Source organism: Argopecten irradians, chromosome 5 (genome assembly GCF_041381155.1).
Source record: "Argopecten irradians isolate NY chromosome 5, Ai_NY, whole genome shotgun sequence".
In the NCBI taxonomy this organism is placed as follows: Eukaryota; Metazoa; Mollusca; class Bivalvia; order Pectinida; family Pectinidae; genus Argopecten; species Argopecten irradians.
Genome location: NC_091138.1, coordinates 38,898,868 through 39,000,873, shown reverse-complemented (window position 1 = coordinate 39,000,873; position 102,006 = coordinate 38,898,868). Strand labels below are relative to the sequence as shown.

The 102,006-nt window shown below is 37.5% G+C and overlaps 1 long non-coding RNA gene across 2 annotated transcripts; it reads left to right on the top strand.

The window, feature by feature from the left end:
- The first annotated feature begins 42,582 nt into the window (after nt 1-42,582).
- LOC138323796 (uncharacterized) lies at nt 42,583-100,744 on the top strand. Of its 2 annotated transcripts, XR_011208593.1 has the most exons (7): nt 42,583-42,882; nt 52,545-52,590; nt 63,845-63,919; nt 78,465-78,502; nt 94,059-94,124; nt 98,736-98,794; nt 100,099-100,744. It is a non-coding gene; the product is annotated as an uncharacterized lncRNA (long non-coding RNA). The 2 variants fall into 2 exon arrangements; XR_011208594.1 differs by lacking the exon at nt 98,736-98,794 and having other exon boundaries at nt 100,099-100,743.
- Nucleotides 100,745-102,006: the final 1,262 nt, after the last annotated feature.

Here is a 102,006-nt window from a genome sequence, read left to right as displayed (position 1 = left end):
CAAACTACCTGCCTCGTCTGGTGTCGCATACAGAGCCTCCAGTATGGCATAGTCCAGGGGAAGATAACCGTACAGATAGTAATCTCTGGAATACCGAGGACGAGGTTTGTTAGAAGATTATACAGCAAATCTTGACCGATATTCCTGAATCAGTATGGCAAGTGAAGTTCGATGTATTTCACAATGATTTTTGTGTAAAAAAATCTCTGTAACTAAAAACATAATGTGTTAAAACTTCTGTAACGCTTTAAGCTCATTTCAGTGCAAGGTTATAGAAAAACCTTTCCTTGTTTTTAAAGGTTGAAACCGCTTCAGGAAAAAATGTCTGTCTTCCTTTTTTATCCTGATTCTATGTATTTGACACAGTTTGGTTTAGTTGTACATCTGTATATTGCATCCTACCAAAAAGCATCATCAGTATGCTATTTATAGATCGTAAAGTTAACGATACTTCACCGCCGACAGAACATAAACAAAAGTTATCATTTGAATAATAATTGATGTTTAATCGTGTACACATATGTCTAATTAAATAACACAAAACTGCATATGCAATTTAATTTGTTTTGAGTTTTTGTCAGCGCAATCAGTAACTCATTCCATATAGGACAGTGCAATAGATTTCTTTTGGAAATTAATTACTTGCATTCTAAAGTAAAATAAGAAGCTCAAGCTTTCCAATGGTGGTAATAGTGTCCATGTTGTTTCTTTAGTCAAAGACGATTTCTCCCAATCGTTTTATTGACATGAAATCCAAATACCGGTCGGAGTAGTAATTAGTAAAAAATGATAAATCCTACATTCTGACATGATAAATTCATATATTTCCAATTGATTATCATATGATGTTAATAAATATTTTAATTACCTAGTTCACGGGATTATTTTGAACTGTGTACTGTTCTATCTCTCCTTAACACAGGGATCTGAGAATAAGTTACAGTTATATATCAATTTGGATCGTGCCAATTGACCATTTTTAGACGATATCAGATCCCTGTGCTCCGACATGGCATGACCTTGAAACAACTTTTCAAAAATTGAGTAAACCTGAGTTTAAAAAATGTCAAATAATTTATCTGCACCACAGAATACAGATGTGGATGTGCATTACAGTGCAGTCTAATAAAGGTCTTAGTGACATTTACATATAGGTCAAAGGTCAATTCGGTACAAAGTTTCTAAGTTTGTTTGTCCGAAAATGACATTGCAATGTTCACGATGTTTTCATCAGTTATTGCCTTCACGTAAATTTGTTTGTCCAAATTTCCATCAGCTTATGTCACATACATATACCACTAAAACAATTATTTCCATTACTACTAGGTATATGAGCTTAAATTAAGTTGTTACATTTTCTGCCAATTTTGTTGTCCTAGGATCATTGTAGCCTAGACCTTATGGCCAAAAGACAAATACGGTATATATATATAGTGGCAAACATGCAATATATTTGCTTGAGTTAGGTCAAATTATTTCGCGATGCCGTGTGGTCATTTTGACCTTGAAATGAACAGTGAAACCTTCCACTAGCGCTCTATCATTTGACCAATGTCACATTCACTCCAAGGTCAAAAGGAGTGTTCAGTAATTGTTCAGTTTTACTTAAATAACATTCGTAATTTTGTAGTGTGTTTAAAATGGTTGCAAGACATTGATATCTCAAATAAATAAATAAAAAGCAATTTTCAATAACTGAAAACAAGCAATTACATATTATAATCAATGAACAGTTTCTCGTTTTAATTTTAAGCATATTTGAAGTTTTAGGTGCTCAAACGACTTAACACGTCATTGATTTATAATCTGTTTATGGGTGGTATACGCCCACCACGTTTAATATGGGTCAAGGACTGCAGTTACTCGAGTTATTGGACCGAGATTCCCCACTTCTATCTAAGTCATTGTGTGACAGATATTTTTTCACACAGTGTTTCGGGGGTGTATTACTTAATGTGGGGCCATTTTAAATTTGAGCCGCTTCGTTTTGTGCTACAATTATTTGGAAAACAGTGGGCCAAAGTACCCACTGAAAAAATGAATGTAATTATGCTGATGATAATTCGAAGGTACAGATTTTGAAGCTGAAGAAGAACACACGTCGATATCATGTTCATGGTTATTTAATATTGAGAATCGATCTAATGCCATACCATTTATATGTTAATTGGTTTTTATACCAAGGGTTTAAAATTATATTTAAACGAACCGTTATGCTATTTTATGATATGTAGATCTCTCATTTGAGTTTTAATTAAGTTTTCCGAAGCTATAACTTCAAGTAGAACAATCAAAATGCTTGTCTGAAGAATTTCACAAAACAAAACAATTTCCAGATGAATAATTTGCTGCTTTCACACAACGCGTTTAAATTCCGTGAACTCGAAATATTCCATTTTCAATTCCAGGACGATATATACATCCGTTGCCATTCCCTTCAAATTAAAGCAGTCATTCTTGTCAGGATGCCATGGCAACACAGGTCTTAGTTTCAGCAATAACAGATACGTTTCCATGTGAATCTGTGCTATACTTATAAAATATGACAATGTAATACACATTTTTGTCCACTGTTGAGTTGTGTTTGAGAACAATCTACCTTTTACACGATGTGCGTTGCACAAAAGAAATGCTGATTAAGGTAGTATTTTAAATCTATTTTCGTTGTATAATATTTGTAATAAATGGTCTGAAACCTGTTGACATCATGTAGATTATTGGAGCATTATACTGGGCCAGGTAAAATAAACAATAGCCCGGTATGTTTATAACTACATACAGTTATGAATGGGAACAGCGATCCGAGTCGGCCAGCCTTGGCGGAGCGCGAGATGGTATGTGAGGTATTTTAGTCTACACCAATCGCTGGTAATCCAGTGAATTAACCTTAGAGGGGCGGGGCTATCGTGGCTCGCTGTCAGTCGGGAGGGGACACACTACCACAGCCGAGGCTGGGAACTTCGCCTGATCACCCATCGCAGGCTAAATTGGGGACAGGAAGTGGGGTTCGGAGTGACAGAGGCTGACTTTGTTTTCTTCTCACGGGACACTGGAGCAGACGACAGTCAAACTTGCCGATGGAGTGACTTATTTGGAACAGGCGATGCACGTGCTGTATTTTGACGTGTCTTGTGGGACTTGCAAGGTAAACGGCGTATACCTTCTTTACAATAGCTATTATAAAATCCTTGACTGTTGTCATCCAACAAATGCATATCATAAAATGTCTAAATATTTTACACGCATATTGAATCTTCTTAAAAAGACAAATAAAAAACAAATAATGGAATTGTGATTATAATTACCTTAACTAACTTTTCGGCAAATATTATCGGTTATCCGTCGATTGTGTATTGTGAATGTTGTATCCCTTGAAGGAAAGGCGCCTTGTGTACGCCTTGTCCATTATTTATGGCCTGGCAGCTCTGACCCCTGTGTGTGATAACACTTGGCCATGTGCCAGATTCCCTATGTTAATTGCTCATGGACACACACATACAGGGAGATAAAGGTCTGACCGCCCAACTGACCACTCCGGCTCACGCCCCACTAAATGTCCTGGGATACTGACCATTACATCTAACTAGTAGACACTATATACTATAACTCTAATATATTAGTAGTAACTCTTAGCCTGTGGTCAGCCTGTATTCTTTGGCGATTTTTGACTCTGTGTATGTTTGTTCTACCGACTGTAAAATATAATTTGCAATGCCAAGGCAAGCTAGTACAGATTTGGATGGAAGTAATAAGCCTACATAAGTGACATTTTATATTTTGTAGATGTGTTGAAATATGATGACAGGTTTAAATTGGTATGTAGATTGTGCATTGTTTGGACATTTAATTGCTCCAATCCATATGATAGCATTAGAGATATCAGAATATCAGTGGATCATATAACTTTAAATTAACTGTGTATGCAAATTTAAATGCTGAATGTAAATTAAATTCAGTTTAATAAAGTGTATTGCTTTATATTCAGTGGAAATCTTGCCTATGACAACTGGTTGTGACTTGAGCTTTCAAAATTTGTCACCAACAAAATTTAACTAAATGTAATACACTGCTGTGCCTACATGTATATAGATAGATATTATAAAATATTGTATGGCTTCTGTGTAATTTTATGTACACAAGTATTAGGTAATTTCATTTCCTATCACTGAATCATAGAATGAATACATATTGCATCCAATATATGTAGTATAGCCTCTCAAAGAATATATCAATATAAGTACATTAATTTCTGTAGATGAATATTTATTGGTAGTTACAGTTGATTAACTAATGTAAATTCATTACATTCATATATTTATATAAACATACTGGGTCATTTAAAGACTTGTCATGTTTCGGATAAAAGATCAAGTTCTACTATTAAAACCACTGACCATTCAATTATCAGTACCTTGCTACTGCTCCACAATGAATTCAAACTAGAAACACAAAAGTAGGATTGTTAACATTGCATTTAGTTATTACTATGTAATGCCTTCAAATCCTATTGTTTAACATTCCATATATGGGTCCCCATTACATAAAAGTAGGTCAGAAGATCTGCTAGTTAAATATAGGTCACCATTACATAAAAGAAGATCAGAAGATCTGCTAGTTAAATATAGGTCCCCATTACATAAAAGTAGGTAAGAAGATCTGCTAGTTAAATATAGGTTATCATTACATAAAAGGAGATCAGAAGATCTGCTAGTTAAATGTAGGTCATTATTAAATATTACATAATGGAGGTTGAGTTAGACTGCTAGCTATGTATGTGTCAATGTGACCTATATGTAGGGCAGTAGGTCTCTTAGTTATATGTAGGTCAGCTAATCATAAATGTGTGCTAGTTGTCATTGTGTTTATATAAAGGTCACCATTACCAATATTTGTGTCAATAGGTCTGTTAGCTATATATATATAGGTCATCTTTACCTACATTAGGTCAGTAGGTTTGTTAGTTTTATGTACGTCATTAGATCTGTTAGCTATATATAGGTCATGTTTACCAATATGTAGGTCAGTAGGTCTGCTAGTTATATGTAGGTCAGTAGATCTGTTAGCTAAATATAGGTTACATTTACCTATATGTAGGTCAGTAGGTCTGCTAGGTATATGTAGGTCAGTAGATCTGTTAGCTAAATATAGGTCACATTTACCAATATGTAGGTCAGTAGGTTGATAGTTATATGTAGGTCTGGTCAGTAGATCTGTTAGCTTAATATAGGTCATGTTTACCAATATGTAGGTCAGTAGGTCTGCTAGTTATATGTAGGTCAGTAGATCTGTTAGCTAAATATAGGTCACATTTACCAATATGTAGGTCAGTAGGTTGATAGTTATATGTAGGTCTGGTCAGTAGATCTGTTAGCTTAATATAGGTCATGTTTACCAATATGTAGGTGAGTAGGTCTGCTAGTTATATGTAGGTCAGTAGATCCGTTAGCTTAATATAGGTCATGTTTACCAATATGTAGGTCAGTAGGTCTGCTAGTTATATGTAGGTCAGTAGATCTGTTAGCTAAATATAGGTTACATTTACCTGTATGTAGGTCAGTAGGTCTGCTAGTAGATCTGTTAGCTTAATATAGGTCATGTTTACCAATATGTAGGTCAGTAGGTCTGCTAGTTATATGTAGGTCAGTAGATCTGTTAGCTAAATATAGGTTACATTTACCTGTATGTAGGTCAGTAGGTCTGCTAGGTATATGTAGGTCAGTAGATCTGTTAGCTAAATATAGGTTACATTTACCTATATGTAGGTCAGTAGGACTGTTAGTTATATGTAGGTCAGTAGATCTGTTAGCTTAATATAGGTCATGGTTACCAATATGTAGGTCAGTAGGTCTGTTAGTTATATGTAGGTCAGTGGATCTGTTAGCTAAATATAGGTCATGTTTTCCTATATATAGGTCAGTAGGTCTGCTAGTTATATAATTGCCTACTGCGGATACAATCCATAAACAAAGGTATGTTAAAGTCACCATTTCACATGGATTTATTAGTTACTTTCATTGAAGCCTGATATTCATAAATAACCTTATTAGAAATATGATTCCTTCCAAAGATCTTAATGGATACAGAATATTTATTCTATAAATATTTGTATTTATCAAAACACCATAAAATTGTACCTATACACCATGAATTTGCACGAACAGATCATAAGTAAATACTGAGCATGTATTCTTTGACAGCTAAACACAGATCACCTAATGCTAAAATATACATATATATGTATTTCATATTCAGGCCATGCCTTCTAAGATTAAATGTCATCTGTTACAGAAAAGACTTAAATAGGTCACTATTCTATTTATAGATTGCCTGCTACAGCTGCAACCTACATGTATTAAGGTTACCAGCTTGTCTACGTGTTTGACCTACTACACAGTGTGACAAATAAACAAAAGATAATAAGATCAGGCATCAGAACAGTAACCCTTACTTTCAAGTGACCATCTGTCATCCAGCAAAAATCTGGCTCCAGCTGTTAAAAGAGAGTCTGTAAATACACAATATATAAATAAATTTTTGTCTTCTGTTTTATACTATACAATGTATAGAAATTAGGTCAAATACTTGCTATAAGCTAAGGCGTTGTCCTACATCCTGTATACAGTACTTGGTGTATGATATATATATACACCAAATATATTCTGTACTATAGGAACTGGGTTAGGACTAGTAGTAGTAGTACTGTCATTAAACATTAAGAAGGATAGAAGTTGCTGTTTACCTGTCCAAACTGTCAGACCCTAATATAGTGAGTCTATTCTAGACTCTGATCTATCAGGGTTACTTCCCTTTGTTTTGCTCTGATTAAGTAGCTTGACTAAGCAGATTTTGAGGGTCACACATATTTATATAGTAAAACCACAATGATATTCAGGAAAGCTTAAGGAGAAAATTTATATAGAAATTGCCTATATAATGCATCCTTTTGACAATTGTATCTTTGTCAATGAAATTGTTTGAAATTGAAAAATATTCAGGAAAGCTGACACTACCTATATTAGTTCAATAGTTTATTACAAACCATGATACAATGCTGTAATGTGAGCAAAGGATGATAGCTTTCAAAATGAAGGACAATGTGAAGGTCATGCAGATGATGAGATTATATAGCCAGGTGAAGGTCATACAAAGGTCAATACTAAAGTCAAACACATTAGGATCATAAGTTGAAGGTCAAACGGATTACCTGTATGTTATATGTTTGGTACTGTGAAAGTCATTTAAAGGTCAATGTGAAGGTCAAAATACTATGGCTATATATATAGTAATTTTAATGTTGTACAGTATGAAAATCAAACAGATTACAGGTGTTTGGAAAAGGGAAGGTCACATATTATGGGTGTTATTGTGAATTAAGGTCATATGTTATGGATGTTTGGTAATATGAAGGTCATTTAAAGGTCAGCGTGAAATTCAAACAGATTATGCATATGTATTCCTTCTTAATTTGAACCTTTCATCTTTACCGAAATGTACATTAGAAAATTAGCCTTTAATGAAATATATCTAAGAATGATTTAAAAACTTTTTTATTGTATAAAATATGGCATCGTGTCAAATTTTATAAAATATCATTAGAAATTCAGCATTTATTCATAAAATATGTACAAAATGTATTCAGCTGTGCAGACAATATATAAAATACAAGATGTATACAAACCTATATATTATATGTAGGTTATGAAAATGCGTGAAGAAAATACAAAATGTATTTTTAGTTTGAGTTTAACAGATACAGATATAGAGTGAGTGTGTTACAGATTTGATTTAGGTCTGGTTCACCAGAAACAAGAAAGTGAACAGCACATATCTTCTCAGCTGTGTGTTAGGCCTCGACAGGTGGTTATCTGTACCAGTACAATTATAATGCTAATGTGATCAGTGTAAGGTGCCAGGGGCGTGCTGTTACTGTATTATAGGAATCAGGTTAGGCTGTTACTTTTTGTCCTAATCACTATTTCTGTCCTAATCACTATGTTAGTTAAGCTCTTTCTTCCTATGTCCAGTTGATTGCTGTCCTTATTTACAATGTTCAGTGGGTGGAGTACTCTCCCCTTGATGGAATTATCTCCCCTGAAATAGTCTCCAATGAGTGGAATATAGCCCTCTGTATGAAATACTCCAGCACAATGATATAACATGATATGCTGATTTATTATGTCTATCTTATGGGCTATTCTGGAATCCCATATAGAGTGATCTCCCCTGTTTGGAACAGTAATATGATCATAACTGTATTCATGTGTTTAAAAAAAACCTCCCTCTGTTTGTGGTAATAAGTACATTGATTACCTCTGCTCTGCCCTTTTAAAGGAAGGAGTTTGTTCTTTCCTGTTTGGCCAATCGAGGTTCCTAAATATGTGTAGAGTATCTCCCTCAAGCTAAATAATTTCTTATGTAGAATGCTTTCTCGTCATCATGTCATATCTGTTCTGTACACGGGTTACAATTTATATTCTCTGTCCTATTTTCTATTTCTGGGATATTAATCCGCTATAGTGTGGAGTTATTTCCCCATATCCAGATGAACCTCTGCCCCTATATTTACCCTTCCCTTTCCCCCTCCCCCAAACCTTTGTGGAATGCACTTTTGATGTATGAATAGTTTGTATTTTTGTCTATGTTGATGACTCTCCACTGTTTATAGTGTTGTCTGACTTGTCTCCCATTTGGAGTGCTCTCCCTTAATAAGCTTATATTTATATGAAGTACTCGCTGGTTTGGTCTCCTCTATTGGAATTCTCTCCCTTGTCTTTAAAGTGTTTTCCATCCAGTACAAATATCAACTTGAGGAGATTTTCAAATACACTGAAATATTTCAGGTAGGTATATACAGTCCATTCGACTTTGTGCGGAGGTAGAGAACTCTAAATATAGTACCTCACTGATAACGACACAGGAAATGGCCATTTATATTGTAGCAAACCCCCTCTGGATATTTCCATCAAAGTATCCTAAGTCTGTATTTTATATGCCCTGGCGATATAGAATACGCACAGTGTAGAGAAATTAGCTGATGAAGCAACCTTCCTTTTATGATTTTTATGAGTGATATTACCTGTAATGTACTATATTTTATAGAAACAAAATGTAGCTGTTTAAATGTTATTGATTTAAAATAATCAGCACGTGTTTCCCAACCTATTAGACGCAATAAATCGGATGTAAGCATACAGGATATGGTTACTAAGTGTTATAAATGTACTTAAGATAAACTAAAATATCACATCATTCGATAGATTTACGTAATTGGTTGAAAATTTTCACTGACGATAATATAATGTATTCCTTTATAGATTTATAGTGTCAAATGGGATAGGGTCTGTGGTATATAGATCATGAGAAGGAATATCAGTTGGGTAAGATCAATAATGCGAAAGAAAATCATAAATGTTTATCATGAGGGAAAATCATTAATATGTACATGTCAAAGAAAATCTTCATAGAAAATCACCAATAGTTGAAATGTATTCCAAAAACAGTCAATCTATCACCAAGTGGTGCATGTGATAGGAAAATATTTACCAAGGTGTTCAGTCATTGGAAGAAAATTACAAAGGTGTGCAAGTAAAATGGAAACAATACCAATGTGTGCAGGTAATAGAGCAATAATACCGAGGTGTGCAGGTAATAGGAAATAATACCAAGTTGTGCAGGTAATAGAGAAATAATACCAAGTTGTGCAGGTAAAGAGAAATAATACCAAGTTGTGCAGGTAATAGAGAAATAATACCAAGGTGCAGGTAATAGGGAAATAATACCAAGGTGTGCAGTTAGCCAGTAATGGAATAATGTGCAGTGAGGTAATTGGGAAATCATAACAAGACATGCAGGTAATAGGGAAATAATAACAAGGTGTGCAGGTAATAGGGAAATAATACTAAGGTACTCAGGTAATAGAGCAATAATACCAAGGTTTGCAGGTAATAGGGAAATAATACCAAGGTACTCAGGTAATAGAGCAATAATACCAAGGTGTGCAGATAATTGGGAAATCATAACAAGATGTGCAGGTAATAGGGAAATAATACCAAGGTACTCAGGTAATAGAGAAATAATACCAAGTTGTGCAGGTAATAGGGAAATAATACCAAGGTACTCAGGTAATAGGGAAATAATACCAAGGTGTGCAGATAATTGGGAAATCATAACAAGACATGCAGGTGATAGGGAAATAATAACAAGGTGTGCAGGTTATTGGAAGAAAATGACAAAGATGTGCAGGTCAATGGGCGAAACTTACAAAGGTGTGCATGTTATTAGGAGGAAATCAGAAAGATGTGCAGGTAATAGGAAAATGATACCAAGGTGTACAAAAAATTACAAAGGTGTGCAAGTAATAGGGACACATTTACCAAGGTGTGCATGGCAATTGGGGAAAATTACAAAGGCGTGTAGTCTCTAAGTTAATAGAGGAATTTGAAGGTCTTGGATAGAAAATGATCTTATTGTTCAAGTTATATTAGGTCAAATTAAGTCATAAAGGCTTGTTTCATAATATTGAGAAACTCCTAAGGTTTATAAAGCTTGAGGTATTTACAGGTAAAATAAGGTAAATAACATTCCTGAGTATTTCATCTGAATTCCTTTTCACACCACAATACAAACCTTATCATACTTATATACATGATAAGTGTTTTATTGTTATGTATATTTAGTACACTTGTATGGCATATTTTGTAAGTACACACAGGTGAGGGAGTTGATAAATGTAGGGGGCATGACCCCAATCATCCATGTATAGATTGGGTGTGGTCATATATATATAGTAACCTAAGAACTACCATATAAAGCATAAGTCGACCTATCTAAATTTATACCTATAGGAATATAATTTATAGGACAGGTAATTACCTAGTATATATAAATATTCTAATACCTATACTGTATGTTTACTCTGATGCATCATCTGTTATAAACTCTGGTAAAAAGGTATTCCATATTGTATACAATGTGTATATATCGTAAATATACCATCACACCTGTCTATAAAGACCACCTATAGCTAAAGGAAAAAGAAAATAGCTTCTTTTATAGTTAAGTGGTCTTTAAATACAGGTTAAATTGTATTGAAATTAGCCAATGGGGACCCCAAGATAGGGGTCTTATAAAGCAGGTGGTCTTTATACAGAGGTGATCTTTATATAGAGATTGTGGCTATGGCAGGGTTTTACTGTAGTGTGTATATATCACCAATAAATAAACAAGTAAACTACATACCTATAATGCAATGAAATAAGTTATGTATCTATATGTAATAGCATAGTGTATGATACACTATATTTAAATGTATACTATCCTACAGGTAAGTATAGGTTTAACAACTTTGAGTTAGGGGTACATCGGCACTGTATTTAAATGGTATATATAACCCAGGATCAGTGTTCCCACGCTATGAACGCTTTCACTCTATTTACATAATAACATGCAGAAGAATTTTCCTAATTTGAGAGAAAAGACCTTCTCTGCTTGGTCTCTACCTGTTGGTATGTCGACCATAGCTATGACTAAGGCCCCAGCCATCTATTGGGGTCTCATCTATCGTATACTGTCTTCTCACCTCTGGAGCATGCATCAGTGTGTGTTTTGGTGGTCGCAGGGAAAACCTGGACTAGACTAAATATGGAGTTATATTTCTTGGGAAGCATATATTACATAATTCTTAAATGTGTGATTATTGCTTTTGTGGAAATACATCTTTATAAGGCTAGACCTGAACACATTCATTTTTGACCAGATTTTAATGGGGGATTTATGTTCATGTACATAGTGCCTGCAATTTGGCTCTTTAAACTGTCTTAGGATCACAACCTCCTAAGAGTTGAATTCTTGAAGCTTTTCCTATCTTTGCAGCATTTTGTAGTGACCTTACTATCACCCTTTTGACTTTGTGCTGACTGCCTTTCCATCTTCTTCTCGTCCTTTCCACCTTGTGTCTAGCCATGCACCTTTTGTCAATTTTTCCAGCAATGTGCTTATTCTTCCAACCTTTTGATAAGATTTTGGATCTTTTGTCCACCTTTCAGACCTTGAATGTGTTCATGCAGATTTCAACCTTATGTGCCTATTCTTATGACTTTGTGTCCAGGATCATATATCCAGCCTTGTGTTTATATACCTAGCAATGTATCCATTCTTTCATCTTCCATCCTTGTATCCAGGTTTTCACCCCTGTTTCCAAATTTCCATCCATTGTCCATTGTTCTAGATTCTTCTAGCCTCCACAAGCCTTATAACAGTTGTCCTAAAGAGTTGCCTAATTCCTGTTGTCATGACATCAGACAATAAATGACATATTAAATGAAATACAGCCTTCCAATCTTCTGCTTTAATTATAATAAACCTTGTGTCCAGCCTTTCAAACTTGTCCATTCTGATTACCTTGTAACCATATACAGCTGTACTTGTAATATTTTGCCTTGTTTAAATTCATCCAACCTGGCACCTTTTACCAGATGTCTGTCTTTGAATCTGGCATTGCAACCAAGTTCTCAAATTTTTACTATGACCTTTTGTGCTTACAGATTGACTTTATTCATCATGATCGTTGCATACACTCATAATTTATCTGTTCAGGACCCTGGTAATTTAAATCATTTTATTGAGTTACTGATTCTATTTGAAATTTACTACCCATTAAAAATTTCTCAAAGTTCTGCAATCTTAAAAATAATTAAAATTATCAATAATTAAAATCACAGTTTCTTTTGACAGTAGAGTAATGCAATAGAAATGATAATTGATCGCAATGATTTAATGATTTAAATCAATCAAAAATAAGAAATAAAAAAGAAATAGAGAGCATGCAAATTAAATATGTTCACATGAATGAAAATGTTTTAGTATTCAGTGACTTTGCCTATTAAATTTGAGGAGTGGTATCACTGTAGGTATTGTTTGTGTAAATTAGGTCATTGTTGTCTGCAGAGGTTACTAAAATTATTTCTGCAAAAGGCTTTGAAGAATGTTTGATTTTGGAACATATGTATGGCAATATGCCCAGGGTACCATAGAGAGGAAGTTTAAGGCTCCCTAATCCACTTGTTATAACATATGTTTATTTGGACCTCCAACCTCGTCCTCATTCCTTTTGGCTTTCCCAGCTCAAACAGCTTCCTCCTAAACCACAACTCCATTCATAAAAAGTTCTCAATGAAACCTCTGGGTAGTAGTAACATATGGGATCACATTCATAAGAAATTTCATGTTTGCAAAAAATGTGAGTTGTATGCGTAGAAAGTGAGTTTGTAGAAAATGTCTTGTGTCATTTCACTGCTATGGTAGGCAAGAGCTGGGCCAATTCTGCATTAAAAACTTATTAGCTCCATTCAACCTTGATAATAAACCACCAAAAATGTCTCTGGTTACCACGGAACCAGCTGGCTTGTGGTCTAGTTTTTGATGCTTATCACTACTACAGGAAGTTAAATCAGCACTGCATAGTTCTCTGGGGGACCCTGCTACCTTCCCCGCAGCCACCACAAAAGGTTAAATCCACTTTAAAAGATATTTTAATTGGACCAAGCATGGAAGTTGTTGAGAATGGCTATAATTGTTGGTATCCTGTTGGTATATGCCTGTGACGGTCTCCATTGCCAACTCTTACTTTAACATTTACAATATGATTTTCATGTTCTTTAATTGTCTGTGCATGGATCAGAAAGTTTTAATGAAGTCTTATCATTTAATCAAGGTTACATTACATAAGGATATGGTTGCAGCATTTATTACAGAAACAAAACTCCCTTTCCTCTGTTGCTACATTGGATTGATAACCCTTACATACAGGTTATATAGATAACCCACAACATCTTCATAACTTATTCTGATGTAAAAGTAACCTTGCACACCTAAGCAACTTTTTTATTTTAGAGATAATTCTGTACAATGTACTATAGCTACATATAAACCTCTACCATTAAATATAATTAACCCTGTACATCCTAGCAACCTCTTTACCATTAGAGATAGCCCTGTACTCCCTAGCAGCCTCTTTAACATTAGAGATTGCCCTGCACATACTCCCTAGCAACCTCTTTGCCATAAGAGATAACCCTGTACACCATAGCAACCTTTTAACCATTAGAGATAATTATCCCTGTACACCCTTGCAACCTCTTTACCATTAGAGATAACCCTGTAAAAGCTAGCAATCTCTTTAACATTAGACATAACCCAGCACTCCCTAACAACCTTTTAACCATTAGAGATAACCCTGTACTCCCTAGCTAGCAAGTTCTTTACCCTAAGAGATAACTATATATTCACTAGAGGTAATCCTATTTCCCATAGCAACCTCTTTACCATTTCAGATAATCCGGTATACCCTAGCTAGCAAGTTCTTTACCCTTCGAGATAACTATAAATTCACTTGGGGTAAACCTGTTTTCCCTAGCAACCTCTTTACCATTTCAGATAACCATGTACCCCTTAGCTAGCAAGTTGATAACTATAAATTCACTAGAGGTAAACCTGTTTTCCTTAGCAACCTCTTTACCATTTCAGATAACCCTGTATACCCTAGCAACCTCTTAAGCATTAAAGATAAAACCTCCATCCTAGTAACATCTTCATTAGAAAAGCTCCCCTAGCAACCACTATCCTATTGAACAACCTAGGTCCTTGCATGTCCTGGCAATCTCTTATCATATTTGAAAAAAACTCTGTTCATCTAGGTATCTTGTACACTCTTGTACACTCTAGTTTCCCTTTCAATGTTAGAAATATCCCTATTTCCCCTAGCAGACTCATTTTTGGAGGAAATACTTTACAACCTACCAAACTCTATGACTGGAGATAACCCTTGTGCAAATTCTGCAACCTCCTAAATGCTACAGATAACCCTACACACCCTATTAACATCATTTGAAATCTTCCATATTTGATAGCTGATTTAAGGGCCATGTGTGGACTTTGAAAAATGGCCAAGGCCATCATGAAGTTATTGACTTTGGACATATTCCAATGTGTTTATCTTTTAAAGCACATTTGTAAACAGCACCTAAATTGGAAGATTGTATGTAATTCGGAAATCTATATATACTTGCATGGTCATTTATGGAAAGGCCATTGTGATAAAATACGCCCTTGTGGTTTGGTATCTTGCACGTCTCATTTCTACAATGCAGTATAAACATGTGACATTTTCAAACAGGGACATATGTACTAGATCACATCTGTAGGAAAGAATGTAAATCCCTTTGATAGGGAGCACATATATCTATTACCTTGTCTAAAGTTGAAATTCTTTAAATTTTAAGCTGAATTAATAGTTTAACATTGAAATTTGTTATTAGGATGTAAATACTGCAATAAATCTGAAGCAAAATTAAGTTCCATGAGGTATGTTGATACAGACCCCGGGGGCCTCTTATAGTAATTCATGTTGTGTATCTACTTGCCAGGAGACTCGTAAAACAACAAATGAAGACTTTGTGTGGTGGAAATTCTTTTATAATATGAATATTTTAAAATGTAATGGACCTAGGGCTAGCAGAAGTTGGGACTTGCATAGGCTTTGTCTATGTTAGTGTACATGGGAACTTTGTCCACTAAAGTATGCAAAAAATGTGCTTGTAGGGCAAAAGCATTGTTATACATTCATAGGACCTATCAACACGACTTTAAAGCTTTAAGCTTGATTTGCTCCACAAACAATTACACACTGAAACTGGAGAAGGATAGTCCATGCTAGGGCATATGTAATTTAAACATAATCCTATTCATAGATAAGACAATTATTTGGGCCGAAGCTATTGGAATTTACGAGGTCATTGACAATCTCATTAAATCATTTATGATATAAACAATAAAGGTTTAAAGGGAGGAAAAATCATTTGTCGGAATGTTATCTTTTGGGATTATAATCTTTCTTGTCAATACACAGAGTTTAAGCTGGAGTACTGGTGATTGAGGATGAGGTTTATATATTAGCTGAGCCTGGCAGGGTTATGGGTGATAGGACAGGGCACACACTGGTCTTGTTCTATTTCAGTCTCCCATAGTCACATGGACATTCTTGTAGACTCTGGGGATCCACTGGTCATTGACTTCAAAGTGATTACACAGTGGTTAGTCCTCCAAGTTAGATGTAGCAACATAGAGCCTATATCCTTTAGTAAGTGATAGGGGACATGACCTGTTCGAAGTGGTGTAGACACATGGTCATGGCGTATTAGCAGTGGTGGACTGGGGACATCTGGGCATGGCCTGTTAGCAGTGGTGGGGACACCTGGGCATGGCCAGTTAGCAGTGGTGATGGCACATGGTCATGGCCTGATAGCAGTAGTGAGGACACCTGGGCATGGCCTGTTAGCAGTGGTAATTATAAGGACACATGGTCATGGCCTGTTAGCAGTGGTAAGGACACATGTTCATGGCCTGTTAGCAGTGGTAAGGACACATGGTCATGGCCTGTTACCAATGGTGATGGCTTGTTAGCAGTGGTGAGGACACCTGGGCATGGCCTGTTAGCAGTGGTGGTGGCTTGTTAGCAGTGGTGGGGACACCTGACCATGGCAAGTTAGCAATGGTGGGGGCAACTGGGCATGGCCTGTTAGCAGTGATGGGGCATGAAGGCATGGCCTGTTAGCAGTGATGGGACACTGGGTATGGTCTGTTAGCAGTGGTGGGGTCACTGGGCATGGCCTGTTAGCAGTGATGGGGGCATGAAAGCATGCATGGCCTGTTAGCAGTGTTGGGGGTACTTGGCATGGCCTGTTAGCAGTGGTGGGGGCACTGGACATGGCCTGTTAGCAGTGGTAGGGTACCTGGCATTGTTTGTTAGCAGTGGTGAGGACACATGGGCATGGCCTGTTAATCACCAGTCCTAAAGATGAGGGCAAACAGGCATAGCAGAGCAGAGCCTTTGTCTCTCCTAATCAGTGTGGAAGGGAGGGGGGTGTTGGGCTAAGAACCTGTTTCTTTCATCCCATATTAAATATTAGCCCACCCTTAGAATAGTCAGTTGCAGGGTCAGAGGACCTCTCTCCTAGACTATCACTTATCAGAGGGTGGTTGATCAAGCTGGACGGGTGAATCACCTAATTAGTCACTTTGGACATCATAATTTGACCGTTAAATTGTCAGAAAATTGCTTAAATACAAACCCATGATATGATGATGATCATTATGAAAAAATGTGAGGATCTCACTTACAATATTAGCTTATTTCTAATGTTCTTTCCAAGTAGATTTGTAGACTTGATGGAAATATAGACTATAGTGGCTTCAACCAGTTGTACTGAAAAGATTGAGTCTGTGAGTCCATAGACTTTTTGGTTCAATGTGTGAATCTTCAATACTGTTGAAATACTCGTAGAGTAACGTACATACATCAAAACTGGCACCCAACGGTATTGAAGATGTCCAAAAAACAACGCTATTTTGAAAGAAACAGTTTTCTGGAAATTCATAGGATGCCACCATAGGTATGGTACACCAAATTGCAAAATAATCTGTTCAGTAAAACATTGATTATGGTACATTTTCTAAACTAAACTACCTGAAATACGTCATGTATGGTACCGTATTTTATCACATGGTTTCCCAACACTGAGGTTGGTACAAGAAAAGTTGTATCAGGGATACAGGTTGTTGAAACTATTGTCTGTAGACTATGATAAGTGCAAGCAGTTGTTGGAAGCTGGGTTGTATAAGAATAGCTGATCCAGCGACACCATGGATAAGGATGGTTGTAGGCCAAAACCATAGACTTATGACGGGCACAACCATTTGTTGGGTGGGTATAGACCCAGGCTAGATGTTGGATGGGTAAGGCCCTGTAGTCAGTGATACAGACAATGAGTGATGTGTTTTGTGTGTGATACCTCATACTTTATCAGACTTCCTCAGGTAACCAAGTACGTGACATTTGGGTTGTCTGTTCTTAGACACATCAAACAGATCATTATCTTATGTCCTAATAGATGCTTTCGGGAACACGTACAAATGTACATACAATTTTTAAAGCGTGATTTGACTCAGTGTCCCTTGCTTCTGGCCCTGATATAGCCCTTTACATTCCATTATTCTATTAATCCATTACGGGGAACCTTTAATAAAGACAAGTTAAAGGAAATTATATTGCTGCTCTACATATTTGCCCTTCGTATGGGGCGTTATAATGTATTGGTATGTGATTTCTCTGGGTGAAAAACCTTATTATTGGTGTGTGTATCGGGTTCAGCCTCCTGGTGAATTGTGTATTGGCTTTTAAATGAGAGGATTACCAAGGATATTACACATGTAAGAGTCAGCTATGCAGAACCAAGCGTGGAGAGAGGGGACATTGTAGTTAGGATTGGATACTCGGATGAGTACTTGTATGTCATTGGGTCAACTTCATTGATAAATACGAGTGGATTTGGACAACTGCCAACTGTATAATACTGTGTAGGAATAAAAACATTAAGTCCTTGTTATATTGTGTTTTATCGAGAATGGGAGATCGCAGCGCTATAAATTTGTAGTCATACAATATCGTATATTTTATATCCCTACCATAAAACAGACTTTGTAGTCATACATTGCGCTATTCACCACAATTTTTTTTTCAGAACTTGGCTGACCTTAGCTCCTTTAATTTACTAATGACCTATATGTAATTTAACTGACAGCTTACCTGACGCATCCTACTTTGTACTTACAGATCTGAGACGGGCGAGATGGAAACCTCCTGGGTTCGAAAGTACGAGAGGTGAGTCACAAACATTATATAAACTATTGAAAATGATGTACATGACAAGGTTAGAGATCTTAAAACATTATTAATATAATTCTAATAAAACTGGAATTATCTTTCACAAGATAGGTCACCTGATGATGTAACTACAAATATAAACTAGGTCATTGGCACATCCTTGGGTTTTGAGAAGGGATACATCTCAGCATTTTGTGAAGGCATATACTGTATTCGCAGATATATATCCCTGTTTTGTGTAAGGAAATACATTTCTATACTATATACAGCTCTGTCTTTACATTGTAAAGAGGAATAGATCCCTGTCTTGTATTTAGATCCCTGAGTTGGATAAACAGACACATTCTTGTCATGTATTCAGATCCCTGTGTTGGATAAAGAGATACATTCCTGTAATGTATTCAGATTCCTGTGTTGGATCAAGATATACATTCCTGTAATGTATTCAGATCCCTGTATTTGATAAAGAGATACTTTCCTGTCATGTATTTAGATCCCTGTGTTTGATAAAGAGATACATTCCTGTCCTGTATTTAGATCCCTGTGTTGGATAAAGAGATACATTCCTGTAATGTACTCAAATCCCTGTGTTGGATAAAGAGATACATTCCTGTAATGTATTCAGATCCCTGTGTTGGATAAAGAGATACATTCCTGTAATGTATTCAAATCCCTGTGGTGGATAAGGAGATACATTCCTGTAATGTGTTTAGATCCCTGTGTTGGATAAAGAGATACATTCCTGTAATGTATTCAAATGCCTGTGTTGGATAAAGATATACAGTCCTGTAATGTATTCAGATCCCTGTGTTGGATAAAGAGGTACATTCCTGTAATGTATTCAGATCCCTGTGTTGGATAAAGAGATACATTCCTGTAATGTACTCAAATCCCTGTGGTGGATAAAGAGATACATTCCTGTAATGAACTCAAATCCCTGTGGTGGATAAAGAGATACCTTCCTGTAATGTACTGAAATCCCTGTGTTGGATAAAGATATACAGTCCTGTAATGTATTCAGATCCCTGTGTTGGATAAAGAGATACATTCCTGTAATGTATTCAGATCCCTGTGTTGGATAAAGAGATACATTCCTGTAATGTACTCAAATCCCTGTGGTGGATAAAGAGATACATTCCTGTAATGAACTCAAATCCCTGTGGTGGATAAAGAGACACCTTCCTGTAATGTACTCAAATCCCTGTGTTGGATACAGAGATACATTCCTGTAATGTGTTTAGATCCCTCTGTTGGATAAAGAGATACATTCCTGTAATGTATTCAGATCCCTGTGTTGGATAAAGAGTTACATTCCTGTAATGTATTCAGATCCCTGTGTTGGATAAAGAGATACATTCCTGTAATGTATTCAAATCCCTGTGGTGGATAAGGAGATACATTCCTGTAATGTGTTTAGATCGCTGTGTTGGATAAAGAGATACATTCCTGTGAGGGTATTAAGTGAGATACATCCCTTTATAGTTCAAAATGATATATTTTATATAGAGAGACATAATTTATTGAGATACATTCCTGTGTTGTATTTTTACATAGACCAAATTTAATTTCCTGTATTGTAGTGAGAAACATTCTCATATTGTATCGAGATATACATTCTATATTGTATCGAGAAATACATCTATACATTGTATCAATATACATCCCTGTATTGTATACACAACCCTATATTGTATAAAGATACATCCCTGTATTGTATCAATACATTCCTATATTGTATAAAGATACAGCCCTGTATTTATAGATACATCCCTATATTGTATAAATATACAGCCTTATATTGTATAAAGATACATCCCTGTATTTATAGATACATCCCTATATTGTATAAATATACAGTCCTATATTGTATAAAGATACATCCCTGTATTGTATAGATACATCCCTATATTGTATAAATATACAGCCTAATATTGTATAAAGATACATCCCTGTATTTATAGATACATCCCTATATTGTATAAATATACAGTCCTATATTGTATAAAGATACATCTCTGTATTGTATAAATACATACCTATATTGTATAAAGATAAAGCCTGTATTTATAGATACATCCCTGTATTTATAGATACATACCTGTATTGTATAAAGATAAAGCCCTGTATTTATAGATACATCCCTGTATTTATAGATACATCCCTGTATTGTATAAAGATACATTCCTGTATTGTATAAAGATACATCCCTGTATTTATAGATACATCCCTATATTGTATAAATATACAGCCCTGTATTTATAGATACATCCCTGTATTGTATAAAGATACATCCCTGTATTTATAGATACATCCCTATATTGTATAAATATACAGCCCTATATTGTATAAAGATACATCCCTGTATTGTATAAAGATAAAGCCCTGTATTTATAGATACATCCCTGTATTGTATAAAGATACATCCCTGTATTTATAGATACATCCCTATATTGTATAAATATACAGCCCTATATTGTATAAAGATACATCCCTGTATTGTATAAAGATAAAGCCCTGTATTTATAGATACATCCCTGTATTGTATAAAGATACATCCCTGTATTTATAGATACATCCCTATATTGTATAAATATACAGCCCTATATTGTATAAAGATACATCCCTGTATTGTATAAAGATAAAGCCCTGTATTTATAGATACATCCCTGTATTGTATAAAGATACATCCCTGTATTTATAGATACATCCCTATATTGTATAAATATACAGTCCTATATTGTATAAAGATACATCCCTGTATTTATAGATACATCCCTGTATTGTATAAAGATACATTCCTGTATTGTATAAAGATACATCCCTATATTCTATGGTGATAAACCTGCCTGTATTGTACTGTACATATTGTATACGCCCTGTATTGTATGGAGATATTGTATAAAGAGATGGTGAGTACATTAGTATAGGATACACCCCCATATTCCCTGACTAGCAGTAGAGTACCCATCCTCTATAAGAGTAGGTGGTTGAGGCTAAGTGTGCTGGGGATCCACAGCTTATGCACCACTCGAGCTGGTGTTAGCTGAGTGTAGATGACGTTTCATCCATTCATAAATCCACACACACACACACTGTTCTTATTGACTCGGGGTCTGATGTCGGATTGGATCTACTACCCTACTTTCAGGTAAATTCGATGTTTCAGTTTCATTCACAAAAAACATTTGTTTTAAATCCTATCAAAGGGATACTTGTTACTTTAGGTATGTTTACACAACATCTGTTATTTGATATCTGTTAATTGAATTACCTTTTACACAAGATCTATTGATATAGAGGAGGTATAAGTTAGTTAAGATGTGTAAGATCGGATGTGTATGATGATCTGTTAGATCTGTAAGGAGGTAAGAATTGTACCACAGCTGTCTGGCTCGGTCGGAGGTTTCTGTGGGAAAATCTACCTGTCCTGTATTTACCTGTCAGACAATCACATGGGAAAATACTCGTCTTGATGGGAATTGTTAGGTATTGATGGAGGGATGGGACAATACCAGAATAGGTATTGGTACAGGTATAAAGGTGAATATCTATACAGGTATGGCCAGCTGTGTAAGGCATTCTCACACATATCCAGTAATGCTAATGTATCAGAATTAGTGGCCTTAAGTTTACATTTGTATGTGTATTTAGTGATACAGTATGTGATTTATTAAAAAAAATGTTTTGATGACCTGATAGAACCTAAAATTCAAATATCACATCGTTGTTATCCCCCAATTGTTAAGTTAATAAATGTTCTTACAAATCTCACTAAAAATGACAGTAATGTGTAATGTTAACAGTTGTGTGTAATGTTGACAGTTGTGTGTGATGTTAACAGTTGTGTGTAATGTTGACAGTTGTGTTTAAAGTTGACAGTTGTGTGTAATGTTGACAGTTGTGTGTAAAGTTGACAGTAATGTGTAATGTTGACAGTTATGTGTAAAGTTGACAGTTGTGTGTAATGTTGACAGTTGTGTGTAAAGTTGACAGTTGTGTGTGATGTTAAGTTGTGTGTAATGTTGACAGTTGTGTTTAAAGTTGACAGTTGTGTGTAATGTTGACAGTTGTGTGTAAAGTTGACAGTAATGTGTAATGTTGACAGTTGTGTGTAAAGTTGACAGTTGTGTGTAAGGTTGACAGTTGTGTGTAAAGTTGACAGTTGTGTGTCATGTTAACAGTTGTGTGTAATGTTGACAGTTGTGTTTAAAGTTGACAGTTGTGTGTAGTGTTGACAGTTGTGTGTAAAGTTGACAGCTGTGTTTAAAGTTGACAGTTGTGTGTAATGTTGACAGCTGTGTTTTATGTTGACAGTTGTGTGTAAAGTTGATAGTTGTGTGTTAAGTTGACAGTTGTGTGTAAAATTGACAGTTGTGTGTAAAGTTTGCGGCTGTTTTATGTTGGCAGTTGTGTGTTAAGTTGACAGTTCTGTGTAATGTTGACAGCTGTGTTTGATGCTGGCAGTTGTGTGTCATGTCCACAGCTGTGTGTAAAGTTGTCAGTTGTGTGTAAAGTTGTCAGTTGTGTGTGATACTGACAGCTGTGTGTAAAGTTGTCAGTTGTGTGTAAGTTTACAGTTGTGTGTGATGCTGACAGTTGTGTGTAATGTCGACAGCTGTGTTTTATGGTGGCAGTTGTGTTTTATGTTGGCAGTTGTGTGTATAGTTGACAGTTGTGTGTAAAGTTGACAGCTGTGTGTATAATTGACAGTTGTTTGTAAAATTGACAGTTGTGTGTAAAATTGACAGGTGTGTGTAAAGTTGACTGTTGTGTAAAGTTGACAGTTGTGTGTTAAGTTAACAGTTGTGTGTAAAGTTGACAGTTGTGTGTAAAGTTGTCTGTTGTGTGTAAGTTGACAGTTGTGTGCGATGCTGACAGTTCTGTGTAATGTCGACAGCTGTGTTTTATGGTGGCAGTTGTGATTTATGTTGGCAGTTGTGTGTATAGTTGACGGTTGTGTATAATGCTGACAGTTGTGTGTAAAGTTGACAGCTGTGTGTATAATTGACAGTTGTTTGTAAAGTTGACAGTTGTTTGTAATGTTGACAGGTGTGTGTAAAGTTGACAGTTGTGTGCAATGTTGACAGTGGTGTGTAAAGTTGACAGTTGTGTGTAATGCTGACAGTTGTGTGTAATGTTGTCAGTTTTGTGTAAGTTGACTTTTGTGTGTGATGCTGACAGCTATGTGCAAGTTGACAGTTGTGTGTGATGCTGACAGTTGTGTGTAATGTCAACAGCTGTGTGTCATGTTGACAGTTGTGTGTTAGTTGACAGTAGTGTGTAATGCTGACAGTTGTTTGTAATGTCGACAGCTGTATGTCAAGTTGACAGTTGTGTGTAAGTTGACAGTTGGGTATAATGTTGAAAGATTCTGTAAAATTGACAGTTGTATGTAATGTTGACAGATGTGTAATGTTGACAGTTGAGCGTAAAGTTGACAGTTGTGAGTAAAGTTGACGGCTGTGTTGTATGTAAACAGTTGTGTGTAAAGTTGACTATTATGTGTAATGTTTTCAGTTGTGTGTAATGTTGACAGTTGCATATTATGTAAACAGTTGTGTATTATATTGACAGTTGTGTGTTAAGTTGACAGTTGTGTGTAAAATTGACAGTTGTGTGTAAAGTTTGCGGCTGTTTTATGTTGGCAGTTGTGTGTTAAGTTGACAGTTCTGTGTAATGTTGACAGCTGTGTTTGATGCTGGCAGTTGTGTGTCATGTCCACAGCTGTGTGTAAAGTTGTCAGTTGTGTGTAAAGTTGTCAGTTGTGTGTGATACTGACAGCTGTGTGTAAAGTTGTCAGTTGTGTGTAAGTTTACAGTTGTGTGTGATGCTGACAGTTGTGTGTAATGTCGACAGCTGTGTTTTATGGTGGCAGTTGTGTTTTATGTTGGCAGTTGTGTGTATAGTTGACAGTTGTGTGTAAAGTTGACAGCTGTGTGTATAATTGACAGTTGTTTGTAAAATTGACAGTTGTGTGTAAAATTGACAGGTGTGTGTAAAGTTGACTGTTGTGTAAAGTTGACAGTTGTGTGTTAAGTTAACAGTTGTGTGTAAAGTTGACAGTTGTGTGTAAAGTTGTCTGTTGTGTGTAAGTTGACAGTTGTGTGCGATGCTGACAGTTCTGTGTAATGTCGACAGCTGTGTTTTATGGTGGCAGTTGTGATTTATGTTGGCAGTTGTGTGTATAGTTGACGGTTGTGTATAATGCTGACAGTTGTGTGTAAAGTTGACAGCTGTGTGTATAATTGACAGTTGTTTGTAAAGTTGACAGTTGTTTGTAATGTTGACAGGTGTGTGTAAAGTTGACAGTTGTGTGCAATGTTGACAGTGGTGTGTAAAGTTGACAGTTGTGTGTAATGCTGACAGTTGTGTGTAATGTTGTCAGTTTTGTGTAAGTTGACTTTTGTGTGTGATGCTGACAGCTATGTGCAAGTTGACAGTTGTGTGTGATGCTGACAGTTGTGTGTAATGTCAACAGCTGTGTGTCATGTTGACAGTTGTGTGTTAGTTGACAGTAGTGTGTAATGCTGACAGTTGTTTGTAATGTCGACAGCTGTATGTCAAGTTGACAGTTGTGTGTAAGTTGACAGTTGGGTATAATGTTGAAAGATTCTGTAAAATTGACAGTTGTATGTAATGTTGACAGATGTGTAATGTTGACAGTTGAGCGTAAAGTTGACAGTTGTGAGTAAAGTTGACGGCTGTGTTGTATGTAAACAGTTGTGTGTAAAGTTGACTATTATGTGTAATGTTTTCAGTTGTGTGTAATGTTGACAGTTGCATATTATGTAAACAGTTGTGTATTATATTGACAGTTGTGTGTGATGCTGACAGTTGTGTTTAAAGATGACAGTTGTGTGAATGTTGACAGCTGTATGTTATGTTAACAGTTGTGTGTAAAGTTGACAATTGTGTGTAATGTTGACAGTTTTGCGTAAAATTGACAATTTTGTCTAAAGTTGACAGTTGTGTGTAAAATTGACAATTGTGTGCAATGTTGACAGATGTGTGTAATGTTGACAGTTGTGTGTAAAATTGACAATTGTGTGCGATGTTGACAGATTTGTATAATGTTGACAGTTGTGTTATGTTAACAGTTGTGTGTAAAGTTGACAATTGTGTTAAATGTTGACAGATATGTATAATGATGACAGTTGTATGTGTCATGTGGAAATTTGTGTTTGTTATGCTGATGATATTGTGTAATCTTCGTGAATATTCTTTGTTCATGTCTGGCCCAGAAGACTGGTGAGCACACTGGCCATCATACCTTTACTGTCATCTAGTATCCATTATGGTTTCTTTTAATATGCTACTAGCCATGCTGTGCTAAATAGTTAAATTAACCAATTTTACAGAAATGTCCCAAAAGCCAGAGGTGTGAGAAATAATGGCTAATTCTTTGAAACACATTTGTTGGAAGAAGAGAAAACAATTTTGTGCGTGTGGTAACTGGATTGGTCCTAACTCCCACCATAAATCAACTGATGATTTGCTTCATAGGAGAGATACAAGTAAGTACTGTACTTTAAATCACTACTCTTCATAAATTACCTTATTTACTCTAACCAAATTCTGTCATAAACTTCATGAGGGAAGGCGTTACATACCTCTGACACAATAGCAGCTTAAGGGATGTGGTCAAATGGGTTAAAAGAGGTCATTCCTCCTGGTAGTTAATTATCACTAGAATGTCCAGGTGAGCTATTCAGACCTTGTGGGCCTCTTTCTGACTTACACAAGATTATATAAGTGGTTATGTTTTTTGCCAGTGATAACTGGCGTCGTATTATCACTGGCCTCTGAGTAAGGCTATCACTTCCACATTCTGTCATCAAGGAATGATTTGTAAACAAAAAAATCACCTTTAACCATTCATCACACTTTGTAACCTTAGTGATGGATGACCCCTGGTAACCTTAGTGATGGATGACCTTTGGTTACCAAGGTGATTGGGACCCATCCCTTGTCACTATGTGTTTTATTGATAGAGGGTAGAATAGCGTACAAGATGGATGGTTGATATCAACTTAATCATGAATCTGTCCTCTGTTTTAACAAGGAAGTGAAGAAAGAGAATTTTAACTATATTTGCCACAAAAAAACATTCAGTGTTAGGCAATCCATGTGATACCATGTGGAGATATTGTCCCTCAAAGGAGTCTATCAAATGAAAGGGATATATAGATAGAAGCCCTGTCTTGATTCAATCAATTCTTCTTTAAAAAAACATTCAGAAAATACTGTAAAATTTTTCTGCCATACATCATAAATTTTCCCCTCACTTTATTGTCACGACCTGTAGTACCATGGTTGTCATGGTAGTGTCACTTGTGATTGTCACAGTATAGTCACAGCCTGTAGTATCATGGTTGTCATGGTATTTGTCACAGCCTGTAGTACCATGGTTGTCATGGTATTGTCACAGCCTGTAGTGCTGTGGTTGTCATGGTATTGTCACAGCCTGTAGTGCTGTGGTTGTCATGGTAATTTCACCTGTGATTGTCACAGTATTGTCACAGCCTGTAGTACTGTGGTTGTCATGGTATTGTCACTGCCTGTAGTGCTGTGGTTATCATGGTAATGTCACCTGTGATTGTCACAGTATTGTCACAGCCTGTAGTACTGTGGTTGTCATGGTATTGTCACAGCCTGTAGTACTGTGGTTGTCATGGTATTGTCACAGCCTGTAGTGCTGTGGTTGTCATAGTAATTTCACCTGTGATTGTCACAGTATAGTCACAGCCTGTAGTACCATGGTTGTCACAGTGTTGTCACAGCCTGTAGTGCTGTGGTTGTCACGGTATTGTCAAAGCCGGTAGTGCTGTGGTTGTCACGATATTGTCACAGCCTGTAGTACTGTGGTTGTCATGGTATTGTCACAGCCTGTAGTGCTGTGGTTATCATGGTAATTTCACCTGTGATTGTCACAGTATAGTCACAGCCTGTAGTACTGTGGTTGTCATGGTATTGTCACAGCCTGTAGTGCTGTGGTTGTCATGGTAATTTCACCTGTGATTGTCACGGTATTGTCACAGCCTGTAGTACCATGGTTGTCATGGTATTGTCACAGCCTGTAGTACCATGGTTGTCATGGTAATTTCACCTGTGATTGTCACAGTATAGTCACAGCCTGTAGTACCATGGTTGTCATGGTATTGTCACGACCTGTAATAACATGGTTGTCATGGTAATGTCACCTGTGATTGTCATGGTATTGTCACAGCCTGTAGTACCATGGTTGTCATGGTATTGTCACAGCCTGTAGTACTGTGGTTGTCATGGTATTGTCACAGCCTGTAGTACTGTAGTTATCACATTATTGTCACAACCTGAAGTACCATGGTTGCCATGGTAATGTCGCCTGTGATTGTCACTGTATAGTCACAGCTTGTGGTACCATGGTTGTCACGGTAATGTCACATTCTGTTCTACTGTGGTTGTCATTCTATTGTCACCTGCGGTTGTCACAGTAATGTCACATATGGTTGTCACAGTATTGTCACATGTCACTGTGGTTGTTATGGTATTGTCACAGCCTGTAGTACTGTGGTTGTCATGGTATTGTCACAGCCTGTAGTACTGTGGTTGTCACGGTACTGTCACAGCCTGTAGTACTGTAGTTATCACAGTATTGTCACAGCCTGTAGTACTGAAGTTATCACGGTATTGTCACAGCCTGTAGTACTGTAGTTATCACAGTATTGTCACAGCCTGTAGTATTGAAGTTATCACGGTATTGTCACAGCAAGTAGTACTGTGGTTGTCAAGGTATTGTCACAGCCTGTAGTACTGTCCTTGTCTGCTTTTGTGAAACACTCCTAGTTTACATTGATAACCTATTAACACAGTCAAAATAAAATGGGAATTGAAGGCGATACAGATTTATAAATAGCATTTGTAGTACCACCATACACAGGAAGGAAGTTCCACTTGACATGGAAAACCATTTGAGAATTAGATCTGACTGCCACTCAGGCTTCAGGCTTGAATGGGGTCATCCATACACCTACAGGTCCAAAGGCTGATCATGTGATGGACACCACCACATACTTAAGGGCATTACATACTGTAGGCAAGCTGTGTCCACAAAGTTCCTGGGAACACATAATGATTCAAGTCATAACATGTCTCTAGGTGGACTCAGTCGACTTCATGACCTGTTAGCTGGACACCTTGAGGACATGACCTCTGTGGTTGGACAAATAAGGCCATGACCTCTAGATCCATAATTGGTCAATTTACAAATGATGATTTCTTAATTGTATGAAAAGGTAATCGCTTGTTGATTGGACAAATAAGGGTCATTACATCTTCTGATTGGACAATTACAAGTTATTTCAGCTTTGGACAAGTAAATGCTGTGACCTCTTCCTTAGATAGAGGTCATGTCTGGGATCCTCTTTGGTTGGACAAATGAGTGTGATGACATATTATTGGTTGGACAAATTCAAGTTAGGATATTTTCAATGGGACATCTTATGAAGTTTATGACTTTATAAGTGAAAATTCCATTAATTTTTTAAGTGAAAATAGAAAAGGTGAAAGGTTGCCTACCTTTGTATACACTTGTTTGAATGCATTATCATTATATTTTTTTCAATCAATTCTTGACCTTGTGACTGCATAGAGGTCATATTATGTAGGTCATGACTTAAATGGCTGAAAAGGTCAGGATTATATAAAGAATAGAACCAATTTGATGGACCATGACCTATACCAAACCAGACACATCAAGATAGGTTCATGACAGTTAGGGTTAAGATAATCCAACTTCAATTGAAAATTTGGGAAATATAATAATGTATACTGTATGTTTTTATGTTAATGACAAAGTTTATGTAAAATCTTTGCAACAGTAAAGTTGTTAAAAGGGACATGTGACTAGTCCCTATGGTAACCCTAGCATGTATGTCACTCACATGCTCGTCTCAGTCTGCCAGTGTTTGCCCTTTCTCTGGAATCCATGGAATTTTTGGGTTTCCGGTGTAAAATGGAACACCCTGGGATAAAGTCATTGAGATTTTTTTATGAATAGGCTTTAAATCTGCAGAGAGGTGGCTGACCTGGATTCTAGTGTTGGGCTTACATGCTAGTACAGAGAGAAACTTATACCTCTGTAACACAGCCTAATACTGGGTTAATTCTCATACATGTACACTCAGATAGTTCTTAATAAGGTAGAATAGCGGTACATTCCTTCATGTTCCTCTGGAGGCCTGTGCCCCAGTACTGAGGCTTATTGTTGGGCTATTATATTTAATATACCTACTACATGTATATTCATTATAGCAAAGAAATAGACAAAAAGGAACAACATCTGCCATGTCTGTCCAACATCAGATTTTATAACAACTCTTTCTGCACAAAGCTTCACATGTTGAAATAGTATGTAGGAAAAGTATGTATTAGCGCCTCATTGCAACCCTAGATAGTATAATTGATGTAGAAATGGAGGAAAGAAAGAAGGGAGAAAAATAGAAAGAAAGGAGGAAAAAAAGAAGAAAAATGAACTGGTGATCAAATTATATTGAAGACAGTAACAAATAAAACAAAAATGAGGTACGTTGGAGAGAAGAAAAAAAAAAGAAGCAGGAAATTGGACAAAAAGGCAAAAAAAAAAAAAAGGTGGAAAATAAAGAAGATATAGATTACAAAGAAATAGAGGAAGAAAAAACTAGTAACAAAGGATTAAGACAGTTCAGGATAATAAGAGTGAATTGCAATAAAGTGGAAGAAAAATTGAAAGATAAAGGAGATAAAGAAAATAAAGAAGAAATGATAGAAATAGAGAAAAAATATTGATAAGAAGGAAGGAAGACAAAAGCTTTAAAAGAATGCAGAGAAAAAGACAACAGAGAGAAAATAGAAATACAGTACAGAGATAAATAGGAAAGAAGGCAGGAAGGTTGAATGATGCAAAGATAAGAGACATCAGAGAAAAAAGTGAAAGATTGTATTGAAGACAAAATGAAACTAAACATTTGAAAGTTACAGATGTAAAATAGTAGTTAAAATAAGGAGAGATAATATAGATATAAAATGAAAGAAAAACTTAAAAGGTTGAAAGGTTCAGAAAGACAGGAGAGGGTAAAAAAGAGAAAGGAATAGTTCAAAATAATTTCATTAAGTTATTAAAGATTTTGAGAAGAATTTAAATGAAGAAAATTCTAAAGAGGTAATAAATACAGTAGAAAAAATGATGAAGAAAATACTAGATAGGAAAGGGGAGATAATACATAGGGATATATATATATAAAGGGAGATAAAATACATATGAGAATACTCGGAAATGAAGAGAGAGAAAGGCAGATAGAAGAAGGAGAATATATAAAGACTGTAGAAAATTTGTAAGAATACATCCAGTTTAAATATGATTAAACAGCAAAAGGAACTTAAGATAGAGTGAAAGAAATCGGAGAGATTATGGAACGATACAGTACTGTAGACCAAGCTTAAGGTAATGGTATTTGTTGAAGGATGTATATATAAAGACAGAGTGAAGTAGAGAGATAGATAAAAAGGTATGATAGAGAGAGGGATAGTATATGAAGAGTGTGTTTTGGCTGAGGATTTATTGCTACAGAGTTGGTACAACCTGTTGATTGTGGTGGTCTGCTGTACAGTGGTTATGTGGAGGAGTGATTGACTGGCCCACTGACCTACATAACTCTCTGCCACTCAACCAGGGAGGGGCACACTGGCAACCATGGACTGGCTCAGTCAGGTACACAATACTGTTCCCAGGCAGTTAAATATTATGATTACATAAATTAGATATAGACAGTCAAACGATTCTCAGGATAGCACTGACCTAAGGGTGAACAGTCCCATATCTAACCATACTCTGAAGATACAAATATATGGTTGAAGACTGCACTTTGACATGAAACAGGTGTATTTAAATCATAGGTGGTCTATATAGACAGGGAGGACTGTGTGAGAGAACCGCTATATAGATAGGGAGGACTTTGTGAGAGGAGGTGTATATATACAGGGAGGACTGTGTAAGAGTTCTATATAGACAGGGAGGACTGTGTGAGAGGAGTTCTGTTTAGACAAGGAGGACTTTGTGAGAGGTCTATATAGACAGGGAGGACTGTGTGAGAGGTAGTCTATATAGACAGGGAGGACTGTGTGAGAGAAGGTCTATATATACAGGGAAGACTGTGTGAGAGGAGTTCTATATACACAGGGAGGACTGTGTGAGAGGAGTTCTATATACACAGGGAGGACTGTGTGAGAGGAGTTCTATATACACAGGGAGGACTGTGTGAGAGGAATTCTATATTCACAGGGAGGACTGTGGTAGAGGAGGTCTATATAGACAGGGATGATTGTGTGAGAGGATGTCTATGTAGACAGGGTGGACTTTGTGAGAGGTCTATATAGACAGGGAGGACTGTGTGAGAGGTCTATATAGACAGGGAGGACTGTGTGAGAGGAGTTTTATATACACAGGGAGGACTGTGTGAGAGGAGTTCTATATACACAGGGAGGACTGTGTGAGGGGAGTTCTTTATATACAGGGAGGACTGTGTGAGAGGAGGTGTATATAGACAGGGAGGACTGTGTGATAGGAGGTCTATATAGACAGGGTGGACTGTGTGAGAGGAGGTCTATATAGACAGGGAGGACTGTGTAAGAGGAGATCTATACAGACAAGGAGGACTGTGTGAGGCGAGTTCTATATATACAGGGAGGACTGTGTGAGAGGAGTTCTATATACACAGGGAGGACTGTGTGAGAGGAGTTCTATATACACAGGGAGGACTGTGTGAGAGGAGGTGTATATAGACAGGAAGGACTGTGTGATAGGAGGTCTATATAGACAGGGTGGACTGTGTGAGAGGAGGTCTATATAGACAGGGAGGACTGTGTAAGAGGAGTTCTATATAGACAGGGAGGACTGTGTGAGAGGTCTATATAGACAGGGAGGACTGTGTGAGAGGTCTATATAGACAGGGAGGACTGTGTAAAACGATGTCTGTATAGACAGGGAGGACTGTGCGAGAGGAAGTCTTTATAGACAGGGAGGACTGTGTGAGAGGAGGTCTATATAGACAGGGAGGACTCCGTAAGAGGAGTTCTATATAGACATGGAGGACTATGTGAGAGGAGGTCTATATAGACAGGGAGGACTGTGTGAGAGGAGGTCTATATAGACAGGGAGGACTGTGTTAGAGGAGGTCTAAATAGACAGTGAGGACTGTGTAAGAGGAGTTCTATTTTGACAGGGAGGACTGTGTGAGAGGAGGTCTATATAGACAGGGAGGACTGTGTGAGAGAAGGTCTATATAGACAGGGAGGACTGTGTGAGAGGAGTTCTATATAGACAGGGAGGACTTGTGTGAGAGGTGACAGGAGGCGTCTATATAGACAGGGAGGACTGTGTGAGAGAAGTATATAGACAGGGAGGACTGTGTGAGACAGGAGGCTATATAGACAGGGAGGACTGTGTGAGAGGTCTATATAGACAGGGAGGGAGGACTGTGTGAGAGGGTCTATATAGACAGGGAGGACTGTGTGAGAGGAGGTCTATATAGACAGGGAGGACTGTGTGAGAGGAGTTCTATTTAGACAGGGAGGACTGTATGAGAGGAGTTCTATATAGACAGGGAGGACTGTGTGAAAGGTCTATATAGACAGGGAGGACTGTGTGAGAGGAGGTCTATATAGACAGGGAGGACTGTGTAAGAGGAGTTCTATTTAGACAGGGAGGACTATGTGAGAGGAGGTCTATATAGATGGGGAGGACTGTGTGAGAAAAGGTCTATATAGATGGGGAGGTCTGTGTGAGAAATAGTCTATATGGTCATAGTTGAATTGAAGAAAGTGTCTTACAAGAACATTAAATTCTTGTGAAATATTTCTTTTGTACAATTTACCTCATTAATATGTCAGTTTTATGCAGACATTGTATTTTTTCACACCTGATATTTATCTGTGACTTTTGTGTATTCCCTGTGTTAAAGAATGCCTACTTGTGGTATAGGATTCCTTTGTGGTGAGTTGTTTCACTGGTGTGTGTAAAAACACAAGCTATTTTTGGTGCATCATGGCTATGCTCTGTGTGTTGCAGGACTGTTGCACAACCCCATCTCTTGATGTATTTCAAAAGAAAAGAAATGTGGACCCAAGGGCTCCCGTTCACTGCACCATCTTCTGTTAATTCCATTGCAAATAGGGTTTGGAGCACATAATCCCTGCTATATTTTTCCGCAGGATATTTTAACTGTACTGACTTTTTAGGGTGTGGTGTCGTAAAGAATTGGGGTACAATCAGTGAACTGATTTGTAATGTGTAAAATTGGAGGAAACTGTTCACTGTGATATATTGTGGGCACAGAATCATTGTATAACAGTGGGGGTACATCTTTTTTGTACTTCAACTTTAGGGATGTGGGAATGATAAAACGATCCTCCCATCTCTGTTTTGTACAATCTGAGGATGTCCACATCCTACCTTCATTATTGATTGTTATTGTAGTTCTAATGCCATAGGTTTCATTCCTGTACCTTTTAAAATATAGATTGTCCCCTCCTATCATTTATCATAGATTTTACCATAGATTGTGCATCCTACGATTTACTATAGAATGTACCCTCCTACCATTTACCAAAACAAATGATTTAGCATAGATTGTCCTCTCCTTCCATTCACATAGATTGTCCCTTCCTACCATTTACCATAGATTGCCCCTTCCTACCATTTACATAGATTGTCCCTTCCTACCTTTTACCATAGATTGTCCCTTCCTACCATTTACCATAGATTGTCCCCTCCTACCATTTACATAGATTGTCCCTTCCTACCTTTTACCATAGATTGTCCCTTCCTACCATTTACCATAGATTGTCCCTTCCTACAATTTAGCAAAATTGTCCCTTCCGATCATTCACAAAGATTGTCCCCTCCTACCTTTTACCATAGATTGCCCCTTCCTACCATTTACCATAGATTGTCCCCTCCTACCATTTACATAGATTGTCCCTTCCTACCTTTTACCATAGATTGTCCCCTCCTACCATTTACCATAGATTGTCCCTTCCTACCATTTACCATAGATTGTCCCCTCCTACCATTTACATAGATTGTCCCTTCCTACCATAAATTGTTCCCTCCTACCATTTACAAAGATTGTCCCCTCCTACCATAAATTGTCCCTTCCTACCAATTAGCATAGATTGTCCCTTCCTACCTTTTACCATAGATTGTCCCCTCCTACCATTCACATAGATTGTCCCCTCCTACAATTCACATAGATTGTCCCCTCCTACCATTCACATTGTCCCTTCCTACCAATTAGCATAGATTGTCCCTTCCTACCTTTTACCATAGATTGTCCCCTCCTACCATTCACATAGATTGTCCTCTCCTACCATTCACAAAGATTGTCCCCTCCTACCACAAATTGTCCCTTCCTACCTTTTACCATAGATTGTCCCCTCCTACAATTCACATAGATTGTCCCCTCCTACCATTCACATAGATTGTCCTCTCCTACCATTCACATAGATTGTCCCTCTATCCTTTCACCATAAATTGTCCCTCCTACCTTTTACCATAGATTGTCCCTTCCTATTATTTACATAGATTGTCCCTTCCTACCATTTACCATAGATTGTCCCCTCCTACCATTTACCATAGATTGTCCCCCTCCTACCATTCACATAGATTGTCCCCTCCTACCATTTACCATAGATTGTCCCCTCCTACCATTTACATAGATTGTCCTCTCCTACCATTCACATAGATTGTCCCTCTGTCCTTTTACCATAAATTGTCCCTTCCTATTATTTACATAGATTGTCCCTTCCTACCACCATTTACCATAGATTGTCCCCCTCCTACCATTCACATAGATTGTCCCCTCCTACCATTTACCATAGATTGTCCCTCCTATTTACCATAAATTGTCCCTTCCTACAATTTACATAGATTGTCCCTTCTCTATTATTACCATAGATTGTCCCTTCCTACCATTTACCATAGATTGTCCCCCTCCTACCATTTACATAGATTGTCCCTTCCTACCATTTACCATAGATTGTCCCCTCCCACCATTTACCATAGATTGTCCTCTCCTAACATTTACATAGATTGTCCTCTCCTACCATTCACATAGATTGTCCCTCTGTCCTTTTACCATAAATTGTCCCTTCCTACCATTTACATAGATTGTCCCTTCCTACCATTTACCATAGATTGTCCCCTCCTACCATTCACATAGATTGTCCCCTCCTACCATTTACCATAGATTGTCCCCTCCTACCATTCACATAGATTGTCCCCTCCTACAATTCACATAGATTGTCCCCTCCTACCATTCACATAGATTGTCCTCTCCTACCATTCACATAGATTGTCCCTCTATCCTTTCACCATAAATTGTCCCTCCTACCTTTTACCATAGATTGTCCTCTCCTACCATTCACAAAGATTGTCTCCTCCTACCATAAATTGCCCCTTCCCTACCAATTAGCATAGATTGTCCCTTCCTACCATTTACCATAGATTGTCCTCTCCTACCATTCACATAGATTGTTCCCTCCTACCATTTACAAAGATTGTCCCCTCCTACCATAAATTGTCCCTTCCTACCAATTAGCATAGATGTCCCCTCCTACCATTTACATAGATTGTCCTCTCCTACCATTCACATAGATTGTCCCTCTGTCCTTTTACCATAAATTGTCCCTTCCTATTATTCACCATAGATTGTCCCTTCCTACCATTTACCATAGATTGTCCCCCTCCTACCATTCACATAGATTGTCCCCTCCCCACCATTTACCATAGATTGTCCCTTCCTATTATTTACCATAAATTGTCCCTTCCTATTATTTACCATAAATTGTCCCTTCCTATTATTTACCATAAATTGTCCCTTCCTATTATTTACCATAGATTGTCCCTTCCTACCATTTACCATAGATTGTCCCCCTCCTACCATTCACATAGATTGTCCCCTCCCACCATTTACCATAGATTGTCCTCTCCTACCATTCACATAGATTGTCCCCTCCTACCATTTACATAGATTGTCCTCTCCTACCATTCACATAGATTGTCCCTCTGTCCTTTTACCATAAATTGTCCCTTCCTATTATTTACATAGATTGTCCCTTCCTACCATTTACCATAGATTGTCCCCTCCTACCATTTACCATAGATTGTCCTCTCCTACCATTCACATAGATTGTCCCCTCCCACCATTTACCATAGATTGTCCTCTCCTACCATTCACATAGATTGTCCCTCTCTCCTTTTTCCATAAATTGTCCCTACTACCCATAGATTGTCCTCTCCTACCATTCATATAGATTGTCCCTTCTGTCCCTTCCTACCTTTTACCATAGAATGTCTTCTCTATCTATTTTACCATAGATTGCCCCTTCCTACCATTTACCATAGATTGCCCCTTCCTTCCATTTACCATAGATTGTCCCTCCTACCTTTTACCATAGAATGTCTTCTCTATCCATTTTACTATACTGGTAGATTGTGTCCTCTCTCCATTTTACCTACAGTGTGACTACAGTAGTCAGTTTGTCAGTCTGTAGATGCTGTGTCTCACAGTATTGATCCAAGCCAAATGCCATCTGTCATGGAGTCGTTATCAGATCATTTGAAAAAAAATGTTTGCTCCACGCCCCCACCCTCCCCCACAAATATTCTATTTTTGTCGCCTGATTGTGCTTAGATTGATGAAGATAGAGGGTCCATATGTGTGTGAGTGAGGGACCTCCTGTACTTAGGGGACACTGAGAAGGGTCCTCTGTCCCCTGAACAGCTGAAACATGACATGTACATGGAAACACACAGGGTTTAACTGACTGGTTACTTAGATACATCAGGGGAAATATTGCTGAATCGGCAAGTATTGATTTTGAATCTGTAATGATAATATCTGAATATTCTTACCAATGGTAATTACTGTGTTTTATTGTGATTGACATGTACATATTAGATTCCAGAGTCATCATATTGATCTCCAGTGAGAGGGAATCTTCATTCCGACATTTTTATCAGGATAAGATATCTGTGAATCTCTTATTGTCTATAGGGATTAAAATGTAATAAGGCTGATTGGAAGGTTGTTGAATCACCTTCTATGACATTCAATTGACACTATCAGTAGTTGTTATCTGACTTTAAACCCATTCTCAAATTTAAATCTGGTAGGTTTTTCTCTAGCATGAATTACTTTTGAAATATGATAAAATAGTTTTTTGTTATGTTAATTACTCTTTTGTATATTTGTGGATTAGTCCTAATTTCCTGTGTCTATGTGATCTTTATAGACATTATTTTCATGTGTCCATTTGACCTTTGGGTCATAAACCCTTGATATACCATGCACCAGCTTACCTTTGTCCATATGATCTTGGTATACCAGCTTATATTACCATTGTCTATGTGACCTTGGTAAACCAGCTTATATTACCATTGTCCATGTGACCTTGGTAAACCAGCTTATATTACCATTGTCCATGTGACCTTGGTATACCAGCTTATATTACCATTGTCCATGTGACCTTGGTATACCAGCTTATATTACCATTGTCCATGTGACCTTGATATACCAGCTTACCATTGTCCATGTGACCTTGATATACCAGCTTACCATTGTCCATGTGATCTCGATATACCAGCTGACCATTGTCAATGTGACCTTGATATACCAGCTGACCATTGTCCATATGACCTTTGTATACCAGCTTATATTACCATTGTCCATGTGACCTTGATATACCAGCTTACCATTGTCCATGTGACCTTGGTATACCAGCTTACCATTGTCCATGTGACCTTGGTATACCAGCTTACCATTGTCCATGTGACCTTGATATACCAGCTTATATTACCACTGTCCATGTAACCTTGGTATACCAGCTTACCATTGTCTATGTGACCTTGGTATACCATCTTACCATTGTCCATGTGACCTTGGTATACCAGCTTACTATTGTCTATGTGACCATGGTGTACCAGCTTACCATTGTCCATGTGACCTTGGTATACCAGCTTACCATTATCCATGTGACCTTTGTATACCAGCTTACCATTGTCTATGAGACCTTCTGTAGATGCTTTTTAGTGACCTTAGAAACCCTATCTACTGTCTTCAAGACCTTCACTATGCTGTCCTTATGCATAAACAAGGTTACAGTGTAATATTACCTATATGTTAACTATGTCTAACTTAATATCCTTGTGACCCTGATATTAGTCAAGTCTTATTTGAATTTCAATTAAAGATGTGTACTTAATTTGTAGTTCAAATTTATCTTTTCTATTGCCTAGCTAAAGGTTAAAGTGAATTTACCATATATATAACATATCCTTATAGTAATGAACAGAGAACTTTGGGAAAATGGTAATGTTCCTCTTCTCTTGACCAAAAAAGCATTTCATTGACAATATTCATGGTAATCATATGATATCAACAGATTTAAATGCTCTAGAAAATTATGTATTATACTGGGGAAACCAGAGGCTATTCAAATAGAAATGTCACTGTGAAAACTGAATGAATTCTTCAGTAAACCATAGTCACTCTATCATGCAGGAAGTATGACCGCAACTTGCTGAATAATACATAAGTTCTGTTTAAATCACTGCACACTCATTCAACAAAGCAGGATAACAGGCCAGACCATTTGTGAATTTGTTTCTGAAAATCAGTTTTTCTTGAATTATACTTCCACATTCCTTATTTACATGTCTTAACCTTCACATTTCTTAATTACTGTCTCATGTCTTAGTTATCTTCACATGTCTAAGTTATCTTCACATGTCTTAGTTACCTTCACATGTCTTAGTTACCTTCACATGTCTTAGTTACCTTCACATGTCTTAGTTACCTTCACATGTCTTAGTTACCTTCACATGTCTTAGTTATCTTCACATGTCTTAGTTACCTTCACATATCTCAGTTACATGTATATATATGTCTGAGTAATTACCTTCGCATGTCTTAAGTTACCTATATGTCTTAAAAACCTACATGCCTCAAATACTAACATGCCACAGTTTCCATCATATACCTATATATATGTCTTGGTTTATTGTTGCATATTCCCATTGATATGCATATGTTGTCTTTCTATATAACTATACGGACACAAACTCAACCTTCACATATCTTGGAGACACATTTACTTTCTGTTCTTCCCTATATTGTTTTATTGATATGTCTTACAGCACATTTTATGACATATCAATCATGTATCTATCAAACTTTTATCTAACCACATATCTAATCTCTTGATATATTACAGATACTATCAGTCTTTAGTTTCTTAGTTTCACATGTCCAAAGACATATGCTATCTAAAGGTCATACAAATACATGTCCTTAGAAATATTTCTTACAAAGACATGTCTTACATTGACATATCTTCATATGTCTTATCCTCACATACCTCTACACATGTACCTGTGTCAATGTATAGGTATATCAGACCAGTTTTAGCTGTGTTGCCCGCAGGTGAAAATGTCAACTCATTACATTAGCATGCTTTAGATTCCAAAGGGAGAATACACACTTAGATAAATGTAATACACCACTGTATATATACACAGGCCTGGTACCACTTGGCCATTGTGTACCTGGCTAGGAATGCCAGGTATGGAGGGCCCAGGTCATCTACTCGCCAGGTGAAATATGTATAGCCACTGTGGAACAGGAGAGGAGTGGTCCCGGGACTGGGGTAGGTGTAGTGAGGGCAGGGCATGTACATGCCCCAGGGGTGGGGGGAGTAGACATTGCATGTGGAGGTAGTGCTAACAAGATTGCTAAGTTATTGTGTACATGATGGTGTGGATTAAGTGTTTTATATTATCTCGGTTCTACATCTGTCAAACTTACTCCAGCCTGGTAACAGTATATATAGATATAAATAGATGGGCTTGTAACTGTGGCCTAGTTATCTACTGCCAGTTTTAGGACTGGAAAATTACATTGTTTCTAAGCTTGCAGAGTGCAGGCATTGCTATTCTGAAGTAGATTCACTGTATATATATATGTATGTAGAATATACAATATATTCAGAGAGTTGCCATTAGTTACTTGAAGTTGCACATTAAGTACTGATTCAAAACGTCTCAAACTAAATTAAGAACGAATGTATTGCATCTTATAAGATATGATATTTACTGCTTTATTAAAAAATGATATACATTAATCAATATTTTAATGCACTTGAAACATTCAGTATAAAACCTGTCAATGTTGTAAGAATTGATATGAGAACTTTAAGTAGTTGTGAGATTGGTGAGATCTTTAAGTAATAGTTGTGAGAATTGGTGATACCTTTGAATAGAAGTCATGAGAAATGCTATGAGAACATAATTTTGTAGTTCTGAGAATGATAATGTGAACATACATTTATAACTCTATTGATTTATATATATAAGGAATTTATAGTTGAGAACTGATATGAGAATGTGGAGTTTAAGATTATGAGAGTCGATATGAGATGATGGTACTTTTATCATAATCTTAAATTTTTATTAGAACATGGTGTTCAGGTTTCCATTGTGTAATAGCTTATTTTGATGAATAGAATTTTTACCTGAATCATCAATTTTAAATTCTAAGCTAAAAGAAGTGCACCACTAAATCCTTGCTATATATACATGATTAATAACATGTCTTATGTTTACTTTGTTTCTTAATTCAATTAAATGTTTTTATCTTTCTCAGATATCCGCCATCACACAACAACAACTTCAACAAAGTCTTTGCCAGAAATATCAACTTCATACAGATCAGCTTGCAAGTGATACTTCAAAAGAAATACAACTGGATACAAAGCATGACCTGTAACCTCAAAAGAAGTTAAAACTGGATACATAGCATGAATTCTGGTCTTTAACAGAAATACAACTGGATACATAGCATGAATTCTGGCCTTTAACAGAAATACAACTAGATACAAAGCATGAATTCTGGCTTTCAACAGAAATACAACTGGATACATAGCATGAATTCTGGCTTTCAACAGAAATACAACTAGATACATAGCATGAATTCTGACCTTTAACAGAAATACAACTGGATACAAAGCATGAATTCTGGCCTTTAACAGAAATACAACTGGATACAAAGCATGAATTCTGGCCTTCAAAAGAAATACAACTGGATGATACATAGTATGAATTCTGGCCTTCAAAAGAAATACAACTGGATACATAGCATGAACTTTCAGTCAAAACTGAGTAAGCAAATTCAGTTTGTGTCTTTAACAGAAACAAGAAGGACACAGGTTCACACTGATTTTATTGATTTTATTTAAGATGCAGCTTCACACCTCGAATCAGCTGGAACACGCCTACACATCTAAATTACATATAACACATTCTGATGAAATATTTCAAGTTCAGGGAACAGGATAACAGATTTGTGTCAAACTTTTAAAGGCTATGATGTATGGCCCAAAGATCACCAACTGATGTTAATGGCGGAAAGATCACTACTTGATGTTAATGGCCCAAAGATCACAACTGATGATAATAGCCGAAAGGTCACCACCTGATGTTAAAGGCCAAAAGGTCACCACCTGATGTTAAAGGCGGAAAGATCACCACCTGATGTTAATGGCCCAAAGATCACCACCTGATGTTAATGGCCCAAAGGTCACTACCTGATGTTAAAGGCCAATAGATCACCACCTGATGTTAATGGCCCAAAGGTCACCACCTGATGTTAATGGCCCAAAGGTCACCACCTGATGTTAATGGCCCAAAGGTCACCACCTGATGTTAATGGCCCAAAGGTCATCACCCTGATGTTAAAGCCCAAAAGATCACCACGTGATATTAATTGCCCAAAGATCACCTACCACCTGACGTTAATGGCCCAAAGGTCACCACCTGATGTTAATGGCCCAAAGGTCACCACCTGATGTTAATGGCCCAAAGGTCACCACCTGATGTTAATGGCCCAAAGGTCACCACCTGATGTTAATGGCCCAAAGATCACCACCTGATGTTAATTGCCCAAAGGTCACCACCTGATGTTAATGGCCCAAAGGTCACCACCTGATGTTAATGGCCCAAAGGTCACCACCTGATGTTAAAAGCCAAAAGATCACCACCTGATGCCTAATGAATGATCCTTAGAAGATGCACAGTTTTCCGAAGGATATCAAAGGTAGGTAACATATTGTAGTAAAATAAGTTTGATGAGAGCAGCCAGGTTTCTTGAATTTAGCCTAGAAACTTGACTGGATGACAGTTATGGGGTCATCAAGGAGAACTTCTAAACCTTTGAGCCAATTGAGTTATATGTACCTAGGTACACTGCCTTAAGCCCAGTCCAGTACTGCTACACACAGTTACACCTGCTACAAGATACGTCTTGACATGATAAAAGCCTCAAATAGACACATTATACTCCCCCAAATTGACCAAATGGGAATGCTTCAACTTAACTACATACAAGATATATTTGCTGTCGACAACTAACCCTAAAAACTCTATTGCAAGCTAGACTACAGGATATTGGTATAAATTAGTGTATTCAATGTTCCCATATATATCTGGCTTGTTAAGTGTTGAGGTTTTTTTCCCCACTCCTGATTGAGGAAACATTAACCATATAAGCCTTGCTTCCCGTCCAGCTAGTCTTACAGGTGTGGGTGTAATTAGGGAAACCAACCACAGGTATGCGAATGACCGCAGGTGAGATACTGCGGTCACCTCAGTCAACAGAGCGGTCACTTCAGTCGACAGAGCCAAATACTTTGAATGTTTAGGATGGAAATGATCAGACAGTTTGATCTTCACTTCTGGATCTGCTTATGACTAAGTTGTCATAATTATGATATATATATATGAGTGTAATGACAAATGATACATAGAGAGGCAAGGCATGTATATGATAGACTGAGCATGCTGATTATGTCCAGTGGATATTAGTACAGGGTTACAACGTCTGTCTAGGCTGCCTGTGAAGGACTTTGTTTTTGTAACGTTTATTAGGCAGGCTCCATTGTTACGAGACACTCCCACACCCTATGTGGAGGCTGTTAAAGCAGATTGATTCAGAAATATAAAGCAAAGAACACATGGGGCTTCCATCGTTATTCTGTTCTATTGTGACAGATAAAAATAGAGAAAATAAGGTGTGGTGTTAGATAGGCCAGGAATTGAAGGTTCTCATCGGGTCACACCCACCTCAGTCGCAAACCGATGCAGTTTCAGACAGTTATGGAGGTAGAATTTAATTATATCTCCTGTTTTTTACACCACAGCGTCATAAAGTGCAGGCTATTTAAAGTTTGACCTGGTAAAAATGGATGACAAAAGTAATAATTACACAGTGATTACCTTTATGGAAATAGCAGCATCAGATTACCTGTAACAATTATATAGAAATATTAATTTAGAGTCTTGGATTATATATCAATATGAATGATCTTAAAGCCTGTGAGACGCAGCACCATGTCTTTAACAGTGTGAGATATCACTGTTACAATGTGTGAGACATCACTGTTACAGTGTGTGAGATATCACTGTTGCAGTGTGTGAGATATCACTGATACAATGTGTGAGATATCACTGATACAGTGTGAGATATCACTGTTACAATGTGTGAGATATCACTGTTACAGTGTGTGAGATATCACTGTTACAGTGTGTGAGATATCACTGTTACAGTGTGTGAGATATCACTGGTACAGTGTGTTAGATATCAATGTTACAGTGTGTGAGATATCACTGTTACAGTGTGTGAGATATCACTGTTACAGTGTGTGAGATATCACTGTTACAGTGTGTGAGATATCACTGTTACAATGTGTGAGATATCACTGTTACAGTGTGTGAGATATCACTGTTACAGTGTGTGAGATATCACTGTTACAATGTGTGAGATATCACTGTTACAGTGTGTGAGATATCACTGTTACAGTGTGTGAGATATCACTGTTACAGTGTGTGAGATATCACTGATACAGTGTGTGAGATATCACTGATACAGTGTGAGATATCACTGTTACAGTGTGTGAGATATCACTGTTACAGTGTGTGAGATATCACTGTTACAGTGTGTGAGATATCACTGTTACAGTGTGTGAGATATCACTGTTACAGTGTGTGAGATATCACTGTTACAGTGTGTGAGATATCACTGTTACAGTGTGTGAGATATCACTGTTACAGTGTGTGAGATATCACTGTTACAATGTGTGAGATATCACTGTTACAGTGTGTGAGATATCACTGTTACAATGTGTGAGATATCACTGTTACAGTGTGTGAGATATCACTGTTACAGTGTGTTAGATATCACTGTTACAGTGTGTTAGATATCACTGTTACAATGTGTGCGATATCACTGTTACAGTGTGTGAGATATCACTGTTACAGTGTGTGAGATATCACTGTTACAGTGTGTGAGATATCACTGTTACAATGTGTGAGATATCACTGTTACAGTGTGTGAGATATCACTGTTACAATGTGTGAGATATCACTGTTACAATGTGTGAGATATCACTGTTACAGTGTGTGAGATATCACTGTTACAATGTGTGAGATATCACTGTTACAGTGTGTGAGATATCACTGTTACAGTGTGTGAGATATCACTGATACAGTGTGTGATATGACTGTCACAGTGTGTGAGATATCACTGTTACAGTGTGTGTGATATGACTGTCACAGTGTGTGAGATATCACTGTTACAGTGTGTGAGATATCACTGTTACAGTGTGTGAGATATCACTGTTATAATGTATGAGATATCACTGATACAGTGTGTGAGATATCACTGTTACAGTATGTTAGATATCACTGTCACAGTGTGTGAGATATCACTGTTACAATGTGAGATATCACTGTTACAGTGTGTGAGATATCACTGTTACAGTGTGTGAGATATCACTGTTACAATGTGTGAGATATCACTGTTACAGTGTGTGAGATATCACTGTTACAGTGTGTGAGATATCACTGTTACAATGTGTGAGATATCACTGTTACAGTGTGTGAGATATCACTGTTACAGTGTGTGAGATATCACTGTTACAGTGTGTGAGATATCACTGTTACAATGTGTGAGATATCACTGTTACAGTGTTTGAGATATCACTGTTACAATGTGTGAGATATCACTGTTACAGTGTGTGAGATATCACTGTTACAGTGTGTGAGATATCACTGTTACAGTATGTTAGATATCACTGTTACAGTGTGTGAGATATCACTGTTACAATGTGTGAGATATCACTGTTACAGTGTGTGAGATATCACTGTCACAGTGTGTGAGATATCACTGTTACAGTATGTGAGATATCACTGTTACAGTGTGTGAGATATCACTGTTACAATGTGTGAGATATCACTGTTACAGTGTGTGAGATATCACTGTTACAATGTGTGAGATATCACTGTTACAGTTTGTGAGATATCACTGTTACAGTGTGTGAGATATCACTGTTACAGTTTGTGAGATATCACTGTTACAGTGTGTGAGATATCACTGTAATATTGTGTGAGATATCACTTTTACAGTGTGTGAGATATCACTGTTACAGTATGTGAGATACCAATGTCACAGTGTTTGAGATATCACTTTCATAGTTTATGTGATATCATTATGTGAGATATCTCTCTATCTGAGATATATGTCAGATTTTTCTGTATCTGAGATATCATTGTATCATTGTGATATATATCACTGTGATTGTGAGATTCTGTGTGAGATTCCTGTCTTGTGATTGTGAGATTCCTGCCTTGTGATTGTGAGATTCCTGTCTTGTGATTGTGAGATTCCTGTCTTGTGATTGTGAGATTCCTGTCTTGTGATTGTGAGATTCCTGTCTTGTGATTGTGAGATTCCTGTCTTGTGATTGTGAGATTCCTGTCTTGTGATTGTGAGATTCCTGCCTTGTGATTGTGAGATTCCTGTCTTGCAATTGTGAGATTCCTGCCTTGTGATTGTGAGATTCCTGTCTTGTGATTGTGAGATTCCTGCCTTGTGATTGTGAGATTCCTGTGAGATTCCTGTCTTGTGATTGTGAGATTCCTGTCTTGTGATTGTGAGATTCCTGTCTTGTGATTGTGAGATTCCTGTCTTGTGATTGTGAGATTCCTGCCTTGTGATTGTGAGATTCCTGTCTTGTGATTGTGAGATTCCTGCCTTGTGATTGTGAGATTCCTGTCTTGTGATTGTGAGATTCCTGTCTTGTGATTGTGAGATTCCTGCCTTGTGTGATTGTGAGATTCCTGTCTTGTGATTGTGAGATTCCTGCCTTGTGATTGTGAGATTCCTGTCTTGTGATTGTGAGATTCCTGCCTTGTGATTGTGAGATTCCTGTCTTGTGATTGTGAGATTCCTGCCTTGTGATTGTGATATTCCTGTCTTGCGATTGTGAGACTCCTGTCTTGTGATTTTTAGATACCTGCCTTGCGATCTTGCGATCCTTAGTCAAGGAATAGAGACAGCCACACAATGGAATGTTTAATGATTCTCCTATCTTCCTGAACTGTTCAACACAGAGTTTACAGTCATGGTTATTTATCACTTGGCAACCGACTTTGGGTTTTTCCTGATCTGCGCTTCATCATTTTGATTTTAGATGCGTATATTGTTGAGGTGCATTAGGATTGGACGCCAATAGAAAATTATTGCTGGCATTGATAGTTAGATCTTTGTAGAGGTTGTATGTTCATTTGTCACGACTTCCAAACAGGTGCTTTTAGGTCAAGACATCCACAGAGGTAGCGTAATCATTTACTGAAATTCATACAGGTACTCGTATTTCAATACTTTTGCTCTGATAGCTATATTTGATGGTGTATATGCTTTATAATAATTTCTCTCGATATTGTATATTGGTGACATATATCAAATCAGATATCTCCAGAATGTAAGCCACATGCTTATAAAGCTGGGGTTCACTTTTGATCCTGATTGGTTGTGAGGAAAAACACTAAATTAAATCACTAATTCTCATATGTAACCTAAGTAAAAAAATGTAATTTTCAAGGACCTAAAGGTGAGAGACAAGACACTTGATGAGCTATATCGGGCTAGTATGTTAAGGACGCTTAAGCTTGGTGAGCTGTATCAGGGCCTACAGGTTAGGGACACTTAAACTTGATGAGCTATATCAGGGCCTGTATGTTAAGGACACTTAAACTTGATGAGCTATATCAGGGCCTGTATGTTAAGGACACTTAAGCTTGAGGAACTATATCAGGGCCTAAAGGTAAGGGACACCTGATGAGCTATATCAGGGCCTACAGGTTAGGGACAACTGCTGAGCTATATCAGGGCCTACAGGTTAGGGACACTTACACCTGATGAGCTATATCAGGGCCAGTATGTTAAGGACACTTAAACTTGATGAGCTATATCAGGGCCTGTATGTTAAGGACACTAAAGCTTGATGAGCTGTATCAGGGCCTACAGGTTAGGGACACTTAAGCTTGGTGAGCTGTATCAGGGCCTACAGGTTAGGGACACTTAAACTTGATGAGCTATATCAGGGCCAGTATGTTAAGGACACTTAAACTTGATGAGCTATATCAGGGCCTGTATGTTAAGGACACTAAAGCTTGATGAGCTGTATCAGGGCCTACAGGTTAGGGACACTTAAACTTAATGAGCTATATCAGGGCCTGTTTGTTAAGGACACTTAAACTTGATGAGCTATATCAGGGCCTGTATGTTAAGGACACTTAAGCTTGAGGAACTATATCAGGGCCTAAAGGTAAGGGACACCTGATGAGCTATATCAGGGCCTACAGGTTAGGGACAACTGCTGAGCTATATCAGGGCCTACAGGTTAGGGACACTTACACCTGATGAGCTATATTGGGCCAGTATGTTAAGGACACTAAAGCTTGAGGAACTATATCAGGGCCTACAAGTTAGGGACACTAAAGCTTGATGAGCTATATCAGGGCCTAAAGGTAAGGGACACTAAAGCTGATGAGCTATATCAGGGCCTAAAGGTAAGGGACACCTGATGAGCTATATCAGGGCCTACAGGTTAGGGACACTTACACCTGATGAGCTATATCGGGCCAGTATGTTAAGGACACTTAAGCTTGAGGAACTATATCAGGGCCTACAGGTAAGGGACACCTGATGAGCTATATCAGGGCCTACAGGTTAGGGACAACTGCTGAGCTATATCAGGGCCTACAGATTAGGGAAACCTGCTGAGCTATATCAGGCCAGTATGTATGTTAAGGACACTTAAGCTTGAGGAACTATATCAGGGCCTACAGGTTAGGGACACTTAAACTTGATGAGCTATATCAGGGCCTGTATATATGTTAAGGACACTAAAGCTTGAGGAACTATATCAGGGCCTACAGGTAAGGGACACCTGATGAGCTATATCAGGGCTACAGGTTTGGGACAACTGCTGAGCTATTTCAGGGCCTACAGGTTAGGGACACCTGCTGAGCTATATCAGGCCAGTATGTTAAGGACACCTAAGCTTGAGGAACTATATCAGGGCCTACAGGTTAGGGACACCTTGATGAGCTATATCAGGGCCTACAGGTTAGGGACACTTAAACTTGATGAGCTATATCAGGGACTGTATATATGTTAAGGACACTTAAGCTTGAGGAGCTATATCAGGGCCTACAGGTAAGGGACACCTGATGAGCTATATCAGGGCCTACAGGTTAGGGACAACTGCTGAGCTATTTCAGGGCCTACAGGTTAGGGACACCTGCTGAGCTATATTAGGGCCTACAGGTTAGGGAAACTTGATTAGCTATTTCAGGGCCTAAGGGCGAGAGACATGTGATGGCCTACCTAATGAGCTGTATTAGGGCCTAGAGGTTAAAGCTATGTACACCTGATGAGTTATATCTGTGCCTTCAGGTTAGGGACACCTGTTGAGCGATATCAGGGCCTACAGGTTAGTGACACCTGTTGAGCTATATTAGGGCCTACAGGTTTACCGTTAGGGTCACCTAATGAGCTCTACCAGAGCCTACAGGTTAGGGACACCTGTTGTGCTATATTAGGGCCTACAGGTTAAGGACACCTGCTGAGCTATATCAGGGCCTACAGGTTAGGGACACCTGATGAACTTTATCATGGCCTACAGATTAGGGACACCTGTTGAGCTATATCAGGGCCTACAGGTTAGGGACACCTGATGAACTATATCAGGGCCTACAATTTAGGGACACCTGTTGAACTATATTAGGGCCTACAGGTTTACCATTAGGGTCACCTAATGAGCTCTATCAGAGCCTACAGGTTAGGGACACCTGTTGAGCTATATCAGGGCCTATAGCAGAAGGACACCTGCTGACCTATATCAGGGCCTACAGTTTAGGGTTACCTGCTGAGCTATATCAGGGCCTACAGGTTAAGGACACCTGCTGAGCTATATCAGGGCCTACAGGTTAGGGACACCTGATGAGCTATATCAGGGCCTACAGGTTAGGGACACCTGTTGAGCTATATCAGGGCCTACAGGTTAGGGACACCTGATGAACTATATCAGGGCCTACAAGTTAAGGACACCTGATGAACTATATCAGGGCCTAAAGGTTAGGGACACCTGTTGAGCTATATCAGGGCACAACTGATGAGCTATATCAGGGCCTACAGGATTGGGACAACTGATGAGCTATATCAGGGCCTACAGGATGGGGACATCTGATGAGATATATGAAGCCCTGTAGGTAAGGAAAACATGCTGAGGTATATTACTGGACTAAGGAATTGTTGCCTGTCTATGTCAAAGGGATTATAACTGATTTACTATCAGAGGGATTGTTACCTGATTTACTATCGAAGAGATTGTTACCTGATTTACTATTGAATGAATGAAGAGTTTTATGTACCGTGACGCTAAATATAACGTTTCGGGGCACGAGAATTATTTACTATTGAAGGGATTGTTAGCTGATTTACTATTTATGCGATTTTCACCTGATTTACTATCGAAGGAATTATGACCTGTTTTACTATCGAAGGGATTTTCACCAGATTTTCTAGCGAAGGGATTGTTACCTGTTTTACTATCGAAGGGATTTTCACCGTATTTAATTTTGAAGGGATTATTAACTGATTTACTATTGACGGGATTTTTATCTGATTTACCATCGAAGGGAGTGCTAACTTTTTTACTATGGAAGGAATTGTTACCTGATTTACTGTCGAAGGGATTTTTACCTGTTTTAGACTATTGAAGGGATTTTTACCTGTTTTTTACTATTAGGGATTGTTACTTTCATAAGGATTTTTACCTGTCAAGGGATTGTTAACTTCTAGAAGCTTTCATTATATTTCGCCCTCAAATGTTTCCTACAAATGTAGCTACTACAGGGATCAAAATAGCATTAATAACCAAACCTTCTGGGGAATTTTTACCTGTTGTATATTTCCCTGTGTCTCTGGTTTCCCTGGTTTTTAGCCATCACGGCTAGAATCATTTCATATACATGTGATGATGACCCCATGACTGACTCCACGTCCTCAGGCACTTGGTGGTTGAACAAAAATGTAATGAATGTGATGGGATGTTTTTAATGATGATGATGAATTGTCACATGTGAGCATACCATGGCTGCATTACTCCATGTGTTAGGCTTCAGTTACAAGTGGGACAAGACTGGATATATTTAGCTCTAAAAGTCATGATTTTCATTCCTCCCTGTTTTTGTGAGAGTCTCCTGCTATATGTTAATTCTTTTTACTTGTCTCTAGCGAATTGACATATTTTAACAATTTATAATCTCACTTTTGTATATTTTGCACTGTACAGTTACTTCTTTTTACAAGGAATTATTTTATAAAAGCAGTTTAGTTAATTTCTGACATCTTAAATGCCTGTATATAAAACGGAAAAAACAACAAGTAATTAAAAAAACTTCTCTTATTACTGTTAGAAATCAACAAATGTGCGAAATGTTTCGGAGAAATTTGAAAAATTTATTTACTGTACAGTGATTCTGTTCAATATCGTGGTTCTAAAATCTTAATATTATTTCGTCAAGATATGTTTTCTGGGCAATGTTTTATCACTTGTGCAAAATCTGTTTAATTCAGGTATGTAATGAATGTTGGTAAAAAGGCCATTTACCAAGTGTTCTATGCGACTGATAGGTCAAATGCAGGTCTATATGTTAGGTTCTCTGTGGCTTAAGATAATAAACAACCTAGAAAAGCTATTGAATCCCTAATAAGGTCCGTTTATAGCCTGGTATCACAGGTAACCCACGCAAGGTTATCCCAGAGAAACAATTAATCTGTCACTTAGATTTAACATTCATGAAAAAAACCTGCCCTATCAGCTATGAGATGTTGAAATATGTGTAAGTTGTCGCCATTAAGGCATGAAGGGAATGTCACTAGGAGGAAAAATAACAAAATTTGATCTAAATTAAATTGTTAAAATTAAAACTCCACACATAGAAGGTGTCTGCTGGTGTAGAAATAGTTATCGTTTATTAGTCACAATGGATTATAGTTTAGTTTAGTTGAGGGGTTTAACGTACCTTTGAGAAAAGGAAAGAAAATGAGTAGCAAGGGTTAAAGAGTGTAGAGAGCGGGAGGAGTTGTCTGTATTACCTATGTATATATTTATTTTGAAGACAACTCCAATCCTTATATTTCCTAACCTATGGACTATAGGCACTAACTTGGTATTTATATAAAAATATTGGCAAAGAAATAATTCTGATGAATCTTGATACTAAGTTTTGCAAAAGTTGCCAGCTGTTTTCTCATTACAAGTTCTTAAAATCATGCAGTTCTATCATAAAAAAGCACTCAGATACATTTTGTATTAGATCATATATTTACCTTGCTATTTTTTGTTTCAGGTGAAGAAAATAGGATTAAAGATTTTCAGCAAGATTTCTCAACCATGTAAGTACAAATTATATTTCTCAAGTGGTATAAGGGAAATAACTCAGCTTAATGATAAAATGTCTTAAGATTTGGACAAAGAGAGGTAACTCTTAAAATGTTGATAAACATGTAAAATAAAAGTTCCTATTGATCTTATCCACCAAGGAGATAAAATTACTCAATAGGTTTATCGGCAGGGGATTTAATTTGTAAGAGGAATATAAAGAACGTTTAAGAACTGAATGATATAACTGGAATGTGGGACAGAGCAAACAAAAAGTGGAATATAGAATACACATGGGGTATCTTATAGTTTAAGGTAGTTGTATGGATAAACAGCTAGATTAGATTTGTTGGAACATATCTTTTACATTTATAGATAAGAATTAAGTACATAGCTTTTACATTTCTGGGCCAGAATTGGAGTACATATGTTTTACATTAGTCACTGGATGAAAGCAAGACACACCTTAGTACAGTGAAATATAGATCTTATACTGTAAACATACAACTCAACAAAATATATGATATGGACATAGAGGCTTACAGCCTACGTCCATCATAAATCATATTAAATCATGTTAAAAAATGGTGTATTGAAGATCAATTATTTTTAAACATAAGTCAATGAAAGTTTTTATTACATCTTTTTTTTTTTTTTTTTTTTTTTTTTGTATTTCACTTTCCTTGATATCTTATTGGAATATATTTAATTGTCACCAGACTGAGAGAAAAAAGTGTTTTTTTATACAACATATTCCCTATAAATCTAGTGTCATTTTGTAACAATTTATGTCCGTATTTTTTTTTTCAATTGCATGCATTTACTTTGAATAATTCATTGTACTATTTTTAAAAGTCCTGTGAAATAGTTTTGCCCCAATAAGTACCTGTATTTCTGTGCTAACACACCAAGTTATTTCCTCATTTCTGATGTATTACACCATACCTCCATATATGCATGCTATTCCCATATCACACATTTTAGCCAAATAATGTGTTTGTATACTTGCTAAGAGAAGTTTTAAAATACTTTAGATATCGGTACGTTCAGTTAAGATGGTAAGCTATCTAATGCTTTCTAATTAAAAAAAAAGTTAATCAGTTTCAGATTTGAAGTTTCTCAAATTTCAGCTGTAGGTTCGTCTCATTCTTTGTATGCTAAAAAACTTAGGACCAATATAAAATCTTAGATTTTGATCTGCTTTTTCTCGAAAAATTCCCCTTCTTTGTATTTGAATTCTACACAAATCATAAGGAAAACAACATGGCCGACAGGTTGCCATCTTGGATTCAACAATTGGAAGTTTATTTGTTATTGTTATAAAGCGATTTTCTCGAATTCCATGTGTCAGTTCTCCTTGGTTCTGTTTGTTTCATCTTTACTGCTTAGAAAATATTTCATTGAAAACGTAAAACACAAGAAAATCAGAGAAAATATGCTTGTTTTATTTTATTGATATTCACTGATTCTTCATTGGTTGCCAAGATCTATCCCTTCTTCATAGTTCAAGTTCCTTGACAAAGCAGAGTCACTGAATCACATGCTGCTGATCTGTTCAATAAGAGATTGTCGTATTTAATTAATTGAAATCAATGTATTTATAAGTTTATTTTGACTGCACTAAAGGCACTGAATCGTTGTGTAAAGGGAAAAAATAAAAACAGCTGGTTAAAATGATTTAAGGAAGCATATCAATACTGTTGGTATGGAAAAGTGGCCATCTGTCTGGACTTTCTCCACTTTTATTGATTTTAATGCTTTTATAGGATAAAAATTACATGTGAATATAAATTATTGATATTATCAGAAATAACATGTTCACCGAATTATATTTGTAATTTAATTGTAATTTATATTTTATAATTAATTTTATGTCCTGTTAGGCCTTAGCTAACAGGAGTTGTCTCCCATTCACCAGTGTTTGGTTAGCCTGAGAAATCTTATCATGTCTTGGTGACTATCAGGTGTATCTGATATTCTGGTTACAAATCAAATGAAGATAACAATTTAACACAAAAAAATATCTTCAGAACGAGCTTCCTTCGATGAGCTTAGATATTATTGTGGACGTGTATGATTTCTATAGAGAAGGAAGTGGAATGTTTGCCTGTAGCTATTTGGTAATGTCGTCAATGCTTCCTAATTATAGTGGATGGGTGGTATGTGGGTTTACGGGGATAAAAAAACGGAGAGATAAGACGGGTCACCACTTACATCACAGACAGCTATCTAATGTATTATTGTCAGGACGGCCAGACCTCTTATTCAACTCACCAATATCCTTTTTAGTTTCAATACCAAAACTTAAAAACTGAAATGATTTGGGTTCATATATCAGATTTGAATGAGAGCATTTGAATCATTCCTATGAGAAAGGAAGTTTCGTCAGGTATTTGAAATTTGAGATAAGCTTTTATTGGCTGGAAGGACCCTTCGGATTGAGATGGCAAGTTGACAGGCGATATGGTACTTATTTTACACTGTCGGAAAAGTACTATACACCTCACGCTCAGAATCTGAGTTATAACGGGACGGATGATAGCTACAACCAAATTAATGATCGGTCTTATAAAGACGTTAGAATTATTGATGGAGCTGTTTATTTACACATCAAATGAGGCATGTTTAGTGATGTACCAGTCATTGAAGTCACGACTCCGGGCCGTGCTAGTACATGTTCACAAATTACCGTCCCCAACATATTGTTCCTGCATGTCACTCCTAGGACTTTGTCTGCAGTAGAAATGTTTTATGTGCAGAAAAGTAAAATTGTATTGTCATACCCGAATTCAGCTGGCATGTGTCATGGCTATTTGTTAGAGAAAATTAATTTATTTTCTGACCGAGTAGGTCCGATACCTGCGGTGATGTTACTGATTTTCTTGGTTTCAATATCTTGCCACAGAAATTTTCATATTGCCTGGTATAAACGATGACTTGATGAAGCTCGGATACTCCGCGGTGATTGACTACGGCAACGTCTCACCCCTGTTGTCACATCCTTATTTAAATTAATTTTGTTATCTAATTTAACGATTTTTGAAACAGTGGTGATTTATAGAAGCCGTATGAGGCTGCAATTTGGATGAAATTTCATCCTCGGACCCAGGAGTCCCGAATGCAGTCTGACACCGTTAAGACGACACATTTAAATCTAGACCCTTTCATTTTCTTTTTGTTCACTTAGCCGCTGTCGATCCATGGATGCGTATATTGATGGAGTAAGGTTATATTAGATGTTTAAAATATTTTTATAAAGTTATGGCAGTCGGTTGACAATAAAGCACATGAATATTGCTGGAATGTTAGTGTCAGTTTGGTTTATGAGCTCTTTGTGTAAGTCCATGATGAGATCTTATCTGGCTACGATGATGAGACTTGGTAGGCAGATAACGGGTATATACACCCCGCCACGGATCAGGTACCCTGAACCGCACATTTTACGAGAAATTTAGTAAATGATAAATAAACCTGTTCTTACTTATTATGTTTTATTTTAGGAAAAACATTATATGTTGGTGTCTGTATACTATATCTGGAAAGTGTACTCTAGAAATGGCACTCAATTGACACCCTGTGAGGGCAGTATCCTGTTTATGTCACTTATATACCTCCATCTGTAAACAAAATTATGTCATTTTCAATTGGTGGACACTCTGTGAGGGCAATAATGTTGCTATGTGACTGACACCTTATGATGGAAATGGGTTTGGGTTTCATTCATTTAGGGCAAAATTTAGCCGACATTCAGTGAGGGCATGCAGCAATGCAATCTGTCAACATTGAGCTGTCGTCCAGTGAGGGCAAATTCCTGTCTTCCACATTCTGGGTAAAACACCTAGCATGGTCACTTGGGTAACACTTTGTGAGGGTAGTAATGTTATACTCTCTGCTACAGCAGAATTTGGCCTACCTTTGACTAACATTCTTTGAGGGCAATGTCAATATCACTCAGTTTCCACCCTCTAAGAATATAGTCTGTTGTAATTGTCAGCTTTACACTTCATGTTCTGAAAGGGCAAAGTGTTTGTAATTGTCAGTCTGTTGTAATTGTCAGTCTGTTGTAATTGTCAATCTGTAAACATTCAATGAGGTCAATATTCTTGGTGTTAGCTGGTGCCATCATTTGATTTTAGTGTGCATTTGATGTCTGTTGACTTTTTGAGGGCAGTAATAGTTTAATGTCATTTGGATACCAACATGATGATAATTTGCTGTTGATGTCACTATGGAATTCTGCGAGGGGTGCAGTAATGATGTTACATGAATTTATAACTTTTTGGGCAGTGCTACTAATGTGTCAGGATTGTCTATCCAAAAAGCATTATTTTGAGATAATCTTATTTCTAGCTAAAAGCAAAAATCATTGTATGATAATGCAAAAAGAATCCTATTTTAGATGTAGATATCTATGTCTGCTTTTAGATGTTCTTCATACTCTTTGTATCTGTACCGTTTGACTTCCTGCCACGGGTACATCTGTAAAAGGAACATGAACTCTTACCGACATTCTTGGGTGTTGATGTAATCTTCCAGCGAACAAGACTACACATGAAAAACATCTTCATTATTTATTATTATAATTTTCATAATAAAGTAATTTTCAGTTTATTGAAACATTATAATCTATTTATTGTGCATAAAATAAAATGGAGAGAAAGGTGGTTGACGGGCAATAAAAATCTAAAGTAAGATGGTGTTGTATACAGGGGCGCTGGGTACTTGGGTGTGTGTGTTCTGGAACAGAATATTTAGTAATTTATCATCATCGCTCTCCGTGGGATATGAAATGTAGGTATTGTTACAGCTAATTTATGGTTCCATTATGCTCTTTGCACCTTGTACAATACTGCAGCAGACAATAGACTTCAAATTCTTGCTAAAAGTAAATCAGTTTTGGCAAAAAAGGCATCATGTACATAGAATCTTAAGTTTCATCTCAGCATGCTAGACTAGAAATGGGAGAAATTGTTTCCTAAACCAAGAAAGATAAAGGGTCATACGCCTGCCTAGCACCAGTAGGGACAGAGACCCTGCAGGTTGTGATATGATTTAATAGATGTTTTTTTCTATGGAGACATCCTAACATTGAAGGTGCACTGGGTACAATCGAGTACGGGGTTCTTCGTTACGCCACGTTCTTCGTACCGATTCCTCCTTGTCATCACTCACTGTCCTGGACCAACACCTGACGTCAACAAAACCTTGATTTAACTATAAAATCTTACACAATTTATTCCAGGATATGAATCATAGGCTTTCTTTAGACATTCATTCAAATAAGTACTTGTATCTTTTCAGAACATACACAATTAAATGTTTACTGATCATATTCGTGTGGAAAAGGATATCTAGATACATTGGGGTTGAGTAGTACAAGAATGACACTTTGCTTTTCACCTAGAGGGTCTGAGTTCAATTCCAGATCGGACATAAATAGATATTGGATCACCTACCAAATGGCCATTGCTGGAGTTTTCTCTTGATATTTCAGTTATTCTTCATAAGAAACTCCTTTCATGCCAATCCATCAAGACCAACAAGACGGATTAAAACCAATAACATTAGTAAAACTTTATCCAAATTTGAGTACAACATTTACATAATGAAGATCATATACAGGAGTAGGATTCAGTGAAAGCTATACATGAATTATTCTTATCCTTAAAAATATCTCTCTACCATTAGAAGCTATTTGTTGATACATTATGCACACCGCTAGAGATATACTCCAGTGGTATTCATCCTTCAGTCTCATTTGAATCAGAATTGTATAAATCACCATTAAAGTAAACATTAAGACCAGTTACCTGTGTTTTCTTTACATTCTTAACGAAACATACGATGTAACAATGACCTTGATGCAGGATGCTGCGGACTTGAGTCATCAGAAGATTAAGCCCCGACACACCTACCCCGGGTGCCAGTTCCACACTCAGAAATGACAGATTTAATGGCTGTCTGTTATGGAGTTTGTATATATGTTAATGTGACTATATCATGTAACCATTGTGTAGGATATCACATATACAATACAGACGATCCACAATTAGTCAGAGTGAAGCTTCATCAACTTTATTTCCTCAAGTCCATTTTGCTGCACAAGCAGTTTACATTGTCATTGAAATTTTCTCTCCGATAGTGTAAAAATCCCAGTTAGCTGTCCTGAATGACTCACAAACGCAATGAACATTTGTAGGAATGAAAACAATCTGTCTTTTGTCATAGTTGCATTCAGCTAAAAAGGACTTCACATTTGTAGGAATGAAAAAAATTCTGTCTTTTGTCATAGTTGCATTCAGCTAAAAAGGAATTGTATTACTTCAGGGTAATTTGGAAAACTTTGGTGCTTAGGTCAACAGATATGGCGGTGTAAGGTTCTGTTTAGGTTTGTTGGTTTTCACGGGTACATTTATGTTTTTCTGTTAAAATGTCTTCTTTAGAAATTTTCGCTTTGGGTATTTCTTGAGATTCAGATCAGTTACATAAAAGTTATGTTTTCTTAGTAATTCAGTATCGATTTCCATAATTTATTCCTGCAGGAAAACTTAATGCAGGTATTTTGCTAAAAGAAGGAAAACTTAAAAACCACAGAAATTTCGGTTTGACTAGGAATAACCAACCACAGATTATCTGAAGGTTTTTTGGGAGCTTTGGTTTATCACGGTTGGATTTGTACACATGGTATTGTAACATTTTTAGTGTCCGTGGTTGAGTGGGGTGTGTTTTAGGTAGAGCTAGGAACAGGCTCTACATGTGATGACGGTACAGGAGTTGGCGACTAATACCGATATATTGGTCAAGGTATATGATATAGCGTTACCAATGGGTTGTGTCACAGGTGTGGCAGTAAGGTTTCGGGGTGGAGTTCTGGTTATTACCCAAGTATATACGTAATCCGTACTATGACACAAGTCATAAAAAACATGTACCTGTTGGGTTTACAATTGTTTGCGTACAGTAATGCATGTAACAAGTCACCTATGTAAGATATTTAGGAAACTACAAATATCTCTCTTTCTGGATCTCAAACAAAATAGTAGCAAATGAATTCCTCCCCTCAAACTTGTGCCAGTCTATGTCCAAAGAAATATTAGTTCTGCAGATTTTGATATGGAAGGGTATATGAAATCTCTCATATATCTCATCTCAATATCTCATGTGTCTGAAGTCTCACAGATTTGATATGAAGATATTGAATGGAATCTTACAGATTTGCTATGAGAGATATGTGAAGTCTCACAGATTTGATATGAAGAGATGTGGAGATGTGTGAAGTCTCACAGATTTGATATGAAGAGATGTGGAGATGTGTGAAGTCTCACAGATTTGATATGAAGAGATGTGGAGATGTGTGAAGTCTCACAGATTTGATATGAAGAGATGTGGAGATGTGTGAAGTCTCACAGATTTGATATGGAAAATTGTGTTAAGTCTCACAGATTTGATATGAAGAGATGGATGAACTCTCAGAGGTGTCTGAAGGCTCAGATACACATGAAACAGCTGTCATTTTCAATTTGACTTAAGTGTAAAGCCTGAGGAGCCATATTAGGGCAGATTAACATACTCCTGTACTTTAGTCGTCGTATACATTACATTTTACTGCTGGTAGAAATCTTAACTGTTCGCTCATGTGTCATATAGAGGAAATGTGGCATAAACTTGATCTAGGAATCAAAAGGTTACGGGCACACTCAATACCTATACCAGTTTCTGGAGCATCCGATACCCAGACAGGAAGCCAGGGTGGATGTGATATGTTATGGACCCACCCTGCCATGCCAGGATTACGACCAGTAAACGTTACGTGTCTGGATGAGATCTTACGTGACAACCGACCTGATAGTTATAGTGGCGTAACCACCGTTGTGGTGTAGTCGGTGCTCGAACAAGATCATCTGACTTCTTTTATTCTGTCTGAAAGCAAACTATCACAATAATGCTTTCCCCAATCAGGAACAGAAATGTGAAATGTGAAATCCAACACCTTTGGAGATTGTTAAGTGAATATTGGAATTCATTGCTCTACATAGTATTTTTTCAAGCTTTTCCACCACACCCTTCACTAATACTTTACACTGATATCATAATGTACAAGACTTCGGCTACAATTCCCCTCTCCCTCTATACATTTGGATGACTTCAACATCTGATCTGTATATTATTCATATTCATGTACACCTGTATAAGCATAATTGCTAGGAAAGCCAATAAAACATAAAGAAATTCTTGCTGCAATAACTGGTCAAATATGGTTACGACAAAATTAAAATTGTAGCTCCCATCCAGTCTCTCTGTAATATACATCACCAATGTTCCCAGTGAACTCTAACCTCTATATCATTGTTACTTGGGCCAACCCTTTCTCTTACACATTATACCTTGCCTGCCCCCTTTTCTGGAAATGCCATCTAACCCATTCTCTCAATATTGGACATCATCAATGCTTCCAACCCCCTTTTTGCCATATTATACATCATGTATAGCCCACATCACATATCATCCACCCAAACCTTGTACCAATCTGACTTACACTTTACAAAAAATGAGCATATAATAAATTATCCTAATTGATATCACTCAACACCTAAAAGTTATAGATATATATATGTATGGCTTAAACATCATGAGAAATTCAAGCCCGATCAGTCTGTATTTTTATCCAACACAATACTACTTTACTAAACAACTCCGATAAAATTCTGGATATTATTCTATTAGCAAGAATTAGAGTGAAAGTTAAGATGAGGATGTGGTAATGTAACTGATATTTCTCTGTTTTATGTACTTTGGTTTAAGTTTCATGTCGTTATTTGGTAAATTCTATTGTAAATATTTGTAAAAGTAAACATACCCTCCTGTAGATCTTGTGATGATCTGAACCTACCTGGTTAGGGTTCAAATGTACTGTAGCCGTCGTGTTAGAGTACACAAGGGACATAACTCTACTGACAATCAAACTCTGCTAATTAGGGGAGTGGACAGCTCCGTGTCTCTGTCTGTGACAGCTTCTCGTGTGACCTCCACTCTCTCTACACCTCTCACTCTCAAAGACAACAGAAGATTAATATCTTGGTGGTAGCATATCACGGAATATCATTTGGTCCTGGATTAGGCTTAGCCAACATGTCTACAGACCCTAGTCAAGGTTTTGTATTTACTGACCAAAAAAAGCCTTGTGCTTATTCTTAGTGCAGTTAAACAAGATCCTTACAAAAATTACACCCAGTGTGGCTCTTGACCAAGAAGTTAGCCAATGTGGCTACTGAACATTAAGCTATAGTCATTATTGTGGGGGGCCGCGGTGGCCGAGTGGTTAAGATGTCCCGACATATTACCACAAGCCCTCCACCTCTGGGATGCGGGTTCGAATCCCATGTGGGGCAGTTGCCAGGTACTGACCGCTGGCCGGTGGTTTTTCTCCGGGTACTCCGGCTTTCCTCCACCAACAAACCTGGCACGTCCTTACATGACCCTGGCTGTTAATAGGACGTAAAACTAAACAAAACCAAAACCAAACATTATTGTGGCCTCTTGGAGTTAGCCAATGTAGCTGCAGACTATGAAGTTAGCCAATTTGGCCTTTGACCATGAAGTCAGCCAATTTGGCCTCTGACCATGAAGTTAGTCAATTTGGCCACTACAGCCATGATGTTTACCAATGTGGCTTCTGACCATGACTGACTACATTGTACTAACATTGGCAATTGTTTACAATAAGCCAATTTGTCTTCTAACAATGATGTCAGCCAATGTGACTACTGACCATTAGTTAGCCAATGTGACTACTGACCATTTGTTAGCCAATGTGACTATACTGACCATTAGTTAGCCAATGTGACTATACTGACCATTAGTTAGCCAATGTGACTATACTGACCATTAGTTAGCCAATGTGACTACTGACCATTAGTTAGCCAATGTGACTATACTGACCATTAGTTAGCCAATGTGACTATACTGACCATTAGTTAGCCAATGTGACTATACTGACCATTAGTTAGCCAATGTGACTATACTGACCATTAGTTAGCCAATGTGACTACTGACCATTAGTTAGCCAATGTGACTATACTGACCATTAGTTAGCCAATGTGACTACTGACCATTAGTTAGCCAATGTGACTATACTGACCATTAGTTAGCCAATGTGACTATACTGACCATTAGTTAGCCAATGTGACTACTGACCATTAGTTAGCCAATGTGACTATACTGACCATTAGTTAGCCAATGTGACTATACTGACCATTAGTTAGCCAATGTGACTATACTGACCATTAGTTAGCCAATGTGACTATACTGACCATTAGTTAGCCAATGTGACTATACTGACCATTAGTTAGCCAATGTGACTATACTGACCATTAGTTAGCCAATGTGACTATACTGACCATTAGTTAGCCAATGTGACTATACTGACCATTAGTTAGCCAATGTGACTATACTGACCATTAGTTAGCCAATGTGACTATACTGACCATTAGTTAGCCAATGTGACTATACTGACCATTAGTTAGCCAATGTGACTATACTGACCATTAGTTAGCCAATGTGACTATACTGACCATTAGTTAGCCAATGTGACTATACTGACCATTAGTTAGCCAATGTGACTATACTGACCATTAGTTAGCCAATGTGACTATACTGACCATTAGTTAGCCAATGTGACTATACTGACCATTAGTTAGCCAATGTGACTATACTGACCATTAGTTAGCCAATGTGACTATACTGACCATTAGTTAGCCAATGTGACTATACTGACCATTAGTTAGCCAATGTGACTATACTGACCATTAGTTAGCCAATGTGACTATACTGACCATTAGTTAGCCAATGTTGTTACCGACTATGGAGTCAGTTTGTTTACATCAATTGATACCAGCTGTTACATCCTATATATTGTTACCTCTTGAGGGGGTTGAGATATGGGAGAAAGCTATGGTACCCCATGGAAAGCCTTCCCCAGAGTTGTTCATGTTCATTCAGGGAATCAAACTCAGACTGTCCAAAGATTAGCCTATAGATTCAGCCTTGGTGTTTTGACCATTGAGTGACCAGTGTAAGTCCTGTTGGTACATAACTAATATGTTACTGTTGTTGTTTACTATTAGAGACTGATGAGGTCACTAAACAATTACTTGATTGACCTCCATGGTAAGATGGACTCCGTTAAGATTTGGAGGACTAAGGAGCTGAGATTTAATTGTTCAACACTTTGTTACATGTGTGTATTAATTAGTTTGCCTTCTGTTTTAGGATGGGGAAGACAATTAATGATGACAGGTGTGTGAGCAGGTAAACATGGAATGGGTCTGCCTTACCTAACGACAGGTATGTTACCTGTAATTTTCACCTGCCATACATGAACGATGAATTTTCTTCATGTTGGCAGGTCAGAGAGTGTGATTGTGGATACATGTAAGAGTGCTTAATTTTACTGAAGTTTTAAATTAATAAAAGTTAAAAAAAAAAAAAATATCAGATGCCCCATCATGGCTTAGAAACAGCAGAAAAAGTACAGTTGAACCTAATTGTCAGCTTTGAATCTTGACTTTCAAAAACATTTGTGTTTTGATGGTTCCGACGAAACTTTTTTTCATACATTGATGAACACTTAGCTCAAAAATAAGTATTATTCTGATCAACTTTGGGTTAGCGAGGTTTGAGGTTTGACTGTATTCAGAAGTCTTCAGTTGGACATTTTTTGTTTTTGTTCGAAACATATTTGGAAGTAGAGATATTTTATGTTTATAAAATGAATAATAAATTTGGAAGAAAAAAAACAGTTTACAGAAAGAGGTAGAATTTAGTAGACGTATGCATGTAATTACACATAGGAAGGGATATGACAAGATATAGAGGTAATGTGTACACATAGAGCAATCATATTTAGAGAGGCGATACAGTGTACAGTTTCTGTTTTCTTAACTTTTAGTATGAATATAGCTAATCACTCTGCAGTTTAATTGAACCCATTTAATATTTTTTAACACACAGACCTGTAATTGATGTTTAGTTTGTCAACGCGATTCTATTAATAAATTCATGATGAGGGCGGAACCACGGGGACTTGGGCCAGCCCTCCCGAGGCCCGTAATCCGTGTCGTGTCTGAGGTATGAAGTGTGTCAACAATAGCTCAGACATGGAGACTGTTAGCTGTACAAATTATCTAACCTCTACAATTATCTAGTAATCAGATTTTTGTATGGGAACGCAAAATTACAAAATATATCTTAATGTAAACTTATGATGTTATAAAAAGCTTGTTGACATAGGGTTTGTTTATTTTGAGCGATGAAATATGGTCAAATTTCATGTGTAAAAACATTCACCATATGACATATAATAATATAAATCAATTTGTGGTGACTATGACATAATAGTTTAATTAGCACTGTGAACTATATACAAAAATTGTCGCTAAGGTTCATTTGCACATGTTTATCAGGTAATTTCAACCGCACTAGTTTATACACAATGCTTCACATTTAATGACTGATTTGGATATATTTGATAATTTTGATTGATTATTAGCACAATATTTTCCATATTTACAATAAATTTGTCATTTGATCAAGACGGCTAATTGGTCAGTAACAAATATTTAGATGCCTGACACGTCTCTCGTTGTACCAATAGTTTAAAGTTATAGCTGTATATATAATTACAGTCATAATAGACGTCATTACTCACAGATATAGGACTATCCAACACATTGGTATTGGAGAAAGACTAAAAAGGTTTTCGTAGACTGGTCACCAGAACTAAATTTTTTGTACGAAATGTCCTCCCTAAATTTTACTCTATCATCTCCCCTTATTTTAGGAACTGTAGCAGATAATACAGGTTACCAAAATTTAAAACCAAGAAATAAATGCTGAATTTATACTTTAAAGGTACACTGAAGTACACTAACTATAGACTAGTGATAATCTGAACACTGATGGGTCAGAAATATAATACACGGAAATGTCTCGGTACAAGTTGAATTACATTGTATTGACTAAGAAGACTGAATTCAGCAGTCCAGAAAATTCTTAATCTGGATGATTTGGGCTGGGTCTGTATTGTTGAGAATCTGCTGTGATGTGAATAATTAAATATTTTAATTGATTCGGAAAGTGATGAATTGGCAAACAAGCAATATTAATATTACTCTTCATTAAAAATTAGTGTGAATTAGTGCAATCATGATTCAGTAAGTGGAATGCTGTCGATAATATTCTGAAAAGTGATAAAATAACTTTACCGCTTTAATACAATCTAACATCATTATCACAGGGTTATGTAAAAATTAGCGTAAAGAAATTCCGAGATTTTAGAGCATTCCAGATAAGGAAGCTCAAATGTTTGTGAAATTAGCTGTGACTAATAACACATCTTAAATTTTAACATGGTCTTTTAAGTTTAAAAAGTTTTAACAAAATCTGAATAGCTGTTAATTCGGGAAAACTCGGTTACAGTGTGAGTAGGTGTTTGTTGTAGGATATATGTACTTCTGATACACTCCTCCAATCCTATATACAGGTCTTTACCATTAGATTTACCCCTGACACCAGTTATATATAATACTTAATCATGCCCCATTATAAGTACAACATCGCGTGTAGTCGGAGATTGTCGGGTAGACCCATTTTCTCCAAAGTCATACTACTTTCAGAATTAATCACCCAGATATTTGTGTATATGTTTTACGGCTGTTTACACCGTTATATAGTTATGTTTTTTCATTGTTTTTGGTAACAATTGACTTGTCAAAAGATAAACAAATATCATGTTTCCCCGCGTGTGATATTATTGCCATTGATCAGACGTCTGATCAGGACTTTGACTAACGTGGGAGATTGACATAACCGCAGTCCACGTATGGGGGGGCCTACCCCCACCCCAGGGCCACACTGCGATGGTCACTAGGGCACTAGGGCACTGATATTAAGGTCATTGTCCACAACATTCACATGACACTTCGCTATTGAACCATAGTTAACAATTAATATCCAAATATTACCATTGACAAATTTTTGGAATGAATGATATGTTCTTATATTAAAGCACGTGTGATTTGTAAACAGGTAAATGGTCTTTTTGTTGAAACCAGTTGTTCTGAAATAGGTTGCACTTTTGTAAATGTAAAATAAGCATAGAGAAAAAAGAAAAGAATTAAGCTGATCAATATGAGTAAAGAAAATTTTGTAGTTTCAAATACAGAGACAACTTCTGTTTGGAGCTGTGAATTGAAGAGTTGAGCCGTAAAGTGCCAATAAAAGTTACGTTAGATTTTAGACTCTACTATATCAAATAAATATATATGCTGGATTTGAGGCTGCAGGGCATCAAATAAAGATACATGTTGAATTTGAGACTGTTGGGCACTAAATTTGGATTTGAGGCTATTAGACTTCAAATAAAGGGACACGGTAGTCATCAGCAATGCATTGTCAAATACATGGTGTAATAGAGATACAATGGGATTTTGAGGTTGTAAGGCTTGAAATAAAGGAACATATTGGATTTTAGGCTGTGAGGTGTCAAATATATCAAATTCGAGGCTGTGAAATGTCAAATAAAGGGATATGTTCGATTTGAGGCTGTGAGTTGTCAAATAAAGGGACATGTTGGATTTGAAGCTGAGGTGTCAAATAAAAAGACATGTTGGATTTGAGGTTGTGATTTGAGGCTGTGAGTTGTTAAATAAAGGGACATGTTCGATTTTAGGCTGAGAGTTGTCAAATAAAGGGACATGTTGGATTTGAAGCTGAGGTGTCAAATAAAAGGACATGTTGGATTTGAGGCTGTGAGATGTCAAATAAAGGGACATGTAGGATTTGAGGCTCTGAGTTATTAAATGGAAGGACATGTTGGATTTGAGGCTGTGAGATGTCAAATAAAGGGACATGTTGGATTTGAGGCTGTGAGTTGTTAAATGGAGGAACATGTTGGATTTGAGGCTTTGAGGTGTTAAATAAAGGGACAAATTGGATTTGAGGAATCTAATTGGGTATAAACCTGCTGGTCAGATGACTTTGCACTAGGTGACATCTATACATACACAGGTAAGACAAGATGTCCAAACTTGAAGTAAAAACCAGAGTGTGTGACAGAAAAGCATTAGGAATCAAACGTTTGTAATGGATCTGTGTAAGCTGGGGTGTGGTGGGACTTGGTCACGGTAAACAGCTCCAATCACAGTAAAAATTCTCAGTAATACCTTCACTTCCTAAAATAGTGAGAAAGCATGGCTCAGGTTACCGATACTCATCAATGTCACTAGCTCATTATACCTAATCTTGATTGGAAACTTTCAGATAAAATCAACTTCTCATTATCATTTATTTTTCCATAGGCTATGAAATAATACAAATTATATAGGTTAATTATTGTCACTATATAGTAGTACTAAAGCCCTTTTAAGTCAAATAGCAGTATAGTAACAAAGTCCATATTAGTCAAACATCACTATAGTACCAAAGCCCATATTAGGTCAATATCACTATAGTAACAGTGCCCATATTAGGTCAATATCACTAGAGTAACAATGCTCATATTAGGTCAATATCACTATAGTAACAAAGTCCATATTAGTCTAACATCACTATAGTACCAAAGCCCATATTAGGTCAATATCACTATAGTAACAGTGCCCATATTAGGTCAATATCACTAGAGTAACAATGCCCATATTAGGTCAATATCACTATAGTAACAATGCCCATATTAGGTTAATATCACTAGAGTAACAATGCCCATATTAGGTTAATATAACTAGAGTATAAACAATGCCCATATTAGGTTAATATCACTAGATTAACAATTCAAATATTAGGTTAATATCACTAGATTAACAATTCAAATATTAGGTTAATATCACTAGAGTAACAATGTCCATATTAGGTCAATATCACTAGAGTAACAATGTCCATATTAGGTCAATATCACTATAGTAACAATGCCCATATTAGGTTAATATCACATTGTAACAGTATATACACATACCTAGCTACACTGGATATATCATCATATTTCAGTAAGTTAGAGGTTCTATTCAACCCTTTCTATACCCATCTCCCAGCAGTCATATCACAATTTTAGTTTAACTTGGCCAAAACATTGGCACCAACCTGACCAATGTGATTTAACACCAGATATAGACTGGCAAGCCACCAGATACAGACTGACAAAAGTCACCAAATACAGAATATGATGTAAATATACTGAGGTTAATGTACAACTGTTAAGTGTGAAATACCTGTAAACAGAAATCTGGAGAAGAATCTAAGGACTGATCAGCGTAGCATAAGTATATTCTGTGATCTGGATTGGGAGATAGGTAAATGGCCCTTTTATGTACCTGTGTCAATTCCGTCCTTTTGTTAGAGAGCAATAATTTCTCATTTAGTGTACAATCAAAGTAAAATCTTTTCAGAATAGAAATTTAGATAATTTATGAAAAGGGGAGATAGATGTGCTATCAGATTGCCTAGCTGTTAGCTGTTATGAGATTTCTCAGAGTTAAGTTGATTTGACATATGTATGAAAAGACATGTATATATGTATTTGACATAAGAAGTTTTGTGCCTTGATGGAATCCTTTCAATGTTTTAAAAACTGTCACTATGGACTCGTCTTTGATTTAAGGATTTTGTTTTTGTGGGATTTCCTTATCGTGCACCAGACTGGGGTCACTTTCATTAGTTTAACATCATATTCACATTCACATCAGTAACTTATAAGGGAGATAACTCCAGTTCTATATATAAGACAAACAAGGGAGATAATTCCAGTAAATTATGATATTGGATAATTCAATATGGTAGGGAAGATCACTCTAGTGACAACTGGTATTTAAATTACTCCAGTGTAATGCAAAATCAAATTGTTCCACACAAATTGGGAAACTTATGGGTACAAGATTGAGATTATTTGTCAACTAGGGAAGATAACTCCATTTTAGTATGTGATTTTGGTAATTTAGACCTGTTCAATAAGTTGAGATTACTCAAGTTCAGTAGGAGATCATACAACTTAGTAAATAAGGGGAGATAACTCCAGTGTGGCTTGAGATGAATACAATTTGCTGTATAAAAGGATATCACTGTTCATCTTTAAATATAAGGGTAGATAACTCTTGTTACGATAACTGTTCAATGAGGAGACTTGACTCTTGTTCAGTGTGAGATGGGTAGTTGAGTATAAGATCGGGTGTCTACCCAGATAAGTGTGTACATGAGTGATGTAACCATCTATAACTGTCAGGTGACACCACGGGACGTCTGCCCTTTATCTCTGACTCACAGACAGACTATCTCAAACATCTCACAATGCTTCATAATGTATAGATGGAAAAAAATACAACCTGATGATGCCAATGATGTCATGGGATCAGGTTTACCTGCTGCCAGTAGGGGTTATTTCAACGATCAATGGTACAATAAATTATTTCTCACAATATTTCTAATTAATGCAATATACATTGCAAGATAAATCATAGGTAAATATTTTCAGGTAAATATGCCATTTGTGTTTTAAGGATAAAGTTTTCTCTTCATGTATCCATATTTATGTAAGTTGTAGGATGGGTTGGTTTAAAGAAAAAATGGATCATCACAACTTTTATTTTGCCAACTATACATATATATATATTTATGTATCGCAAATTTATTGAAATTTTGACAACTTTTAAACTTTCTGTACTTCTCTTTTTTTATGGCAGTTGAATAATTGCAACTTGCTTATGTTGTATTGTTGATATGCAAAACTATGAAATTGAGTCTATCTTTTGATGTATATATATGATTGTGATCACTATCTGATGTGAGTATACCCAAATGGCTCTAAAAACGATCCATTTGTGATTTATCAGGCAGAAAACCAGTGTCCAAGTCACGGCTCACTGAAGGTCACATTTCACTGGAGTTCACTGCTTCACTGATGAATGCATGGAATTTACTACATAATAAATACTTAATTGCTTTACGCTATATGATTATGTATATATCAAACATTTGCATAATTTACATCTCTCTTTTAGAGTAGTAAATATTTCTTTCTCTGCTTATATACGGTGATTAGGGTATTTTGTCTACATCCTGGATTTCTGTATGATAGGTGTGCGGTAAAACATTTTTCTACAAAATTTCTGTTTCTCGAATATTATTACCACACTAAGTAAGGACGTGTGTACTGCAATAGGACTTTTACATAAAGTGTAGTTATTACACCTGCTGGCAGTAATACAAATTTTAAGGTTGTAGACTCTGGGAAAAGTCACATGACAGCTAGCTAGGTCACAGCACCAAGGCCTTAACTTTCTTATATGTCTGCTGTAAACTGATACCGCTCCTTTTGGACAAAATTGCAAAAAAATATTAAGACATTTTCAACTATTTCCCAATGTGAAAATCAGAATTGTTTACATGGGAAACTAAGTGAAAGTAGAACTGCTCACTGGACACAAGCTATCTGACAGATCTGATGGGGGGCGATAAGTTTGTTGTGGTTGGGTATAGGTGGGGTAGGGAATCGGAGAACTCAGGTGTTCCCAGCCTCTGGCGTTACACCCTTTGTCTACCTGGCTATTGTCTCTATTCTCTACCTGACTTTTATCTACCCAGATCTGCGAAGTGCAATGGCATTGTGCAGGTGTAGGTGTTGGACCTGCCAAGGTCATTGGTTCGTATGTGTTAGAACTGGTTACTCCAATAATGCCAACGGTGAAATCACTTCATCGATTTTCAAGGTCACAACCCATCAACGCTCAATGTCAAAATACAAGTTAAGAAAGATTTTATCAGCTTAGAATTTGCTATTTTCTAAATGGCACTTTATTTCTATACAAAAACGCTGAATACAGCTTTATAACTATACCGTAAAATACGGTAGATACTATTGTCAGAGAAAGTACATTTGATGGAGTAGATGTTAAGACGATAGGCTGAGTGTATTTGTATAATACAGACTGATGTAGGGTAATATTTAATGTAAAGACTACATCCTCAGATAGTTAACAGGTGGAGGAAATTGTTTATAAGATATTTGCAAGGTATAGGCAGTTGTAGCGCTACGATAGGATATAAATTTTTGATTAAAGTAAAGTATAGGCTATTGATAGGCTGAGGTTGGATATAGGTAATGGTAAAAGTGTGTTTGTAGATTATTGGCTATAGTAAAATAAAGGTTGATATTTAAGTTGATGTATAGGCTATCGATAGGCTGAGGTTGGATAGGTAATGGTAAAAGTTTTTGTAAGTTATTTGGTAAGGTAGAATGTAGGTTTGAGATAAAAGTTCATTTGCAAGCTATAGACCTTAGATAAGATTTAGGTTGGGGTAAAAATTCATTTGTATGAATTGAGGTCAGATTGAATAAAATTTCATTTGAAGGCTATGTTAGGATTTTGGTTTGGGTAAAAGTCATGTCTAGGCTATAGTTTTAGGTAGGAAATTGAGAGGCAACTGTAGGAATAAGAAAGTGACTGACGAATGTCAAATCATGTCCTTAAATGAAGTGTCATAATAAATACAGATTTTAGCATTAAAGGAATTTAGATAATAATAATAAATACATTAATGAGGAAATGGCCTAATTTTTAACAATTCCACTTGGAGGTTTTAGTGTATAACAGATACAAGGATGGTATCATATAACGTTGTTACGTGGTGTACGTGAATTTTCTGAATAATACTAGAGTATGAAATATAGACAGAGAAACTTTACTGCTGTGCACACTTGTCATTGCCAATATGATTTCACTATGTGTCACAGAAGGTTGACGGCTCGTCCATTGCGACATTACCACACAGCACAGCTCCTGGGGGTCAGTGTTTTAAACCAAAGGGGACTAAATTACATTTTTGGACCCTCGTAAATCCTGAGCACTTTTGCTTGTCATCTCCAGTAGAAAATATCCATCACCTTGTATGGATGCTGCTGGCCCAGGTCCAATGGATAGTTAAATCACACTACACCCCCAATAAATGCTCCATTGTTGTATCAAATTCTCTATGCCTCATTGGCTTCTGTGTCATGTCTGCATGTTACAAATCGAAAAATGTGGAGGCGAAAATCAATCGGATTTCAATATCAGCTGATTGGGAATGAGTTGCCAAATTTTTTCAAATGCATTCTTAGGAGTGGTGCTATGTTTCCGGAGTTTCTAGTTAAAAGGGTAAAGGGTTTTAACTTTCCGTCAACGTCATCACGCCAGCCGACGCTGGTCAAGTCTTGTTCGATCATGTAATATCCAGACACAATGAAGTTAATACTGCATTAATATCAGCTCCTTCATCGTGTGAGTGAGTTTCAATCAGGGGAAAGCTGGGCGAACGTTTGACGAGGGCTACATGCACTAGTGAAGTCAACGACAAGGTCCAGATCCTATCTTAACAGCATATCTGATTGTCACACTAGATCTTGCATATTTCTAAGTACTTTCCAATAAACTTTCGATCTGTTCTGCAAAATCCAATGAAATTGAGACGCTAATGACTTAAGCTCTGATTCCATTTAATGTAAAATCTGATATTAGAAGATAGAGATCTAGGGAGAAAAAAGTGACTTATCTTGAGCTTACGATTCGGGTGGGAACTCATTAACGGTTTCACCCAAACCAAGCACCTGCTATTGACATTAAATCTAAATTAAGTATGCATCATTTTCTAAATGGCATATTAAAAGGACAGTAGCATTGTTCAAATAACTATTACTTAATTTTGCTTGAACACATATAAATCATTTTACTCTAAGTACCCAGTACTTCAGTCTTAGTTATTTTTAGTTCCTACTATAGCTTAAACAATAATGAATTATTTATTTTATAAAAAGAAAGATAAAGGCATTTGGGGAATACCCAGAGAAAACTATTTTATTTCTCTTCCTTTTTTCATTTAGTTGTGATATTAGGAAAATATTTTCATGTAATAACTTAGGTGTACTTAATGATCACAATTTTTAATATAATTTAGAATTTTATGATTTTTTATCTTGTGTAAGTATCATATATATAGAAGTAATCTGAGTTTTGTTGGAACAGTGAATTAATTGTACCTTTATTGTAATGATTTGATGTATTAAGTGTAAAGTCAATATTTACTAAATAACCCTGCACTCCAAACATTTTTGTGAATCAGATATGTGTTTTTACTGGGTGCATTTTACAGGTGGCAAATATCAATAATTTAAATATATTACAATTTAACTACAATGTTCGATAAAGTGAAATAAGAGAAGTATTAAATCAATGACCTTATGTTCCGATTTGGCACAAGGATATTAATTTCAAACGTCAGTCACACGATTCCGGCCAGTAGAGGAAGTCCATCTATGTTAATCATCACAGGGGAAAATTATTTAAAAACAAAAATATTTTGAAATTTGAGACTTTTGTAATTTCTTTGAAAACAGCTAGAGGTAAGTTTATCGATATAGTATTTGTTTGATCTGATGCAGCATCAACAAAGATTGGTCTGTTACTACAGAGGTCAAACCTGACTTCCATTGTCCTTCGTGTAACACCAAGTTTAACGGTACTTTCTTCTCACATTTTTTTCTCTCCTTTTGTCTTTTCACAAACTTTTGTTTTGGTATTTTAGAAGAAAACAACATTTTTAATGTGTTTGTGCAAGGTATTTTTCAGTGTTTGTTTACTAAAATAAAAGCCGAAAAATTGTTTTTGTTTTCAAATTACACGGATGGCTTGCTGCTTTAAATGTTTTTAAAGTCAATAATAGAATATTTAGCTTATGAAACAAGCAATTGAAATTTCTGTTATCAAATAACACGGATGAATTAATGTTTTGAAAGTGATTCATAAAATATTTAGCCTATGACCAAGACATTGATAAACAGGACTTTGCCAGCAATGAAAGCAATAGTAGAACTTTTGTAGAAACTCCAGTTAATTTCAAACTTGTGTGAATTTTTTTAAAAGAGAATTCTGAATGAAGTTGTAATGTAGAGAAAGCAGGCCATTTTTTAAAAATCCCTTTTAAAATCAGAAATACCTGGTAATATTGTATATTCCACAAAAAGTTTTTCTTCAAAACATTGACTATCAGTTAAAAATAGGAACTTGAAACAATAAGATAAAATCATATTTTAATATTAGTAAACCACAGAAAGCCTTCACAAAAACTCTCAAACGGAGCCACCTTATGGTACAATAGAATATTTTAGTGTGAAGAAAAAATGAAAAAAAACAAAACAATTGAAAACAATGAAAACTTTATACATTACACCAACACCTTACAAAAGGCTCATGTTCCGTGTCTATTCAGTCCTTTGAATTTGATTTCTATAAAATGCAAACTCCATGTAAACTCTTACTGCATGAACTTACCTGATTGTTTTAACATGACACGAAGCATTTGGACTTAACATTAGGCTAATTATGTTTACAATAGTCATAATACCTGAGCTACACACGATTACAATAAAACTGCACTATGTGTGACCACTATTACCACTAGCGACTGTGCTAAGTCACTGTGGTAAGGCGAGGGTGATCAGTAGCGAACCCAGACGTGGGAGGTAAATGGCCTTTCTTGCTGGGTTTGTGTGAAGGAAACCGATCACTGAACAGAAACGTTTAGGTATATAAAAAAATCCATTACAATCTGATTGTTTTTGTTGCGATGACTTTAAAGGAAATGTTGGTGGCCCCGAACGTTTAAGGGTCATAAAAATACCCTGATTGTTGAGGTTAGGTATTGTACAAGAGGGTAATGGTTTTCATTGGCTATGCTGCAACTTGTTTCTTTGGACCCAAGGTACCAAGGTTGTCTTTGCCTATTCTGTGCCCAGGCTATACTGACCAAGATACCATTGCCTATTCTGTGCCCAGGCTATACTGACCAAGGTACCATTGTCTTTTCTATACCCTGACTGTACTGACCAAGGTTCCATTGCCTAATCTGTACCATGGCTATACTGACCAAGGTTCCATTGCTATTCTGTACCACTGTCGACCAAGGTTCCATTGCTTATTCTGTACCCTGGCTATACTGACCAAGGTTCCATTGCCTATTCTGTACCATGGCTATACTGACCAAGGTACCATTGCCTATTCTGTACCATGGCTATACTGACCTAGGTACCATTGCCTATACTGTACACTGTCTGACCAAGGTTCCATTGCCTATTCTGTACCATGGCTATACTGACCAAGGTACCATTGCCTATTCTGTACCCTGGCTTTACTGACCAAGGTTCCATTGCCTATTCTGTACCATGGCTATACTGACCAAGGTACCATTGCCTATTCTGTACCATGGCTATACTGACCAGGTAGTACCATTGCCTATTCTGTACCATGGCTATACTGACCAAGGTACCATTGCCTATTCTGTACACTGGCTTTAACTGACCAAGGTACCATTGCCTATTTTGTACCATGGCTATACTGACCTATAGGTACCATTGCCTATTCTGTGCCCAGACTTTACTGACCAAGGTTCCATTGCCTATTCTGTACCATGGCTATACTGACCTATATGTACCATTGCCTATTCTGCCATGGCTATATTATGTACCATGGCTATACTGACCTAGGTACCATTGCCTATACTGTACACTGGCTATACTGACCATTGACAATTTGCTCTTTTCTATAACCCCACTCACAAGTCCACTTCATCAAATGTCCCTGCATCCTAGTCCATTTGAACTTTTGAGATATTCATGCACTCTTATAGATCTAACTCAAATTAATCAATCCATTTTTCGTGATATAGGTATAAATTAAGGTAATAACTTCCCCTTAATTTACCAGCTACAGGATATTGTGTGTAGTACTGTCAGGCGACGAGGATCAGGTATCCCCTCCTCCCTAGTCCTCACTTTGATCTCAACACCTGTGATGACAAGTTTCTGGTCCTGTCAGTGCTGATATAGGTACATCTAGGTATAGTCTTAAGTACATCTGGGCGTAGTTATTGTCTTATATATACCGTAGGTACATACCATATGTATATATAGGCGTATCTTTTGTCTTACGTATACCTTACATACATACCGTAGGTACATCTTTGTGTAATATTGGCTTACATATATCATGCACGGCAAACATTCATCACTGAGTTTGCTTTAGTTCATTTTGGTTCCAGTTGAAAATTTTAGAATTGTAATTTCATATATACTGAGAATTGTTCTTCAGGTATAGTTTTAAATGATTGAAATATTTTTAGCAGTGTATAGGACAGTCACTTACCTTCTCAAAAAATCACTGACTACATTTGTTAACCGTACTTTAAATAGTTCATGATAAGTATACTTGTATAATATATGGTCAAGTTTTTATCGGATCAACAAAGTACTTTGAACAAATATGGTCTTCAAGTTAAATGAGCTAAGTTCAACTGCACTAATAAAGTATGCAATATTTTTTGCGTTTGTAAACGCTCATGATTCGAAGTTCACAAATCAAAGAAGTAATAAAACCATTCTTAGATCTCTTAACAGTTGAAATTACAGTAATAGCAAAATCTGTATATGGCCAAAAAAAATTGCAATAATATTTTAAATTGGCAATTGATTTTTCTGGCTCAGTGGCTGCGATATGCAGTCAGAGAGTGCGGGTGAAGTAAGGTTATCGGGCGAATCTCTCACTTGACCCGCCATGCCCAGGTTTGGGCCGGTTGAGTGATCATATCAATCCGTTATATCAGCCTGATAGCTATAATATCCTCTCAACATGTATTGTATCTTGATCCTCTGGAAACGTGAAAATACAGGTGCCTCTCACGAGGCCCAATGAGGCGTGTCCCACATAATACACTACAGCACCTGCAATAGTGATGATTGGAATCGGTGAAATCCGAGAGTTTTGGTGGTCAGACGGGACTTGATATGTGGTCACCAGAGCTGGCTAGGAAAGTGTGGAAGTGTCACTGATTGTTTACAAACATAGCTCACCTAGTAATAAACAAAACATACACCTTGATTACTGTTATCAGTGGTGAAATCCACTGCAATATCTATGAGAAATCTCCTGTGATTGCAGCCACTTGTTACATGCAAAAAAATAAGAGATATGGGTAATAAGTAGTTTCATAATGAGTTATAAATACATTTTTAAGACGACATAGCCATTGTATATAGATTTACAATAAGATATCAGACATCAAAATTTTTACAAGAAATGGTTCACAATAAGCACCACATCATAATGAAAAATAATTGAAATTAGTTTATTTCATGACAATTATGAAACAAAATGTATTAACTTACATGGATTGTGCTTGTTGGCCCGTATAACATATATAGTTGGGGGCCGCAGTGGCCGAGTGGTTAAGATGTCCCGACATATTTAAACAAGCCCTTCAACTCTGGGATGCGGGTTCGAATCCAATGTGGGGCAGTTGCCAGGTACTGACAGTTGGTCGATGGGTTTTTTCCGGGTACTACGGCTTTCCTCCACCAACAAACCTGGCACATCCTTACATGACCCTGGCTGTTAATAGGATATTAAAATAATAAAACCAAACATATATCGTTAAGTTGATGACCTGATACCTATTCATATATGATCCAGGGATCAAACCCTGGTATCCTGGATCAGACCCTTACCGTCTTGGTGAAAAGTGAATTAATTACCACTGTGTTAGCCGACCACCCACATCATTCGAAAACTAATATTGAACATAACCACAATACAACAGGAAACACTATCAGGCACCACAAATCACTTTTATCATGTAGGCACCAAATATACAGCAGATACCCGATATACAATGGGATAGAAATCATCAGGCACCATGTAATGTAGTGGGTACTTCAGAATATAATATTAATTAAATAACAAATGTTCTTGGCTATAGCATACATTATTCCATTTTACCTAATAACTTTGTCTCAGGTTTCTTCTCCATTTATATGTTTCAGACAGAGGAAAAGACATTCTGACAATGGACATAAATCAGGTGAGTCAGGTTTGGTGATGGTTGTGATTAGGTGTCAGAGTTGTATAAAGGGACCAGTGGGGAGGGCTGGTGGGGCAGGTCATACCTTAGCATGGGGTGGTGGGGAGATGGGGCAGTGATGGAGAGGAGTCAGGTAAGTTAGTAAAAGGTGATATGTGGGAGGGATAGATATATATACCTCTAGTACAGAAGAAGGAGCAGAAGATCAGATATGAGATGGAATCGGAGGAGACAGAGGAACGGATGATGAAGAGGATGGAGCATGGAGAAAATGGTTTGAAGATCAGAACAGGAACAGCCTAAAATACTAAATGCTTCCAAATTTTGATTTAAGCATGGGGAGGAGATATATAGTTCGGGCCACTCTCAAATTACATTGATATTAATTAATAAAGATACAGAAATACTTGCAGATCATGCAGTTTTAGAATGGTCTGAAAGATGGTAGTCAGGATCAGATTTGGTAAATCGTGGGCGACCGGGTAGCTCAAGTTGTAGGGTGTAAGGCTAGTGTTCAGAGGGCCTGGGTTTAAACCACATTCTGGCTGTGCATTTTCACCTTGCATCGTACAATAGTAGGTGTGTCTGTCTAGAGTTTGGAGGCCTTGGGTTCAAGTACCGACAGTCTGGTTGTAACATTTGATCATGCTGTCATATAAGACTAAGAAGACTGTCTTTGATTGATTTTGACATCTCGTTTACACTCAGGTATATAAAAAGTAAAATTTCTACCATTATAATGATCAGAAACAGGAAATGTCAATACTACAGATGTAAGAGTCCTTGAAGTACATGTTTACCTTACTGACATATACTGAACAAGTCTATACAGACAATATATTAGATCAAACAAGCACTTAAATAAAGCAAACAGTTTAGAAGCCGCCTGCACTAGATCTGTACCGAAATTGACAATGATATCCGGGATCGATTGGGGATTCCTTTTGTCTGCTGACACCGTGTCACAATAGATATATCTCAAAATACGTTATTGCAAAATCAGCAATATTCTACATGTATTGTCCCAATGGTATTGTGTGATACGGATGGTATTGTTACGATAGACTTGCAGGAAGTATAATGTGAGTCCTACCTCCAACACACTAGTGCCAACCCCAGACAAGATTGATGGGTTTTACTCTACCTAAACACTACTGCTTGATGATTATCTACCCAATTAAAACTGTGCTTTAGACTACCTGACATAATTGACATCAGAAATTCACAAATTCTGAATTAAGAAGAGAAAAGGTTTGCGAGTGATAGATATCGGTTGTATGATTAGGTGAACATTAGGACAGGTTCTGTATAGCCTGATATCAGAGACAGGTATTTAGTATAGAGATAAGGCGTCCAATTAAACTCCTAATTATCCACAGGTAAAGATAGATAGGTACGCGCAGGTAAAACGGCCATCATCACCTGGTCATGCTTGTTTATACCTGCCTATGTACTGGTGTTTTATCCGCAATTATAACAAAATGTGTTACTATAGCCTAGTTTCTTAGTTAAGGTATCAGCTTCTCAGAAAAACATATATTCATTAAAAAAAAGCCCAGGAAATGTTTAGAAAACTCCTGAAAATTACCCTAATACAAATCTCAATGTCAGTCAGCAGGGTGGTAGGTATGACTTCTCATTATCTGTGTATTCATGTTAACTTCATTTGATGTGAACCGTTGCCCAAACCAACAGAATACTTTCACTGAAATAGGGTTAAAGAGTCAAGGTTCAATTGTTATTAATTTGCAGATTGATGTGAAAGACCTGGTGAAATTAGAATGTGACTGTGTTAAATTCTAAACGAAAAATATAAGATGACTAATGAGTAGATGTCGTATATCTCTGCGATATAACATGCTGGCGACAGTGTTAGTATGTACGTCTGAGATTTACACAGTGACTGTAGTAATTAATTAACATGTTGAGTATGTGAGGAGAATCTTTAACTCCTATCCATCTATATACTGTTTAATATTCAATTTCATACCAACGCCGTAACCCACTCAGGCAAAACAGCCGTTGGCTTCAAACAAAACATAAATTTATGGATTTTTTATATGGTATTTATTGTCACCTGTCAATTAAGTATCTCGTTTCTCATGTTGTTGCACTGGAATGCAGATTTTCACCCCTACATTAGTGTAAGTCTAATAGATAACTCATCTAATGATGATTATTTTCACCTTTTAACGATGGCTCAAATTCAAGGTCATGGTACTCAACTATAAGGTATAAAACTGTCAGTAGTATATATCCCAGTTTGAACATGCAGCAAATTTCCTGAATGTGTCATTATAATTTAAAATTGTATGTAGATAAACTCATCAGAAATGAATGTCTCCACATACTTCACCGCATTTGTCAATGTGAATTGTGTTAGTCTTTAGCCCCTCAGATTTCACGATGACTACAGATAAATTGTTATAAGAAATTAGATTACTCATGTACATGTGTCAATCAGTAGATAAACCCCTCAGGTGTCAGTGTGTACCACCAGTAGATAGACCCCTCAGGTGTCAGTGTGTACCACCAGTAGATAGACCCCTCAGGTGTCAGTGTGTACCACCAGTAGATAACCCTCAGGTTCAGTGTGTACCACCAGTAGATAAACCCCTCAGGTGTCGTGTGTACCACCAGTAGATAGACCCCTCAGGTGTCAGCGTATACCACCAGTAGATAGATCCTTCAGGTGTCATTGTGTACCACCAGTAGATAGACCCCTCAGGTGTCAGTGTGTACCACCAGTAGATAACCCCTCAGGTGTCAGGTGTCAGTGGTACCACCAGTAGATAGACCCCTCAGGTGTCAGTGTGTACCACCAGTAGATAGACCCCTCAGGTGTCAGTGTGTACCACCAGTAGATAGACCCCTCAGGTGTCAGTGTGTACCACCAGTAGATAGACCCCTCAGGTGTCAGTGTGTACCACCAGTAGATAGACCCCTCAGGTGTCAGTGTGTACCACCAGTAGATAGACCCCTCAGGTGTCAGTGTGTACCACCAGTAGATAGACCCCTCAGGTGTCAGTGTGTACCACCAGTAGATAAACCCCTCAGGTGTCAGTGTGTACCACCAGTAGATAGACCCCTCAGGTGTCAGTGTGTACCACCAGTAGATAGACCCCTCAGGTGTCAGTGTGTACCACCAGTAGATAAACCCCTCAGGTGTCAGTGTGTACCACCAGTAGATAGACCCCTCAGGTGTCAGTGTGTACCACCAGTAGATAGACCCCTCAGGTGTCAGTGTGTACCACCAGTAGATAAAACCCCTCAGGTGTCAGTGTGTACCACCAGTAGATAGACCCCTCAGGTGTCAGTGTGTACCACCAGTAGATAGACCCCTCAGGTGTCAGTGTGTACCACCAGTAGATAGACCCCTCAGGTGTCAGTGTGTACCACCAGTAGATAACCCTCAGGTGTCAGTGTGTACCCCAGTAGATAAACCCCTCAGGTGTCAGTGTGTACCACCAGTAGATAGACCCCTCAGGTGTCAGTGTGTACCACCAGTAGATAAACCCCTCATGTGTCAGTGTGTACCACCAGTAGATAGACCCCTCAGGTGTCAGTGTGTACCACCAGTAGATAGACCCCTCAGGTGTCAGTGTGTACCACCAGTAGATAGACCCCTCAGGTGTCAGTGTGTACCACCAGTAGATAGACCCCTCAGGTGTCAGTGTGTACCACCAGTAGATAGACCCCTCAGGTGTCAGTGTGTACCACCAGTAGATAGACCCCTCAGGTGTCAGTGTGTACCACCAGTAGATAGACCCCTCAGGTGTCAGTGTGTACCACCAGTAGATAGACCCCTCAGGTGTCAGTGTGTACCACCAGTAGATAGACCCCTCAGGTGTCAGTGTGTACCACCAGTAGATAGACCCCTCAGGTGTCAGTGTGTACCACCAGTAGATAGACCCCTCAGGTGTCAGTGTGTACCACCAGTAGATAGACCCCTCAGGTGTCAGTGTGTACCACCAGTAGATAGACCCCTCAGGTGTCAGTGTGTACCACCAGTAGATAGACCCCTCAGGTGTCAGTGTGTACCACCGTAGTAAGGTGGTGTCAGTGTGTACCACCAGTAGATAGACCCCTCAGGTGTCAGTGTGTACCACCAGTAGATATAGTGTGTACCACCATAAACCCCTCAGGTGTCAGTGTGTACCACCAGTAGATAGACCCCTCAGGTGTCAGTGTGTACCACCAGTAGATAGACCCCTCAGGTGTCAGTGTGTACCACCAGTAGATAGACCCCTCAGGTGTCAGTGTGTACCACCAGTAGATAGAACCCCTCAGGTGTCAGTGTGTACCACCAGTAGATAGAACCCCTCAGGTGTCAGTGTGTACCACCAGTAGATAGACCCCTCAGGTGTCAGTGTGTACCACCAGTAGATAGACCCCTCAGGTGTCAGTGTGTACCACCAGTAGATAGACCCCTCAGGTGTCAGTGTGTACCACCAGTAGATAGACCCCTCAGGTGTCAGTGTGTACCACCAGTAGATAGACCCCTCAGGTGTCAGTGTGTACCACCAGTAGATAAACCCCTCAGGTGTCAGTGTAACCCCTCAGTACCACACCAGTAGATAGACCCCTCAGGTGTCAGTGTGTACCACCAGTAGATAGACCCCTCAGGTGTCAGTGTGTACCACCAGTAGATAAACCCCTCAGGTGTCAGTGTGTACCACCAGTAGATAGACCCCTCAGGTGTCAGTGTGTACCACCAGTAGATAGACCCCTCAGGTGTCAGTGTGTACCACCAGTAGATAGACCCCTCAGGTGTCAGTGTGTACCACCAGTAGATAGACCCCTCAGGTGTCAGTGTGTACCACCAGTAGATAGACCCCTCAGGTGTCAGTGTGTACCACCAGTAGATAGACCCCTCAGGTGTCAGTGTGTACCACCAGTAGATAGACCCCTCAGGTGTCCAGTGTGTACCACCAGTAGATAGACCCCTCAGGTGTCAGTGTGTACCACCAGTAGATAGACCCCTCAGGTGTCAGTGTGTACAGTAGTAGACCCTCAGTGTCAGTGTGTACCACCAGTAGATAGACCCCTCAGGTGTCAGTGTGTACCACCAGTAGATAGACCCCTCAGGTGTCAGTGTGTACCACCAGTAGATAGACCCCTCAGGTGTCAGTGTGTACCACCAGTAGATAACCCCTCAGGTGTCAGTGTGTACCACCAGTAGTATAGACCCCTCAGGTGTCAGTGTGTACCACCAGTAGATAACCCCTCAGGTGTCAGTGTGTACCACCAGTAGATAGACCCCTCAGGTGTCAGTGTGTACCACCAGTAGATAGACCCCTCAGGTGTCAGTGTGTACCACCAGTAGATAGACCCCTCAGGTGTCAGTGTGTACCACCAGTAGATAGACCCCTCAGGTGTCAGTGTGTACCACCAGTAGATAGACCCCTCAGGTGTCAGTGTGTACCACCAGTAGATAGACCCCCTCAGGTGTCAGTGTGTACCACCAGTAGATAGACCCCTCAGGTGTCAGTGTGTACCACCAGTAGATAGACCCCTCAGGTGTCAGTGTGTACCACCAGTAGATAGACCCCTCAGGTGTCAGTGTGTACCACCAGTAGATAGACCCCTCAGGTGTCAGTGTGTACCACCAGTAGATAGACCCCTCAGGTGTCAGTGTGTACCACCAGTAGATATAAACCCCTCAGTTGTCAGTGTCAGTGTGTACCACCAGTAGATAAACCCCTCAGGTGTCAGTGTGTACCACCAGTAGATAGACCCCTCAGGTGTCAGTGTGTACCACCAGTAGATAGACCCCTCAGGTGTCAGTGTGTACCACCAGTAGATAGACCCCTCAGTGTCAGTGTGTACCACCAGTAGATACCCCTCAGGTGTCAGTGTGTACCACCAGTAGATAGACCCCTCAGGTGTCAGTGTGTACCACCAGTAATAAACCCCTCAGGTGTCAGTGTGTACCACCAGTAGATAACCCCTCAGGTGTCAGTGTGTTACCACCAGTAGATAGACCCCTCAGGTGTCAGTGTGTACCACCAGTAGATAAACCCCTCAGGTGTCAGTGTGTACCACATAGATAACCAGTTAGTGTTACCAGACCCCTCTCAGGTGTCAGTGTGTACCACCAGTAGATAAACCCCTCAGGTGTCAGTGTGTACCACCAGTAGATAAACCCCTCAGGTGTCAGTGTGTACCACCAGTAGATAGACCCCTCAGGTGTCAGTGTGTACCACCAGTAGATAAACCCCTCAGGTGTCAGTGTGTACCACCAGTAGATAGACCCCTCAGGTGTCAGTGTGTACCACCAGTAGATAGACCCCTCAGGTGTCAGTGTGTACCACCAGTAGATAGACCCCTCAGGTGTCAGTGTGTACCACCAGTAGATAGACCCCTCAGGTGTCAGTGTGTACCACCAGTAGATAACCCTCATTCAGTTTATAGACCCCTCAGGTGTCAGTGTGTACCACCAGTAGATAGACCCCTCAGGTGTCAGTGTGTACCACCAGTAGATAAACCCCTCAGGTGTCAGTGTGTACCACCAGTAGATACCCTCAGGTGTCAGTGTGTACCACCAGTAGATAAACCCCTCAGGTGTCAGTGTGTACCACCAGTAGATAAACCCCTCAGGTGTCAGTGTGTACCACCAGTAGATAAACCCCTCAGGTGTCAGTGTGTACCACCAGTAGATAAACCCCTCAGGTGTCAGTGTGTACCACCAGTAGATAAACCCCTCAGGTGTCAGTGTGTACCACCAGTAGATAGACCCCTCAGGTGTCAGTGTGTACCACCAGTAGATAAACCCCTCAGGTGTCAGTGTGTACCACCAGTAGATAGACCCCTCAGGTGTCAGTGTGTACCACCAGTAGATAACCCCTCAGGTGTCAGTGTGTACCACCAGTAGATAGACCCCTCAGGTTCAGTGTCACCAGTAGTCAGTGTGTACCACCAGTAGATAGACCCCTCAGGTGTCAGTGTGTACCACCAGTAGATAAACCCCTCAGGTGTCAGTGTGTACCACCAGTAGATAAACCCCTCAGGTGTCAGTGTGTACCACCAGTAGAGAACCCTCAGGTGTCAGTGTGTACCACCAGTAGATAGACCCCTCAGGTGTCAGTGTGTACCACCAGTAGATAGACCCCTCAGGTGTCAGTGTGTACCACCAGTAGATAACCCTCAGGTGTCAGTGTGTACCACCAGTAGATAGACCCCTCAGGTGTCAGTGTGTACCACCAGTAGATAAAACCCCTCAGGTGTCAGTGTGTACCACCAGTAGATAGACCCCTCAGGTGTCAGTGTGTACCACCAGTAGATGACCCCTCAGGTGTCAGTGTGTACCACCAGTAGATAACCCCTCAGGTGTCAGTGTGTACCACCAGTAGATAGACCCTCAGGTGTCAGTGTGTACCACCAGTAGATAACCCCTCAGGTGTCAGTGTGTACCACCAGTAGATAAACCCCTCAGGTGTCAGTGTGTACCACCAGTAGATAGACCCCTCAGGTGTCAGTGTGTACCACCAGTAGATAGACCCCTCAGGTGTCAGTGTGTACCACCAGTAGATAAACCCCTCAGGTGTCAGTGTGTACCACCAGTAGATAGACCCCTCAGGTGTCAGTGTGTCACCACCAGTAGATAGACCCCTCAGGTGTCAGTGTGTACCACCAGTAGATAGACCCCTCAGGTGTCAGTGTGTACCACCAGTAGATAAACCCCTCAGGTGTCAGTGTGTACCACCAGTAGATAGACCCCTCAGGTGTCAGTGTGTACCACCAGTAGATAGACCCCTCAGGTGTCAGTTATTAAAACTCCTCTGGAATATAGAGTGGTTGTGGTGTGTATGAAGTGTGGACTGTAAATATAATTTATAGCCTGATGGCAAACTTGGTGGACTTCATCAATCTTATATATGACAGCTATATTATTTTGTTGATATCAACATAGAAAACAAAGATAATCGTGTATTATCCATCTTGTATCGTTGACAGATTGTTGATTTACCCAAAATAAACTATAATTATTAGCCTACCAGTTGATATATTCAGTATTATTAAACTGATTGATTCCTGAATATATAGATTAAGTTTGCACCACACCTCTTATTTCATAAATCAATTAGTGGAGTAGATTTGATTGCCTGTAGATGAGAGGAGCGTCAACAGGTACAGTAGTAGGTATCAGATTTGATGGATAAGTGACAGCTCCATCCCAATCCCGCATTAATTACCCTGTGTCTTAACATGTCACTCTCTCTCCACATGTCAACGTGTGGTTTATGTATGAACATGGAAAAATGTTTAATTCTTTTTAGCATAAATTGTCCAGGAGATATTTTTTGGAGGATTTGAATTAGCATTCTATACAGAGAGAGAAGTTAGATTATTGCACCAGTGTGACACGTAAGAACCAATAACGTGCAGATGGCACAGGTAATATGCCTGTATTCATCACGTACATAGATGCCATGTTAGAAAATATTGGTCTTCTTACTCTACACCTGCAGGAAAATTCTGTATCCCCACTATAAAATGGATGTGTGTATGTGCCATGCCTTAACCCCACCCCTCATGAAATGGGGGTGTGGGAGGGAGAAAGTGTTAGCCATGTCCGTTCTATCTTGTCCCACCCCATTTTAGATGGGTGCATTTATGTCTTAACTTTTTCACCCCTGAAATTTTCTAATGAACTGGTTTTGCCTTTGATTTAGAAGAGTCTAAAGGCATCTTCAGGGGTAATGAGCTTCTTGTAAAAATGATTTTAAAAATCCTTGAACTGGAATGCAGGTTGTCAAATTGTCCTTGGCCTTGTTTATTTGTATTAACAAACAATCATAACATATCCTAGTATCCTGTTTTGCATCAAAGATGCAATCATCTTCCTTTCATGCTTTAATCCTCAGAGCCACAAATGTCATCTTCTTGTCTTCATTGAGCTCTGGTTTTTTATTCCTGGAAATAGCTTTTGTGTCCCATTCCTGAGAGAAGCTGTCATGTTCTATGCTTGAACCCAATTCCTGAGAGAAATTATCATGGTCTGTTCCTGAAAAGAGCTGTCATGTCCTAGTCCAATGTAGAAGAAGAGAAGTTGACATATTATATAACTAAGAATGTCCCATTGCTGAGAACTGTTATGTTCTTTTCTTGAAAGGTGTCTTTGAGATGTCATATTTATGATTTGAATCTGTCATTCAATCTCTGCTCTCCTGAGATCCATATTTCTATAGAATCTATCCTGTGCTATTATCCAACAGGTCTATCCATATTCCTCTTGATGCCACATGCTGGTAAGGAGCTTAATGTGCCCCTGTTCTCTTCTCTTAACCTGATTGACCATGAACTAAAAACAGGAAATATCACAAACAATTGACAAGATCCTAATCCAGGTCAGCTCCCACCTGTGCACACCTGTGTAGGGAAACATTTGAGGAAAAGGGCCATCAAAACAGGGTCACGACAGGTGAATCCTGATTCTCCGTGATAGTACCCAGCCATAATGACTTACTGGGATTTGGTCGGACTGATCTGCTTTCAGATAACATCTGTATACTAGGAGGACAATTGTGTTGTGGTAGAACTCTAACTGCTCACAGGTCGTAATTACCCAACGATCCTTCACTGTTGATCTATTGGACACTGTAAATAGATATTCGGCTGAGTGAGGATGTAAGGATATATTTAGCTGTGTATCCTTTGAAATTATCTGTACATATCCTAGCATGCTTTAAAACATGTGTCCAATGGTGAAGTGTTAATTGTCTTATCAATGCTGAGACATGCACAAATATCAAAGTTTTAATTTAATTAGTAATGGACTGACGTAATTATTGGTGCAGGTTGCTCAAGAGCACACAGGATTCTGGGTTCAAACCTCAGTCTTGTCGCTAAATTTTATGCCATACACAATAATGGCTGATGGTGTATTCTGTATATAAGCTAATGCCTCTGGTGTTTCTAAGGTTTATAACCGCATGAACAGATACAGTCATGTTTAGATGGAAGTTTTCTTGTAGTAGCTGGTGGCTATATAACTGTACAAAATATGAAAATGTCCCTTTCTATTTAGTGCATATAGCATATGTGTATTTTACCTGTACAAAGTGTATATGGTATACCTATGTACCTGTTATATACCTATAGAGTATATTATGTTACTTTTGTAAGTTTTCCTGAGACTAACAGGTGTGAAAGTATCAATGGATTTACTACAGCAACATAAGCTCATTGTGTAATAGGTGATAGGTCACAAGTATTTTTTACCTGTCAAAAGGTACACGTTCCCTTCCACTGTTTGATTATGTATTAACTTTCTTATGATCTAAGCATTTCTTATAATCAATAAAAAATTGTGAAATGAATTGAAAAAAATCATATGGGTGAGAACAAAAAATTAAAGTGTCACAGAATGAAAGTTTCATAGGTAGTGTGTCAGTACATGTATTATGTATTACAGGTAATTAAACTAATGATTTACACCTGCTAATTATCTAGGTCTGTTAGGTGCATCACCTCGTTAGTACAGGTATACCACTTAATGTTACATTGTTCATGTGGAATAATGTAACATGCATCCGTTGTAAATGTTACAATTCCTAAGAAGTTCTGGATTTGATAAATGTCTGACACAATTTTGGTTGTTTAATGTCTGAAAATTCATTTGTTATCTCCAATATCTCAGTATCATAAATGTAAAGTGTTTGATATGTATTTCTCTCATATGTCTTTGGATATCCTATATATATTTTACCTGTATAGTGTTAGGTTAGTTATGTGGTATATATTTTCTCGTGTAACGTCATGTTTGATATCTGGTATATATTTTACCTGTAGTGATAGGTTAGTTATGTGGTATATATTTTCTCGTGTAACGTCATGTTTGATATCTGGTATATATTTTTCCTGTATGGTATTAGATGCTGTTGGATATATGGTATATGTTATACCTGTATGGTATTATATTTAAAGCTTTTCAGACATCTTTCATGCTTTTCATCTTTATATCCAATGTGTCTATATCTCACAATAGTTGATGCTTTTGCTCCTTGTTCAGCTTCAGCAGCAGGATAGGAGTTACTTCCCTTTGTATGCTGTTGATGCCATTCATCATAGCGACTCCTTCAGCCATTCTTTTGCTGTTTTTGAGTCGGATATAAGTCAAAAATTAAATAAAACATGAAATAAAGGTAAAATAATGATGTATTGTTGGTTTAAGAAAGGATAAGAACCAATCTGGTTTACTTCAGTATAACTATATGTATAGGTGTATATGTATATCAATAGACCAAGAGTCTACCCTTAAGATTTCTGTACTCAGGTGTTTTGGTACACTAAAAAAATTATTGTTGATATTTTAATGATAATTATCCAACTGTATTTATGTTGTTATTTCATCCCTAGCATTGGTTTAATTTTGCCGTAATATAGTTAAAAAAAATTCTGGGTATATTGAAATCAGTGATCCAATCTTTCCAGCTCTAGCCACAGTTAATTGGTTGATTGATGCCTGTAACAGAGTTTTTTGGGGGCCACTGGTACAGTTGTATATACATCCTCTGTGACCAGGCCTTATTTCTTGTTTTGTCCCCTTCTCCAGGGTTAAGGGTGCTAGCTAAGACTCCCCTAAACTCTACCGGTTCAAAGGTGACCGTCCCCGATTACACAACTCGGCTAGGATGTCATATCCTGATCAAGATCATCATATTTTGATTTTAAAAAAATTAGACAGACAAAAAAAAAACATCCCCAATTACAGAAACAAAGGAATTATGCGAGATAACCGTGACCAGATTAACATGCTTCACTATCGCTCCCGACCACTCTTCCTGTTGTATAATGAAACCTAATGCGAGCAGTGCAGCTCAGCGTTTTATGATATTTGAATGGGGACAAAAACATAATTTCACACGTATAAGCACTTTCTATAAAAGAATCTGTCTAAGTGATATAAGTAGCATCAATAGTCGGAAGGAGGCGTGAAAACGATCAGTGTTGTGTGTCGCAGACGAGTTATGATACGTTATGCTAGTATAGGTATTGGGCAGTGTGGAGTTTAGGCCTGCGTGATATGTGCAGGACCAAATCTGATATCTCTGTATGATGTACGAGTGATTAATTTTGAATATTGCGTCCATTGGGTTCTCGATCAGATAAGGAAAAGTATTTTATATACCAGATCATATCATTAGGTCTGCTTGGTGCAGTTATAACAGATTGGTGTCGTGTTGCACATGAGGTGTAAGGACACACCGTCAGCGCACACCTTTATCAAAAATATCATTTGCCATATCTTACATTAGATCTTTGATCCAAACAAGATTTTTATATGTGGCAAAAGGAGAAATCACCGAAATACATGAAGATTAGAAATGGAAATTCATACTTTCCATTGCTAGTTTCCGTCACTTTTTTCCTTTCAATATTCTGATGGATTTTATTGATATGTTAAGAATTATGTGTCAAACCTGGACTTTTATTGTGTGATTCCGTATAAGGCAACTTAAACCCCCCCTATCAGGTATTTCATCATCGCTCTCTCTTAAATAACCCATTACTTATACGGCAACTGTACTCCGTGGTCGTATCACATTTCTGTAACTACAAATAGATGTGGCCGTACACAAACCCTTACAACTTTCCATTCAAGAAACAATTTATATTTGATTCTGTTTCATCCAGAAATAGAGAACTCGGAAACCAATTTTTTTATTAAAAAAAGGAAGATATTTTCTATATATTGTAAGTACTGTACTATGTCATAAGCAAACATCCCCTTGTTTCTTCAGAAAATTTTAAAAAATGAATAAAAATATCATTATAAAGATGAGCATTTTTCAAGAATTCATTAAATTGTCTATACTACCACTATAGCAAGGGGATGATGGGAGTGGAGGGTCAAGGGGGAAGGGATGTCAATAGTTGGCTACTCATACCATCCATCTTTGTCCAGTTCCTTCCCAGTAACCCAGAATTACAGAATTTCTAATTTCATTATCTTTTAACAAAATAACCTTAACTTAACATCAGTTAAACAATCAAAAGTATCCAATAGTTTCTTAAGTTTCATAAACCTCAAGTTTTATAAAAGTACCAGGAGAATACTTCCTGTACCACCCAATTTGCTAACCAATTGACCTCTGACCTGCAGGAATACATTTAATTGGATAAAAGATATGGGTAAGAGACCGGGTACTTCCTCTGTGTTACAGTGACAGCATTGTTTTATCATGGGCAGTAGAAATCAGATGAGTGATAAAGAGTATATATTTGACAAGGTTTTCCTGCTAGTGTTCTTGCCTGTCTGTACATGTTGTCATAACATGTGGTAATCTGGTCATCCAATGAGTACCAACACTCCACCCCACTCCCCACCCCACCCCCCTTTGCCCTCATAATAAGTGTTACTACTTACTAATTTGTTTTTCGTAATTTCACAAGAAAACTCCAACATGAATTCAAATAAATTCGTGAATAATTGTAAAAATATATATACAGGGAGTCCCTTGAATCATGTTACACTTTCAAAATGTTAGTAGGCTTTTTGCAAAGGAAATCATGGTGTTTTCCTTTCAGTATTAAATATAATAATGAATTTTGAAAGTGCAACATAATTAATGGGACACCCTGAATAAATGCACAATTATCTGTAAGTTTACGAATATGTGGCAAATAACGATGACTTGATATATTACTGTAAATAATTGTAGATAAGTGTTGTATTGGACCCCCCACCCACCTCACAAGACTATGTATTTGTCGGATTTTGTCACCAATTTAAGAAGGTATCTCAATTGTTACACTAAAACCTCCTTCATCAGGACTTCCATTGCAAATGTCAATTCAACCATTTAACACTTTAAAAGTTTTAGTTATTTCACCTAGCTTAGTTGGGATATATACACATTTCTGACAAGTGTTCTGTCCAGGAATCAAACCCAGGTCTCAGGTGTGTTAAACCAATGACCTTACTTACAGAAACAATGAAGCATGGTCCGTCAATTGAGTGACAGAGACCATATTTTTAAAACTATATAAATTAGCCTCGACCAACTGTCCTCTTTCACACAACATTGAATTACCAAAGAATTCTCACTAAAAAAAATTGTTTCCTTTCCGCAATGTAATTCCCTAAAAAAACCCACCAGAAATGTATTTCCTAATAAAGAAAATCAAATATCTGTTTCCACTGGAGCTATAAAAGGCTAGACATCTATGTATGTTTTTAGTAAAATATTTATTTATCAAGTTTGTCACAACTAGAATGCATGCTGTTGCAGTTTTATGAATATTTGTTACAGATAACACATCCGATAAAAGGGTCCATATAATGATTATGGTGGAGGTAATTTTCTGCTCTCTTGAGGGAAGGTAGCCAAGCTGATAAGGAAATTGTAGCTTTAAGGACCGGGTAATGGTGTGTGTAGTAAGGTATAGCACTCATCAAGGCTATCAATGTCCCAGCTCACAAACCAACTGTCATCCTCCCGGCCTGATCCTAGTGTTAGGCTGGTTTATAGGGACAGGTCACTGCCCACCTGTATCACAATTATCAATTAAACAATTACTCAGGTATGATGCTTCTGCTACACAGGTCTTCAGGTACCCTATACAAAGTCTAGGTATCTGTCTGGGGTCGAAGGTGGCCTGAGATTTGTCTCGCAAACCTTGGGGTACTTTCTGGAAAACTCTCTTGGAAATTCACTGACATGTGACTTTGTGAAAACTGGGTTATACACACATCCTGTAAGAAAACTTTATGCACCAGATTTTTCAAGCAATTTTGATGAAAAAAAATCAATAAGCGTTCATAATTGTTAGATACCTGTACAGAAAATTACACTGCATAACATTGCAATCTGTATGTCACATGTAAAATTACTGTATTGTTGAGTCTAAGAAGGTAGTTCTGAAACAAAGCCTGTCTCTTCCTAAAATAAAAAAAAAATAGAATAATTAAAAATAATTTTACTAGAATTATTAATGTAGTCATGGGATTTTGCTGACTCTTAATTATTGTGTTTATGAATGAAAAAGTGATTGAGATGCACTGAGAAAGTGGCACCACTGGCTCCAATGAAGGCGTGGTCTGTGTTGGTGCTGAGAGAGACGGATATGTCTCCTGAAGTAATGGCCCTTCCTGGCTGAACCCCCAGAGCTCATGTCAATATACTCAATATTTCTGAATCTCACTTCCAGCATATTACATTCAGATATTTATACAAAAACGTTGGGAAAAGATGAATTACAGAATTGAAGTTTTTGCAAAATGTCAAAACGTGGTTTGAATATAAGAGGTGCCTTTGTGCCTTATCTTGTCTGAGGCCGAGTAGTTTATCGTGGCCGTCATAGTATATCTAACACGACTAATATCACAAAGTCTGTAATATTGCATTTTCTGTTTACATGTCAGTAAAAAATTCAAATCTGGAAAATAGAGTGTGTTTGTTGGAGCATTAGAGATGGCTATCCCTATATCGGGGACCCTTTTGTGTAAACTTTTCATTGAGCATTAGTAAGACGTCCAAACACAAGTAATCTGTAAAACCTCTTCACTTCTAAAACTGTACAATAAATATATCTTCTCTTTTATTTTTAGGAGCCTGTAGATTGCCGGAGAGAAGAGGACGTCCGCGTCTGATCATGACAAAGACCACCTGTACAGGTTAACAAGCTATGTAAACACTAACAAACAAAAAAAATCACAATTTATTTTTCTGGACTATTAACCTGATTGATAGACATAAATTTAAAGTTCAAAGCTTATTAAAGCATTGCATGACCTTTACCTTATAAGGCAAATGACCTTGACCAACAGCTAGGTGGTGGTACATTTCATACTTTTAGAGAGTTACATGTATATATATATAGGTGTGTTGTTGGTGAATCAGACTCCATCTTACTAACTTGGTGACAGAACAATACCTTATTATGACGAGGTGTATGTTTACAATGTCAGTTTAATCTATAGGATTAAATCATTTCTACTTATCTACAATCTGTCTGGGTAATTGTAGTACAAATATGAATGGTACAGGTGTAAAACAATGGCGTAGACACAGGTGAGTAAAAAGTGCAGATTTATCCTGAATGTGTGCCCCTACAACACTGCAAATCTTAAGTCCTGTTGTGTAGCCTGTATAATACTTATATGTATTTAGTATAGGCTCAAATTTGCTCAGACAAGACTAACCTTAACTCAGCATAAACTCATACCTATTCATTTGACATTGACTCAGTTAAGACTCATTTTTACTGAGCATAAACTCATATCTGTTCATTCAACATTGGCTCAATTAAGACTCCCTTTAACTTAGCAGTAACTCATCTCTGTTCCTTTGACATTGACTCAGAGAAATTCTAATACAACATTAACTCATACCTGTCCATTTCACACTCATATTAACTCAATCGTTGTTCATTATAGCTCAGTAGGGTTGTACATTCATACTGACTCATAAGACTCCCACCAAATCTGTATTTACTTTGATTGAAACTCACTTGCTCAGTAGAGACTTGCTCAGTACAATCCAACTATTTATGTCAGGATGGACCCCGGCTCTATATAGACTGAGTACATACTCAGTATATATACTCAATAAGCTTGTTTACCTAAGTTCTGTAGTTATAGCAAGTCTTACATTTAATCGTTCTATATAAAATCTCTATAAGAAAAAGAAATGTTAGATTGGTTCGGACTCATTGACTCCTAGTCATAGATGATTTGACACCTATAAAGGGTAAAATTACATTGGCGTAGCATTTGTTTTGTCTTTGAAATAGGTTCTGTCCATTCAAACGGTAAAGGAAAATTTCTGAAAGAAAAGACTGGGATATTTAAGTATGTGTCATATGACGGGTTGTAACTGTATATTGTATATGGGATTCCAGAGATACCGATTCGACCAATCATAGCCACTCTGTCATCAGGCCAAACCGAGCAGAAAAACGTACTATAAACAATAATCTGATCGACTGGTCATATTTTAATGTTGTTTTTCACTAATTTGTTCACAGACCTAAGAAACGGGTGTTTGAGCCTGTAGTTGTGTGCGGTAGAGACTTTTACAGGGTTCAGGGAGTCCGGCTCACTAGGCCCAGTCAATGATATTGTGATAATACTTATCACACTATTACCATCGGTCCTGTAGAATTCTGATGACATTTCATTTCCCAAGAACAAAAGCTTAGCACTTCTGCTTGGTTAATTCTTGACATATAAAAAGTAAAGCTGTCAAACTTTTCTACCAAGTTTTTACAAGTTTTTACTGACTCTATCACCTGCAGACTAGCCATGAAGGAAACCAGCCATTCAGGAAGGAAGGAAATATATAATGTTTAATTTTCTTGACAGGATTAAGGGGTCTTAAATGTTTTGTTCTTGAAAGAAAAAACAACTGAATTTTTTTTTTAAAACACATAAGACTTCTTCAGTCCTTTAGGTTGGATTAGTTGCGTTTGATCCCAGTAAGTGATGACCTTGAGTATATTGACCTTGACTGACCTGAGTATTTCAAGCAATGTGTTTGCTGAGGTATTCCTGATGACAGTTTGCTACTACCAAATGTTATTTATATATTAGGCTCAGGGAATCCATATATCAGATCAAGATTTGAACCCAGGACCTCCAGACTGATGACTTTCCAATCATTTGAGGTACCTAGCCACCTTGGCTTGCCCCATACCATTCACCTACAAATGTAATATATATGTGAGTGGACAGGATCCTGACATCTTGACAGTGCTGGGTGGCTAGATCAGGTTTCTTTTCATTCCACATGTTTTGAGAATTAAAGGTATTTGTCAGTGAGCTTTATATAAGATCTGTAAGAAGCCTTAATTCGGGACTAATCACTTTATTGGCCATTTAGATCACTCTAATTACAGAGTACTGCTAGTGTAAAAATGCACCTGTGTAGGGGTCACAGGTCAAATGTCAGGCGTTTCTATGACTACACACCTAGCACCCAGCATTTAAATTGAATTAACAAGAAAAGTTTGGAAACAAAAATTAAAGTCACACATTAAAAAAATAAGGTTTCTGTTATTGAAGCCATACTGTAGACTGGGTTTAGCTGATTCTGTCCAAAGATAATCTGTTTTAGAAATTTGAAAACAAGGTTTCTAGAGTAGACCTGGTGCATTCCTTCCTGAAGTAGATTTGATTTCTTTATAAAATATTGAATTACACTTTTTCTGCAAATGCCAGTCAGTTGGACAAATAAAATGTCAATCACGCTGTGTATCCCCACATCTGCATGTGTGTGGGGCAAGCAGACTGATTCTAACCAAATGTTCTATCTACCTTCACTGTCAGCATGCTACCAGTTATCCCAGATTTCATCTCAACCTTCTTATTTAGGCACTCACATTCAATCAATAGAGGTATGCAACAAATCATTTATATGTTATTTTGTATCATTATGTCACTTATCATTGAAAACATGTGTTTTGTCAACAACTGTATTCCTGTATGTACCACAAGAGGCTGGGACTCAGTGTCCCTATGTCCTACTAGAGGCTGTGTCCTACCAGAGGCTGTGTCCTACCAGATGCTGTTTCCTTGTGTGTCTTAGTGTGTCTTAGCTACCAAAGGCTGTGTCCCTTTATGTACCAACAGAGTCTGTCAATGATAAGATAAAAATCCTGGAGAAAAATTGCCACACTCTGGTATGCCAGACTGCACTTTGTTTATAATTCAGTGACAGTTTCAAAACTTTAAGGATATGTTTTATCACTCAAGAAATTGAGTGTGTTTAGATATGTAAGAGGCAGTACAATTTGAATGTTGTGTAAACAGCAGCCACAAAAGTCAGTACTTTTATAATAGAGATGGTGTGGTGAGAATAATATATCAAACTTTTAAAAATTGAGAATTCATAGACAAAGGACCTATGGGGGAAATGATTCTTTCTAATAAATCTACATCCAATTACCTCTATTATGTTAATCTCTCGCTTACAGTCAGGTAGGTAGTATTTATGCTCTGGCCATCTAAGGCCTAATTGACCAGTGATTGTTGACCACTAATAAGCTGGGCGGATTGGCCTGACTGATGGCACAAATTGGAAGTGTCATGCTTTGTGGTAGGTCGTGGAGAAGAATCAGAATTGGGGGAGGCGTGATGGAGCAGAACTAATCTGACACCCAGCCAGACCTCTACTAAATCCAATTTATCAAACATAAAACTTTCAGGCCTGTTTCAGGAGCCAGCTTCTCTCAATACATTGATTAATGTTGCATGAAATATCAATGATTTTTATGGCCGTTTTAATCCTACATTGATGAATACGAACCAATAATTCACCCTATCAAATTGGGGGTTTACTATGGGAGCATTAGTACAGGTAGTAAGTGGTCGAGTTAGTGGACCCGTGATTAGGTGCAGTAATGGACCAAGGACTCTAGTTGGATGTAAAATGGCAAACTAGGCTTCTGAAATTATTAACATAATAAATTATCACTTATTTGAAAAGTTATTGTCTACGTAGATCTACTTTTATATGTGGGGGATTAAGTTTTGCTGTATTCAAGGGTTTAGGTATTTTCTGCAAAGTTAAATACAATAGAATAGTATGGAAAGAGTGGCAAATAAAATAACTTGCATAGCTTATTACTGTTGAAAATTCACAAATGTACGAACATTTTTTCCTTGAGAATTAGAATCAAAGAGACGATTATGAAGTTTTCCTGTGAAATTAAAGAATTATACAATACATGTACTTCATTAAAAACTGAAAACAAAATATCTCTGCACAAAAGAAAAAAATGTATATGTATAATATCTATATATTTGTAATTCAGAACATAATGAAATTGCAAAAGCCCATGTCAGTAATAATATAATCCTGTTTAATTAATTCATGGAATATTCAACATTAGGAAAAAAGACAGGAAATTGCAAAATTATGAAAGAAAACAACATAATGCTACTTCATTAATATTTCTGCATGTGGAGAAGATGAAAAAAAATACATAAAAAATTCACTTAAAAATGAAGTGTTTTTCAACAGAATGAAAAGGTTTCCTGCAGAAAGAAATATTTATGTTTCTGCATTTAACATGCATTTATGAGTTAGTTTGAGTTTGTTTTGGAATTATGTACATTACGTAGCTCAAGCACTTTATCATTAAAGCAACATCTTTGAGATATGCCAAATATTTAGATAATAGCAGTATTAGAAATAGCAGATTGGTGATGCTTGTCAAAACCTGTTTAATTTGAATCGTCCAAACAATTCTGTAATATTTGACAAAAAGCTGCACATAATTACAGACTAGCTGCCAGCAGATTGAATCAGCCAGACCAAATAGGAACAGCATACACCACACCAGGTAATGATAGCTTTTGATAACTTTAGATTAACTTTTTGCTGATTGAAAAGAGATTTTTGAAGAGCCCCAAATGTAAGATAGCTTTTGGCTATTGGTATTTGCGTAGGGTTTGTTGATATTTATTTAAAGTCAGTATGACCTTGTTTAGATAGCTAAGAAAACAGTTGACACCTTAATTGCTAGTTGATGTACTTACTGGACGCATAGCAATTGCAGAATTACACTGAAGCAAATACTTCACAGTCCACATCAATTACTGATCTGCTCTCCCCTCACACACCAGCGGCGATTCTAAAGATTATGTTCCAAAGCACCTATAGAAATTTCCTGGTGACTAGATCTTGGGGATGACTTTGGCGGGAGATAATTCCTTTGTCAATCGAGGAAAACGCTATCAATTTTCAAAGTAAATATCAATAGCATTTGCTATCTTTCTTATAGACTGTGGTACGACTAATTCTGTCTGCTATTGATTATCGCTCAACCTGCAGGAAGATACACTTTAATTACTTCTTTTCATTTGATAATTATCATAATAAAAATCAGGAAAAAAGATCATCTACATTCAAAAGTTTAAGTCATTGATACCTTTAAACTTCTGATGTAAGATTCTCTCTGCGTAAGATTCTCTGCAGAGAAATCTACATACTGTTCTGGATTTTATTTTGATTAATTTACTTAACATGAATTCTGAATTTTTAAATTCAATGAAAGTAAAAAAAAAAGATGCCCAGATAGGATGTGATGCTATGAGAACCACCAGATGTCTATGAATGTGATAAATGTGCTGTTAGAATAGGCATTAAATATGTTAATTAATTAAGAGTACATTATAATGACATTGTACATAACTGTTAACGTTGTGACATGTACCTTGCTGACATGGAGAGTAGTACGATCTTACATGGTGGCCCACTTTTGTTTCAAGTCATTTTACTCCTGTCTCCTCACCAAGCACCTGCTCCACAGACTGTGTATAACCCCCTCCCCACCTGTTTTAATTGTCACAGCTGGTAACCTCCCCATTAATCCCCCTCCTTACACTGCAGTATCCCTGGTGGCAGCGGTCCATTATTACCCCTTGTTTCTGGACTAAACCTCATCACCACTCTGTCCCTGCTGTAATATACTGGTCTCCCTACTGAGTATGTCTATCAGTGATGATCGTCCAATCACCAATTATAATAACTTGACACCAAAACAACCTGTTGGGCCCCTGATATCTTCACCGAACATCTCACCTCGTACCAATCAATATCATTGCTTCGTAAAAGTTTAAATTATTTCTTTACATGCAATTTCAGTTGAAACATGCCCAGCTGCAGTTGATTTGTGAAGCAATAGAGTGCATTAATGACGAGCGTAAGAACTAGAGGCCACTTGACAGTCTTTCATCCTCCATCTCACATTTCCTCAAGTTTTCGTGTTCCTCGACTTCTGAAGTGATGTTATTGGGGTTTGTCAAATCTCTAGAAGGCCATATTTTTAGGAATTGCCATACAACAAAGAGAAATATGTTAATGAGTGTTGTGTTTTAATTAAGGAATGGGAGAAACTTGGGCAACTTGATAAGAAAAGGACAAGTGCCAATGAAGTACACTTGTAACCCTGCAAGTCTGGTTTTAATGGAGCATCTTGTAGAAAATCGTTTTTACTAGAGAGCGTATCAAAGGGAGCTAAATTTATTTTCTTTATACTCTTATCAGCTGTTCTTTTCCGTGTTGTTGTCTTGTAGTAAATGCAATACCAAAGAGGAAAGGAAATGAACTTTCTCTGAAATACTCTTCGGAGAAAATTTGCCATGAAAACATCAAAAAAGTTTGTAATAATTGTACATGGCACTTTCTTGTTACTCATCAACCAAACTTGTGATTTACCAGATTCTGTGATAATTGGGAAGAATAAAGAGCTATAACCATTTAGTTTATAAATATAATGTAATGTGTTGCTACTTTTGTGTGTTACGACAAGGACTGGTTAGGCTACATAAGGTATTCAAGGTAAATACACCTAAGGACAGAATGTCTGCAGCATAAAAACACAGTCACGGTCTAATTTTGAGAAAGAAACTTTGATATTCGGTATAGGTGAAGTCCTCTGTGAATTACCTTTCACTAAGGAACTAAATCCTGAACTAATATTAGGAATAGCTGAAGTCCTCTGTGAATTACCTTTCCATAAAGAACTAAATCCTGAACTTAATGACTAAATGATAAACCATTGTGTCTAATACCGGGAACAGGGACCTAGGAATTAGTTAGGTGACGTCCTTTGGGACGTACCTTTCACTGATAGGAATTAGGTTAGCTGAAGTAGTTTGTCCTCTGAGTTTGGGAAGTACCTGTCACAGTAGAAGATGTCCGGAATGTAATCATGTTAGCGGTCATTAAAGGGGGACAAATATCGTATAAACCTATCATCTATGTTAATTGTTGTGTTCTGCTTGTTAATCATAAATATAGGCCAACCAATTAATCTATGCATACAGCAATCATTAATTACGATAAAGATCCGGTTGTCTGCTTTTCGAGTACAATCTGTCAGTCAATTGGCCAGGGTAGGGCATACTTAATATTTGGACCAGTGAAAACCATGTACTGATGCGCTGTCCAGCATCTATCCAACGTCAACCATTTCATAGGCCAAGGGTCTTATTTTCGGCTGATAAGTTTCAGTGAACTTTGTGGAATAAAAAGTCCTTTACTTTGCAAGGTTACAATGTCATATTCTTTAAAGTACAAGAATAAGTACTTTTTTTCTACACGAAGCCCACAGAAGCAAAGAATAGAATATCAAGACTCATGGACCATCAATATTTGCAAATAAAAAAAATTACACAATTTTTTGGATGATACAAGACCATGAAATAATTTACGTTTTTGCTTAGCAAATCAATGTTACTTTACATTCCTCTTTGTCAAAATCAAAAGTAAATTTTAAACTCAGATCGATTGGTTGTTTTGGAGGTTAGTTTGAAGAAAATTCAGGCCACATTTGCCCCTTGTATTATCAGTCCCTTTATTTGAGAAGATGAGAGATATGTAGTACTGTGTAAGGTCATCAGGAATATCGTATACCAATACAGTGGGAGGGCGGAATCAGAGATGTGCTACATGACACCTGATGATATGTGTGCTGAATCTCTAGGCATGTCAGTTGAATACATTAAATTAATTTGACTTTTATTTGTTATAATTGATCACCTGTCAAAG